General features: G+C 39.4%; 5 protein-coding genes across 26 annotated transcripts; 1 reads left to right on the top strand and 4 right to left on the bottom strand.

Annotated features, from left to right (window-relative positions):
* Positions 1-6,062: 6,062 nt before the first annotated feature.
* On the bottom strand, positions 6,063-12,767 carry stx19 (syntaxin 19). The gene is made up of 2 exons (XM_043248107.1): positions 12,478-12,767; positions 6,063-9,577 (listed from the first exon to the last, which is right to left on the bottom strand). The coding sequence occupies exon 2, from the start codon at positions 9,572-9,574 to the stop codon at positions 8,585-8,587; it is 990 nt and encodes a 329-aa protein (XP_043104042.1). The 5' UTR covers positions 9,575-9,577; positions 12,478-12,767; the 3' UTR covers positions 6,063-8,584.
* Positions 12,768-14,384: 1,617 nt separating this feature from the next.
* On the bottom strand, positions 14,385-18,784 carry rsph1 (radial spoke head component 1). Its single transcript, XM_043248460.1, has 8 exons — positions 18,052-18,784; positions 17,871-17,984; positions 17,666-17,771; positions 16,690-16,780; positions 16,401-16,536; positions 16,196-16,267; positions 14,734-14,949; positions 14,385-14,579 (listed from the first exon to the last, which is right to left on the bottom strand). Exons 1-7 carry the CDS (start codon positions 18,100-18,102, stop codon positions 14,797-14,799), a joined length of 723 nt encoding a protein of 240 aa, XP_043104395.1. The 5' UTR covers positions 18,103-18,784; the 3' UTR covers positions 14,385-14,579; positions 14,734-14,796.
* Positions 18,785-18,935: 151 nt separating this feature from the next.
* On the top strand, positions 18,936-22,878 carry cln5 (CLN5 intracellular trafficking protein). Its single transcript, XM_043248459.1, has 4 exons — positions 18,936-19,193; positions 19,298-19,472; positions 19,549-19,774; positions 20,433-22,878. Exons 1-4 carry the CDS (start codon positions 19,087-19,089, stop codon positions 20,915-20,917), a joined length of 993 nt encoding a protein of 330 aa, XP_043104394.1. The 5' UTR covers positions 18,936-19,086; the 3' UTR covers positions 20,918-22,878.
* fbxl3a (F-box and leucine-rich repeat protein 3a) lies at positions 20,977-29,594 on the bottom strand. The gene is made up of 5 exons (XM_043248457.1): positions 29,226-29,594; positions 27,760-28,138; positions 26,684-26,806; positions 26,434-26,605; positions 20,977-24,543 (listed from the first exon to the last, which is right to left on the bottom strand). The coding sequence occupies exons 1-5, from the start codon at positions 29,243-29,245 to the stop codon at positions 23,903-23,905; spliced, it is 1,335 nt and encodes a 444-aa protein (XP_043104392.1). The 5' UTR covers positions 29,246-29,594; the 3' UTR covers positions 20,977-23,902.
* Positions 29,595-30,860: 1,266 nt separating this feature from the next.
* Positions 30,861-103,038, bottom strand: mycbp2 (MYC binding protein 2). Of its 22 annotated transcripts, none has more exons than XM_043248433.1 (86): positions 102,521-103,038; positions 98,976-99,051; positions 94,414-94,629; positions 91,836-91,989; positions 91,559-91,755; positions 88,460-88,702; positions 88,075-88,146; positions 87,785-87,881; positions 87,393-87,466; positions 83,808-83,946; positions 83,633-83,709; positions 80,178-80,382; positions 79,938-80,102; positions 79,092-79,250; positions 78,660-78,864; positions 77,101-77,246; positions 76,000-76,110; positions 74,635-74,739; positions 73,591-73,710; positions 73,357-73,438; positions 72,552-72,669; positions 72,231-72,435; positions 72,004-72,157; positions 71,692-71,864; positions 69,740-69,865; positions 69,399-69,526; positions 69,213-69,304; positions 68,432-68,566; positions 68,260-68,343; positions 68,071-68,167; positions 67,132-67,324; positions 66,139-66,413; positions 65,591-65,812; positions 65,315-65,506; positions 63,742-63,948; positions 63,006-63,143; positions 62,744-62,922; positions 62,524-62,666; positions 62,049-62,149; positions 61,686-61,904; positions 61,078-61,300; positions 60,760-60,878; positions 60,429-60,516; positions 59,567-59,616; positions 59,310-59,482; positions 59,056-59,200; positions 58,774-58,980; positions 58,406-58,461; positions 58,211-58,326; positions 57,911-58,008; positions 57,259-57,375; positions 55,581-55,721; positions 53,205-53,279; positions 51,902-52,123; positions 50,295-50,427; positions 50,008-50,130; positions 47,253-47,417; positions 45,170-45,268; positions 43,034-44,653; positions 42,763-42,932; positions 42,416-42,660; positions 42,155-42,322; positions 41,875-42,041; positions 41,147-41,346; positions 40,816-40,965; positions 40,560-40,720; positions 40,285-40,441; positions 39,926-40,150; positions 39,771-39,836; positions 39,392-39,631; positions 39,212-39,301; positions 39,027-39,107; positions 38,421-38,687; positions 38,052-38,335; positions 36,942-37,038; positions 36,644-36,763; positions 36,298-36,399; positions 36,068-36,196; positions 35,800-35,932; positions 35,065-35,168; positions 34,792-34,980; positions 34,596-34,703; positions 33,721-33,930; positions 33,291-33,398; positions 32,225-32,390; positions 30,861-32,089 (listed from the first exon to the last, which is right to left on the bottom strand). In XM_043248433.1, the coding sequence occupies exons 1-86, from the start codon at positions 102,793-102,795 to the stop codon at positions 31,974-31,976; spliced, it is 14,322 nt and encodes a 4,773-aa protein (XP_043104368.1). In that variant the 5' UTR covers positions 102,796-103,038; the 3' UTR covers positions 30,861-31,973. The 22 variants fall into 22 exon arrangements, with proteins under 22 accessions (XP_043104368.1, XP_043104369.1, XP_043104370.1 ...); XM_043248434.1 differs by having other exon boundaries at positions 41,884-42,041; XM_043248435.1 differs by having other exon boundaries at positions 41,147-41,343; positions 41,884-42,041.
* Between the last annotated feature and the right edge of the window lie 14,462 nt (positions 103,039-117,500).

Genomic DNA, 117,500 nt, shown 5'->3' with positions numbered 1-117,500 from the left:
GTGCTGAGATGTCCTGCGGCGTGAGCGAAGGAACAGGTCTAAGAACGGCGCGGGCTGCGATGTTATATCACTCTCAGTGTGGCTCCAGGAAACCAGAGGAAAGACCGGACCTTCAGATGCACTTAGAAAGAGTCGGCAGGAAAAAGCACACAACAACGGCGACGCTTCATTTTAAGGTGTGACCCTGAACCAAACCTAATTATAATCCAAACTATATATGAGCAGAATTTATTATTATTATTACTCCTTTGGTAGATATAAAATTTGACTGTCTCAAGGACACCTTCAAATAAATACATTTAATATTTTTGCAGTATATTTTGCAGCATTTATTAACCCTTATTAATGTTAACAAAAACCTTATGGTGAAGTTTTATTGAAACTCAAATAAAGTCACTTTGTTTAATATGATAATTCACTATTTTGAGGCAAATTCAAAACAATTAGTTATATATTATTGATATTAGTAATAATAACAGGTCAAATAATAGAATGCTATAATGTTATAAATTAAATCATATTGTCATATTATCCCATCATATTCCTAATGTATAGTGTTAATTATCAAGGTAATTTGGATTTAATCTTAACATTTGTATATCATATATATAGTGTGTGCATATATATTAAGAAAACATAATATAATATTACTGAAATAAAAGGCCACTTAAAATCACTTATGTTTCTTAAATACACTTTTAAAAAGCACACATAAAAACAATAATTTGTCATGCTGTAATTAATTATGTTTTGAGTCATATACTAATGTAAAATATTTAATTACAATTTTAACTGTACTTAAAATTAATGTTTTTTTTAACTCCCATTTCACAATTAACATGTGTCGTATATAACACGTTTTAATATTTTAGTTTGCTATTAATGATGAACAAAACATATTAAACATATTTCAAAGAAGAATAAAAATATAGAAATTTATGCCATACTTTGTGAAAAAAAAAATCACTCTACTACTAGTACTAATAATATAAATATAAGCTATAATACATCTACATTTAATTTATATATATATATATATAATATATATATATATATATATATATATATATATATATTGCTTTTCACCAGGGTAGAGTGACAAGTTAAAGCACCTAAAATACTCTTTTTATTCATATTTATATTCCTTATGTAGCCATAAATAGTTTTGCCATTAAATCCCGATGTTCTTATGGATGTAATCTGTTAACAGCCATTATAATAAATACATTTTAAACTAGGCTTCTCATTAGAATAAAAACTCCATTTCCATAGAAATTGCTCCATTTGTGCATTAAAAAGGATAAAAAACACAGAGTGACAGCAAGAGATGAGAAAGATCCGTGACATATTATCTTCAGCGTGAGATTTATCTGACGGCACCAAAAAAGAGAGTGAAAAATGCTAATCAGGAAATAGCTTCAAACTAAACCATGTGGTATAGACATTTTATGTACAATGCATCATCTGCGCTTTTACCGGAGTTAATGAGATTTCAAATAATCCAAATTGAACATCATTTAAACTGTTATTTGGTCTGGAAGTGAGTCTCGCTGGATCTGGAGATTCAGGAAGGTGATAGATATATATTATGGCATGAAATGTCTGCAGTGGATATAGCTGGAGATTTGGCGGAGCAATCAGGAGAAATGTTGTGGTGAAGAGTGCATCAGACTTTTGGTCGCCAGGAGAAGAGGCCTTCACCAAGCTGAAGCTGTGTGATTGCTGCCAAACCAGGAAGAGCGTGGAAAGCTTGAGCTGACTTCACGAGAGAGCGTCGGGAAATGAAACCGGCAGCCGGCAGCGTCTGATTGGATTGGGTCACTTCTCACAAGCAGATATGTTTTTAAAAAAAGGTCTTAGAGGTTCGCACTGCTAAAAACCCACACAGACACAGACACAGACACACACACACACACACACACACACACACAGACACTCACACTCACACACACACACACACACACACACACACACACACTCACACACACACACACACACACACACTCACACACACACACACGCACACTCACACACTCACACACACACACACACCCACAGATAGACACACATACACAGATAGACACACACACACACACAGACACACACACACATACACAGATAGACACACATACACACACAGAAACACACCCACACACACACACAGATAGACACACACATACACAGATAGACACACACACACACACACACACACACACACACACACAGATAGACACACACATACACAGATAGACACACACACACACACACACACACACACACACACACACAGACACACACACACACACACACAGACATACAGACACACACACACACACCCAGCCACATACACACACACACACACACCCAGACACACACACAGACATACAGACACACACACACACACACACACACACACACACACCCACACTCATACACCCACACACACACACCCACAGACACACACACACTCACACACACACACACACATACACACACCCAGACACACACACATACACACACCCAGACACACACACATACACAGACATACAGACACACACACACTCACACACACACACACACACACACACACCCAGCCACACATACACACACACACACACCTAAACAGCAAGTATTTCATAACATGTCCGTTAAACACAGATATGTAAATATTATATATATAACTATTTTTACATGCTGTCATAATCTTATGATTGAGCCCGAGCTTTTAGTCCTCGTCCCTTCAGTGTGAAACCGCACAAAACTGACCTTTTTATTTCCTGAAAAGTGATTTCTAGAAAACAGACTTTTGAGTATTGTGGGAAACCCAGCACCTGAGTGACATTTACTAAATGATCCACCGCTAAACTTGCTCCTTTCCGAGAGTGAGTTCATCCCCGGAGCCCTGTTCGTCTAATGAGGCAGCAAAATAAAGAAGTATTTGGGAAGTGCGGCCCTCCAGATTTTCACGGTTCAGAGCGTGCGTGTCAGCGGTGGCGGTAAATGAGACGGGCCCAGCTGGGGCCGGGCCGGCTCCTATTGAGTGCGAGTGTTTCCTGAGGCAGTGGAAGACTCTTCCAGGTACGCTGCAGTCTGCCGAACCGATGAACCTCATCAGGACCCGGCGGACCCAGCCAAAATATTACAGAGCAGGACCGGAGAACAAAGAGCTCTATTCACTCCGGTCTGAAGCGCTTGGGTAGTGAAAGTTTATTAAACCGCCCATGTGATCTTTTAAGAGCCGAATCGCTGATGTAATTCGTGTTAAGGATGAGCAAATTTACTTTTGACCTTTTCTGCTTCCTACTTGACAGGAAGTTCAATAATTTTTATATCAGTGCTTTGAGATAGCGTTATAACGTGCTACATATGTAACGTACACTTTACGACCCGGTGCGGGTCAATTCATTGTTTTAATTGGCTTGGGGAAAAAAAAAAAAGAGAGAGAGAGAGAGAAGTGCACATTCATCTCTCCCAGCAAATCCTTCCGTTTTCATTTTTCATGTATTTTTAATGCATTTGTTTAACAGTAACCTCTGAACGGAGGTGTTTATTGTCCTCTTGAAAGAATTAATAGGATGTGGTTTCATCCTTACAAAGCACAAACTCTCAGAAGATTCAGGTTGTGATTGCGCAAGCAAAAACCAAAAGTGCTGAGTTTTCTCCACACGCCCTGCCTCTAAAGGAATCACAGAGAGCTATTCAATGGGACAGATAGCATGATATAGCCATCGGGATGTTTAATCTTCTTATCTGGACGTAAACTCTTTAAACCTGAGTGGAAAAGTTGAGTTTCAAGGGTTTCTATTTTTTCACATGCTTTCAGAAACATTTAATATAATAATCACTCGTCCGGTGAAACACATGTCTGATGACAGAATCCTACTTACTGTGGTGAAAATGATTCATTATTGTGTATTTTATTAATTATTAATTAATATGCTTTGAAAACTGTTCATGTAATTAGGGGAGAAGACCACTGTAGATTATTTTTATTATTATTTAAAAAAAAAAAAAATTAAAGCACCTAGCAATTACTCTTTAGTTTTTGCCCAAACCCTTAGTCTCTCTTTCTGCTCTATTTAAAGAGCGGATGTACAGGTAAAGCGGCACGTAACTTCATCTGTGTTCAGAATTTGCTAAATGTACATAATGCGAGTTCATGAGCGAGTACATCATGAATTCATCTTCCCAACCTCGTTGTTGTCTTATCCCGAATCACTTCGGTGCACTTATAATAAGTGCTTGTTTTTGGACTATTGTAGCCTGGTCGGGTCGCCGCTGCTGCGGAGTAACACATACCTGCGTGAATTGCCGCAGACACAAACATGGAGAAGTTTCCGGTTAGAATGTTCTTCCGCGGGATGCGTGCAGTGATGTTTATTAAGCGCTCGAGCGGTACGTGTTACATAGTGCTGCTTTCAAAACGATATTAAGTCATATTAAGCAAGTATAACCGACTTCCCAGCACGGCTATTGTCTTTATCTTATCCGTAGGCTATCTGAGACGACGGCTCGATTATAAATCAGGATTTCTGTGCAGATTAACATCTTGAAATTGTTTTAGAGCGTCAAATACGTTTAATTATAGGTAGATTTAGAAGTGATAAAAATGCGATTAATTGCGAGGTAACTCATGGCACTCACACGATTAATTGCAATTAAATATTTTAATGTATTTATATATATATATATATATATATATATATATATATATATATATATATATATATATATTTTTTTTTTTTTTTTTTTTATTTTTACACCATATTTTTTGTTGTCTTTTCTTTTTTAGAGAGAGACATTTCCCTTAATACTTTCATATAAGTTGTAAACTAAAATCTTTCTGTATATTAAATGAAATGTGGCTATCCTCAGGCTTATGTCCTAGGACGGTGGGTTGTTGTTACTTAATGGATGGCTGTAAGTATTTATTTGTTAGTGTTCTTCCTATGATTTGATAACGACATCACACAGAACGTAACACACAATATAGTACTTGCAGAATATTTCATAGCCGCAAACATTTTCGAGATTTGTTCCGATGAAGCAGCCGCTTTAGTGATGTTTACTCGAACTCTTCTGTTCTAGCACCATCTAGTGTCCATCAGCCTACAACATCTCACAGACCAAGAGTTTATAATGAAAACAAATAAAGTTGATTAAAAAAAGCTCTGCTTGGATCAAAAAGAGCATCGGCCTGTGTATGATGATTACTATATTTGTGGTATTACACATGAAAACATTGCGCTGCGGGGTTCGTAATGAGAGACTTTGCCTTGTTGAGGGAACTGCGCTGTAAAGACTCGGGTGTAGGGTTTTATTTAAGTGCTGTGATTGACAGACAGTCCAGCTCTGACTGAAAGCGTGCAGGGTGCTCTGTCTGCTGACTTCAGAAGCACTTCTGAACGTCTTTGTAGTCTTCAACCTAATGATACTTCACTTCTGTGACATTACCTGTTCAGTGACGTCCCACACGGACTTCTCTAAAATAGACTTCACGCTGAGGTCAAATGAAAATCAGGGACATTTTTACAATGACATAGTCTCACATGGGATGTTATTCGTCCAAGTCTCTGTGTGTGTGTGTGTGTGTCAGTCTTTGCCTTCATTATAGGGACCAAATGTCCCCAGAAGGACAGTTATATCTGGACTGGCCTTTTTGCTTAGCCTGTCCCCATCGGGGATCGATGTTCATCACAAGGAAAATAGTTTAATGAACCCTAAACAGTTAGCGTTGGGGTTTACCTCCATGTTTTTTATATACAATGTCCTCCTCACTAATTAGTCAAATGAACGTGTGCATGTTTAAACAGGTCTAGCATTAATAGCGCTTTCTCCTTCAAAAAAAAAACAAGGCCAATCTCCAGACATTGACTTGTACTTGAATTATTTGTCAACAGATGGCAATGTCGCCCGAACCGTTTAAACTTGCTCCTCATTGTCCTGTAAGGACTTTCTGCTTTGACAATGTCCATGTGACTCCATTCAATCCAATCTCTTTGTTTCGCAGCTTGAAATATGACAACAAAACAGTTTCTTTATATGAATAACGACAAAAGTAATTTAGGAAGCGTTTCAAGCTTTAATAACATCCGAATATTCGTTTTTGGAATATCGACACATTTATATATTTATTTTATGATCACAGGGCCTCGTCACGGGAAACACTGCATCTTTAAAAGATCTTTACAAAAGCTGTGTTTCTGTAGTCAGTGGGCTATAAATGCTTATGCTCAGTTCTGTACCGTTTCATAGAGCTTTATGCATTAAATAAAAATGCAATCGAAATTCGACACAGTTAAAAAGCTAAGAGGCTAATTCACTGGTCAAATAAAAACCGTGAACCCTTGTGAACACAAATGCACTGTTCTGACTGCACTGCACGTCCTGATAATATTCTTCACCTTTACTTTCTAGCAACACGTCTTCCTCTGAAAACACAGACACACCCAGATCCTAGAAACTGTGCCAACACCTGACACCTCTGTTGACTCACCACATGTCTTCATTATTTACCCCATCATGAGACCAGCCAGTTTCATTCTAATTACCTCCACGGTAAAGGCTTATTAACTGTGAGCAAATATTAGGCCTCTTAAAATGGTTACTCATATCTTTGTGGGCCTATCACTAGCCTACTTCATCCGAATTAAAGTGCGCTCACACTGTAGAAATGTCCATCAGTTCAATGATACATGCCTGATAGCACTCATGGTGTGTGAGTTTATAAAGTGTGCATCGGTCGCTTTAAAAACCTGCTATCCTTCACAGCCTTATTTTCATGCACATTAAATTCAACATGGAGTCTCTAAAACTAAGGTCTAAATTGAAATTGTGGATTAATAATGTGACCCCAGCTTTATGGGGGGCATTTACATGACACCGTTATTATCGTAAAAAAATAATTTATTACCTACTTTTTACCGCTGGATTCTGGAGTATGAGGCCAAGGGAGAGGATTCATGAATAGCAGTATAAGAAATGCAGCTAACGCACGAAATGTAGTTCATCGTCCGAAAGTCACAACATGGCGGATATGATACACCCGAATTTCATTCATACTATGCACCTTTTTCTCGACGTCAAAATGGACGCAGCCACGTGTAAAGTCTACGGCTCTAGCTTCCGGTCTCATCCACGTCCAGCTATTTTTATCTGTACAAAACGGTTCATTTTGCTAATTGGTGTTGAACATTCAAAATACCAGCTCGCAAATCTAGATGCACTGCACGTTTTTGTAGATTGTATCATTTTCATATATTTGCAATTTGAAATGCAATTTTAAAAAAAATTGCATTTTCACATCTACAATAAGTCATTATTGTGTAAATGCACAACTAATAAAGTATTCACTATTTTTTTTTTGTTAAAACAGTGTTGTGTAAACTCCTCCATACATGTAGAACTGCAGAAATCTTTCAAAAGGCCCTTTGTTTGAAAATATAAGACATAAAGCAGACAATGCATTAAAATGACAAATGTTAAATAATACTGAAATGAAAAAGTCAATTAGACTAAATAAATAGTGCACCTTTCCCACAATAACAACATGCATAAGTTTACCTTTCATTGCCTCTTACATAACTTATGTGATTTAACAAAACATAATAAGCCTTTGTACGATCTTTATATAGCCATTTGTATTCCATGTCAACACCCAGCTAAAAGCTACAAAATAAATAAAGGTTCTTCATTGACATTCATTGACCCAAAGGAAACTTTTCTTTCAACAAAAACTTCTTTACGGTGGAAATTAGATTATTAAACTGCTCTTCGCACCAAAGCCCCCTTCACACCAAGAACGATAACCATACAAACAACGACATTAGCTTCCACGCCAGCAAACGATAGCGTGTTCATTCGAGCGCACGTGCGTCTGCCGCTTTAAATTCTCGAGCTCGTGCGAACAGGATGGGTTCTGATTGGCTGGCAATGTTTGTGTCGTCAGCTCGAAAAAGTTGTTCCACTTCGTTTCTCTTTATCGTTGTGGTGCGGACTCTGCGATATTTTTTGGAGCCTTATTGGTTCTTTTAAGAAATGCCCACTATCCACCTTTTTCTTGACATAGAAATGGGCGTGGCCATTTGCAAATCTATGGGTGTCGTTTCCAGTCTCATCCGAGCATATTTTTTTATGTATTATATTATTAATATTATATTAGTATTATATTGTATTAGTTATAAACACTGGTTTGTAGTACAAACTGTTTTACCCTTTACAGGAAGCTGTTATTCTCCTAGTCATTTTTCCATACCGTTTAACGAACCGGAAGTCTCACCCATAGGCTTCTTCCGTGTTGAAGAAAAAGGCAGATAAAGTTCTTTGGGGAACCAAAACTGGCATTGCTATAAAAAACCCCTTCTGAAACCTTAATTTTTAAGATTGTGTGGAGTTAGTCTGATTAATATTATTTTCTGAATATAAGATATTCTGTTTTAATATTGCTCAAAAGTGCTTAGTGCTTTTGCTTTTGCTTTTTATCTTCATCAGACAGAGGTCAATGTCTGCAGTTTTTGTATTCGGTACTTGAGAGCACAGTAAATGAGCAACGTTCCCATGGTTTACTCTTCCAAGCCCTGCCATGCTATCTGAACCAAGGACAGCAACAACAGCACAGTCTTCTGAGAGGGTTCTTCTTCTTATATCTGGCAGCCCTTTTGAACTTCTCCTTCGTGACCGCTACATAGTCTTGAGTCTTCTCCACATTTGCTTGTATGTTCTCAATCTGGTGGCCTTGCTCCTCCACCAGCATGAACACGTCTAGAAAGAGATCTCGCAGGTCCTTCATGTTGCTCTCCAGGTTCAGGAGCTCTTTGTGCCGTTGCTCGATCTCTGAGAGCTGCGTGCGGGTGATCTTTGCATCCACTATGATGTTCTCATTGAAGATCTCCCACTTGCCCTGCTCTATCATGTTGTCCACCTCGTCTTCGGACACCTCACGGCCCGACACCTCCAGCTGCCGGATGATGAACTGCTTGCATTTGCTCTGCTTGCTCAGGATGGCGTCGTTGTGTTGCCGCATTACCTGCTGGAACCGGCGAAAGAGGGCCGCGTGCTGGGCCTTCTGGATACGAGACGTGGTGACGTCAGGACCCAGCTCGGCCTCGGTTTGCTTAGCCTGCTTGGAAAGCACGTCTAACTTTTTATGCAGGCTCTCGGCCAACAGCTTGATGTCTCGCGTCATGCTGCTCTCCTTTTTCATGATGCTGAGGCGCCTGATGGTGGCCACAAAGTTCCTCTGCTGCTGGCTGAACTTACTGACTTCAGAGTTCAGCTCCTCGATGCCGTCACGAACGCTCTGGGCCTCCTTTAAGAAGTTCTCCAGGACGGGCTCTGCCTCGAAGATCACCGCCTGCAGGCCTATCAGCGAGGACGGGTCCATGTCCTCCTCCTCCTCCTCGTCCTCGCCGAAGGGGTTGTTATCCACCGGCTTATCGCTGGCCTTCATCCGCTGACGCAGCTCCTCCATGCGGTCCTTCATGACTGCAGGGGAAGAAGACCTTGATAGGGACCAGGTCAGATTTTCTCTTAGATTTGAGCGTTGTCTGTGTGTAAAAATTTCTCTGCTTCTCATACCCTGTGAATAACCAGAGAAGTGGTACTGAGTTAACAATAACAGTGTTGTCACATACGATCCTTTCCGTCTTCATTTTCAGTTCATCAGTTTTTTGGCACTGCAAATTCCTAAAAGGATAGTTCACCCTAAATTGTCAATATTAATTCACCCTCATGTTGTTCCGACCTTGTATGCTGTTTTTATTTTCAATTATAAATTCAATAATTCGATCATAGTTTTATTTATCAATAATTTGCTATTGTTTTTTTGTTTTTTGTCTCATGAACAATTCAAATATGTATTTTACGAGGTGGCTAATTTATGCTAATTCGCACAAATTCGTACGACCTGGTACGATTTGCCTAAACCCCAGTGACGGGTAGGTTTAGGGGCGGGGTTAGGTATTGGTCATTCGTACAAATTGGCAACTCGTAAAATACGTACGATTTAGCAACGTACGAATTTCTGCGAATTAGCCACCTCGTAAAATATGTACGAATCGCCGTGAGATCAGGCAGGCTTCACTGACAAGATGCGCATTATTTATCGCCAGATGATTATAATTTTTGGGGATCCTAAATCACTATGGTACACCTAGAATAAGTGCTTATATTCGGACTATTTCGACTGGCTCCGGGAGGTATTGCTGCAGAGTAGCCCGGGACCTGAGTGATTCGCCGTAGACGTAAACAGAGAAAGAAGTAGATCCGGTCACAAAGTTCTGTTTATTAACCGCTAGAGCACCAAAAGTTAAGGACTGCGGCTTTAAATAGCCAATTAATTCATTAAAAAACACACATAATATATATGATTTTAAATCTGGAGCATCACACATGATAACCAATGCTATTTCGACATTTAACAGCTTAACAGGTCAGGTTTTAACAGAAACAACATAAACAGAAATATGAGGTGGGAGGAAAAACATACTTGGGCCTATCAGTGCTTTTGCATTCACTCAAAAAATTATTTGCATTTGCGCACAAAGAATATAGTGAAGTTGTGAACCTGTAGCCTACCTCCGAAGAGAAGTTACTAAAAGCTGCGATGAAGTTTTCGCTTCATATCAAAGTAATGTTTTTAAGCGTACAGCTGCTTTGTTTACGTCGGTAACCAAGGAAACACACCATGCTGCAGTGAGTTTGTGCTTTTAGCGTAACGTTTTTATTTGATACATTTTATAGATTCATTTCCATTAACCGACTTTTTTTTTTATAGTTTTAGTTTTAAGTTAACACTTACAAACCTGGTGCGATCATGTGTTTTTCTACTAAAATCGCAGGCGTTCTCAGTCGGCGTTGAGTTACAGCAGACAGACTATATCTGTAAAGGTCACATTTTTGTCAGATGCTTTTCCGTGCGTTACGCCTTGAGCTGCAGCGCTAAGGAAGGATTAAACCGAGGCTTTTCTTCAAGACCTGTGCTGTGTTCCCAGTCCACGTATCGCTGCTGCGCATTCGTCATGATCACTGTAATTTATAAAGTCTGTTCTGACACCGTACAGAACTTGATATATTAGCATTGACTGGAATCTGCTTCCAGACCAGAAGCGTAAAGAGCATGACTGCTGAAGTCTAGCTGCCTGGGACTGTGGTTTTGGAAAGTGAGCGTAACGCCAAGGGGCGGTATTCTGAACTTGTCTGAGGAAAGTAAAATAGAGCGCCCCGAATCAGCGGCTATCCGGTTACTAGAGGGATTTCAAACAGGAAAGACTGCAGTTGCATGCGTGTGTGAGAACAGCCCACCCAAGCTCCTTAGGGAGAAAGCTTATGAATATAAGAGTGGCCTTTGTTTTCTGCAGGACATTCGAGGAAGTCACACACACCTACCGACGCATTACACAACAGCCTCTAATCCGGTCTTCAGATTAGGTTGGTTTACTGAATTCAGGTCATATTAAATTGTAGCTATGTGTGCCTCTTTAGTGTATCAGAATGTCTCTGCTTTCCATGACAGCCATGAGTTTACGTTTTAAGTTGTATGCTAGGCGATAAACTGATATGATTTCACTCCGTTGGTCTAAATCTAACGACGGTCCATTCTGACAGTTTATATACACACGTACATACAGTCATGGACAAAAGTATTGGCACCCTTGGTAAATATGACTGGCTGCGGGAAATAAATGTTTTTCTTAAATACACTGTGAGCAAAATATCTCTAACGTACATTCAGGATGACTATGAACATGACATTATCCAGCTATTGCTTCCTGTTTCACAGAAATATAAATACGAGGGAAAACAAAGCCCAAATTCCCTTAATCATCCATAACTATGAGAAAAAACATGTATTTTTAAAGTGCAGCAAAATATAATTCAACTCCACAAATCACAATTTTAGCTGGAGTTCGTTACATGATATTACATGTACAATGAATATATTAATATTATATAATAAATGTACATAATTTCAACAAAAATGTGCAACATATAGGTACATAATAATTATTCATTAAAAATTCTGAAATCATTTTTTTGATATTTTACATATATACTGTGTGTACATATATATATATATATATATATATATATATATATATATATATATATATATATATATATATATATATATATATATATATAAAAAACTTTATATACTATGTATATATTTTCAACTGTGTATCCATCACACCAAACTGCATTTTTTGTGACAGTGTTGTGATTACAGTTTATAATATCTCATATAAACCCGAGAACACAAAACAGTTAAAAGACCAATTATAGCACTAACAAAAAACTGTGTAACATTAACAATATATTACGATTTCTTCCCCCCTTGATAACAATGATTCATTTCTCTATTCCACACATCTTCCATTGATCTAAAGAAGAATATTTCTTAAATATTTGAATCCTGTTTATCAATGTATCAGTCTTTCTCTTTCTCTTTTTACAAAAGTTGTGAGAAACAAACATTACCTCGCGTTTCTTTTAATCCCCGGGTGGTTGAATGTTTCTTCATCTTGAGCTCTTTAACTTGAACTCTGTGCTCATCCCCCGGACTTGTGAGCTCTGAGCTGGATCCGCTGAAGCCTTCAGGAAGCCTTTGGCATATCCTCAGCTCCCAGCAACGCAAATATGTGCTAGCGTGAGTTTTCCCCCTGCTCCAGTTATGCACTATATTTTAAAGAAACACAACAAGGACTCCTGGGAAATCTGGTCCAGCCTGTTTAAAACCACACCCCCAGTCACAGTTAGGCATCTGTTTGACCGGTGGAGGAGAAGCGTGGGTGACGTGATTCAAAACGGCATTGAAAGAGCACACGCGGTGACCCGAGCGCTCTCACCCGCTGTTATATACGAGACAACAATGAGCTCAGGAAACATCTTTAATGATCACTGACGGGGCCTACACAGACGGCTCTATTCTTAGCACCCATATTTTGCCTCCCGATCATTTCCACTAATTGTAGCACAATCATCTGAATCATGGTTAGTGAAAATAAGGCCGGTTTTGTTGTTTCATCATGCTTTGGCGGTGAGTGTTAATATATGGGTGTGACAGTTCGGCAAACCTGTTCGGGAAGCGTTACAGGATAAGGTTAGAAAGCGAGCCGTTATTTCTGTTAGGTGCGATGTAGCTAATTGAACGTTGATCATGAGCAGCGTTTCTGCGTTTGTCAGAAGAACCAGATGCATCGGTGATCTCCAGCTTGTGACTGAATTGTCATTTTGCAGTGCTAATGTTGAATAAGCTTTTTATTTGTTTAATAAAATAATTATAGAATCTCGGCTGAAAATGTGAAAATAAATTAAACAGCACGCCCCGAGGCGCTACGGGTGTCATTATAGCGAGTGCACATTCATTTGCTCTAAAGATACGTTTATAATGTTGCATAAATAGTTATTGTTCAAATAAATGCTGTTCTTTCTATTCCTCAAAAAATCACTAAAATACACAGCAGAGCAACTCATTTCAACATCACATTAGAATGATTTTTTGAAGGATTACGGCACTGAAGACTGAAGAAGAAATGATTTAAATGATATTAAAACAGAAAACGGTTACTGAAATATTTAAGTATTAGTGTAATTTAAGGTAGAAATGGCTACCTTAAACACGAAACGGTTAAATTATGGCAGCCAGAAATCATGTCACTTCTTTCCTGAGCTCCAAACAGACACAGCTGGCAACTTTTTCTGAGAGGAATCCTTTCTTCAGCTTTGATCTGGTTTCAGCCTGACACTACGTATCAGAGAGAGGCTGAAAGACTTGAGGGAGAAACTGCAGACAACATTTCATCACGTCTAACAATCCTCTGACATTAGAAACAGAGGCTGAATTCAGCAAAATCAGTCCAAGACGGAAGTTAATTCTCCATCAGCTGTTGAGAGATGAAAGTATACTGCACATAGTGATAAAGCACGAGTCAAATACAACACAAACTAGTTTATATTTAGACCATGACTGATTAACATGTATGATTAGTAAAACGGCAAAGTATGTGCTTATCAAACATTGGGAAAATATTAAAAGTGATTGTTAGCGAGCGCTAAAAACACAGGTCACATTTGCTTTATTAAAGTAAGACTTAGTGGTTTCACATGATTTTGGGTTTCAGTTCCAGGTCATTTTAGTCTGCTGTGTTGCTCCCTCTGCTGGTTTAAAAAACAAACCACATTTTTAAGTTACAGCGCCTCCAAATCATAAGAAAATAGGTTTTCTGTTAGTGAATTAGACTTTACAATCTCTGAAATACTTGACTCTGGTCACTGTGTGGTCAGATATTTAAGTGTAACCGTATAACCGACACCAAACAACTGATTTCCTACATCTTCCCGGCAGTGTCTCATTCTGTCTGATTTGACTCATTAAAACTCAAACAAACAGTTAATGTCCGTTTATTTATTTGTCAAGAAGTCATGTAATAAGCATGATAATGTACAATCAGAAAGTCTCGGGCTGATATAGGATCCCACTGTCGCTAATCATGAGAAGTCAGATACGTGCTCCTTTATTTCTTTCTTTCTGTGTTTCTCACTGTGTGTACGTCTTTCTCACTTTTCCATCTTGGCTTGATCTGCAATGAGAAGACGCGGTTCAACTTACTGTATATGAAAGATTTGTATTGTCAAAATATATAAAAATGGCAAAACATCGGTGCACGGGTGATTTTTATCACAGATGCATATTTTGTTTACGAGGACGCACTCTGCGTCATTTCTCACGCTTACATAGCTGTGAATAGAAAAGGTGAGAGAAGGTGACCACAAACGACGCAACGGTACATCATCAGATCAGTGTGTTTGATATTCAGGACTGGATAGGGGAGCACCTGAGGAGGCAGAATCCTTCTCATCGGTCCAGACGGAAAGCCCGGTAACTGCCTTGGGTTTCCACTTTAAGGTGGTGGTTACGACAGTCTCATCTTCCTCCGCTTCTCCCTTGTCCTGCCGTCCAAAAATGTTACAACAAAACCCGATATTTGTGTCACGCGCAAATAATATGCATCTTTATATGAGGCTTATAGGGTACAATAGAGCTAAAAGTACTGTGCACGTACTGTATGACCAAAAATGTATTCTTAAAAATACATAAATGATCTAAAACGTAGCTTTGACGTAAATGAATCACTAGTTACAAAAACTCGTTTAATTCATTTGCCCTGTTGTACCCTATCGTTCAGCTCTGAAAGGCACAAAAAATCTTGGTATGCTTTCATGTATTCAGGATGGCCACGTTCTGTATTCTTAGGCTCGGTTTGCTTCTAGCAGGATTGAGTGTAGCTATAGGATTGGGTTTTGTCTAATTGGAGGTTGGCAGTGTTTGCTAGCATACCAAGCTGTGAAAGGTCTGACACTCCAGTGAAGGGCTTCATCCACTCGGTGCTCTAAAGACAGTCCACTACTGACTACAGTCTATTGAGGAAAGAGCACTCATAAGACCGTGGTCTTCATGAGCCTCTGTTGGCATGCAGCAGGCAAACTACACTATTGAGAGGCAGAAGGTTGCCATAAAACCTCGTCTCCAAAAGCCGAAATGGCAATAGAAAGGATCTGGCCCTGATCACGATGAGGAGAATGCAACTTCACTGCCTTTTCTTCCTCGCTGGTTGCTTCATCTAGTGCCAACTGGAGTTTTAGCAAAGGAAGTTCATTTTAAACAAGGGAATTACTCTTTAGGTTTAGCATGCTTTTAAAAAGACGACTTAGTATTGAAATAAGAGCAGAGCGAATATTACAGTTAGGTCCGTGTATATTTGGACACAGGCACAATTGGTATTATTTTAGTCGTTGACCGAAAACACTCATGTTACAGTTAAGTGCAGACTCCGAGCTTTAATTTGAGCGTATTCTCATCACAAGTGGAGGAAAGGTTCAATCGTTACAGCTCTTTAATACGTGCCACCCCCTTTTTCAAAGGTCCGTAAGTAATTGAAAAATTGATCGGAAAACGATTCATGGACAGATGAGGGCTGGCGTCGATTCTACGTTTTTCATTGGCATTTGGAAGCTCTGTGCGACATTTCTCTATACGAGTGAATCAGACCGATTTTGTCCTTCACAGCAGGAACACTACGAGTGGCCGAATCGGATCAAAGGTAACAAGCTATATACCGGCAAAACACTGAGCAAACAGGTTTCTGCAGGTTTATATGAAACGTAAAGACATCTTATAAAGCGTGATGAGACATACCGGCTCTAACTGGAAATACTCTCCATGCTGCTCACACCCAATGTCAAAGACGTACTTCCCCGGACCAGACGGCTACAAAAGAACAAGAAATAAAAGATCACTGTGTGAGAGAAAAGCAAGGCTGAGGTCAATATGTTTAGGCTGCACAAATTGTAAAGTCAGATAGGTTTGTTTATTCAACTATTCCATGTAGAGTGTTACTTACATTATTATTGACAAAGTTGCCCTGATATCTGTGGTTCAGGTGGATCAGCTCCCCGGCGGACTCCATCTTTCCCATGACCCATGTGCCCATGTACTGAGACCCAGTTTCGTGATGTGTGTATGTACCCTGCCCATGTCTAAGACAGACGCGCAGAGATACAGTCGATACTTATTTTTCCATTCATTTTTAGCTAGAATGCTATAATTATGGTGTTACTCTTATAATTAATATCCATATACATATTAGATTGTCAGATTAAACCAGTGAGAAAGAGAGGTTAAATAAAAACCTTTGGTGGTGTAGCCATTCACCATCATACGTGTCTCCATTGGGGTATGTGTAAACACCATGACCCTGCCGCTGGTCATCCACCCAGCTTCCTGTGGAAGAAAGATGATATGAAAAGATGAGCGTTTTTAGCGTTATGTTTTTTGTTTAATGTTTTTATGCATTTAGAAATATATAGGCCTACTATTGGTTATTCATGTTTAGAATAACAAATTATTAACAAATAACTGTTTAAATGATAATTATGTTCATTCACACAATTCTTAATGTTAAAAAATATGTATATTAACAGTATAGATTAATAAGTAAAATCAATGTTATGTTAGTCTTACTTATACTGTTATAATTTGTATTGATTTTTTCATTAGCTTTCTTTAAAATAAATATTAAATTCTTTAATATTTCTAAATAGTCTTATTTATTTTATTATTTTTATTTCAGTATTTTGGAACTTTTTCAATTGCCATTTTAAAATTTGCTTAGGATTGTTTTATTGTGTTTACTGGTGTTATTATCCACCTTTTTTTTTCTTCCCTGAACGATGAAGTAATCCTATGGGTGAGACTTCCGGTTCGGTAAATAACAAGGAAAATAACAACACGCAGTAAACTGTAAAACTGCAAACCAGTGTTCATAATTAAGATGAAACATTAAAATAATAATAGGATACACCAATTTTCAATACCAAGCACCAGAACGAACTGTACAGCTAAAAACAGCAGGACCGGAAGTTAGGTTATACTCATAGAATTTACAAATGGCGGCGCCAGGTATTGTACAATTCTATTTTAACTATTATAATATTGAATTTTTTTCTAGCCTATAATTAATTAACCAAGATCCTTTTAATGGCTTTAGTTAGCAACTCGGTGTTAAGTGCATGTTCATTATAACTAACGCATTAACGTTTTACAAATTGAACCTAAATCAAATATACTGTTCTTGAGATGATATAAGGTTAGATAATGTTGACTTACCTTCATATTTAGAGCCGTCCGGGTAATAAAACAAACCCTGTCCATGTTTTAAATTCATGTACCATTCTCCAATGTATCTGGCCCCTTTCTTGAACTTGTATGTCCCCTGATATAAAGACAACAATAGGTGTATCGCAGGTTTATGCTTATGAGAACAGGCAAGTGCGCAACATTAAGCTAATGAGTGATTTCGATTCAAAATGACCTGGCCACTTCTCTTGCCGTTTTCATAAGCTCCTTGGTAAGTGTCTCCACTCGGCAGGACAGCTTTGCCGTGTCCGTGTCTCTCTCCAGCTTCGTTTCTGTCTCCTTCATACTCCTGCAGCACACGATCGCGGTCATCTACCGTCAGTTCAACCCGACTAGCGTTACTGACCACAACTCACCCCCAGAGAGCCTTGCTCTTCGTCAAACTCTTCAGAGCCAACGTCTGACATGATGAACCAGAGACCGATGAGCGGAGAACAACGACAGAGCGGCGGCTTCGGGACTGTTTACTGTTACCATAGCGACGCGCGTGAGGAACGGGCACGCGCAAAACAACTTCCGACCAAGAACACTTTCTCATACACAACTTTATATCCTACTTTTGTATCATTATTTTTATATGCATATGTTAATTTTACTCTCATTATTATTATTATTATTATTATTATTATTATTATTATTATTATTATCATCTGTTGCGCATACTTTGAACTGTAGACACTACCTTATATTTCTTGTATTTCCTACATTGTGTTTGTTTGTTATTAAACCAATAAATAAATCTATCTAAAATACATTAAATACATTTGTATTGGAACGAAGTGAAAGGCAGTGCTCTGACGCGTTAATATAAACGAAACACAAAATACTTTTAGTATAATATTATATAGTATTTACTTTTTTTACTGTATCTCTCACTTTTCATCGATGGATACACTTCGCTGAATGGTTCTTATCAAAACGTGCTTACCAATGCTTTAAGTTGAATCGGGACGTTGGAGACAAATGCAAAAAGTTACAAATATTTCTTATTACTTTACAAAAGTCCACACACAACGATTGGGAAACAGTAATCATAAAGTTGCTTTTGACTCCTCTTGCTTGATTTTAGTGTACGTTTTTCATTTTTAATTAATGTTAGATTTTATTTATCTTCACAACATGCAGACCTGAAATGCAATAATAATAATAATAATAATAATAATAATACACTGTTTAGATATAATATTATCAGTGTTATTTGTTGGCCGCTACAGTAGCCGTGCATTGTATTTAAGTGACTTTTATTTTGACAGTCCGTAACAAAAACAGCTCGTGACTGACCGGATGACTTCATTAAGAGAGTCACGTGATCAGCGTTCTCTAAAGTAAGGATGTGAGACAGAAACGATCATATAGACAGCGCATTAGTGTTTTCGAGAGCCTGCGCTGACATGAACTATCGGGTGTACTGGGTTCACGCGGCGGCGCTGCACTGTTGGATTGTGGGATCGCTCGCTTCCAGCGTCGGCGGACAGCAGGTCTGGCCAGTGCCTTACAAGTAAGTCGCAGAAGCACACTCGCACTGCTTTCAGGGGATCTCCAGTGACGATATTAATTGTGTTATAATCACACGCACCAACTAGATGTCGCACTGATTCCTAGGCGACTTGACAGGCGTCCAGATGTTGACCCCTACTGCCAGGCGTTATACCCGTTCTGCCCGAGCGGGGACCCGGGCGGCCGGATACCTGCGATGAGAGACTCGGACGTCGTGTCCGTGTTCAGGCTGCAGACTCCGGTGTGGGAGTTCAAGTACGGGGACGCGCTGGGGAAGCTCGTAAGTGAACCGCGCGCGCCGCTGTCCTGTAAGGCTTCGCTCGCTGGAGTCTAACCGGAGCCTTTGCACTCTGCAGCACATCATGCACGACGCCGTCGGCTTCGGAAGCGCGCAGACGGGGAGAAACTTCACCGTGGAGTGGTACGAGCTCTTTCAGCTGGGCAACTGCACCTTCCCGCACGAGAGAGCGAGCGTGCGCGCGCCCTTCTGGTGCAACCAGGGAGCCGCGTGCTTCTACGAGGGCATCGACGACCTGCACTGGAAGCAGAACGGGACGCTGGAGAAGATCGGGGAGCTTTCAGGTGAACGACCAGCCCTAAGCATGCGTGTTCGTATCAGTAGTATTAACACACACGTTTTATTGGGAGCATCCATTGGTGTAATGTGTTTTATACTTTAAAAAAGTATTATCCCCTTGCCCTGAACCTGCCCCTCTCATATATGTATATGTATGTGTGTGTGTATATATATATATATATATATATATATATATATATATATATATATATATATATATATATATATATATATAGTGTATTTTTTTAAACAAATGCAGTTAATCACAGTTAGTCATTTGACAGCACTATTTAGCACTTGTCATATACAATTTCTATTTTTGTTATTTATTTTTGTTACAAATTAGAATAAATTTGTGTAGTTATTGTATATTTAACACTGGGAAAAAAAGTATTTTTTTTCCACCCAAAATATCAATACATTACAGAAAAAGTATTAAAAGCATTAATTGCCGTTTTATATTCATAAACTATTTTACTTTTCAAGTAAGCCTCTTAAATCTATTGAATGTTTCATTTAAAGGTATAAAACACTCCTGGACAACATTAACGTCAGCTAGCTTTATAACATCGGCGACGTTTAACATAAGCAGGCTTTAATGGATGCCGGAGTAGTCTGAAACTCACCCGCACTGCCCTGTGTGTGTCTTCTTGTGTTTCACAGGCGAGATGTTCAACGAGGTGGCTCGCTGGGTTCAGGAGGACAACCAAACGGGTGTTTATTATGAGACTTGGACGGTTAAGTCAGATCCCGGTGCAAACGCCACAACATGGTTCGAGTCCTACGACTGCTCTCAGTTTGTGCACCGCACGTATAAGACCTTGCTGGATATGGGCGCCCAGCTGTCCAGCCCAACGCCCACCTATTACACCAAGATCTATCTGTTCAGCGGAGAGCCGCTCTATTTGGGAGACGACGCCATCTTTGAGCAGCCTTCCACGAAAGGCCTGGCCGCAGACATCAAGAAGTTCTACCACGCGTTTCGCTCTCACCAGTCGGTCGTAGAAATGATCGAGAGCTTGCTGGAGGCTTTCGAAAAGACGGTCCTGGAGAAGACCTTCTATTTCTACTACAACTCTCAATATTGGAAGCTGCCTATGAAATACCCTTACATTAAAATAACCTACGAGGAGATTTCTTTACCGTAACCACCATATTTTTTCCCTAAACAATATTAAAGTTATTTTTGCTACTAAATAAAATGACATTTTTTTTTTAATGCTTTTTTATTCCTATTCCAGATTTTTCGTATAAAGCGTTTAATAATTTATACTAACACAATAATCCTTTAATGTTTTATTGCTGCGACTGCATTGATGAATAAATGATCTGTAAAGCATCCACAATTTTTCCACACAATGTTTATTTGCCCTTATTTCAATAAAAGACAATGTTTTTTACGCACAAACACAAAGAAACAATGCTTTTATATTCGCAATACAAGCAATATGCTCACTTGCTTCAGAAAAAATAAAAATAATCAAATCAAATGCATTTGTCGTGTGTACGTTTTACTCATTTCCTATGCTCAGGATTACACGTTGATGCAACAAGCTAGTCTAACAAAAAGCTTCTTGTGTCAAATCGGCAAGCTACGCGCTGCTGACTAAAGAAGAGCTCGTGGATTTGTGTGTGCGTGTCAACTGCTGGGCTCTGGCTTCCCTTTTCCGATCATTTTTAGTAATATTTCACTTTCAAATGCTGAGAGGAATCGCAGTTCACTTGATTTAGGCTCTACAACCATTAGCGAAAGCTAAAACCGCTTTAAATCCGGATAACTGGTTCAAATGAATCATGGTTACTGACTTTACAAACATTAAACCAACAAGGAGCCTCTTACTCAAAGCTCAACTATCAATGTAAGCCGATTAATAATAATAAAAAATACGCATCAATAAATTACACCGATCAAATCTAATTACAAGGGTACGAAGATCCATCAAAGAGTAATACCCACTCATCTGAAAGAGATCAGCACGGGTACACTTCAAACCTCCACAGAGGGCGCGCGAGAAATAAGTATTTCTATTTATATCAAACACACAGCATTTTTATATACAGACACGTGGGACTTCCTTCTTAAAGGAAAATGCTTTCGCTGCTTCACTCCAATACTGGATCATATTGAACTGAAACCAAGGGGCACATTTTAACGCAGCCAGACCGTGCATATCCAGAGTAATTCGCATCCCGTTCGATTTGCCGTCGCACGACATTCTTCACGCAATCTAATAAAATCTAACTCAACGCTTCATTGTATCCCTTCACCATTTTCTTCCAAATTATAGGACGCCAGTGAGCCGAACACCGATCCTTTCACCTCCTTCCCCTACGACATACCCAAGACCGTAAAAACACGCTGTTTTATCACCCTGCTACACCAAAATACGAGCCACCTTTAGCTTTCTACTCACCTGAACCACCAAAAACTGATTCCAATTTGGTATAAGGTGCATATTATTCACTATACATCTTTGTACAAAAGCACTGCAATACCAAACCTCTTATATTACAAAACGTTCGAATCGCGTAAAATATAGTTCCATCGACTATCTACATAAAGCCGAAAGCCCAACCCTGATGGTCCTGCGCTACTTTTTAGGTTCATCTTCGTGTTGGCGAACACAGTGAGAGGCCACTAGTTAGCAAGAGACAACCGCTCTCACTAGTTCTATGGCTTTTCATGCCACTAAGAGGAGCCGCTGAAGGCTCCTAGAGAGAGCCTGCCGTTCAAAGCAGATTCAGATTGGTCAGTTTAGTCAAAACAATGCTGGGATGGGCTCTAACATCCCCCGCGGACAGGCGTTTGGGTGAAAAAAAGGATGGTTGGTTGCTTAAACGTTGAGCCACTGAAGACATACAGATACACAGCGGGACTAAGAAAGAGTGAAGAGTCTGCTGAGAGCGTCTACAAAGACAGAGAGCCTGTTCATCTAAATACACGAGTGATGAATATCTGCATCGACATGAACTCATTTCAGTTGCAGGTTCTTTTCTAGATTCAATTTCTCATTTTTATCCTGCACGCAACCTGAAAACGTAACTTACAGTATATACATGCCATGTACGGCGATCCTTGATTTAGGTTTATAAAAGGAAATGTCAATAGGGGAAATAAAAAAAAAAAAGAAATTAGTAAATTTTCCAAAATGCCCAGAGCCGAGGAAAAGCAGCCCGGGTTAAAAGTCAGTATTTTTCACAAATAAGCTTAATTTTGTGATGTACATTATCAAACATTGAGATTCAGGCAGTTTTCTTAATATATAGGTCATAGTGAAATTTGTTGCACTGCCTTTTCGCCGATTAAATAACAACAGAGCTGTAGCAATTGTTTCATTGCAGTGATGAGTATCTAATGGAATTAATAAGTCAAACAATAACTCAAAGAGATGATATTGGAAAAAAGGCTTAATTGTTTTGGCAAATGGTCCTTAAATGGGCTTCATCTCTTTTCGATGCACCATGTAATTCAATATAATTAATTATGTTTTGTGTTTTTCTCATTAAATGCAGATTTGCCACAACATGTCACTCAAGAAATGGTTCGTCCAAAAATAATAATAATGCTGTCATCATTTACTCAGCATAATGTCTTTCTACAAACCTGTATGACTTTCTTTTGTGAAAGTTATTGGTGTTAATACAATGTTAATGGACACTATAACTACATTTTCCAAAATATGTTCTTTCATGGTTTCACAGAAGATGATCATACATGTTTGAAAGGACTTATTAATTTACTCACCCTCAAGTAGATCAAAAACCCATAGTCCGTGAACAGAAAAGCCCGGTTACAAACTTTCTTCAAAATATCTTCCTTTGTGTTCGGCCGAACAAAGAAATTTATACAGATTTGGATACTTGAGGGTGAATAAAGTATGAAAGAATTGTCATTTTTGGGTGAACTATTCCTTTAAAGCCGAGTAAACGATAAAAACGTTTTCATTTCTGTGTGAACCATCCCTTTACAACAGTCTGCATGTATTATAAGCAGTGTGAGAATATTCATCTCAAATCAAACTGATGTCCAAACCAACTGTGAAACTCACAAAAAGCCCATCTCGAAGTCCATATTAGCGACGGCTTACAAGTGTCCCAGTCTGATGACTTCCTATGGGCTTCCGATGAACATTTCACCAGGTGGGCATCATATCTGGAAACCAAACGCGCCCGAGGTGCTTGGACACCTCCCAGTGGATCTCATCCAGGCTGTATTTGTGGTCTGGGATGAGCACCTCCTCCATGATGGAGAGCTGAGAGAGTCGGCGGCCACACATCTTCACGAACTCCACGAAAGCGCTGCAGGAGACCTCGCACTCGCCCAGTCCGATGGCCGACAGGTGCTGGCAGCGCTCGGCGATACGGATCAGCTCCTCGTCCAGCGGCCGCAGACCGTTAGCGCACACCACCAGCTCCACCAGACGCGGACAGTTCATGCCCACGCGGCCCAGGACCTCTTTGCTGACCGAGCGGCCGAAGTAGAGGTGCGTGACGGGGATCTCGTCGCGGAAGAAGGGCCCGAACTCGTCCTCGTACAGGAAGAAGTACATGACCAGGTTGAATTTGGGCGAATGGCGCACCATGGCGTCCCAGCTGCTCTTCTTGATGGTGTGGAACTGCTGCCCGGGGTTCTCGCTCACCACGTCTATGCGCAGATGCTCGAGGTGCACGTGCTTCTCGGAGGACAGCGCCAGCAGCAGCTCGTCGCTCAGTAAGTGATAGTTCAGAGCCAGCTCTCTCAGACCGTGACACTGATCAGCCACGCACAGAATACCTGCAACAACAGTAATATACAGTCTCACAAACACAGCTGTTTGACCTGTTGCGTTTCCTCAATTCAATTTGAGTATATGATATTAAAAAGGGGTAATGAAAGGTTCATATTTTGGTTTTAGGTGTATCTAACACCCAACGACTCCCAAACGATTCTCTTAATTAATTTTTCCAAACCCCTCCTTTGTGTGACGCCAATCTGTGGTGATTGGTATATCGCAAGTGGGCTGGCAATATGCTAAATGTTGCATCTTGAGGTCAACATGAAATGACTAGTTTCAATAGTCGAGAGAGAGAGAGAAGTAAAGCCTAGCTGCATTGGTGATCAAGTGGGTAACAGATTCAGGTGAAACATTTTGTGCTTGCTTAATTAATTAAGCAGAACGACCAAATTAGACACCCTTAGGAAAAGTTGTTAGGCAACACTAATTAAAAGAGAAAGGAAGCCAACCAAACCACTGCAGTGACAAGAAGTCAAACAATGCCAAGAGGAAAGTAGATATTGGAGGGCATTAAGAAGAAGGTGGATTTGATCAGACAGTACATTTACGGAAGGGTTGCTAGAAGGAAGCCCTAAAAGAACTGCCCGTTTCAAACCAGAGGCCTCTTGGAACGCCATTGTTTGGACAGAGGAGTCCAAAATTAGATTTACTTGGTCATAATCAAAGCCTATGCTTGGAGAAAAGCCAAAACTGGATTCCAGGGACAAGAACCCCTCCAAAAAGTGAAGCATGGTGGTGGAAACGCGAAGGTGATGCAACAACACAACGACCTTCATTCAAGCAAGTCCACCAAGGGATGGCTTAAAGGAAAGAAGGTTAAAAATATTGATTGGCCCAGTCAAAGGGAGGATCTCAATCCAATCAAAATGTTGTGTCTAGACCTGAAGGTCTCTGTAGCACACGTGCGATACAGTTTTGCACGTTCATAACACAGTCAAGTGTTTTTGTTGTGCATCTCTGTGTGTGGGAGATTAAGTCTCAGTTAGCCTAAAGCAGCTTGGTTATCCACATTCTTCAAAATAACTTGCGTTCAACAGAAGAAACTAATTCAGGTTTAATGTATAATAATGTTGTTTTAAAAAAAGTACATGATAAAATTGTGAATCGTGATATTCCTGAAACAAATAAATCATAAGATGATTTTGCCAGATGTCCTCCCAACCTCTTCTGCAAGGAGGACCGGGCAGAAATGGCCAAAGACAGCCAGAGACTGAGAGACTAGTCAGTGGTAACAGAAGACGTCTGGTTGAAGTAATAGCTGCACAAGCTAATAAATAAACGGCTTTACATACTTCAGCACAAGTCACATTTCCAGTTTTTTGTGAGATTAACCCCCTTTGAAAATGTCATACACCTAGAATGGCTTGAGGACGAGTAAATCATGGGATAATTTTCATTTTTGGTTGAACTATCTATCCATTTAGTGCGAACAAACCGACTGGTGTCTGGCGTCAGTGCTCTGTACAATGGCAAACATCATGGCAAGTTTGCGCTGTCAATTTCTGTTTTTTGTCATGCTAATTATTTATTTTTTTTGTAGATCTGCCATACAGTAGGAGCTCATCGAGGCTTTAACAGATGATTTCACTGTACTAGTAGCATCAGCCCAAACATGTCTCTGCCACTTTTGATAACCAATAATCAAAAACAAAAAAGTATTTTTGATTTAATTCTAATTTCTGAATGTTTACTTTTTTATTTTTACATTTGAATATGAGAAAAAAAAGTACATTTATTTGAGAATCTGTACTGTTATTCTAATTAATTCTACTTAACATAACTGTTCATAATTGCAATTAAGAATTTGATTTAAAATGAAGTGGCCAGCATCCCAGAATCCCCGTTCCTCTCACAGCACCATACCCCAGCGGCGGACGAGGAGCTCATACCTGCAGGAGAAACATGTGGGCAGCTGCTCATCTTTAGCAGCTTGAGCGTGTCACTGTTGTTGGCCACCAGGACCTTGAGCGAAGGATCGTCCACCGGCGTGTCGTCAATTTTCAGAGACGAAAGGGACTTGGAGTTGACGAACACCACGGTGAGCGCAGAGATGAAGTGGGACTGAAGAGAAGAAACGATCGTATCAGGAGACGAGCCGAGCCTTCGTCCCGACACACAGCTCAGCTCAGACGCACTTACCTTCGGGAGCTCCATGAAGCTGGGCCGTGCCGTGGAGATCAGCCCGAGAGTCTTCAGTGAGCAGTTGACCAGCTGAGAGAGGATGTCACACGCAGCCTCCGCCGACTCGGTGCTGCTGTCCACCTGAACACACATCACATGAGCACAGCCTCAGCTCACTAACCCCACTACCAAACAGCTCTTATACACGCATACACGGACTTTTAATTAAAGCAAATGTACACATATAATATATTTGTGTGTGTGTGAAAAAATAAATACTGTCGCTGTTTATATCATTGCTATCAAACAATTGTGATTAATTACAACCAAAATGTTTTTATTTGTTGACAAAGTGTGTGTCCTGTCACATATACTGTACATATATATACATACACACACTAGAAAATATTGACGACATGATTGAGATATATATATATATATATATATATATATATATATATATATATATATATATATATATATATATATATATATATATGTCATGTCAATATTTTCTAAATATATTCTGCATGTGTAAATATGTACAGTACACATTATGTAAGAAAACACACATACACATATACATATAAAAATCATGTTGTTTTACACCCCGGAGCACAAACTGAGTCTTAAGTCAATAGGGTATAATTTTAGCAATAGCCACTAATATATTGTGTGGGTCAAAATGATCTATTTTTATGCCAAAAATCATTAGGATATTAAGTAAAGATGTTCTGTAAATTTCCTACTATTAATATATCCCAACTTTATTTGTAATTAGTAATATGCATTGCAAAAGAAACAATTTAAACAACTTTAAAAGACTTTTTTTGCACTCTCAGATTCCAGATTTCCATATACTTGTATATCGGCAAAATATTGTCCTATCCTAACAAACGTACATCAATTTATTCAGCTTTCAGGTGATCAATTTTTATGACCCTTATGACTAGTTTTGTGGCCCAGGGTCACGTAAGAATCTTGGTAACCAAACGGATTTTGTTCCCACTGCCATCCATCCAAAACGGTCTGTAATATCCAGAAATGCCATTAAGGTCAGTTTGATTTGTAGCTGTAATGCCTGAGCCTCTCACCTTGAAGCTGACGTACTGCAAATGATTGGAGTGCCTCTTGATGATTTGCTTTATTAGGTCAGGATGGGTGGCCTTCAGGTAGGAGCTGGCGGGCTGGTTGAGCTCAAACTCGAAGCACCTCCACAGCTCGGGCATGTGGAAGGCCTGGTTCCAGCCGCGGCAGACCTGCGAGGCGAAGGCCCGGTCGAGGAGAGGCAGGTACTGGAAGATGTGCAGCAGGATCTCCTGCGGCAGTCGAGCCCAGTTGGACGGCAGGTCTCCCGGGTCCTCGGCGGGCGGCCTGACTCTCTTACAGGAGTCTGCTGGACCCTCGCAGGACGACGAGCTGTCCTCACGCTCCCTGCTCAACCGCCTTTTCATTCTTGGGGGCCTGAGAGAGCTGTGAAGCAAAAGAAGCACAAAAGGCCCAATGCAAACACACGCTAACAGAGTCAGAGCCAAACATGCAGCAACTGGCTTTCAACTTTCCTGGAAATGCTTTAATGCAACTACAAACAATTTCCTATTTGTGGTCCTAAAGCACAAACCCAGTCATAAGTAGCATGAGTGTATTTGTAGCAATAGCAAACACATAATATAATTAAAAATAGTAATAATAATATTAATAATATTATTATATATACACACACACACACATTTATTTTTTAAAAACATTATATTTTATTTTTTTATATTACACAGACTAATTATATATATATATATATATATATATATATATATATATATATATATATATATATATATATATATACACACACACACACATTATATATATATATTATATTATATATAATTATATATATATATATATATATATATATATATATATATATATATATATATATATATATATATATATATATATATATACACACACACACACACACATACATACACACACATTTATTTTTAGCAATTATATTTTATTATTATTATTATCATCATCATCATCATCATCATTACCATTATATACACGCAGATACACGTTTATTTTTTTTACAATTATAAATTATTTATTTTAACAATTATATATTTTAGTATATCAAGTAAAGATCGTTTCATGAAGATATTTAGTAAATCCCCTGCCGTAAACGTATCCAAACGTGTTTTTGATTATTAGTAATAACCCTCAGATTTTCAAAACGTTGCATCTCAGCCAAATATTGTCCCGTCCTAACAAACCACACATCAATAAAAAGCTTATTTACTGTAGAAATCTCAGTTTTAAAAAAAGACTGGTTTTGTGCTCCAGGGTCACACTTGGCTCAAAGTGTGTTAGAAGCGATGTTAAGTCGCGTTAAACTCCACCGCCCAGCGATCAATGATTAGTTATCAGGAGCCGCCGAGGATGATATGATGATATACACGATGAACTCAATAAACACGCTCATTTAGTCACAGAGACAGCGATCAAGTTAGATCCAGCCAACAACAACATCACCGCGCTGCCGCGAATCCCAAATTACCTGTTTTGCGTGTTGCTCATGTCGTCTCCGTTCAGCTCGCTCGCAAACTGCGAAAAAATAAGCAAAACCCCGAGAACTCGTCTGAACGTCAACCAGGACCGGAAGCGGAGCGCATCAGAGCGGCGCGGAGCACACGCATCGGAGGCGAACGAGGCTGGATTGGTGTCGTTATATGTCGTTTTCTCGGCAGTCTGAGTGCGCACGTCTCGGCGATATCGCTGGTTGACCTACTTCTGCTGTGTACCGCGGGAGATCCCAGCGTCCCCGCCTCCTCCGGCGCTGAAAATGGCGCTGTTGTTGTCGAGAGTCGGCGCGCGTGAGCGGCGCGGGGCGGCTGCTTGATGATCCGTGACCAGGCTCTTCCTCCAGGGGGCGCTCGCTCTGAAAGACCCTTCTAGAACAGCGCTTTTTTTTCTTTTATTCTGCTTTCACGAGTAGACGATTTTTTATGCGCTCTTCTAATTATTAGCATGCGATGGACGCGGTAAAACAAACGCACTAGCTGAAAACGAACCCGACAGCGAGGGACGGCTGTGATTGGTCGAGCCTACAATCGCGGTGAAAAGTAACATGCGCCACGTGACAAGGTCATCCGCACCCGTGACTCTGTAATAACAATAAAGTTGTTGTTGTGCGTTAAAGGCGCTGAAAATGCGCCAGTTTACGTAAATGTGACCCTGGACCACAAAACCGGTCAAAAAGCTTGAAAAAAAAATAGCTGGTTTGTTAGGACAGGGCTGAGATACAAACACTTGAGGGTGCAAAAACTAATAAAACAAAATATTTATACAGAGTTAGTGAGAAATCGCATTTAAGTTGTCCAAATTGAGTTTTAAAAATGCATATTAGTATATAAAAAAGTTATATTTACTGAAGGAAATTTACAAAATAGGATCTTTACTTGTCCTGGTGATTTTTAAAATAAAAGAAGTCGGTAATATAGTATTTTTAATGCTACAAAATATTACCCGTGCTAATTAAGACTGGTTTTCAGGTTCACAAAATGCGCATCAATTCAGATAGCTTCACTGGCACGACAAAACCGCACGCTGCATTGCCAAAGAATACGTAAGAATATACAACGGATTAAAAAAACATTAACATAACATTTTTAAAAAGTACTTACAAGAAAACATAATTTCCGCACATATACATACGCTAATTAGTAAAGATTGCGCATCAAGTTTGACTTTAATTCGACGTTCACCGGATATTGGTTCGGCTGTGGCCGTGGGCAGCCGTACATCTCGCAGCTACATTTATACTTCTGTATACACACTATATTTTAAAAAGTAATTTTGTAGACAACGTCTTTGTTATTTACTGCAAACATTATACGTTTGCACGAGTTTGAAACCCACCTTCTCGCGATCGGAAATTTGCCTAAAAAATTATGAAGCCATTGTTATATCTACATATAAATTCCAGTTACGCCTAAACCGAAGTAAAACGTACCCAAATAAACCTCAGGCGTTGCACACTGGTATTTGAGGAAATAAAGGCAGTGTTAGAAACGACGTCCGGTTCGCCAGGCTCATCCGAGGCTCCTAAAACTCTCTCCTCTCCCTTTCTCCTTCATAAACTTTAATTTTCCAGCACGAGAAGCGAAAGAAAAAGCACAGGACACCGCTCGTGTAATGTACCTTGCTGAACAGAGAACCCGGTTTATTATTACCATTCAGCTCCATCCACAGATAATAATAATACAAAGCAGATTCACAAGTTGCATTTTTTTGTCTTTTACAGCAGCTGTTTAATCACACCCCCAAACATTCCTTCCTACACGCCTCCTAAATAGCCACAAACGTCTAATATAACTCTGGTTTGGCCTCACGTCCCTTTGATTTGGTGTGAAGACTGGCCCCGAGGAGTCGTGTTCTTACAATACAAAAGCAGAACATACTCACCTTCGTTTTTTTAAAATGACAAGAGAGGAAAAAGAAAAAAAAAATGGGTTCATACCACGTCATTGAGACAAAAGGGCAGACACGGCAGACAACGAGCCCCTCGATAGCCACCTGACTACAGAAATGATCTCTCGCTTGCCGGGGGAAAACACAACAGCGTGTGTATCACTGTATAAAAACGTACAGTGGCTTTATTGACATACATTCCATATTGTTTACATCTGCGAGGAGGCACACCCAGTATTGCACTTCATTAAAAGTTCTGGCTCGAAACATAACCCAGAATTATCAAACGAAACTGAAGTGTAGAGTAGCAACGTCGGAATACACGTATGAAGGGTTACTGTCATTATATACAAGATTAGATAAATCGTACACTATTTTCCTCCGGCGTCACTTCCTAAAGTCCTCTTATAGCATCCGAATCTTTAGCCGTCAAACCGCGATGCACTCCGAAGCGAAGGAATACTGTACAGGATTACCAAAACAAAGTCAGTTTACATACAACGATAGAATCTTAAATTTGTACTGGAGAAGCGGAGGCCGCGGCCCATCCTCGTGGTCTCGGGTCCCGAACTCCTCCGAGCGCCGTTACGCTTTCAGTGGTCGGGAGGTGTGCAACGTTTATACAAGCCGCAGGGTTACAACGGCTGCATGCAAACACGTCACAACGGAATTTTTTTTGTTCTTTTTTTTTCGTTCTTCCGCGTCTAAAGAGGGGGAGGACGCAGCCTGGAGGCCCATCGCGGCCCTCTCAGGACGGGACGTCCGGTGTATCTGCTCTCAGGCCACGCTGAAGAGGGAGTCTATATATATATATTTAGAGGGCGATCGCTGGCGTTTAGAAGGTATGGGCATTTCTACACACGCCGCAGCCCAGAGCGAACTCCTCTCCGGTGGGAGGATGCACCACATGCAGGGGACACTCGCTTCCTTCTAACTGCTTTCCTTTTGGTCCTGCGGGGGAAGAAAGAAAGTGGAGTCAACATGTCGGCTTAAGACGTTTCAATCGTAGAACAAAAACCTGATTCGGCGAGACGAACGATACGAGTTTCAGACAATGGTAATGTTTTTTTATTTTAAGCGTTGTACCAGCAGGACAGTGAGGCAGCTCTTCTTTTGGGACGCTGGTCATCCTCTGGAAATCATCGTGACAGGCGTTGCAAAAATGCGTCGTCCCAAAGCAGAAGAACACAGCCACCGAGCAACAATAACGACATTTATACTCCAGGAAATCTGTCCCGTGTTTGGAGCACATCTGCAACAAAAAGGAGGAGGTGTAAACAAACTGATTCCAAAGAAGCACATTCCTCGCAACCACTCGGATTCGCTCCTACAAATAAATCACAAGAAAGCATTAATTAGGGGTAAATGTGTTTATCTGTTATGAAAATATAAAAGCTAATTATATATATATATATATATATATATATATATATATATATATATATATATATTTATATATAATATTTAGGAATATTTAAAAATAGGAAAATACATGCATTTATATTAATAATTATTAAAGAACTGATCATTTATTATTTTTAGTGTGAAATGCATGTGCTTAAATGATTTTATGAGATTCACCCATGAACTTGAAAAACCATTAAGCTGATTGAAAACAGATGTGCTGATAAACTCAAAAGCAGCCAAGTCCGAGCCATTGTATCACACTGATCTCTCAAGTAAATATTTAAATTCGTAAAACTAAATCATCTGGATGTGCAGACCTCACCGATGTTAATAAGGAACAATCCCTGGATGCAGTACAACCGAGCGCCCCGGAAGCTTGCATCACCCTGGTTTTTGATCGGTTATTATTGCAGTTAACCAGTAAACAAACGTTTGATCCTTACGCGACGCGTCTGAAGCCTACACGCATACACCAGAAGTCCGAAGTTAAAGTTGGGCTATAAACAAACTGCACCGGGGTCACCAAGCTGTCGCCAAGCTTCAGAAAACTCTTTCAGTCAAACTCAATATTTTATTGTGTAGAATGAAACTTGACGATATTGTTTTTAACCGCAAGTCTTACTTCGGGCGTTCGACCGTAAGCTAAAAACCACGGCTTTGGGGTTTTCTGACTCATTTCTGCAGCCGTACATTGTTAAAAACGGAGTCCTAAAGCATGCAAGCACGTGAAACGTGTCCCACTGACCTGTGCTCTGGACACATCTGAGCAAGCGCCACAGATGAGTTCACGGGGGTCGTAGTCATCACCTTGTCCTGCCTCGGCATCACAGCGAGCTTCTCCCCCAAAATAGGCCTGGATGAGTCAGGAGTCACACCGTTAGCACAACAGCTGGAGAAATGGCTTCATCACGGCAGTATGTCATCTGAACAGATTACGATGTGCTTGTTCTTCTAAATCTCATTTCATGCTGGCAAACAGCGAACAGCTCTAGCTCTGCGCGAGCGGGCTGCGTTTAATGGTTTTTGTCAACCGTGTTTTTCCCTTCTATTCATAGCAAACAAAGACACCTTTAAAGGCACAGCTCATTCAAACCCAACCGAGACAAGAAAGGCCGTTTAAAACCACTGCAGGTTTGAGGACAACGCACTAAACTCAACAGTTGTGAAGATCGAACCTTTTTGCACTTGTAGCAGACGTAGTAAGCGTATCTGTTCATGGCAAATCCGGCGGGGTTGTTGTAGAATCGAGCTCCTGACATTGTGATGGCCTCACTCTTGTGTAGACCTTCGTACTCCAGCCTCATCAAAGCCTTTCTCCTCACGTCCTCGTACAGCTCTTTGATGGGGTCCAGCAGGTCTTTTAGGACAGAGTGGTTTATTTTGTTCTTGAAAGAAACGCAGGGAAAGACACAGATGAAATGTTAGGTACCATCTAGTTAGAGGAACAAAGAAAGAGTTCAGACTGGCTTGGGTTCATGAAGTAAAAAATAATTGCTTTCTAGATGAATTTAGTTAATCAGGGTTGCACAATTTAGGTGAAAAACTAAGAGATTTTTGCAATATATATTTTTTTTAATTACAATTTAAAATGTGATTTATTTCACGTATGCCTTTTTTGTACAATGGCTATTTTTTTAATTATGAAATATTAATTATTTTTTTGTTATTTCACTATGGTTACAATTACTATGAATACATTGTAAGATGAAACAATTACTATTGTTCCACTATTATTTAATCAAGTAAAAATTCAAGTTAAGAAAAACTAATATTTTAAATTACAATACCAATATTTATGCCTTAATTCCTCTTTTGTTGACAACAGCCATTCTCAGTCTGGGTTTGTGCACGCTGCGTTCCCAAATTAATTCATTTTTACTAAGACTCTGAAAACACTGGATCATGAGCTGCTCATGTGTAAATGATCACGGAGCCTTCCTTCGCTTTGACGCTGCACGTATGTCTAATTAAAATGAGACTAGATGCGACTTTTCATTCTCAACTCAGGCTGCCTTTTTAGCTCATTGTGAGTCCAGACCGTCTTCTTTACCTTGCAAATAGGGCAAGACATGAACCCGAAGGTTATCCTGGGTCCAAGCCAGCGGTTCTCCAGAACCCTTCTTGTACACTGAAGATGAAACACGTGACTGCAGTCCAGCTGCAAATAAACCAGGAAACAGTTACAGGCCGAAGTAGCTGGATATCCTCTATGTGCCGTCGCGCGGCGTGACGGTATGGTGCTGTACCTGGATTGCTGGGGCGGCAGACAGGGCCTCGGTGAAGCAAATCATACACATATCATCAGCGTCCTGTTTCAGACAGGCTGCGGTTTTGTCGCAACCGTGTAAACAGGGCAGACACAGCTCTTCGTTTTTGACCCCTCCGCACGGGTGACCGCACGGATGAGTCTTACTGCAGGCCAGCTTTGCATACTCCTGCGCAAGTGTTACAAAACACACATGGGTACGAGATCGCAGGGAAACAAAAGAAGCAAAAAAGATGGCATTTTGAGGGAATACCTGACAGTCTTGGTCTGAACAAACGCTTCCTACGGCAGACAGCTCCGTGCCGTTCCTGGTGCCACAGAAGCGGCAGACGTCTGAACTGCTGGAGGCCGGTTTCCCTGAAATACAATAATGCCATTTAAGCAAACGACGGCAATAAAATAAAGCCACTAGCCGAAAATAGGACGTTTCACAGCTGTGGCCCAGCGGTTAGCGGTGGTTATGCAGGCTTCAGGGCAGAAGTGCCACAGATATTTAAATGCCTATTGTGAATTGCTCTGTTTTGTGAATCTGCTATTTAAAATTGTACGTACATTTCATAATATAAAGTTCCAGGCTTACGTAGTTTGTGACCTGTAGCTGTATTTAGTCTCAGAGGCGAGTTCGGTTGACCGTGTGGGATTCATAATCATCAAACCAAAAAATAAAAACAGCAATGGAAGCTGTAACGTAACGGTGTTCTCATGTCTTTATATAGCATTTGATTTGATAGCCGGCAGGCATAACTGCTCTGACTGAGAACTTAACATGCTTTTACTGGCAATGTCACGACACGTGTATCGTACGCTTCATGGCTATTTTCCAAATCAAAGTGATCATCCTTATCCCCTTGTTAGTGGAGATTGAGTGAGATTGAAATGCACTCGTCAAAGGGAGCAACGTATTTTCCTTATTATCTTCAGCTGGGACGTCACACTTGCCATTCTTCTCTTTACATTATGAAACATTATTACAGGAAGAGGAAGTCACCTGTGTGCTCACGGAACTCCACCATGGCCTTCATGGTCTTAGAGTCGGCCAGCGCCATGAGCCAAAAGAGTTTGGTTCTACCACAGCCTTCATGAAGGTCCACCTTAATGGCCTCCTCCTCCTCCTTAAACACCTGCACACAGCATTAAATGCATTATGAGAAACCTAAAATGGTACCATATTTTTTTTTCATAAGCAACTATTATATGAACTGTCCCCCGTGAGCATTTAGTGTAATGTCGATGACCGGGTGAGTGTTCAGGGTCACCTGTCTCTGGTGGGTCCGTGTGCGCCGGTGGAGATGAAGGAAGCGGTCGCAGTCGGTGCAAAGGTTTCCACAAGCATTACACAGAATGATGGCTGCCGTCTCACCGTCATCGTGGTTATCACACATGGGCTGGGTGAAGAAGTAAAGAGCTTATTCTCAGCAAGGAGGACTAAATGTACTATTGCTCTGATTGTGTTTCGTAGCACCCTATGAGGCCCAGTGTGCCATACCATCTGCTTCTGCTGGCCGTCTTTGCCCATCCAGCGTCCTGAAGACAGTCGGTCCACGTGGTCCTGATCCAGCACGCACAGAGAGGCCAAGGCGAGCCACAGCTGAAGAGAGGAAGTAGAACCATTTCCAAATTACATTTCAGGTTTTCTATGACAGCCCTGTTCATATTCATCTAGATAATAAAAGCAACCAAGTGATAATGCTTTTAGTTGCGCTGCTGACCCGTATCAGACCACATGACTGGTAAACTCACCCCTGATCCTCCAGCTGAAGGATCCTGAGTAATACTGACCTAGTTGGCAAACGTTCAGTTGTGACAGATGAGGTGTGTGTAGCGAGTCGTACCCGAGTGGTGGCGATGCAGCGCACTGGACAGCGATGCTCCTCTTCCATCTTAGTGAGCGCAATGATGGTCTCCGCTATAGCGTTCTTAGTCACCCTGGACCAGGCATCCGAGAGGTGGCCCTGTGGGAGAAAGACACCATGTGACTACTCCTGTAAACGCATTAAAATGCATCTGCAGAAGACAAAGTTAAGCAGTGCAAGATTATACATCATTTCACTCATAAACATGCAGCTGAACAGCAATTTTACTGTTAAAACAAATACGGTGTCTGGTATTATATGCGCCATTATTACTCACAGCAGCCATGTCTTTGACCAGTTTAATGATAATCTCAGCGATCTGAGGAGGAGTGGAGCCCTTCATCCACCAGTGACTGATTCCACGCCGTATGTAGCTGCACAAACAGGCAAAAATATAAAAAACATTATTAAATACACATCTGTAAAATGTTTAGACCCTTAATAAGATCATTTGAACCCTACGTTTTAAGTAACAGCCATGAATCTTGAAAAGATTTCAAAAAAGTAATTTCAAAAGTGTCTAATGTTTCTAATAACATTAGAATAATACACATTATACATTTTGTGAAGATAAAATTTCAAAACATGGGTGAAAAAAATGTTACATTGCCCTTCAGTGTGACAGATTTAGGCATTTAGGCAAAAAAAAAAATCAACACTTATTCTGATCTGTACTCAAAGTAATATGATATGTTCATATTATGTTTAAAATATTTTCTTTTAATAAAAATTATTTAGCATTGTGAAGCTGCATTGTGATCCTTAAATGAAATAATTCTTTAAAATAAATAATAGTTCTAAATACACCTATACACACTCATACAGTATATATTGAAAATGTATATACATGTATATTTTTATATATGAATACATTTAATATACAAGCATAACATTTTTCTTAAATATATACATATATTTGTATTTATATATATACATAATACACACAGTACACACGCTTTATGTAAACAAAAACGTATTTTGCATGTGATTATTTGCGATTACGATTCTTACGATTTTAATAATTTGAAAACACTAAAATGTGTGTATCAGATTTACTGTACTTATTGAAATAACAAAAAGCAGTATGGAAATTGTATAATTTGTCAAAATCTTCAAAAACTGAAATCAGTTTTTAAGTATTATTAACGCATGTAAAAATAGCTCTGGCTCAGAAGAAGATGAGAATCATATCATGTTTGTGGCAGTGATTAAAGGATAATGCAAGGATAATGACAACGCAAAAAACAAAATGCAGATTAAAAAAAAAAGTAACAAGCTAGAGCAAAGACGACATTATTTTTAGAATCCACTGCCCAAAGTTTGCAAAAAGTAGACCTATTGGATTTCATTCAGCAAATATGAAACAAGCACGCGTATGATACGGCACCTCGAGTTGAAGATCATGGGCAGGGTGACTGTAGTGACTCCTTTGCCTGCAGCCATGCCAGCCGTGCCGACTATAGTGGTGCCCTTCGCCTTGAGCTGCACAGTGAGGGCCTTGGCGATGCAGCCCAGGAACATATCTAAAATGCCCAGCTTGGTCCAGTCGCTCTTCTCGGTGGAGTGGATGATGTCACTGATGTCTGCTGGTGGCAGCGCCTTCACGCCGATGACGCTGGCCAGGCGCATGGGCGTGACCTCAGGAAGAACGCGTCTGAGCAGAGACGTCACCTGCGGGGTGAGAACAGAGCTGCATCACAAGTCCTGATTCTAGAAAGCTGAGTCGAAGACTAGCGGTTCGGATGCATTCACAAACCTGTCTCTGGACCCGCGGCGAGGCGGTGTGAAGGAGGGAGAAGAGGTCCTGCAGTAAGGTGAGCTGCTGGGCCAGGTACTGCCGCCCAACATTAGATCCACTCAAGGCCAGCACCATAGACAACAGCTCAAAGCAGTAGGCGTCAGAAGAGGCGTCGTCGTCGCTGGGCTGAGAGTTCGCATTCTCTTTGCTGGAAATGGCGTGTTCCCATTCCTCCCGCACTCGGGTGGCCTCCATACGGATGGCCTGGACGATATGGGCACACACCTGAGGAGGAAACAGTCAGTACTCTTCCTCACATTAACAGCACAGGAGTCTAATGTCAAGCACCACTGTTTATGGCTCCCAACGCTCTACCAGATCCCAAATGATGCTGAAATAGGACTGAAAATCATAATCTTAAATTTCTCAAACAAATATCAGGCGCTCTGACAGTGATTATTAATGAGTGATTTTTTCAAACGTATAAGCCTAAAAGATGGCTCATAAATGGCCCTTGAGATGTGATTATACATTTATATTCAATTATAGATTTATATTCAGCCTTTCTTTCTATCACTTTTTAGGCAGCTGCCTTGTTTTTAGAGAAGTAGTTGATGGTCTTACCTGTTTCTGAAGGTTGGTCAGTTTGCTCCTGCTGAAAATAATGCCAACCATGTGCTCCTTCAAGTCCGCATCAGATGGAGCCTGAAGATGAAATATTTGTGACATAATTGAATGACTTTATCTTGCGCTTCAGCACTTGGTATGGTTGCAACAAGCCATTAAACATAACAGATGCTGGTGCTGACCTTGTCTTCACCCTCAGGTGAGGAGAGCAGGTTCTTTTCTTCTTGTTCCGGTGTTGGTTCTGCATCCCCACAAATTAGTTTTCCAAACACCTACACAAACACATAAATAAGTCTTCATATCTGTGAATGAATGTTGCATGGCGGTACCAAAAGTGAGCTGTTAAAGGTTTTTGGCTTCACCTGTGAAGTAATGAGGCGGAAGACACGCAGAGTCTCAGCCTCGCAGTTCTTCTGCTGAGCTACACTGGCTGATATCTGCCCTGCAATCTTGATGCTCTCGCCCTCCTTCCAGCCAAGCACCTTGACCTGCCGGACCCGAAGCGTGTTCTCAGGACCCTTAAGCTCGATCTTGATCACGTGGTGGTCTCCTCCAGGCAGCTCACTGGTCACCCAGCCCATGTGTCTCGAGTCTAAGTCAATCTGAGACAACAAAAAGTCCAAACAGACCTTTTTCAAACTGACTTCATATGCAGAAGTGTAGATCAGCAGAGGACGTGTTGACAGAAATTAGACGAAATGTAAAAAGGTTCACAGATAATCTCTGTCATTTAAGTCCCACCTGTTTGATTCTGCAGAGATCCTCCACAGCTTTCCCACAAAGGAATATCATTGACGTGACTTTATTCTGACAAAACACAAAGCACAAAGGGGTTTTAATATACTGACTGGAAAGGAACACAAAAAAACTTAAAGAACAATAGTTTGCAAACTCACTCCAATGTCTCGAGAGTTGTCGACGTGGACAGAAACGTATGACGCATTGATGCCTTTGACACAGCTGATAGTGATGCTCTTTGTTTTGTTTTTATCTTCATCTCCAGACTCCCAGAACGTCTCAGTGGAGCCATCAGTCAGGCTGCCAATCATGGCTGGTCGGCTGGACGTTTTAATGTCTACCACGCTGGTCAGATCTTTCAGACAGGTCACCACACAAAGTTCCTGCAAAACATGTAAAACACCTCAATTGCGATTTAAGCTAATTTAGATTAGATTAAAAATCTGCCTAATAAATAAATCTAAAAAGGCAAGAGGAAAGAAAGTTGAAACAATGCTGGAAAAGAAAATTTTCCCACCTGACTAATTGCTTCATATCCCGACTGTACGCTGATGTTAAAACTCTCCTCACTGTCCCCATCATCCGATTTAGACAGGATGTTGTTGATGTGGTGAAATACGTTACTCTGGTGCAGGAACTGATGATCTGATTGTTTGAATTTAAGACTCCAACACCTAATGAAATAGCCAAACAAATACTAGATTTGTACATTTATGAAGACAATGTCATCACTATTTTATCAATAATTTAAAGGAGCTTGCAAATGGTGTCTTCTAAACAGGCAAAAGCTACCTGAGGGCCATCTGCTGAAGTGAGCTTCCACTGGGAAGTGACATCATGAGGTCAGAGATGGTCTGGAGCAGACGGTGGAAGGTGTGGGGCAGCGGGTGAGCCGCCTCTCCCGCGATGAGAATGTCAGACAGGGGGTGCTCACACACACCTAAATCCTTCTCCTGTGAGGACAAGAGGAAAAGCGTCCCGTTTCAGAAAAACCTCTGCTAATCTTGAGTGAATAGTGATTTCTTAATACACCATTAGCGGGCCACACCTGTTCAAGGTTCTCCTTGTTCCCTTTGTTCTCTTCATCCTCCTCTTCTTCCGTCTCGAAGGGAGACGGAGTCAGAGACGCCACAAAGTGCCACAGGATATCATGGAGGGAGGTGGTCTGGGTAACATTACACAGTAGCCAATTAAAAGCCTGAAAAGGAAATGCAGAACAAAAGGTTTGTTAAGAGTTCCCAGAACTTCTGACTAAACTTTTCTAGTCAATTGTGATAACTGGATAAGGATTTTTATTAATACAATGACTGCATTATACAATTTAGGACAGGAAGAAGAGTAATGGAACTCAGCAGAAGGCCAGAGATAATGTCGCTGACCTCCATGGCAAACACCCTGCAGGCTGATTTGCGGAGCGCGTGCTTCATAGCCACCTCCAGGCCCTCCAGGTCATGATGCTGGATAACAAATGCCAGCACAGGCCACTGGAAGTTCCTTTCACCCTTGCTGAGGGAGCCGTGGGCCGAGATCAGTCGAGACAGCTCAGGAGAAGGGTGGCGAAGTAGAGATGACCCAACTTCTGTAGAGACCACCAGAAATTAACTCACATTTAAAACACTTAACCTAGCATCACAATACCAATATTTTAGCAGTGAACAAACAAAACTTATATTTTAAAATACAGTTTTAATATTTACAAATCAAATAAAAGTGGCATCTAGCATTTCTGGTCAACTGTCATTTTTCCTGAATGCAAAGTTTAAAATTTATTTATTCCAAACTCTGCTATGATGATTTGAGGATTGAAACATTGCTAGAAGGCAAATATTGCTATGCATCATTATATAGGTGCATACAAGCCATTTTAACACGTAGGTTAAGCAATAAAACATTGCTCTAATGACACCAAGCTCAACGGTTCAAATCCCAGAGGATACAAGAACAGCTAAAAGTTGGATAAAAGCACCAGCTAAATGCAAATTATATACAGAATAACTTTAAGTCCTGTATAGAAGCAGCACACCTGATGTAAATATATTCTCAGACATCACTCTAATCAGCTGAATGAATTAAACATTTGTTACTGTGCAATACAAAGTGACGCAACCTGCATCACCTGCATCGCCGCTGTGTACCCTGCGTCTCGGCACAGCTTTAACCCGTGCTGGGGAGGCCGAGTGCTGCTTATCATATTCGGAGGCCACCACTGAATATGAGCGCTGGAATACTGTCCGCTTGGCTGTTTCACTGTCTGTGATTGGACTTGTCTCCAAACTAAAGGAACAAAGTCAAATAAATAAGTCATACTGACATAATTACACAAAGGCAAAAAAGCAGTATTAAAGCATTGCACTTTGAAAGATACAGGTAAGTGTTTGTTACAGTACCTTGGGGGCATGGACTTCATGTTACTTCCTGGCTCTTCAAAAACATTGGGGCAGGCATCAGGAGTGACTGAAATATAGGGAGCAGGGACTGACGTGGAACGTAGGTAACGCATCTCATCCTGAAATAAGTTGTCATCTTGATATGCCCCAAAGTTCTCAGTGTGTTGGCTGCAAAAAAGACATTGAGAAAGACTCAATGAGATACTTAATGCATAGAATCACAACAACAATGCTGGCTGTGGTCATGGTGTTGGTATTTACCGGGCTAGGGTTTGCAGATAGAGGCAGCCCATCTTGTTGGGTAGTTCCTCAGACACTCCCTCTTTGAGACTGGGCAGATGCGCGTGGAAGGGTTTAGGTGGATGATGACAAAGTAGACTTGGCTCAGCGGCGCTGCTCAAAGACAGCAGGAACAGTGCATTGGCACGGATCACCTGGTGCGCCTCCATCGTGGGCAGAGCCCGTGGGGTTTTCACCTGGAGAGGTTTCTTCCTTGACTGCTTAACCTAATCCGAGAACCACAGGGTAGAACCCAAGAAATAATTGTTCAGTGTTTAGACAGACATCTACAAATTTTCTACATTTTACATTGGTCATGACAGAAATACCTTTTCTCTGGCAGCTGTTTGTTTTTCTCTCAGGTACTTCTCTCTACAACGATCACATACCAAGTACCAGGTGCTTCCTCCAATCCCACCATCTCCACAGTTACCAGCCCAGCCTCCACAAAAGTGACCAATGCTGTTATAGCCCTGACCTCCAGCATACCGACCACAGCCTGAAAGAACACAACAGAGAAAAGAGATTATATAATTCATATATTGGTCTTCAATCAACCCTGAATAAAGAAAGACCCCAGAAATGATAGCACTACTGTACCTGGGTGGGCCTGTCTCATGTGGTACGTAACAGGGTATGGGTGAGACTCTCCACACAGCTCACAGATGGTATCCTTTTCTGGGCCTCCCATAGCTAACTGCGCCATCTCCCCAAAGAGGTTCCCCCGGGGGCGAACCTCGGCTTTCTCCTTTTTCTTCTTCTCTTTCTTGGTCTTCTTGCTGTCCTTTTCATTCTCCTTCTTTTTAAGGATAGCACTGGACCCTGGACTCGGGAAGATCATGTTCTGTGTAGCCGCTTTTATAGTAGCCATGGATATGTCCTCCCAGAAGGCTACTAGGTGCTGGAGGGTGAGAGGCAAGATGGACTTAGACCTCATGGAGGAGTGGCTGGTCATCTCATAGGAGACTGCGTCGCTTTTTCCATCCTCGCACTTCTCAGGCAAGGGTGGCTCTTTCAGCATAGACAGAACCTTGTTCTTGTTGATGCTACCCATCTTGGAAATGTCTGGGCCATGTGGTGATATGTTGAACATGTTGAGGGCCGAGGAGATCTCCAGAGAGTGACGGTTCTTCAGTTTGCTCTCCTTCTCTTCAAAGCCCTGCTGGCAGCTGAGAGAATTACGGATGGGTGCATGTTCTTTGGTCAGCTCAGGGTTGAACTTCAGGAAGGAAGAGCATGCCATGGCATCATGTACTATGCCTTCATGCCACAGGAAAGCAGCAAAAACAGCACGAGCACATTCCGCAACAGAAGGTGACATGGCTTGCTTGGCAGGTTCAGAGGGACGCACGTTTTCACCCTTAAAGAGTGGCCCAGATTTGTCTTTTTTGGGTCTCACGTGCCTGCTGGAGGTTTTACGACTAACTTTGGGTGAAGAACGACTTTCGAGTTCCTCCTTGACTGGGGCTTTTCCAATACTAAAGTGGACCTTGGAAGAGCCCTCTTCAGCATTGTGCAACTCTGAATTCTCATCATTGGCTTCATCGTTGGACAGCAAGGTGCTGGACCTACACACCTCCACCACTTCACTGTGGAGGTTCTCTTGAACTACATGGGGAGATGGGGCTCGGTTCTCAGCATTGCTGCTTCCTCCTTTGCTCTCTTTGGGTGAAATTTTTGGCTTGGGAGATGTAGACCTGCCCCTCAGAGGTTCCATGAGGGGAACCTTCTTCTTTCTGAGCGTGTCAGGGTCTAGCGTATAGGAGTCAGATTTGGATCTCTCACGAGGAGGATCCAGGTGAGCTTTAGAAGAAGGACTAACTTTAGAGGGCAGGTTCTTATCATGAGGAGAGGATGAACGTGGAGAACTGTTGCTGGAAGGGCTAGATCTACCCGAACTGAAGGTTTTCTGTTTGGGTGAAGAGGAACGGGAGCCAGGATTCGGAGATTCAGCCCTAAGGCCTGAGGTTCGGCCATCAGCTTTCAGGGCTTGTAGAGTGTTATGGTTGGGAGAATGGGAGCGGCTGTGAGAGTCAGACCGCAGTTTGCCGGTGTCTGATCTGAGAATGAGGGCCTCGCTGGCAGACAGACTGTCATTGTTCTTGCTCTTCACCTGATCAACAGACCGGCTAGAGTGACTGTCGGTTTTGGAGGATCGACTCTCTTGACGATGCTTGCTGCCTGGAGACATAGACCGACTGGCCATGTTATCCCTGTCACCTGCGTATCGTAACACAGCAACAGTTACTAATGTGCAACTTCTTTGTGCAGGAGGCACTCCACAAGGACTTGTCAGGCATTTCACATAAGTGGTAAGAAACAATAATAAAAAACAAGACAAAAAAAAAAGATTTGAACATGTAAGGGAAAATTTACTACATAGAAGAAAACAAATGTAAAAACAGAATTAAAAATTAAAATGACATCTACAAGAATCCACTGAAATCCAAGAATGACCAATTTACTGACCAACATTTATTTACATAAGAATTAAAGTATCCATAGGATTTTAAGGTAGCAAATACATAAATACTGATGCAAATGGAAAGCACCCAGGTCATAGGAAATGTTTTGTCAAGCTTGTAAACTTGTCCCCATATATATTCCAAAGCACTACATACTCTGTTGCCATGCCTAAGAGGGGGAATAAATGGACTGTGGAAGAGAGAATGACATGAAACCCCTCCCTGTAGTGAGTCTCCAGGGTGCTCCCAGGAGAAGACATGCATTACCCACCCTTTTGTCTGAGAACAAGAGATGAGAGAGCGGTGCCAGGGCCGGTCGCACTGCTTTTGTGCACACGCTCACGTGAAGCAAGGCTGCGTGATGAAGCATCTACAGCGGAAAACAGTGGCAAGGAAAGTAAGCAACAAGGCTTGAACCAAGGAAAACCATCAGAGAATGAGAAAGAGAGTGAGAGCAATGAGCAATGAAGAGTGAAAGAAAGAGTATGAGGGGGGAAAAAAAGGACTCTGGTCCTGTTTACACTTGATATTAACAATCATCATATGTGATCTAATCGTGGACACCTGAGATTTGTAGTTTTCACCTGGTATTAACAATGATTATTACAATGTATTTTTGACTATTGTAGCACTGGGCGATATATTCTGTGATATATTCATGCACATTTGGCCAGTAAAGCCGGTTCTTTGATTAGCAGTAAATCTCCATCAGCTGTTTTCAAAAGAAGCAATAGTTAATGCACAGAGCCATAGATCACTTACAAACTATAATATATTCCGTTCAGTTTCGCAGGCGATTCATTTGCGAAACTGAACGGAATATTGCATAGCTTGTCAGACGCACATGAATACATCGCTGAATATATCGCCCAGTGCTACTACAAATATACCATAGTGATTTAAATCTGGGTCTGTGCTCCAGTGTCACATAGTCTATATTCCTTTCATTTTTTCTGCCAATTTAGCGGTATGAAAAACATTACTAGTAACATTGAGTAACATTACAGAACAAAACCACCCTGCTTATGTCACTCATGATTTAAAAAATGTGCGACACATAGTAAAACTAATGTGCTCCTACTTGGGTGGGTGAACAAAAGTAATGGTACAGTTTTTGAAGATTTCAGTTGATTTACATCATAGTATTTACAGGTATTTTGGAGCTAATGTGTGAATGGCCTCTTATTGGTTTTTGGTTTTAATCTCACCCAAAACATGATGTTATAAAGAAGTAGTTCACGCAAAAATGAAAATTCTGTCATCATTTACTCACCCTCGAGTAGTTTCTTCACAGATATTTTGGGTCACCATTGACTTCCATAGTATTTTTTTTCCTATTATCGAAGTCAATGGTGACCAAAACACCCTGGTTACAAACTTTCTTCAAAAATATCTTCCTTTTTGTTTGGGAGAACAAAGAAATTCATACAGGTTTGGAACTACTTGAGGGTAGTAAATGATGACAGAATTTTCATTGTTGGGTGAACTATTCCTTTATTTTAGACAAGCTCCTGAGCATTTTAGATTATCTCCATTGTAGATTATTAGATTAACCTTGCTGAAGCCCTGCAATTCATGATTGGATCACCCGCAATAGATGTAACCACTAAGTGTAACCAGGGCCAGAGGAGCATCTAGGTTCAGGGAAAGACGTATGAATAGAGAAAAAGCGACAAGTAGAAGGACAGACACAGTGAGAGAGACAGAGACTGGTAGAAGCAGGCACAAGACTAAAACAAAACTGGGCATCAACCAGTGCAAGTTAGGGTGGCAGAAGAGTAAGAATAAAATGTGAAGAATTGTAATGAATCTGAAATGCAGATTCAGAGTATTCTGGCTGTGGAAAATATCGAGACATTTGCGCCTGAAATATCCAAAAAACCCAAATAAATTTTTCTTATGCAGACATATGCACTGTGGATTACACTGGGGGATGCAATGCTAAAGCACTGCATGGTTTTCACTGCGTGGGCAGATTCCTGGACCTCTTGGTAATTTAGCTAATGAATGATCAAATTAAGCACTGTACATGTAGCAAGCAAAAACAAAAATGCAATCAAGTTAACAGAAGCATCTGACATGAAACACACACTGTTAGTAGCTACAATAGAAACACAGAAGAGGAGCTTAAATGTTATTTGGCCATTGAAGTTAAAATGAGATGAGGAAGAAAAGAATCACCAATTCAAACATAGCAAGCAAGCGGGTGGACGCCGACAGAAAAGCAGGGGAAATAAGCCTGAACGGATCTTAACACAATCTATGGGACACTAAACAAATAAGCGCTTAAGACAAGAACAAGCAGCACCTGTGCAAGCAAGCACCGCCACTACCTTATAGACGGACAGACTTACTCGGAAGCTGTGGATGCGGTTGAGGCTGCTGGGAAAGGGATTGTCCAAACACAAATGGGCTGTGGACAAGGGAAGAGGGAGGTTTGGCAGCTTGCTCAAATATGGAAGGAGTTGGGAGGAAAGGCCCAGACTGAATGGAATTCAGTATGGCACTCAGCCGGTCACCTGCAATGCGGAAGACAATGGGAGTGCTGTAGCTTATATGATCCTTAAAAGGAGCCATACAAAACGCTCGTCAGTTTAACGCCCCACACAAGCACGCTCACTGGAAGTAATGGGGTGTGTGAGTGGGTCAGCTGAACCAACGTGAGGGGAATAAGGACGGGCCGGGGGAGCCGTAGGTCAGGCATCTGGAACATCTACAAGGTCACGGATAAAACATTGGCAGACGAAGCCAATGCTCTGCTTTCATCCCTTTTATAACGCAACTCGTGGAAATTCTGTGTGGGGGGGAGGGGTTTGTAACAGTTCAAACATTTTGACATTTTTATGCTGACCTAACAAGCAGCATTACATTACTGAAAACTAAGATTTTAGTCGAGTTGTTAAAGTCAACATGATGCGTCTCTGTTACTGAGGGAAAAGAAAATCTTTTTATCTCAGGAACTGACTAGATCACAAAAAGTATGAGAATGGAACATGTATGAGAGTTTGCAGTGAATTCTGAGAAGGCTTTTTGACTGTTTAAGGTCAGGTTCACCCTTGAGAACAGGTCAAGGTATCCCAATAGAAGGATTTATGATAATTCTCAAACTTTCTTTGTTTACCGATTACTGTCGTAATCTTTATTTTATCATATTAACGTCATCTGAGGACCGCACTTTTAATACTGGCAGGAATTTAGAAAGTTGACCTGAACATCCTAGGTGACACTGGCTCAAAAGGAAGTTAATACATTTAAAAAAAAATAAAGAAGACTTATTTTTCTTCGAAATACAAAGCAATTTTAAGGTTAATGTTGACTTCATGTTGACTTTTAATCAAGTAGCATTTAGTTAAGCACCATAGTTATGCCAAGGGTATTTTATTTAGATAGATTTATTAAGTATAAGAGGTGATGAAGGACCCATCAGACAGCGGTCTATGGGTAACGCCACCAAGCAGCGATGCATGAGAACAGTATGGTGAGAGCCAGTGGACAATAAATGGGTAAGACCCAGCTGCAGCACACAGAGTCTTGCCCATGCACACAATGATGCCTTCACACGCCACAGACGACAGCCAAGACACACAGATCACAGCATGCAGAACACGATTACTCTGATCACATAGAGCTGAATTGAGACAAATGATTGTGTTTTTTTATTAATCAGGGGTCATACAGCACTTTAGATAAAGACACTGTTTTGATGTCCCCTATATCCAGGGCTCCATGACGTTTTCAAGACTGTTCTTGTTGTTTGTAATTACTGGACAGGGATTTTAAAAATAGTTTATTTTTAAGCATAAGCATACACTACCATTTGGGGTAAGTAAGATTTTTTTTGTAATACTTTCATTCAGCGAGAATGCATGAAATTAATTTAAAGCGACAGTAGAGGGACTTCTAATACTACTAAAGTTTTAAAGAATTGCTGTTCATCAAAGAATCCTGAAAACATCAGAGTTTCCATAAAATAATTCATTAAAATGATGACTGCTGAAAATGTCCCTTTTTCATCACAAGAATGAATTACATTTTAACTGTATTGAAATATAATTATATTTTACATTATTTTAAATAGCAATAATCTTAGTATCATTTTAAATAATTGTATTATGTACAGTATTGTTGAGCACAAGACACTTTTAAAAAACATAAAAAATATTACCAACCCCAAACTTTGAATGGTATTGTATGTTTGGTAGAAAAATAATTATTCCACTTAATTTCACTTCCACTTTTAACCTACAAAGTTTTTACTTTAAGGACAAGACAATTTTAAGGAACAAAGGAGACTGCAGTTACAAAGACATGAACATAACACAAAAATCCTGGATGACTGGTTATTCAACCACAGTTGGATTGGCATCAGTTTTGTGAAATAACATTTAAAATCAGGGAATAAACTACGAAGATCTGATGGTCGCATGGTAGGGGTGGGCGATATGAACAAAATCTTACATCACCAGTTAATTCCCTGCAACTATATCACAATATGGTTATTTTTTTAAAATACGCTCTTTCTAATATTAAACTTTTTTGATGTCATAATTCTTGCCACTAATGTCAAATATCATAAAAACTAATACTAGCCTAAATAATAATAAAACAAAAGAAAAGTAGAACAAATAAATAGGAAAATGCTATATACATTGCATGAAGTAATCAAATGCACAAAAAAATGCATTTTCTTCATTGTCAATTAAATATATATTTTGTCTTATTAAAGCTACAAAACCAATAAGGTCAAGGGCAGCGACAGAGTTTCTCTGTTAGACTGCTGTCCCTTTAAGAGCTGCTAATATCCAAAATAACGCATTTTCTTTCTCGCAATCTTGCCTCAATCACTTGTTTTTAAACCACACTGCTTAAAAACGCGTGCACACTATATGTAGCACAGCAACGTCACATACAAAATAAAGACAAAATAAAAAAATCTCTACCACTTGACAAATTTCCACTGGTTCTGCCGATGACTACTGGTATATCGCCCACCTCTAGAGCATGGTATGAAAAAAGATGAACTTTAATCATATAAACAAAAGGTGTAACTGTTAACAGTGAATCACTTTTTGATTTTTTTTTACATCTCTCCAGGATCTTTACTCTCACCTTTGTTGTTGATGCCGTAGTCGAAGCCCTGTGCTCCCGAGCTGCCCATGCCCCTGTTAAAGGCCTGGACTGAGAAAGGGCTGGGAGGAGGTGTCTGGGCTCCATGCTCCAAAAGCGCTTGCTCTGTTCCAGAAAGAAACGGAAAGCATTAATAATCATCAGTAACCACCGGCCGGCTCAATTTCGACTTGAGGTTTATGCATGCTCTATTACATCCCCGCTTTCCTATTTAAAGAAACAGTTCACCTGCGAATAGAAAAGTACATTAGAAATGTTGTTAGCGCTACCTTCCTCGTGACGCAGATACTGGTTTCCCCCTCTGTCCCGGGCCAGAGACCAGGCCTCCCCCTCATCGCTCTCACAGAACTCCACCACACTGTTTTTATCCAGCTGAACCCAGGTGCCCTCCGAGTTAACCACCTGATACAGACACAGCTTTATGTACCTCCTTTCTCGCTCTCTCACACATACACACACACACACACACACACACACACAATCCAGAGGAGCAAGCAAAACTCAACGGAGGCTCTAAAACAACAGCGCATTTAGAAAAGTAAAAACAAACATATGATGTACCATTCAATTCTCGGGATTTATGAATTGAAACCAGCTCAAACAAAGACACTGTTTTAAATTTGACGTGAGAAGAACAGCAGTATTTGTGTAAGTCGGGAGGCTCAGAGACAGCGACTTTAGGAGAGCATTTGAGGACAGCATGACACACCACACCCTTCACTGACAGAAGAAAGAGAGGTCCAGCCCTTCCATGAGCACACATGGAGACCATTCAAATGCCATCAAAAGACAGGTTGTGCGCCATTCAGAATTCCCGTTCAATTCCTGAATTTGAATTGAGGCATAACCAGATGCAGAACTGTAATTTGAATTTAAGGGAGTGCAATCAAAAAGAACTAAAATTCAAAGAAAATTCATATACATTTAAGTAGCTTTAACAATAATTTGTTAATATGAATTCCATAAAAAAAAACAAAAAAAAACATTATGCCTATTTCTAGAATAAAAATGCTGTCTACACTGTTACCTACAAAAAGTATAACACAGCATAATAAAAAAACACAAATTATAATATAGCAATAATACTATAGATATCTATTGAAATTAAAATATATTATACAATCTTATAATATAATAATACTACTTCAGGGTATCTGTAAGTCACAATGCAGTATAAAATAACAATACATAATATACAACACAACATCTCAGAGTATCTATAGAAGTTATAATACAGCATAAAATAATATAACACAATAAGAAATAGATATAATTAATTACTTAAGAGTAATGAAATGACAAAAATGTGCACGTTTGCGTAATTAAACGTCTTAGCATTACAATTAATTTTAATTCAAAATCCAGTTCCACATCCTACGGGTCGGAAATAATTCAATTCAAATTCACAATCCCAAATTGAAAGGGAAGCTATTCTTTATTCTGAATTTTGCTCAACCCAGGTGTTCACAGAGTGGAAATTATCATATGACTTCAGTTTTTTTTTTGTTTGTTTTTTCATTCACAAGCTTCATCTGTCATTCTTGTTAATAGTTAATTAGGATCATTTATTAATGGTTGCATTACACAGATTATCCTACAGAGCATGCCAGATTATACTGTACTGTTACTGTGCAAAAGCTGAAGCCATGCTTGGTGATTCTTGAGAGGGGCTTTAATAATGTGTACAGAACAACAACACACCCACGCCAGAGCCATAGCATGTATGGCCTTTATCAAAAGACGTTACACAAAGGGTTTCTCTAATCGTCTACAGAAAAACGAGGAAATTTGTGTTACAGAAACTGCAGAACTAGCAAGAAATCTGGCTAATTAGTCATTTATTGGCAGCCACAGTAACACAGTTGGGAGTCCATACCTCGCCTACCGCCTTGACTTTGTTCCCCAGAACTAACATTCCAATGGGGATACCTCTAAGGTTTGGGCAGCTTCTGATGTTGTGACCCGAAGGTCCGGTCTTCACTACCTTATAAAGACCCGGTCCGCCACCCTGGCCTGCGCCCAGGTCACGTACATTGGCATCATGGGAAGGACGGCCACTGGTCTCCTTTCCATAATCATCCAAATTTGACCTGCCCTCCTGCAAAACCAAAAAGACACTGGTTAATTTAAGTTCACATGTAAGTGGTGAATTAAATATTGAGAAATTGTATAATTATTTTTTTAGATTAAAAGTCATTAAGTATTAGTGAAAAATAAGAATGTCCAATAACAGGTAATACTACTTTTAACAAAGAGAAATTATTTTTATTGGACAATTGCATAACCTTGACATTTTTGTCACCTTAAAAAAATAAATAAATAAATAAATATAAATAAAAAAATAGACAATACATTTTTAGAAGCAGCACATTCATGTATAGTTAATGTATTTGAAAATACCGTATGCATATATAAGTATAAGTATATAAATATATACACACAAACTTGTGCTTTTACATTCTTCACAAATCTTTTTTACATAATTTACATTTTGACAAACATAAGAGTGTGCTCTGATGTTAAGTTCTGCTGACTAATACTATATAGACATGCTGTTCATAAACTGACAAAAATCAGTTTGTCTTTGTATGTGGGACAACAAAAACATGCATTCACATATTCCGCTTTTAAGACGTTGTTCACCCCAAAAATTCCAATTCTGTCATTATTATTATGCATTATGTTGCTATTTTTACCACGGAACGCGAAAGCTTAACAGATGTGGTCAATGGAAACAGTCATAAAAAGTGTGTACAAATTTAAAATGTACCTTTTTCGTTTCATGGAAGAAAACTGCATACCAATAATTTTTTTTTATTACAAACGAAGGCTTGTGAATAATGACAGAATGTTTATTTTGTGGTTGAACTATTCCTTTAAATCCTCATGCAACTGAATTTCAACTGTTTTAATTGTGAACTAAGACATGAAAACGAAAAAAAAAAAGCTTTACCCAAGTTTAACGTAATGCAGATGTAATGACCATTAGGTTCGTACGACACATTCAAAACGTGTTACGTGGTACTGATTTGTTTCACTCACACAATTAAACATGCAACTCTGATGATTCTCCAGTACTACATGTAAAAATCACAATCTGAAACGTCTCGAAATAATGAGAAACACTGGTGAAAAGCAAAGCAGCAGCCAAGCTACACACACCTCATCTCACAACTCACCTGAGGAAAACAAGATAAGGTCGTCCAAGACAAAAAGTCGATATCCCTGACTCCTTGGCTAGTGCTAAAGATATTCTGAGCAACAGATTATAAGCAAGTCAAAACACGATCGGGAATTACCTTCAATTAGAAAACGCAGATGGCATGATTTGTCTTTTTTTGGAAGAGATGGGTTTGTAGTAGTGACAGTTTCTTAATGCGGATTTTAATTCTTTTGAATTTTCTTCATGAGACGGTACAAGAAGAATTTGACGGCTGAGAAGAAGGTCTAGCAAACCAAACGATCCTAATAGTAGAGCTGTGCTCCAATTGCAACAGAATTTAAAACCACATCAAAATACGGCAAATGGAAAAATACATCACATAAGAAATATGAAGATTCATAATCTTCCAAAAAAGATTGGTGGTGTGTCATGCTGTTCATACTGGGAGCCTTGATGATATTTTCACATCCAGAGGTAATTATGCTCTCAGAATCACTCGCTTTCAGGCCTTGGGTTAGTTAGGACAACGGCTTGTTTCATGGCAGAACCTCATTAAAGAGTTGCAGGAACCCGACAGCTAATTTAGCGTGAATTGTTGAAAAGGTCTGCTTTTGCAGCTTTAGAATCTTCACAATTTCAGATTGGTTATGTGAAGAGGTTCACGGTTTCGTTGGGCCGCACTGACGCAGCTCGCAGCTATACTGTCATGACCAGGAAACAGCAAAGCTCTGTACACTGATGTTCGTTACCGCACGAGAGCTGTTTTTCACACCACATATGATGAGTAACAACACAGTTAGGGCTGCACAATTAATCGAAGAGATCATGACGACGGATGCCGCAATAAACTAATATTGTAGCGTCGCTTGCAGCATTTGCTTTAGGTGTATTGCTGTCGCTTTGTGTGCGCGTTGTTTTGAGTTTCCGTTACAAAGAAGAACGTTGAAGAAACATGACCTGACGTTCCAAGAAAAGACGTAGAAGAAATCAATCAATCACGACAATTACCACTCAATATGTCATGATTTTGCCCTTGATTTTCAGTCTGGATAAGTTAACGAAAGTTGGAGAAAGTCAAAGGAGGAGTCTGAGGAGTTTGAGATTTAGCCACCACTTTCCTGATTGCTTTAACTCTGGGGGCAATGGGCTTTTTCTATTGATTTAGTAAAAAAAAAAATCCTTCACATTTTATTTTGGCTATGCTGTACGCAATTATATTGCTTTTGCGGGTCATGTTTAGGTCTGTAATATCAATGAATCGTGATTAATCGGTTCCAAAATAAAGGTTGTGTTTACATAATGTATGTGTGACTCGTTTCTCTCCACGTTTTAAAACACAAATCGAAGCTTTCTGTCCGTAGATCGAGGTTAAAACATTGTCGAGACCGTCCACAGGTATGGATCCGAACGCTGTCGTCACTCTCCAATAAATGTATAGTTTGGAACTGATATCTACTGGAAGAGGCAACAACAATCCATTTAATTATAAATTTAATGATGCGTTGTATTCATATCAGATACACGTTTTTGTAGGTAACTATAAAAGCCACTCTACTTTCTCTCACAGTTCACCAGGCAGTTACTTTTAATGTATACGGCGAGACACGCAAAATCCGTCAGATACGATTCTTTGGATTGCAGTGCAAACTAGCATGATCAACATCATCATTACAAAGGTTTGTAAACAGAACTCATTCACTTAGATACATATTCGACAATCAGAATATCAAGAGTATGTCAAGAGTCAGCGTTATTGTGGCTGTGGTGCAATAACTACTGAAACAATAAGACGATACGTTCTAAAAAAAACCTTCTATTTCAGAAGTGGTTAATCGCAATTCATTGAGATTCATCAAATTTGAAGCCCTGGTCATGTGTCTCCGCAAATTTCTGTAACAGTTCACAAAGTCGGCATCAAATTAACGTTCAGATTAGTGTATTCCGGTTATGGGTGCGGTATAAACCGGATTCTTTTCTTAACAAGAAACAAAATACGAAAAACGGACAAAATGCGAACTTTGTCATAATCGTGCAGCCCTACAAAACAGTGTGCATGAGTTAGTGTCTTTCAACCAGGAGTTAATAAGACAAGGGACTGGCAACATGCACCCACCCAAAACACTCTCCATCCTGATCTCCTAGTGATCGTGCCCCAACTAAACTACACAGCAGCACACATGCAAAGACACATTTAATTGGTCTTTGTGAGTAAGAGACACAGCATGCTTGTAGACATTTGGGAGTGGGTCATTAGATGCCTGTGATTAACTGTAAAAAGAGCCAAACTCCAGTATACTGAATGATCACCCTAAACATGCTGGCAGTTACAAATCCCGTTCCCAAATGAGCAATATATAGGTGCTCCGGGTAATCTACAAAGCCTTTTACTTACGTCGACGGGGACCAGGAGGCTTCTGCCCAGATGCTGGTTAAAAGAGAGGCACCAGGCTTCAGTGTACCCATTCATGTTGGGAACATACTTCTTTACTGTCTCATCATTCAGTCTGAGCCAGACACCATCATCATTGTGGATCTATGGGAAACAAGCAACAGAGCGGAGCCATGCCCTCCTGTAACTGCTAACACGCCTCTCGCGCGAGCCTCTGAGGCTGCAGAGCCAATCGCGTTAATGCGCAGCGCCAACCAATTGGATTTATAGCCCAGTTTGAGATGGATCGTCTACAGAATTTGTATATGCATGTAAATGCTGTTAGCGGTTGTCAGCTAACAGGCCCTTTCACGTGTCTCAAGTTGAAGCATCAACATGCTCAGCACGAGAGTCATGCACTACTCTGAGCATGTGGAAAGCACTGCAGGGTAACTTCTGCCCATTAACAAGACAGTAGAAAGTTTACACTACCACTCAAAAGTTTGGACGTGAATAGAACAAATAAATATACATTTTATTCCCTTACTATCCATACCAAGCAAACCCATTTGAAGTTAGTTTTGCCAACCAATGAATCTGCTAAAACCATTTTAAACATTAAATAACGATGATGCAATTTGGTGATATAATATTTAAATAATTATTAGATGATACAAAAACCTTTAAAAGTCTGGGGGGCAGTAGGATTAGCTTTATACTTGAGAAATCACAGTGCTAAATTAATACATTTATTCAGCAATTATTCAATTTAACAAAATCGAAGATGAAAAATTATTTATGCTGCAAAAGGTATCTAGTCCAAAAAAATGCTGATGAATCCTGAAATCCAGTTTCCTCTAAAATATTAAGCAGCATCTAAGTGTTAAATCTGATAATTTTTGAATAAAAATGTTGAAAACCTAATCAGCATATCACGCATGTTAAAATGCATGTCAAAACAGCTATGAAATAGTTTTTAATTGTAAAACTGTTTCAGAGGCTTACTGTATTGTTAATCGCATAAATGCAGAGACTTCTAGAAACATAAAATGATCTTAAACTTCTCAACAGTAGTGTGGATAAATATTAAACAAACAGATATCAATAGATAACGTACTGTGTAATTAATAAGATGCATATACAAAGTATTAAATAGATAAATAAATTCAGTTAAATGTGTCCAACATTTTGACTGCTAGGTGTTTTTGGCCTGTCATGCAAACGTCATGCAGTTTTTCCAATTAGATGTGCTTTTAAAAGGTCAGCGGCAAAAGATTGAGCCAAGTTTCTCGGTAAGGCTTTAGCTAATGCTTCTCTCCGCAGAATGCACCTGCCAGTCATGTGAAAGGGCCTACAGAGCAACCGACAGCATTGAGGATGTGAGATTGGGTCTAATAGGAGCTATGAGAGATTGGCATGCAGCAATTGGCTGAAATAAATAGTTGCTATTTGAGATTTAACTACAGCCTCAAAGTCTCCTGCATGTGAACGAAGCAAAAGGATAGGCAAATAAACGCTCGTGACCAAATCAAAAGTCGAATCGAAAGCTCAGAGAGGTGCAGAAATCGTTTTAAAAGCCTTTCGTTTTAAAACAGAGCTTTAATTCATCATTCATAGTTACGTTCACAGATAAAAGAAAGAGAAAACTGAAAAGGACTTTCATTCAGAACAGTTTAAAGCGCCCTATTCTAGAGCGGTTTACCTCGTCAATGAATGTGATGGTGCCATTGACTTGGACTATGCCTATCTGTTCGCTCTGTAGAGAGGGGTGACTACGCACACGCAGCCCTGCGCTGTCCTTGGCCACAAATTTGCGCACCTGAGAGAAGCAGAGGGGGAGAGACAGAGAGACAGATGAGAAGAAAGCTGCGGTCAGAGACAGGAGAGAACAGAACCTGCAAGACCAGAGACATTCGGCAGAAAAGAGAAGAAAAGACATTTGATTTTGCGCAGTAGTGTTGCTTGTTTCCCAGTTCAATGCACAGTGAAAACGGAAAAAAAAAAAAAATTGCACTCGTGTGTTTAAATAGCACTGACGCCACACAGCTAACTGCACACCAATAGTTTCGAGCCCTTCACACGGTCACATATACAAACAAAAATTATATAATATATAATAATTTCTTTATTACCAAATGAGCATATGAGAAAGATTTTTTTAAGGAGCATGTGACACTAAAGACTGGAGTAATGCTTTTGAAAATTCAGTATTCAATATTTTAAAACATGATAGTTTTTTCAAATTGTAATAATATTCTGCAATACTATTATTATTCTGTATTTTTGGTCAAATAAATGCAGCCTTGGTGGGATTTTTATTTTTTTAAACCTGATCCATCACGCCGAGAACTCACCTTGCTAGGCTGAGGTTCAGCTTTAGGTTTAACCATCTGTGTGCCAGGAGGGATCATTCCTTTGGGTGGATCTTTGACCTCCACCTCCAGCCCAGCATCTGAACAACATTATTCTAGTCAGCAAACCCATGAGCTAAATATCAAGTTACTAAATAGACTTCAGGCACAACTATAAATCACATTTTCTTCCCGATTTTCTAAAGAAACACTTGAGCTCTAGAAACATACATTATCAGCTTTAAACACCCTCTAAACACATAGTTCTAATACGAAGGTTAATAAATCCTGAAAAGTCATTACCGATCTCAATGCCATCAATGGTCACGTGAATGGTGTACAGCCCAACAGCACCTGGGGTCCAGTTAGCGCTGTAGGTGCCGTCCGTGTTTGCCCGGATAAGCATGTTCTCACTGGGCCTGAGGAAAACAATGAACAATGAACCAGTTCTTACATTTGCAATTTATACGTGACAGGTAAAAAAAGTAGTCTTTAAACCTCTTTGGTGTCGGTGAGGCGAAGCGAAGCTCTTCAAAGGAGTAATTTTCATATGCCTGCATAAAAAAAAGGAAGTGACAATGTAAAAAAAGGTGACAAAATGAACAAATTCAACAAATTTTCAAATAAAACACCTTAATTTTGATTTTTTAAAATGCTGTGCTTGTTTGTAGGGCTGCACTATTTGACCAAATTGTTGCACTAAAACTGGAAATAAATGTAAAAGAAATATCTTTTTTTATATTATCTATGCTAATAAACTACTACTACTAATTATTATTTTATCATTACAATATCAATCAATTGGGCAGCCCTAGTCCAAATCATTTTTGCAGCTACTATTTATCAATTCATGAAACAAGAAGAACCTTCATCATGGTGATGGCGATGTAACGGGCCTCTTTGATGATCATGGGCTCGTACGTCGCCTCTAGTTTAGGAGGTGGGTGTCCACCGTAGGTGAGATCAGTGCCTGATGTGGTATTAGAGGAGCTTCCTGGCAAACGCTGCAGTTTCTTCATGTTCTCCTGCTGGATGGACTTCTTCTGAGAGACAGGGACAGCCTTGACCTCAACCTACAACACAAAGCAGGGACAGTTAGCTATTCGCCGCTTTCATAACGTACTTTTTGATACGAGAAAGACGTTAACCTTCATGTTTGGCACATGCACAACATCTCCATATTGGTCTTTGGTCTGCACCACGACAGTAGCGGGCCAGCCACAGCGAATGTCGTCTTTGTTGAGTATGAGCGAGGTCTTCTGAGGGTCTGCGTAGGAGTCTGGCTGAAGCCACCTGGGATAGCAGAACGGTAGAGATGCTGAGACGAGGGCCAGGTTTTAAAAGAACGGTATGTATTCCATTCTTTGTGAATAAAGGGAGCTGAAAAGCGTTTGAGACCAACCTGGCGAGCCGCCCACCGCTGGAGTTCTGCACACAGGTGATGAAGTCCTCTAGGAAGGAGTGTTCGTTAGTCTGCAGGTGCAGTGGAAGATTGCCCTCCAGCGCCTCCAGGATCGTGGGAGAGTGAGAAAGTGCCAGTCCCTTCCCCAGGAGCCCTGAGTGGGATTTACAAACCTGCTCGACACAAACACACGATTAGAGCTCGGTCTGATGAAGACACTGCGCTCGTGAACACCAAAACTATTTCTAATTCAGTACCTGGAGTGAGGCCTCCTCTAAAATCTCCAAATCCTCCTCTAGTTCATTTCCTGTAAAATGGTACATAATCCATATAATCAGATTCCGTTTATGTGTAATGCTTTTTGTTGCAATACTCAAACAAACCTCTCGGCTTTAAAAACTTTGTTTCATTCTTGTAATCACTTCATTTGAAATGTTCACATGTATGAACCGTTTGATTTGTACGTTCCTTTTTTTAACCAAAATATTAAGCTAAATTACTATTTTGACAAATTTTGAATTTGCAAATGAAGTAAATGTACTAAATTTATAAAATATCAAATGTATCAAAAATTATATCAAGTATGGTCAGATAAATTAATCCCTTTTGTATTTATTAAAATCTTATTCAAATACTCTCTCTGAGATTAATCTAAACATCTTTATATGTAAATATGTAAATAAATACACGACTGTTCAAATATTTGAGGTCAATGCGATCTTCAGCAAGTGTTCACACATTTAATAAAAACATACAGTGAAAATACACCAATACATCAATACTGTATATTTATTTTACTCTCAATCGCCCAGAACACCCAATCAACCAATGGTTCCCATACGCTGATAATAATCACATTTATGAATAAATGTTTTTTTTAAATCTATTTTTTGTGATGCAAAGCTCAATTTTCAGCATCATTATAACATTATTTATGTCTTAACTCACTCAATGTAATGTGATGCATCTTAGCTGGGAAAAAATATTATTTAAAACATAAAAAGAATCTTACTAGCCCCAAATTTTGAAAGGACTACTTTAAATTGATGATGAAAATGATGAGTAGTTTGTAGTTTCTAGTTATCTTCTCCAGCACTGGCAAGCCGTAGTCATTCTTACCTATCGGTAGGGCAAGGTCCTTTTTCATGAGAGCAGCTGCGCTCACACTTCCCAAATAGGCCAGCTCCTTCTCCAGCTGAATAATTCCCTGAAACCAAAGACACATTTACATTACATTCAGCTTTACAGCCACATGACAGTTGCCTCAAATACATATGCAGCATGGATCACTATTCCTTTCTCTCAACAAAAACAATCCATAACCAAGACGCTAGAAGTGGTAAATATACATTAGCTTTACTCAGATGGCCACATAGGGTAAACAGTAGGGTAAATGAGCTCCTCAGATGTTGGGCTCAGTTTTAAGACACATTCATATTGAATATCATACCTCATCAAGACCAGGGTTAAACTCATAACCAACAGCTACACATTTGAATCCATAGAAACAGGCTTTCTCGTCTTTCACATAATCTGATGCAGTTTCCAAGGAGAAGTGGGCTTCGTTACCTGATATTAGAGAAAGTAAATCAGTTAATGCAGCTTAAGTCATTTTGAAGAATAATAATGAGGTGGCATTTCAATAAATGGGGTCTTTTTAATAACGGAACATCAACAAATATTGACGCAACAGCATGTTAATCAGCGCGAAAGCATAGGTAAACATTTCTGAAGCTCTGAATTTGGCTGTCTGGAAAACAGCCTTTACCTGGCAGCACCAAGACAGCGGTGGGCCAGCCAATGGAGCCAGAGAACTTCTTGAGCTCAGTCCAGCTGTTGATGGCCTCGTGAGCCAAAGATTTGGAGCTGAGCCCAGAAAAGTGCATCGATCGGCTGGGGATCAGGAGACGGAGGACATCTTCTGGCTGTGCAGTGCCACACTGAGGATCAAACTCAATGGTCATCCAGCGAACGCAGTCTGGGAAGGAAACCTGGAAACCAGCAAAAGAAAATGGGATTAAAGCACAGTCATTACTGGACTCAGTGCATCTCAAATTGTAACAAGCTGACTAGGTGATCTGGTTGGTTGTTTAGGGTGTTGCTGAGGAGTTGATTGGGTGTTCTGGGCAAATGTACAGGATGTTCCTGGGGAACTGATTGGGTATGCTACTGAAGTATAATTTGGGTAAAAGAGCAAATACAATTGAATTTACTGCAATTAATATGATTAAAAAACTGTGCAAGAAAACCATCAATCAGTACAAGTATGTGAAACAGTTGCCTACTATTTAAATTGCAGTTTATGTCAACAACAAATCTAGCATAGCTAGATTTACCCATGTTCTGTTGAACGTCAAGAAACTAGAACTAACGTACCTTATACTGAGTGACAGCGGCCTGCTTGTAGGGGTGATCACTCTCTATGACAGAATAATGATTTGAGGTGGTGCAAGCTGATAGGCCCTGTTCTGGCTGGTTTCCGGTGGTGCTGTCTGTGGACTGGTTGGGATTGAAAGCGGGAGGGGCATATTTCTGGTTCAGGGCAGAAACAGCTGGAAGAAGTTCCTGAACCAAACCAAACACCTCAACTGCAGCCTAAAAAGACAACAATTAGAATTTTAAAAACAGTTAAGCATTGAGAAACAGATCATGAGAAAAAGGGAACTAACAATACTTGGCGGAAGAGACTGATCATTATCGAGAGCCAAGGCTGCTAATTACATGAAGAAAAACTCTTACCTTAGGGACAGAGGCAGCCACAGGACCAATGTAAGCCAAAATAAGTGGAAGCAGCATTGAGAAGAGACTGGAGGAACTCAGGAGTTCTGGAATGTCTTCAACTGTAGAGACATCGCTAACATCAATTAATGTATATCCAATACTAGCAAATGTAAGCAGTCAGTAATGTTTTTAAATGTTTTTGAATGAAATTATTTTTGCATTTATTTTATTTCAAATCTTATATCTTAATCTTAATCTAATATGCTGAGTTTGTGCTTAAGAGACATTTCTTACCATCAATATTAAAAACAGTTTCACAGCTAAATATTCTCAAACTAGAAATAGAAATATTTCATAACATTATACTGTTGTTAAATGTTATCTCTACCATATTAACATTCGCTCAACAAATGGTGAGAGCGAAGTTTGGTACTATGCTTTTTTGAACCAGCAGCAGGAAGTTTAGTTTGAAGCCTAAAGAAGTGATCCTCACCGTCCACAGCAAAGGCCCTGTGGAGGAGGTCTTTGGCTGCCCGCACCACCACACTGACTACAGAAAGAGCACGACTGCAGTTCTTGTCCTCTTCGTTGGCTTTGCTTAACAGCTGTGACTGCAGGTCGCCGTCATATTCACTCCTGTAACAAACAACCCAGATCAAGAAGATGCGACTTTTAACAAGGCAGGCGGTGAAAGGAATACACCAAGTACAGACCTGTAATAAAGAATCTGGGGGATCTGGCCCCTGGTCTGGTTGGTGCCGTTGCTGCTCAGGCTGCAGGTGCTGAAGGTGAAGGTAACTCCATCAGAGCACTGCACGGTGGTCATGCCCCCGTCCCCATTGGCCGTGCGGCTGCCATAGTTACGCAGGCGGACGGCATATTTCACACTCTCCTGCAAGAGCAACGGGGCAGGAGTGAGTTTGCGCTGAAGTCAAGTTTACGCTTCGCGTGATTCATGTGTAAAATTCGCAGCACCTTCAGAGGAACAGCTTTGTCCAGACGGATCTCAGCGATGTCACTGGGGGAGTCGTCAGTGCTGTAAGTGCCTTTGACCAGTTCTAGAGACGTCCATCTGTGGGAGTGGGTGGAATCTCCGGGGTGCTCTGTCTGAGCCTGATGAAACGGGACAGATGGACAGAACAGGAACACAGAGAAAACAACAGGCTAAGACATTAGGACAACTCGTTCACACACACTCAAACTTACAGGAACGGTTCACCCAAAAATGAGTTTGCCTCAAACAGATTTGGTCATATTTTGCCGAATATAAGTCACTTTTTTGCATGCATAGACATTATGCAACTGCTAGCTTGACCTCGCAGCCTGTTCATCAAACAAATGCAGTCAAGCAAACAGCTACACAACTCATTTGATGTTATCAGTTGCACAGTAGGGCTGCGTCAGTCAGTGTGTCAGCTGCCCCATCATAGTGGTATATACATATATACACATATATATATACATATACATACATATACATATACATATATGTGTTACTGTAACAGACTAAACATGAAATCTATTGTTCTATCACAATAAACTGCTGCTGTATAAAAAGGAGCTGCATGAAGAATAAAAAAAAAAAAACAGCATGCAGGTATGGAATCACAGGAGAGTGAGGAAATAATGACAGAACATTCGCTTTTGTACAAACATTTTCTTCAATAGTCAGAAGTCTAGCTTTCAAAGCCTTCAGCTGACAAATCCTTACATCATCAGCGAGCACCTCCAGCTCGTACTCATGGATGCCTCCTCCTCCGTACACACAGAAGCCCACCAGCACCGCCCCTGGCTTGTCCACCATGAAGCAGATGGCATCGGGGGAGCCGTTGCCCGTGTTCCAGCTGCGTCCCTGACTGGTCTTGGTGAAGCGGTTGGGGGTGGACTTCACAGAGTGCAGGGAGTTCAGCCCGTCCACCTGCGCAACAATAAAGACATTTCAAAAGTGTTGACAAGAATTCACATTTAGCGTAAAGTCGTAAATGTTCACTTGTATCATTTTATGGTGAACTGTCCCTTTAAGATGAAGTGTCACTTCTTTTCCCGGCAGGTGGCAGCAAGCCAGATAACAGAGAGAGGATGTTTTTGTTATTGAACAAGAGCCTCTATGAGAACCGCCACCTAAAAACATGCTTTTCCTTTGCTACTGCAAACCGAATGCCATTTGAGTCTATTAGTGATCTGTATTTCACCTTTGGAAACAGACAGTGTTAAAATGAAGTAAAGCAGCTGTAACGCTCTTCATAACGTGCTTAAATAGAGCATGACAGGCTAGTTGCTATGGCAACGCGCCAATGGCCTTTTCTGAAGGGCCAGAAGTGAGAGGGACTGCAGCAGACTGTTGTGGTCCGGTGAAGGACACACCTGTGCCCATGACTCAGCTTCCCAACACAACAATCCTGCATGAGCAGGCCGATTTTCAGAAAAAAAAAAAAAAAAAAATACAGAATTCAAAAGGATTTAAACAGGGTAAAATGAGTATAAAAGTCTTAAGTACTTCAGCAAATAAAAAAATGAAAATCTAATTAAACTCAAATTAAAATATCAGTCTTTGTACAGCAATGGTATTATATCAAACTGACAGAAGCATTAAATTGTATTAAATATATTATATTTTTAAATATTGTAATTTTTAATAATATATTAATATGTCTTTCCTCACTGTAGTATAACATGCAGGTTTTTGTACTCTCTGAAAAAATAAACATGACAAAATAGAAAAGGAACTAAATTATATAAGTCAAAATGAAAGTTATATACATTTATATAAATCAGAAATGCACTGGTTTAGGGTCAGAGGAAAAGGGAAAACTTAAATATGCAATTATATTAACAAATATAATATAAATGTATTTAAATATATTAAATAAATAATTTGTTCTGAATAATTTATCATTTAAATTTCTTAATACAATAACATTTTAACTCTGGAAACTTTTACTACGCGATTTATTTATTTTAAATATACACACAGATCTCATATAGATTTTATTTTAATATAAACCTTTTAAATAAAGGACGTGGGACAGGGATGTTCAGAATCTTTCTATGGCGCTCTCTGGATGCAGATTCTGCGTGGGATTCTGTCCGTCAGGATCTGATGAAACGGACTGATATAATTTCTCCTCCACCATCTAAAAGCTATTTATGGCCAGTCGGTGGCTGTAATGCAATTAGAGCAGGAGGAGAACGCTCTGTGATCAAATAGACAAGAAAGAGTGTGTGTGTGTGTTTGTGTGTGGAAGACAGGAATGAGAGGGAAGAGGGAGATTTGTCCTTCTCACCTCAGAGCCGAGAGCAGAGGCGGTGAGCTCACTGACGATGCTGGCCAGCAGGCCACACGTGTTGGACACCAGATGAGGAGAAAAGAGCTCGACCTCCTTCCTCAGACTCTTCCTCACAGGAAGCACCACGATGACAAGCATCTTCTCCAGAACCTCACGGAAAGTCGTCATGCCCATGAGATTCTCCTCCGTCTGATGCGAGAAAGAGAACTTGGTAACTGCTAAGGCAGATAAATATGAACAAAACGTGAAGGATGAAGGGGTGCGTGTACTCACGTGGCTGAGCTTCTCCATGTGTGCCACCAGCAGGGGGAAGCGGTGAGCGAGGGCAGAGTCGTTCTCGGTGCTGACCTGTTTGACGAGGGAGCGCAGCAACACCTCCCCGTCGTAAGCGATGGGCAGGACGGAGGTCAGCTTGACCGATGTGTTACAAAGCGCTGACATCACCGCGGCCAGCAGACGGCTGCTCGACGTGCGGAAGTTCGCCTCTTGAATGTCCTGGAGGTCAACATGAAGATCGGCGTTATGATCGGTGGAGCCTCTGCTGCATCTGACAGGGCTCTGTGTCTGATGCCAGCAAATATACGGAGACTGTGAGATAAGCTCTTTGATTTAGTGTGCCACCCGAGATATTTTAGAGCTCAAATTCATCAGCTCTAAGTCTGTCAAGAGGTTCATTTGCTGTGTGAGCTTTTCACCTGAAAAAGAATCTCTAAGTTTGCATTGTACTGGTGTTTCGAGGGATCCAGCGTTTCAGGAGTGTGAAACACATTTCTTTTAAACCGGTTTATTTTGAAGCCGAAGTGTTAGGTGATGGTGATTACCTGGTCCAGACAGTTGAGCAGGTCGCAGAGGCAGGCCCACTGCAGGGCAGGGGTCGGGTAGAACGAGTGGAAGCAGGCGGTGAAGGTGTTGTGGCACTCTTGCAGCACGGCCTCCAGCAGCGTGAGGGGTTGACTCAGATACCCCTGAGGGTCGTTGTCCAGCTTGGTCAGGCAGTTGTCCATCCCCTCCGACAGGATCTTCTTCAGGAGGCTGCGTGTCTTTCCTACACACTCCGCGAGCTTGCTGGACTCCTCCACAACCGCTTTGGTACTGGCTAGATGGGAGACACAATCAGACATTATGAGAAGCGGTAGACGACTGGATCATTGTGCAAGACTTATGTATATGTTCTACTGCTCTAAATGTAGATAATGTAAATTATTAGTAACACTTGACCTGTCTATGGTGGGTCGGGGAGCTCTTAGTTTTAATTGAAAATATCTTCATTTGTGCTCTGATGATGAACGAAGGTCTCATGGGTACGCAACAACATAAGGCTGAGTAATTAATGGCAATTTCCATTTTGGAATGAACTAACCCTTTAACAACAGTCTTTAGGGAACAGTCTCAAAAATTACCATCTTTAACCCTTGCCCAAAGCCGTCTTCCTCTTAATTACATGTGCTTAAAAGCCTAGCGCGATACGAGACCCTGACAATCAATATAGACTACATCTGTAACTCAAAGGAACCGTTCTTGTGACATCGACAGCAAGAAGTGACAGCACAGATTCAGTCTATAACAATAAGTCCGGGTGACAAGGTCTTGTACTACAGCGTCAAGGGAGAGACAGCAGTGCTCAAAATCAATGGCACTTAGGTCAGCATGCAATTAGCAGTTTTTTCAACCAATAGCTTTACTTATACAGTCACTGAGTGAGTGAGTAAAAGTGGCCCGTCTTGAGCTTAAATAATGAGACGCGCTCTACAAAAACATCTAGTGGGACGTCACCGTATTATCGTGTAAATATGCGCAGGAATTGTGTGTAATACCAGAAATGGGGAAGATCTCGCAGATGTAGACACGCAACAGTCGCAGGCAGCAGGTGCCCACAAACCGCAGGCGCTCCAGGTCCAGAAGAGTGGCAGTGAACTGGAAGCCCTTGAGGCCCCTCAGCTCCTCCACCCCTAACACCAGCGTGGTCCAGCTCCAGTGCAGGATGCTCAGCAGGGACTCGAAACAGTCCTGGAACAAGAACAAGCACACACAACTGGGAAATTAACCAAGGATCTGGCCTATTATTAACTTTAACTTGTTCGTTTGACTGCGCAAAGCGGATAGGCCGCATGGAAAAAAAGGCACCACCGTCAAGGGATTTCCTTAAATAATAACAAGCGATAAAACACTCTGAAGCACAAACCCTTTAGAATTGGCTGCTGAACATCTGTTGCTTGCCAAGTTTTTTTTTGTGTGTTTTTTTACAGGGAGTAAGGATATTATATGGAAATTCAAACTAGTGTTTATAACATATCCTTTTCGGGAAACAGCAAGTCAAAATATCAGTATCATCAGTATAGTCTTGTATAATGTACAAATGATGAAAAAAACTGCTTTACTGCTTGTTAAAATTAAAGATATGCAGACTTTATATAAAAAACAAAACTGTAACACCACTTACACAAAATAGACAAAATATCAAACAAAAAACTATTAAAAATATCCAGTTCATACATATATATATATATACATATACATATATATATATATATACATATATATATATATATATATATATATATATATATATATATACACACACACACACACACACATATATATATACACACATACATATAAAAACACACACACACACACACACACACACACACACACACACACACACACACATAAGCATACATATTATATATATACACACATAAAATTAAGCTACATATTATAGACCCACAAGCACTGTGTTTTTGTACACATACCACAGACACGGTCCTGGCGAAAGAACGCTTGAGGATGTGCACAGGCTCACTGGTCTGCTGCTTTCCTTTGGATGCGTTACCATCATTAGAGGGCAACCTGGAAAAACAAGACCAAAAACTGGCATGTGAAAGAAAGAAAACTGCTGAAACACCAATGTAACGAGCACAGACCCGAAACTGCTCATGTACCTGTACAGCAGCTGAGGTATTTGTCCAGCATTCACATCAGTACCGTTGTTTGATTTTTTTGAGCTCTTGAACTGAAAGACCACGCTGCAGGAGAGAGTTGACGATCATATATCATTATCATCTTTACAGAATTATCATGATCACATAATCACAGCGGTAGGAGTGTTTGTACCCGTCGTCGGTGGTGATGGTGGCCTGGCCGTGGGAGCCGCAGTCACTGCTGGGTCCAGACACACGAGCCCAAGCCACATACCACCAGCCCAACTGAAGAAGCACAGGCTCATCGAACATCATGGCGTACTTCTCGCTGCACACAACAAACAACAACACAATTACATCGGCCTTTATGAGCCAGCTTCGCTCACTTTCTTTAAATCAGCTGGTGTTTCTGTGATGTTACCCGATATAAAAAGGCAGTTAAGAAAAGTGTAACAACAGACAACAGAAAAAAAGTTACCATACAAATTGCCTTCATTTTGAATGGAATCTGTTTCTAAAACTAATCAAATCTATAATACAAATTACTAAAACAAAACAAAAATAAATAAACTGATCCAAAATATGAAAAATACTGTCTATGTATTATAGAAACAACAGTATTTATTATACTCATTTATAAACAGTTTAAAGCCCCTATTAGATATTAAAAGGTGCTATGAAATGAAATTTATAATTTTTATAATGGTATAGAAATATATATATATATATATTTTATATACCATTATAAAAATTATAATTTATATATATATATTATAATTTATATATATATATATATATATATATATATATATATATATATATATATATATATATATATATATATATATATATTTTAAACTGAAATAAAACAAAAAAGCACACTGCAAAATAAAGTGATTATTGACAATTATGTATCAATTAGCCTTGAAATTAAATGCTATAATTTTGGATGGTACAAATATGTATAGTCTTACCGAGCAGCACAGTCGTAAGCCAGGACATCTGTCTCAGCCAGCAGGTCTCCGTCAGTCTCATGGTCTCCTCCATCTGGCCCCAGCTCAAACAGCTGCAAACACAATCACAGCTCTCGATCACACGCTGAAAATCAGCAAACTTGTGAGAATGAAGTGGGCTAAGGAGACACTCGGATAGCACCTGACCTTGATTTTTGCAGTGTACTCCCCTCGGCCACCAAAAAGACCCAATCCTCCTAACAAGATGTCAGCATCGGCGCAAAAGCGGATGGCCTCCACCGAATGGGCGGAGTAACCCCAGCCTCCCCCGTGACCTAGAAAAAAAACAACACAGTCAAACAAATGCAAACTGACTAAATTTAGCAAACTTTTATTGCTGGAGGTTGCCAAGTGGTTCTATTCTCGATCGTATAGATGTTATAAATGAATCCTTCTAATTCATGTAGCTTTTGAATGAATAATTGGACGCATGTGAATGCGCCCCAGTATTTGGTGATGTTATCGGCTCTGACTCTTTGTGAACTCACTCTCAAAGCGGTTGACCACGCTGTAGTCCTCTTTAGAGTAGACCTTCATCACAGCCTGAGTCTCTTCCTCGGCACTGGCTACACCCATCTTCAGCTCCTGCATCGCAGCCAGTGTGTCCAGACAACCTGCACACACACACACTACAACTTCAAGACTTCAACGTACTTGTAAATGTTTATTCATTTTTTTGCATCAAACCATTTGTCGTAATACAAATCAACATGGTCATATTCCGCTTTTGCTATTACCCTTTGCATTAAACAGTTAAAGTTAAAATCTGTCTTCAGAAACTACGGTTTGTACTGTTCTATAGTTTATAAGTATAAATATAGTTTTTAAATTCTCAATCCTCTAACAGCAAGATCTTGTTGAAAATGCATACAGTATGCTGCTCGTTATACATTAGAACCATGAGAGGTCATTTTTTAGAAATCCATAATAGGGGCACTTTAAAGGTCCTGTAGTGCATTTCAGCCCGTAAGCATTTCAAATCAATGGCTTAAAGGGATAGTTCAACAAAAATGAAAAACTGTCATTAATTACTCCCCCCTCGTGTTGTTCTAAACCCGTAAGACCTTTCTTCATCTTTAGGACAGCAAGTAAACATAAATTCCACACCAAGGAAAGGGTTTGGAACAACATGAGGGCGAGTAAATTATGAATTTTCATTTTTGGTGAACTGGAACCTGGTATTTTTTGTAACTGAATAAGTACAGCCAGAGACGGCTCGACCTGAACTTCTGTTTAAACAACGCACCTATTTTAATTTATTTTGATAACCCCCTTCATCTTGCAGTTAAAAACATCCCCATGCCGAGATTGAAGAACGCCTTCCTTCGATATGCTCCATCGTTGTGTACCGCACGTTTACAATGATATCATGGCAGTAGAGGCCACTGAAAACAGCCGGGAAGGTTTTAAATCTGAAAGCGCGGCATGCATAAAGTGCATAAAAAAAAAAATCAATCATTGGAGGGAGTAATTTTTAAAACATTACATATTACATTACTGTAATGATGTAAAATAAAATAAAAATGGTACCAATGGTGTCAGATTACCGTCCCCAAAGGAGGGGTTTGGAAAAATTAATCGTTGAGCGAATCGAAGTCATTGAACAAATAATTTAAAAATAAATATAAGGCAATATTATAAGACAATAAAAGTGTTTTTGACCTTGCATGCATGTCAACCTGTTGCTAGGGACTCCCAAAACCAAAATATCAAACATCTGATCTTCTCTGACTGGATGAAATGACAATCTGAAAAAAGAAGTCTGTTCCCACATGATTTTCTGTGATCTGGCAACTCCAATCAAGCAACATCTGCAGACAGGCTCTGATTTTTGGAAACCAGTAAATTTGTGAAAAATCTGGGCAAAAGTCATGTAATGTATTCCAGCCTTAAGGATCTGAAGAATCTGCAGGGCTGCTGGTGCTACACACAGTCAGAACTAGCAAAGGTTTGATTCAACCATTATTATACTGTTCAAGCATTATAATAATAGCATCTATCCTAATTCCTCTGAATGACCTCACTTTGACTGGATAAGCCAAATATCTGAATATTAAACAGGTGTGGCTGACATGTAAACATAGTCAGCTCCAAAACCGAGAGCGAGCTGCTTTTGAAGCTGTCGTTTTAAATTATAAATAAGAAGTTGTTCTGAAAGTTACATTGTGTTTCCACAGTAAAATGATATATTATTCTCAAACGACACAGGAAGGTTTGATTCGGCAGACAAAGCTCAAAGACCGTCAGTCTTTCTTAGACAACGCCGGCACCATTTCCTCTCTGCACAGCCGAGCTCAAGAAGAAAGATCTAGCAAGCTTCGAATGTCCTACCATCACCTGACTTCGTTCCTGACAGGTTTTGAGAGCCTGCTGTGAACGGCACACTAAACCGCGGTAGAGCTGAGCTCGAGCGAGCGGCGGGGACAAGCTGTTGTCGTACCCAGGATGTGCAGCGCTCCGTGGGAGCGGGTGGTGGTGGCGTGGGAGCCCGAGGGCAGAGCCAGCTCAGGACTCAGGATGCTGCAGAGGGCCTGGATGTCCGAGGCAGTGGGCACACGGGCGTCTGCTATCACAGCGTTATAGCAGCACATCTCGCGCGAGGCAGGCAGGAACCTGGAAGAAGGGCAAGATGGCTTGAGAACACAGTTTGGTTTTGGTTTTATCGTCTGCATAAGAGATGTCAACCAATGAAAATATGTGAAACTGTGTACAGCGGGGTTTTTTTTGGGTGACATGAACGCAATGGCATCACCTCCAGATGACATCGTAGACGGGGTCCAAACAGAGGCCGAAACCCTGGAGATCCTCCTGCTCGGAGTCATTGAAGGTGCGGCAGCTCCCGTCCAGTTTGTTGATCAGCAGGCATCTGAAGGGAGGAGGCTCAGACACCGATGTTGGGACCAAACCTAGAGAGACCAGGAAGGGAGGAGTCAACACAACGCTTAGGCCTTTTAAAGCACAGTCAGCGAGAGAGCGTACCGATGATGTGTTTGCTGGCGAAGATCTCAGAGGTGGCCAGGATGTGGGAGTTGATTAGTGCCTCGTCGATTCTAAGGAAGGTTTGATCACCGCTGGCCCCGATCCATGTGGCTTTTCGACCGTACTTGGCGCCAATGTTGGGCATCGGAGAGGGCTTGGCGTTCCAGTAAGGCATGTCTAGGATGGGCCGTCCTAACTGCCCTTTCTGTTGAGACAACGTGAGATATATCTTCAGGTAACTAAAATAAGGACGGAAATGGATGGAAAAGATCCGAACGTGACTGACAAGAAGAGAAGTTTCAGGGGGGACAGCTAACTTACTGAGAAACTCCCGAAGGTGAAGACCTGCCCATCCATGAGAAGCACTGCAGTGTGGTTACTGCCGGCCGTCACCTGAGTACTGGGACCGGGCAGAGCTTGCACCAGAGTGGGAGACCCCCTGTGTTTCGGGACAAAAATAAAAGGAGCGTAGGTGTTTTTTGTTTGCTATCAATTTTAATTTAAGTAAAATAAAGATTTGTAATTAACTAAATCATTCAAAGAAAAAAAATAACTACAGTTGAAATAAATGTTAATGAATAAAATAACTATGTATAAAAAAAATAAAATTCTAATATTGGTTAATATATAAAATTAAATAAAATTAAATAAATATATACTTTAAATTCAAATTTAAAATAAACAAGTACACAATTTTAAACATTTAAATATTATTTAAAATATATTTAAAATATTGCACACAAAAATAATTCATTACAAAGTACACAAATATAATAATCAAAAACATATTAAAAACATAAAAATATGTATTTTAAATAAATTAATAACTGTATAATGTAAAAACAGATATTCAAAATTGTAAGTAAAATACATAAATATATTTTAAAATAAATACAGATATTTAAAATAATTAGATAAAATATAAAAATACACAACAAATTCAATTAAATCAAAATAATTAATTTAAATAAAATAAAATTACATTTATTTGTTAATTACTTTTTCTGCATGCATATTGTTCTGCGCTATTTTTACGATACTTTTAGACTGCTAGATTTCTTGAAGATTGACAACTGTTATCACAGCAAACTTAGATAACTGCATTTCCCTCCATAACCCTCATTACCTAGAATTAACATCTCCATGACCGAGCTGTCCATGCTGTCCATAACCAAAGGTGTAAACATCTCCATTCTCCATTAACACCACTGCCAAAAAAAACAGGTTCACCGTTACAAATGCACACATGACTTCAATTAAAAAAAAACAGTAACATCAAATATTGACCCACAGTAATGATGAGGACCAAGAACAAAGTCCTCCTGTCACATTATCAAGGTCACATGCGATCTTGACTCACCGGAGTGGTGGAAACCGCAGCTGACCTGCACGGCTCGCAGCTCGCAGTCGAAGCGTACGGCCCCGGGAGGATATGTAGTGATCTTACTGGCATCTTTGTCCCCGCGTTCACTGCTGCCATCTGTAACGCAGAACAGAGCGTGAGCCTGGGCGGATGGGCGGGAGGGAAAGGGCAGACAAGGACAGCGAGAGACGAGATGGATGTCTATAGGCAGCGGGTGAAGCCGATTGTTAACGACCTGGGAAGAGAAACGATCTGGTGCCTCGGAGGAAAGGAGAAAAACCAGAGAAGAAATGAAATATTGGCATGCGTGGACAGAGGCGAACAGAGATAAGCTGAGCGGGAAGTAGTGATTGTGTATGACCTTAAACTCTCTCTGTCAAGGGTTAATAAAGGAGATTTGGTCAATAACAGATCAATAACAGCAAACAGGTTTAGAATGACATTAAAAAATCACAAACTTTAGGTGAACTACTGCTTTAATAGCAATAATAATAAAAATCTGATACCGATCTAGATACTGGATTGGTTAAGACACATTTAGATGGATGGCTATTATTTCAACGTTTCTTAAAATAACTACAAGGCATGATGTTCTATTTATATTGGCTATGAACTACGATTTATTTTAAGCCCTTGTGAAAAACTCATCTTGACTCAAAAAGCTAACTTAAAAGTCAGACTCTCGGCTATTTTAAGCAAAGACACTTGACCGCTGCTGCTTCTTTTTTTTTGCCATTAACGAGACATGACGATTCTCTAGTCCTGCTACAGCTCAGAAAGACCACCCACGTTTGGTTTAATAGTGATATTTTCCACCTGAAAGCAGGGTCTAACCGTCAACTGACTATTACGTTAGAAGAGAACAGTAAAACAACGTCTTTTTTCTTTCACCAGAGAGACAGAGGAAGAGATGCAGACAGAGAGAGAGACGCCACTGTTTCCAGAGAAAGCTGGAAGAGGCAGCAGAGTAGAGTTTGTTGAAGGAAGGAAGAGAGGGGCGTTATGGGCTCCAGGTGGAGTCTGTAGTGAAGACCGTAGTACCTTTGAGTTTCTCCCGCATTAGCTTATAGGCCTGAAGGGGTCTTAGTCTGGCTAGCACCTGCTCACGCTGGTTCATAAAAAGGGGACCAGGGAAAACAAGGGGGCCTATGAGGGGAAAGAGAAACTTTCACATGCATGGGGCAAAGCATCTCACAAATGGAAAATAAAACATGGTATATAACACATGGTATATAATGAGAACACAAGCCAGAAGGGAACATCCACAAGCGACCCACTCCCAGAGGAAACAAGCACATGTGAAGTAGAAGGTAAAAATAAAAAAAACGCTGAAAGTTTGGACGATCAGGCCGATTTGGAGCATTATCAAGTGGGAAATAATACTCCATCTTTGAACCCAGAGGATCATTTGATGGAAAATGTGTGAATAATCAAGAAGAATGGATTAGGATTAGATGTTTCTGGGGAGAAAGAAAGGAATATACCACGTGGCCTGTCTACCAAATTCTCGTGTTTATTATCGTGCAAAAAAAATAAAACGTTGTTAAAAAAAATTATAATATTAGAGCTGGGTGATATACCTTAAACACGAATGAAATAAAAAGGGAGATTTTTAACATAATAGCTATTGTTGGCAAGCAGTGAAATGTGAAACTGTGAAATGCTAAAAAATTATTCAAATAAACCAAGACACACGAACTTCAGCAAGACCAATATATAATATCAACTAGGAATATTTGCTATTTATATTTCAAGACTATACAAAAATGTCAGATGATGAATTCCATTAGAATTAAATTTCAACCAGTTTATTAAAACAGACCGTTGAATCTCATTTAGCAAAAATTTAAAAAATAATAATTTCAATATTCACGATCTTTCATGATTTTATACTATCTTTTAAAAGTTTGGGGCCAATAAGATTTTTATTTTAAAGAAAATGATACTTTAAAAATTATTTTAATTGATGTGAAATAATAATATCAAATGAATATTGTTTATTCAATACAGAATCTTGAAAAATGTATCATGGTTTCTACAAAAATATTAAGCAGTGCAACTGTTTCTGACATTGAGCGTATCAGAATGATTTCAGAAGGATCATGTGACACTGAGCACTGGAGAAATTCAGCTGAAATTCAGCTTTAAAGTAATAAACGATGTATATTTAAATAGAAAACAGCTATTTTAAGCTGTAACAATATTTCACAAAGCCTCAGTGAGCATAAGAGACGTCTTTGAAATTTTTTTTTAAAAAACAAATAAACGTATTGCAAAATTTGATACATCACCCAGCTGTGGCGTTACATGGCAAAATACTATGAAGATGAAAAAAGTGAATCATGATGCAGCAGCATGTTTGTGAGTCACACGTGCGCCTGGGTTTATTGCGGGGTCTGGTCGTACCTCTGCCCTCTTCTAGCCGGTGCCGGCGGTTGATGCGCTGTCTCTTCTCCTCCTGTCGAATCTGGGTGTGCTCCTCTATATTGACGCCTGGGGGAGGAGGGACAGGCACAGCTAAAATAACAGAGGTCCAGCACAGCGGGGCCAACGGAGGAGACAAATGAGAAACAACACAGGCAGGTGAATGATGAGCATGAGATGCAACGCAAGATAGTGAGAGACAAGAGCAGAGAGATGATCCCCAACAAAACACACACACAAACACACAGTGCGGCAAATATACAGAGACCACACTGCCAAACAGCCAGTGATTGATAATCTGCATTAGGATTGGGCAATATAACTGTAATTAGAGATATACTCATATACAAATTAGGGATGTACTCATTTAGTTTTTATGAATGTTGCAATGCAAATTATATATAATTTGAATATCATACAATACCTATGAGGAAAAATTTTAAATAATATATATATTGGCTGTTGAACACTATATATATATATATATATATATATATATATATATATATATATATATATATATATATATATATATATATATATATATATATATATATATATATATATATATATATATTTTATATATTTATATATTTATATTTTATATTATTTATATATTTTATATTATATATATTATTTATATATATATTTTTTATATATATATTTATATATATATATATATATATATATATATATATATATATATATATATATATATATATATATATATATATATATATATATAAAATATATATATATAATATATAAAATATAAATATATATATATATATATATATATATATATATATATATATATATATATATATATATATATATATATATATTCAACAGCCAATATATTAGTATATTATATTATTATTTAAATGTTTTCCTCATGGTTATTGTATGATATTCAAAAAAATGACTTTTAGTTCTAAGCGTAATCTTTACATGTTCCTTCCGCCGCTTCCTAAGCTGAATATTTCATGCATGTAGACAGCATGGTCGAGCACATGACATGACAGGAATGCGATTTGATGGATGTGAAACTGTACTGAATGTGATTGGATGACAGCTCGGTACCTAACAGCAGGTCCAGGGGTATCATTTCCTTCACAGCGTCAAAGATTCCCCTCTGTCTGGCCTCCTGACCATCCAGCTCTCTGGCACAAGCCTTGCAGCAGCCACACGACGAACAGCCCGACTCACCAGAGCCGCAGCCACAGATCCTGCAGAGGACAGGCACAAATAAACCGATAAGGACCAACGTTGATATACAGAATAATACATTTCAAAAGTAGAAAATAACAAATAACTATTACTACTCAGATTAAAGCGCTTACAGGGATACTCCGCCCCCAAAATGAAAATTTTGCTATTAGTCACTTACCCCGATGTCGTTCCAGACCGTAAAAGTTTAGCTTGTCTTTGGAACTTCATTGAATATATTTTGGATGAAAACATGCTTGTGACTGTCCCATTGACTACCAAGTAAAGAACACTGTCAAAGTCCAGAAAAGTATGAAAGACATCGGCAAAATAGTCCATCTGTCATAGGTGGTTCAATCTCAATGTTAATATCTTTAAAATAACTTTATTTAACAATCGGTCTCCTCTGCGTCACAGTATCGCCATTTTGGAAAGCATCCACTAAACGTTCTTATTTTTGTTTTCTTCACGTATAAAAACCACTGACACAGATGGATTACTCTGACGATGTCTTTCATACTTTTCTGGACCTTGACAATGTTCGATGTCTTGTCAGTTGTTTTTCTACTTAGTTTATTTGCAAAATAAGACGCATGTCTAAGCATGTCATCTTAGGGTTTAGAAGAATACTAAAAACTGATTCAGATCACTTGTTCTCCACTAGATCCTCTGCAGTGAACGGGTGCCGTCGAAATGAGAGTCCAGAACAGCTGATAAAAATAATCCAAAGCAATCCACACTACTCCGTCCCATCAATGAATGACTTGTGAAGGGAAAAGATTCATGTTCGTAATAAACCCATCATTACAATGTTTTAACTTTCAGTCCACATCCCATAATAAAGCCATTAAAAATAACAGATATATTTGTTAGGAACTGTTTTTCTTGTAAATGGTGCTTGATCTGTGCATAATTCTGTCCTGATACAGACAAGAGAACTTTTTTATGCTGGAGAAAGCAATATTTTTGAAAAAGGACTGGTTTGAGCAATAGTTTGAGGTCAAAAACATCTTGAAAATGAAGTTGCTTCTTACAAACATATCATTTTTGGCTTCACCGGATGTAAATTGATGAAGTGGAATTGAACTGTTTTTTTTAAATCCTTTCCCCTTTAGTTCTTTAACCTATTCACTGCAGAGCTTCCACCGGCGATAATGACAAACCTATCCAAATCTGTTCAGATTAATAAACATTCTTCTGTATCTCAGACGGCCTGAGGGTGTGAAAACACATTTTTTTGGTAAACTCTTTCTTAAAACAATGAGTTAAATGAGTTCAGTTCTGTTCACCTACTCTCACTTGAACCACATTGCATTATTTTATGTGGTCTAAAAAGAAGTCAGTTTCTTCTTGTGGGTAATCATGATCTGTGTAAACCTGTCTGGTGTGTGTGTGTGTGTGTGTGTGTGTGTGTGTGTGTGTGTGTCTCTCACCCTCCTGGCACCCGGTCAGGCCGGCCGCTGCTCACACAGCTGGCTCCGTAGCCGGTGCAGTCTCCACACACGGTGCACACCATGCACTGGTCCAGCTTCCACTTGTGCATGCCTGGCTGACACATCATAGATTTCTCCTCCTTCTCATCCAGCTCGTCCTCCAAGTCCTCGTCCATTGCGGTGGCCATGTTCTCCACTCCAAATGCTATGGCAAGAAAACAAACGTCACAAGCATGCTTTCAAGAGCAGCTGACCGCACAGCCTGTGTGTCAGAATCAACTCTAATGATAACCCTTTCCCTTTTTATACTTTTGTAAAAGCAGCACCACATAAGATCAGGAAAAATGGCCTAACTATCATTCGGTGTCATTAACGGAAGATGTTCAGTAGTATTCAGGGCTTTTGCAGATGTCTCGTATGTTCAGTCCTCACCCTTGCCTGCCTGGCTCATGGCTCCAGTGTCTCGACCACACTGGCCCTTGTTGTTCACTCCAAACGTCCACACCTCTCCGCTTTTGGTCAGGACACAGGTGTGAGCTTTTCCCATAGCTACCTGAGTTACAAAGTGTCCCTTCAGATCCGACACCTGACCTGTGATGATGAGAGGAGGAAAACAAATTAAACACTAAAATAACTCTCCCATAATACTTTAAAATAAAACAGCTGGGAAAAGAAAAGAAACGTATAATTCAAAAAGAGTTTGTAAACTGTTTTTATAATACTTCCCTTTGGTGTAATCACCAATAATAATAGTATTCATTCATTTTTTTTTCTGTAGAAATATTACAATTGATAATTGTGTGTGTGTGTTATTATATTATAATATTATATTTATTATTATATATATATATATATATATATATATATATATATATATATATATATATATATATATATTTTTTTTTTTTCTTCATACAAACAACCCTATATACAGGTTTAAACATGCATTTCTTTTGTTATTTGCATATCCCAAAACTGTTCTTTATTGAAACAAATATGACTCAATGAACCGTAAACTGTGTATCCTGTATGTAGAGCATGAACTGCAGCGATATTTGCTACATCAGCAAAGTTAAGCTGGCAAGGAACCCATTTTAAGGGGAAAAAAAACATTTATGCCTTTAGTCTGAACAGCCAAATATGGTGTTTTCTAAATATATCCCCTTTTTGTGAATGTGGAGCATTACTGGCTGTAACTAATCTCTCCCACAGGAGACGGACGCACAGACAGCATTATGACAGGCCATCTTTAACGGGCCTCTGGCAGGTGGCACTCACAGGTACTGTCGCTGTAAATGGCGTCCTTGCCAAACATGTAGAGCTCTCCATCTTTAGTGACAATGCTGCTACTGCCGTTGTTGCAGGCCGTGTAGATGGCCGTCTTGGTCTCGAGTTTGATCATCTTCTTGGGTTTGTAGGGCTTTGGTTGTCTCCTGCTCTTTGCTGGAAACAGATCTATGTGTCAAAACAGCAATATCGCGGATCAAGTATGTACGTGATAATAATTTCCAATCATACTTGACTCTCCGTCCTCCCCTTTGCTGGCCGAGCCAGTGAAGAAGACACTCCCATCCTCCGCCACCAGCAGGGCGTGGGAGCCGTCATGGCCCACTGAGAACTGCACGATCTTGGGCGACTTAGTAACTGGCAGCTCCACCCACTTCCCAGCCGACGGGCCGCCCTGCTTGATACCGAGGCTCTGATACTTCCCAGTATAGTAGATCTGAATCACAGGAGAGGAAGGTTACAACATACTCAAGGACAAACGTTATAAGCGTATTATTTAACGACTGTGACTACCAAATGCAATTGTTATTTGCCATATAAATCTTGCAATGTATCTTATAATACTGAAGAATATAAAGATGCATATACATCCTCTCTTTCTCTGTATATCTGAAAGCATGTGTAAGAACGTGTGTGCGTTTGTGCGTGTGTCGGTTTTCATTCATTTTTAGTTTAATTTTAGTTACATCAAGCTAAACAATTAAAATGAGAAATGCTGCCTTGGCAACTAGATGAAATCTTTAGTTAATGTTTATTTCAAGTAATGAAAATTTTGTTATATAGTCACATACATATATATATATATATATATATATATATATATATATATATATACATATATATATATATATATATATATATATATATATATATATATATATATATATATATATATATATATATATATACACACACACACACACACACACACACACACACACACACACACACACATTAACCCTGGAACACACACTATACGATAATATAACTGACTATTTAAAACTCATTTTAGTAAAGCGCTCTACAAAACTAAAAGGTCATTAATGAAATACAGTGTTACAGTATTTAAAAATAATAAAGTGTCATGTGGGAAGCTAGAACTGCACTTCTGGAATGGCAAACACAATAACTACAATCAATGATGACAGAAAACACGCGTCAGCATTTCTGCGGCCCATTAATGTTTGTGCGCAAAAAACTACATGACCTTCTTTTATTACAGTCCGTGGCGTTTATTAGGAAAGCTGCCCAGTCACGACTCAACCTGTTTTTACTGCTGCGCTCGCTCGACTGGATGATCTCCAGATAAGGTAAAGAGCCAGTTTAGTCTTACAGAACGATAAACCCACAGCGGCTCTCATATCTCATGAGGCCGGGCGCGCGCACACACACACAAAACACACACACACCTCCCTAAAACACACTCCATCCCTACACGTCAATGAGACACACCCAACGTTCATATTTAACTTTTCGCCACACCTGACGACAGCAGGTCAACCCAGATAAAACCCTGCCATAAATTATTAACCGGTATTATTTAACGAAACCGGTTTTTTATTTTCAATCCCTAAATCATGTCGGTTGCCAGATGGCTAAACTGTTACACGCACTTGCCAAAGCCAATTTGTGCTTGCATTAACGCTCATTGTGTGTCGGTTTTGGATCCTGGCCGCTCCCCTGTATTTGTGCGGTGTTAGGATCATGTGTAAATGCACTCGGACGCTCCGGCCTCGCTGAGTGTCAAAGAGCCTCGGCGCTCAACTGGAAGGGTAGAATAATCTAATTACTTCCGGTTATTTAAGCATGTGTGCGGCTCTACGGGCTGCCCTTCTCTGCTGCCGCCGGAGCTTTCGCACCAGAGACGGCGTCACCGCCGCGAGCCCTGCCTGATAGACCGAGTGTCAGCCTCACACGCAGGTACACACTCACTCACACAACCGCCGTCTCATGAAGATTTATGAGGAGTGTATACATGTGCATATTTAATGACCGGACTAGCTGAGGACTACGCTCTTACTTCTAGTGTGGATAGTCATTGCACAAAAATAAATGCATGCACGTTGATTATTATTATTATTATTATTATTATTATTATTATTATGTATTCATATGTTGAATAAAGATACCTAATTAGGATTATTACAATTTCTATAAGTTAAATAAAATAAAAGAACATCTTAATTCAAAATTCCCTTTACCATGATGTATGCGCTCGCTTTATTTTTTCAGATGGAAAATTATTAGTTTACCATTAAACGGCGCAACTTAAAAAAAAAAAAAAAAAAAGCAACTAATTAACTATAATAGCAATACAAATAATACCACATACACGTATTTGTGTTAAATTCTGCATGCACTGAACTGACATGTACATTAATGCAAAACTAGGGCTGCGACAACTAACTGATAAAATCGATTATTATTTATAATGAAAACAATGGTCAACTATTCTCATTATCGATACAGCTTTAGCCGAACACATCAAATTGCAGCACTGAATAACATTTCTACATACAAAAGTGCGCGATTAAACTGCCAAAAACAGTTTAATTTAAACTTCAAGCTAGTGCATTAGCGTCAGGGATTTGACAGATGAAGGTTCGTCCTTCCTCGGCGCAAAAACTTTCACTTCGGGGTCACATCGTCACTGTCACAAGCTTTTATTTTTTATAATGTAGCGATTTAAACTTTATTCACTATGCAGTGCCTAACAAAGTTCTTAAAACAAATGCATTTAAGGTTTCGACAAATTAGGTAAGCTTTGTGCAACCGCTGCTCTAAACTAATAGCATGATTAGCTCAAAATGATTTTTTAGCTTTCTGTATTGGTTAGTCCTCCAATACGCTGAAGCTTATTCAATAATTAGCGCTGTGAAGCTTATCTATAAAACAATTAGTAATTAGCTATTTCTAGTGATATAACTATAATTAACTTACTTTTAAAAAAATCGGATTAATCTGATTACCAAAATCATTACCAAAATCATCAGTTGCAGGCCTATGCAAAACATTCTTAAAACTAGAATCTGCAACAACCTTCCATACAGTAACACATTTCCTTCAGCAGCCGCATGCTTAATATACCACTCATCTTTCAGTTCGTGAATACTGTAGATGACTTTTTTGGCATTATTATAAACAAACAAGATTTTTATGTACCACATACGAATAAAAACCTAAGAATAATGTAAAAAAGAGAAAAAAAAATATGATTTTAAAAGCAAGATTCATTTTCATTATTAAGTATATTTAATTATTTAAAGTAACAGACGTGTAATAGCACCTGCATAGCATTGCTCTTTTGTTGGTTTTGATTGCCCTCCTTTATAAGCATCTGCTAAATTACTAAACGTAAATGTAAATATGGGAGTCCGATTAAAGCATATATAAATGCACACATATGTATATGCATAAGCGTGAGTATAAACTGAATTCAAGTATAATTTAGAATCTCGTTTTAACTCGATGGTCCTCGGACAGGCTTAAGTGCTTTCTTAAAACCCTAACATGTTCTTCAAAGGTTTACTGGCTCTCGGCAAATCGTGATCTGCTTTATCTTAACTTCTAAGCCGATGCTGTAAATATGCTAGCTCGCGCCACCACATGAAAAGCGCAACACGTATTTCAGATGCAGTTAAACGCTGACGCGGAGACACTGAGGAACACAAGAGAGGCATGCCTACCTTCCCAGATGCCGTTTTCATCAAAGCAAACTCTCTGCCAGCTCCAATCAGGGCTGCTTCCTCATCAAACCCTGTGCCTGAGGACATAAACACACACGCAACAGCAAGTTAGTTCATTTCAACACGTGCTTCCTCTTAAACGACTGACGTGTGTGCACCGAAGCGCTGCTCTCACTGATGATATGAAGGTCTTTTTCCAGGTCAAAGAGGGAGATGCCACAGGCGTGAAGACACTTCCTGGCCAGTTTGAGCTGCAGTTCCTGTTGTAGGGCCGGGTCTGAGCTGGTGGCATAGATCCGCACCACAAAGCCATCCTAAATAAACCAAAACATATATATGAAGTCATTTTTCAATGCAATGCAGTATTTGCAGTTACAGTGTATTTACCTAGGAAAGCACCGGTAGTATATGGTAACTACATGGGTTAAGTTGGTAAAGGAATTAGCGCCTAGTTATAACACAGTTGTTACACATTTATTGCAATTGCTATAATACGTACATAGGAACAGGACCGTAAAATTAAAGCGCTACAATGTTTTTAATACATTGTTCTGTTTGTTTGAGTATCCCAGGTAGTACGCCACATAGGGATCTTGTCTTAAAGCAACCAATGGCGGGTGGTTTGAGGAGGGACTATCTGTTGCAGCAATTCTGTTACATTCCTTCTGTCTTGATAAGCTGCCAATCTAATCCAAACCAGCCGGTCCAGCGGGTTTTGAACATCCCGGGCTTCAGTCTTCAGTGACGAATGCTTTTGCCATGTCACACGTAAGGTATATAGGATTTTGCACGGTCACCTCAAGTGCAGCCTTTGAATACTTCTGCTAGTTAGTGAGCTTCGTGCGTTGCGAAAACACAAATTCTAAAGGTCTAAAAGTGTCTATTGGAAATAGTCTAACAGCATACGATGCACATTTCATGCAGAAATCACTTTCAAACCAAGCAGCTTTCTAATCCGCGTTGATCAACTTGAACCTGTAGCAAAATATAAATCATCGAAAGCATCGAAATTACTGATTGAGAGGATTCCCGCTGAAATTACTGGACATCAGCTGCAAGAACTGGCCAAACAGTAAATGTGACTGCACCTTAAAACTCATTTCTATTTGTGAATCAGTGCAATCAAACTGGTGTGGTAACAATATCATGATTCAAATGTAACATTTTTAATATCCTCTCATCAATTCCAAAACATCCAAGCTTCAAAATTGACGCTTTATTTGATTGAAGTCTGTTCTCAAGCCCTTCCATTGACCGTATTTGATGAGCTCTACGTGTCTGTTGGTCAGTGTTCATACAGGAAAAAGAGCTAAATCTCTTTGTCATATTAAAAAAAAGCATGTCTCTTCAAAAGAATAACATGAAATCAAACAAAAACTTTGATTTATAGATATTATTTTTACCTGTGGAGCAACAAAAGTGGTGCAATGAACTTCCATGTGACAAATCTTTTTCATCAAAACTAAACAAATCTCGTGTTTGAGAAGGAAACTAAGGTTTTGTTTATATATATATTATGTATGTGTACGGTGTTCATTTATTATGTATGCATAATACACATACAGTATAGATTAAAAAAATATCCCCATGCAGTTATATGTATACATTCCTATTAATATTTATAACTTTTATACATAAATGTATTAAATGTCATCATTACATATTTCTCTTAAATATATACATGCAGGTGTGTGAATTTATATATACAAAACAAATATACACAGTACACACACAGTGTACTTTGGATGGGATTAATCACAATTAATCAATTCAGCACACTCCTTGTTAGGTCTTAACGTCTTTATATGTTTTTATTTTAAATGGGAGCTTAGAGAAAACATATCCTGCTTTATTATGATAATTCTGCATACTTAAACATCCAGTATGACCGTGTTTTAATACTGAACAGTTAAACTTCCTACCAATGACAGCGTTTGTATCAAAGCTCACCAGAATAGTCATAATCTCTGAGGCTTTGACACCATTAGAGGCTTTAGCCTCTCATCTGAGGAGGCACAGCGAGCATGTGAAGGTCAAAGAGAGAATTTAACTCTGTTAGCAATGCACATGAGAGATGCAAAGCAGAAACGCAGCATCACACAAACTGATCCAGCTTTATCCAGAAACACACACACACACACACACACACACACACATTTTGGTTCAGGGTGTGCACAACCTGGGTGAGACTAGGGTTTGCAAAGGTGAGCGTGTGATAAAAAAATAAAAGACAACACACAGGAGTCTTTGATTTGCTGATGTTAACGAGTATGTGAGCGAGCTTTCAAACACCTCGTTCTTCCCTCCAGGAAAAAATAAATAAATAAATGGCGCTGCTAACACATACACATGCCCTTCATCCTTCCTCCAAGATATGTAGCATAACAGTTCACAGCATCAACCCCTACAACCCCCCTCCTTAACCCCAGCACCCCCTCGCTTATCTTTCATTCATATATTCATAAAGAGATCTTCAAAGGCAGATATGAATTATCACACCCCCTCCCCGCACTGCTGCCCACTCACGATCAGCCAGTGGGTTCAATCCAAAGAGAAATGCCCACATCCACTGCTGCAGCCCCTCCCCTGCCTGCACGACCATCTCTCTCTCTCACACACACACACACACACAGAGCACGGCTGAAATGGGCTGAAACAAAAGAGATCAGGTGCTGCTGGCAGCCACAATCACGCCGCTTGAGAAAAAGTCACTGATGGTGTTTATGTGACGTGCAGGGAGAGGAACAGGGGAATCTGTTTTGGTCTGATGGATTGAACAAACTAAACATTTCTTGAGGTTATTGCACGCTTTTCTTGGTTGGCGACATCGGGCGGCCGCGAATAAATGAAGAATTAACTGTTAAATGACCGGTTGTAGTGAATACGAATGATTCTAGAGGTTAACATCAGAACGTTTATGGCAAGAAACTTTAAACGGCAAGACTAAATAAATAAAAAGCACATGCAAATGTTTTCATATAAACAATACTGCTCAAAGGTTTGGAGTGAGTAAGATTTTAAAATGCTTTTGAAAGACGTCTCTTATGCTAGCCTGATTTATTTCTTAAAAAATACAGTAGAAACGGTAATATTGGGAAACATTATTACAATTTAAAATAATTTATTTCTGTGTTGCATACTGTGTTGAATTTTCACTGACTATTAAGCATGATTAATTGCATCAAAAAAAAAAAAAAAAAAAAAAAAAAAATTATATATATATTTTATATATTATATTTTTATATATTTTTTTTTTTTCATTCTTTTTTACCCGTAAGAAACATTTTTTCAATATATACATGCGTGCATATTTATATAGACATAATACATTTACACAGTACACATATATTATGTACAAAAAAAGCTTACTTATATTTATTAATTGTTTGACTGTTCCAGTTCCAAAAGCCATTTCTTACTGACACAGAAAATGTTGTGCATTAGACTATATTACATTATTCCGACCACACCTTTGGTCAGGACCTTTACAGAACAGTATAAGCATTACCAAAGAAAGCCTGCTAAACATACACGTATGTTTATAATCAATAATCCCTCTCGCTTTGTTTGCCATCTTAGATCGATTTTTTTCCACTTGCCTCAATGCACCGTGGGATTGCCTTCGCCCCGAACAATTCATACGTAGTTGCCTTTTCACTTGGTATAATTATGCGCCCACATTTTGTAAAAGCCTTTGTGACTATGGTGCATCCAAAGACAGCTCACTGGGTTTTTGGAAAAGAAGAATAAAACCACTTACATCTTTGCAGGCTGCAATCTGGTTGATATATTCCCCATCAGTGAATACGATGTTCTGACTATCGGCTTGCAGACCTGAGAAAGACAGAGGTTTTCATTTACAAAACAGACACTTTTTACAGTTTCAGACTAATGCCTAAATTAAAGGATTGTCATGATCAATACAAGGCTTTTTTTTTTTTTTTATGTAAACTATTTCATATCACCGCATAATATTTACTGCTGTGTGGATGACAAAGGCTATTGACAATTCAGGGAAATAAAGGACAAGCCCCTCAATACATCCTGTTTAAATAGGAAACACGTCAAGACGGGGGAAGAAAAGCGCACTGGTCAAGCTATTTATTTGCCCTGCTCTTAGCGATCAATAGCACATGAGAGAGGTGTTTGTACCCGGCATCGTGATGGTGCCCTCCTGCTCCAGAGTCTCTGGGTTGATCTTAACGGCCGCCATGCTGTGACTGTTCATGTCCCGATACAGCAAACAACCCTGTAAAGCGAATCGCCACAGGACAATCTCTTTTGTAAGGCTGTTCGATGAATGACATTTTCGCCTGAAAACATCATAAGCACGTAATGCTTCATTAACGAGAAAAGGCCAATAAACGAAACCCGTAGTAGTTCACCGGTGTGGTATGAGCAGACGGACGATCAAAAAGAAGCTCGAAACTAAGGGTCAATACCTGGGCGAATCCCAGCCACGACCTCTTCTCCTTACGGTTCCTGATCCGTGATGTGGAGTTGTACACGTGGCCCTGCAATCGATAGCCTCTTATTAGCACCCGCACGAACACGAGACAAAACAAGAAAACTGGAGCTGTATATAAACATTCAATCTGCATTTGAGGGCGTTTTATTGCATTTCTACTCCATATTCATTGCTGAAATAGAAACATTACAAATATTTTCTACATGAATATTTATTTACAGGAACATTTTTAGAAATGCTGGCACGTATCACTAGTAGTTATTAATTCATTACAATTAATTACTCAGCTATTTCAGTCTTGGTAGAATTAAGTTCTATCGTTTTAATTGCGCGATCAGGTGAATGAAGGGTGCCCTTACCCGCACGGTGCCGCTGTACCCTGAGCCCACTTTGTAGAGGCCATCTTTACAGAGCAGGTACAGGAAGGAACCATCGGTTTGAAGAAGACAGCGTTCATCTTCATCGATGTTCACCTCCTTCAAAACCCATTTGTTCATTAGTGCGGCCCGCTTGATGCCGTTCCCAAACCAGTCCTGGATCTGGATCTTTCCCACCAGCACCGCCTGCACGCTCCTCTGAAGGGCGTTCAGGATTGTTGGAACCTTTTGTTACACAAATATAGTCGGTTCAGATGGTTCTTGAAAATACGGTCTCGAGAACGCACACAAACACAGAGCTATTTTTCATGTCCTCTTGAACATTCGCAGAAATATGTAAAATGCCTGTTCTCTTGCATGTCCTTGTAAGCCAATCAGTTATGTCTAGAGTGAAAATCAGGTAAATAAGTGAAAATCAAAGTAAAAAAATGAATGCTTATTAAGAGTTCATTTCTTTAGTCGTTCTATTTTTTACAAATTCTGAGTAAAACCGTTGCAAATCCATCCAGCACCAATTTTCATTTTCAGCGAAGATCTTAAACTGACGGCAGCCTAACATATCCTTACATTTGATAACTTCGATTTCTGTTGTATTTCATGCTGTACCTGAATGCTGCTGCTGCTGCTACAATGTTTTCTGCTGCTTGTCTTTAATAATGATCGTATGAACATATCGGATGGTTTTTAGTTTTTGCTGTGAAAGTGAAACCAAGAATTGGGACATTTTTATTTATATCGAAGATTTTATTGTCGCGACAACCTTATTTGCTAAAATGCAATGCTACATGGGTAAAAAAAAAAAAAAAAAAAGGTAAAGAAAAAAGAGAACTAAAACCTTTCTGTGGTGAAGCAAGTGAAAATTTCAGCAAGCCAAAAAAACTGGCGCCGATCAAAACAACTTGGCTGGCTTGTCATTGGTTTGAATCAGTCTAATGACTCACTCTGTAGCTGCATAACACTGACTTGACTCACTCAGTGATGTTAGGTTTCAAAATGAACAAGTGTTACGGTGTTATTGTTGTACTTCAGGGCTTGTGAAGAGTGCGGTTACTAACCAGTTGTTCATTTGACTGTGTGAAGTTAAGATAAAGACCTGCCAAACCCCTCTCTGCACTTCCTGACCTCCACAAGATATCCCCAAGACATTTTTTCTTGTTTAACATTTATGCTAATCTTCATTTAAAATAAACCACTGTGTCCGTCTTCACTGATCCCCGCCAAAGAGTTCAGCCCGCTGGCAGTAAGGTACTCTGATGAGCGATGCAATAGATGAAAAACAGGTAAATTGATATTCCAGAACATCAATGTTATTGCTTCAGATGACTCTTTAGTCAATAATGACATTTAGTTTTATGGCACTAGCAGAGGACGAAGTACCCTTCTCTGTTCTTTAACTTTGACTCTAATACTGCCAGCTATCTAATTAGGCCTACTTCAATAAATCGATTCAAATCCATGATTCAGCGATTTGCTCACGGACATCCCCGTTGCCTTTTCATATAGAAAAAAATATTGAGGTTTATCACTACGTGACATCATATTTATGTCATAATTAAATATCGCTTATCCTTAAGCCCATTTAGTAGTAAACAAAGTAGAAAACACGCCTGCATTCATTTAAAATATATTTTCATTGTAACAGTGGCTGTTTGGTTTATTCAAAAACCAAAAACAAATATATGTAACCGTTTATGCCATTTAAAATCAAATACATATATAGACAGAAATCTATTATATCACAAATAAGCTGAAAAATATTGTCCAGCTCTGCAAAGCACTTGATCTGGACATTCACGTCAACATTTGCACGTTTTTCAGTTCCATTCCGAACCTCTTCGAGTTGGGCACAGTGAACGCCGGCTCAGATATCACACTTTACACGAGCTATGCAAGTTACTCATGCTCCAATTAGGTTGTAGTTACCTTGGTAACAACAAATGAACTCTGATTTGTGCTTCTCTGGTGTCTAAATCAGTGTGTGATACTGACAGAATTGAAAAAAAAAACATTTAAATATGCAAAAAAAACGACAGGCCTGTATCGTGCAGACGGTAGAAGACCGAGGTGTAATTGGCCGAGGGACTTTGCGCTGGCAGAGTAACATCATAAAGATGGGAAATCGGAGGGATTTGACATTTTCAGGCAATTCAATTGTTGACCTCCTCATGCAGTTGCGGTTCTGGCTATCGCACGCACAGAGAGACGAGCGGTAATGTGCTGTCATCCTGACTTCAGATGAACAGCAGCTTTATGCGCTCTTTAAAAAAATTAAAAAAACTCACTTAACGAGCAAGAAATCCACCAAACGGTAAAAAATCTGACTAAAATAATCAGTTATATCGGTAAAAGTAGGGATGCACGATATTGTAAGACTGATATAGGAATCAGCTGATATGGGCTTTAAATAAAAAAATCGTCATTGGCCCGTTTTGTAAAACTATGCCTCGCCGATAAGTGGAATACATTAACTCGCATGTGCTCACGGTGCTATTAGATCACGTCAGCAATGTGGCGCATTCTCAAAGCAAAGTTTTGTCTGAAAGATGATTAGTTTGACCGTCTTGGATCGTTGTTTTTAATCTGTGAAAGCAAAGTACGGAATGACGCGTTCAGTGTATGAGAGAGTAAACACATGCAGCAGCAGATTCCCCCGGGTCCTAATGCCCAAGGGTTCTAATATAGTAGTGGACGCTGTTGGCCTACTTCTAATTAAAGGAATAGTTCATCCAAAAATTCCTAAGTGTACAGGACTTTCTTCTTTCGCATGAACGCAGTCTTAGTTTTGTAAAAATATATCCTGGTTTGGTAATGCTTGTGGACAGCAGCCATTATTTTGAAGGTCTGTAAATCGGATATATCCGCAAGTACTGCAATGTAAAACTAACCTGTACACCTTCGCTACGATGACAAAAATATTAGTAAAATTATAACGCAAATAACTGACTCGTGTTATTTTCCGCGAGAACGCGGGGTTCCAGCTTCTTGGCTGACCTACCATACGACGTAAGATGCATCGCATGTCGTACGTCGAGTCAGAAGTCGGAACTCCTCAAAACATGCAATCTCAAAACATTGACTCACCTGGATGGTCTGGCACGCGTGACTGCCGTTGTTGGTGAGGATGGCAGACACGGCCTGGAGGATTTTGCCAGTGTCTCCCCAAGCCACCACCAGGCTGAAGAGGCAGGCACAGGACAAAGCTGTGAGGGTCTGACCGGTGGGGTCGTTCATCCCTGTGCTCCGCACGGTGGTCTCCAGCAGAAGATGAAAGAGAGACTCTGCAGGGCCAACAGCGCTGTCGTCATTAAACTATACAGGCTAAATCATTGCTTTATTGAAACGGGAGAAGGTATCTCACCCAGCACGTCTGGAGGTTCGGTCTGAAAGCTCTCGGGTTGTTGTCCCTGGAGCATATCTAAAAGGGCCTGAAGGCTCCGTAAGCACAGTGACGGGTGCGAGAAACGAGTCTCTTTGATGAGCTCAAACACTCCACAAAGCCCAATACCAATGATCTGAGGAGCAGAGGAACACAGAGAGCCACCAAAATCACACGTTAATGGCCAATATCTACACAGCAGGATAACAATAACTGATTAAATTAATCATATAAAATGATTTGTTTGTTTTTTACTTCAAGAACTTCTCCTCCACGCTCTGCATTCTCATTCTCCAAGCACACCAAGTCAACTAATACTTATTCCAGCACAAACAAAAAAATCATCATGTGGCTTATTCAGTATAAAACCAGCGTCATGCGACAGAAAAGCCGTATCTGAAATCAGTGAGTGTGGACAAATCTATCACCATAGCAACAGAGTTGTGCCGAGAACATTACGGCTTTCTTTCAGAGAAAAAGAATAAAAAAAAATGAGGAGCAAATGTGTTGCTTAATACAAACAGACTTTTAATGCGCCGTTGCCGTTTCACCTAATGGCTTTAAATGTGAGCTGCGGCATGCAGAACATTCAGGTCATATGAGCATGCAAGTTAGTTTGGCTAGGCCTCTTTTATCTAAATGTTGTTAAGATACAGATCTTGCTGCGTAGCAATCCTCGGCGACCTCATTACAGCCGCGATCATTAACAGAGATATTTTAATAAGGAATCTTTGGAAAGTTTCTTTGAGGAAACTCCTGAAAGTGCTTCCTTCTTGTTATAAGACACTGACTTGGGCTATTATACCTGGTTCATCTTTCAAGGTCATCATCTGAAACGTGAATTTCAGCCTCGTCCGTAGGACATCCGAGAGAGATAACAAACGATGTCTCTCAAAGTTCAGACTTCAGAAATGACATACTAGACGACAACTATCAATAAAGCGCCTGTCCTTGAATAAATATAAAAGCATCTTCAATAATGAATCATAACACCCTGGCACAATTTACACATCAAAATAATAATCATCGGGGGATATAACCCAAGACCACTCTGCATATCATGTCTAGAACCTGATCTTAGGTCATTGACTTTTTGCAATCCATCAAAACGAGCCTTAGTTTTTCATCAAACCCAACTTCAGAGCTTGTGAGACTTTAATCGGTGTAATTTCTGACTAGCTATAATAACCTGCAGTTAAAATTGTGTGTTGATTTTAAAACAATTTGTCCAGTGGAGAACGTGGGTTTGCTATATGCTTAGAACCATGTTTTTAACAGTTAAAAGTGCTAAAAGCATTGTCACTTAAAAGCACCAGGGAACTAGAAACGTTAAATGGAATCACAACCAGAAACATTCCTCGGCATTTTAATTTCATTCCTAGCACTTCCTGTCCCTAAGCACATTACTTTCTAGGTCGTAGCCTATGAGCAAGATCTTTGAAGTGGAGATTGGAATTAATCAGACACCTATCCACATATGGCTGTGATGTTCTGCATCCACTACATGATATTGGTTTCAAAACTTGCACATTAAATAAAAAGAAGAAGAAAGAAGAAATCTCAGTTTTTTGGCAGGTGAAAGAAATACAGTAAAATGCAAACAACTTCACAGAAACCCTGCAAATTTTATCAATAAAATAAATCAATAAATTAACTAACTAAATAAATGAATAAGACATTTAAATGTGGTAAATCCGACAGTATTTTCTGCTGAATCGGCGCTACCAAAATACATTTTGTAACTTTAACAATCACCATAATAACACAGGTGATAAGAAAGCAAGTCACATGAGGAATCAAAGTCCATTACAAGCACTCTTTTCGCCAGCTGAGGTAACAATGACATCAGAAATTGACTTATTCAAATAAAAGAAAATAAGAAAGCGGCGTGCAGGAATTCTGGGAATGTTAATTAATGATTTGTCGCTGCAAACTGCTAGATGCCTTGTCCTTTTTTGCATTTAACAGCACTGTAAAATTATACATAATGTTCTGTGAGATAAAACCAACTGAGAGGTTTTTACCATTCCATTTTAAAGTCTTTTTCCATTAAAGTAACAATAATATTTTACACTGCATTAAGCGGGCTAGAAAGATGAAAGAAATGAGCGTTCAGCACTCCAAGAAAGCCTAGAAACCGATCTAAAAGTCTTCTAAAACTGCGTCTGCACTGGACAGGAGAGATGTGACTGAGGACCGTTTCCTTTTCTAACATACTCCAAGCCCTCGTGCTACTTCCAACAACTTTCCCTCGGCACCAAGCTGCTGAGGAACAACAAGGGTCAAATCAGGTGTGAAAATGGTACGTAAAACTAAAAGCAGGGGGACATGTATTCTTCACAGATCAGATAATCGCATTCACTACAAGCCAAGCACTCGATAATTCATCCGATTCTGATGTTTCGCTACCATTATCTAAAAAAAATAGATATAAAAAAATACTGCAGTGTTATTTTCATAGTACACCTCTGTAGCCATCAAAACAAGCATGCTAAAAACAAGAAAAACATGGATATGCGCAATAAGAAATGACAGAACTTTCTTGATGTTGTGGACTGACCTTGGGCAGTTTGACGGCGGGTTCGCGGTACTCCTCCTCCTCCTCGCTGTCTGAGTCGCCGCTCTGCACAGAGTTGCGGGAGGCCAGGGCCAACGCGGCCTCCTTCTGCTGCCAGTCCAGCACGCAGTGCCGCACATTGCAGTAGACGTTGAACGCAGAGGGGTTGCTGTGGAGTTTGATGTCAGGCACTGGAAAGGCCCCATCCAGAGTCTCTGTCTGCCAGAAGACAATAAGACGCACAGAATTAGGAGTGAGACACACTGTGATAAGAGGCGGTAGGGCTACAGGCTTTGGGGGAACGCTGTACTTCACTGACTTTTCAACTTGAAGGCAACTAGAAGTGTTACTGTTTGTAACACAAAAACAAACACATTCGTTATCATTATCACATTTATTTGATTAAATTGTTAACGGTGATTTGTAAGAAATAACACAAATTTTATTATTCTTGTTTATTTTTTAAACATGTTTTCTTCATTATTCAAGTTAAATTAAACCATTAAACAACCCAGTCGAAGAAGAAGAAGAAGAAGAAGAAGAAGAAGAAGAAGAAGAAGAAGAAGAAGAAGAAGAAGAAGAAGAAGAAGAAGAAGAAGAAGAAGAAGAAGAAGAAGAAGAAGAAGAAGAAGAAGAAGAAGAAGAAGAAGAAGAAGAAGAAGAAGAAGAAGAAGAAGAAGAAGAAAGAAGAAGAAGAAGAAGAAGAAGAAGAAGAAGAAGAAGAAGAAGAAGAAGAAGAAGAAGAAGAAGAAGAAGAAAATTACCAAAGAAAAAAAACACAAACAAATATTGAAGGAAAAAAGTATATATAAAATATAAGAGAATTCAAAATACTATTTAAATAATATCTTAATATATTCTAAAAAAATTATATATATTATCTTAATAATATATGTAAAATTCAGAATTAGTAATAAAAGAAAAATTATGAACCAAACAGCATGGACTTAACTATGATGAGTTACGTTGTAAAATATCTAATACACACACACACACACATCGATAAGCACACATGAATTAATTAGAAACTATATATATATATATATATATATATATATATATATATATATATATATATATATATACATATATATTAATTAGAAATATATATATATATATATATATATATATATATATATATATATATATATATATATATATATATATATATATATATATATATATATATATATATATATATATAATAATATGAATAACACCCATGTTGATATGCTTCTTCAGTCGTACACACTGAGAACCAACAACAACACGGATACATCTACAATCACATAAACTGTGCCAAAATGTCAACAACTGTGCAGTATATTCCTTCATATCGTCCAGTTCTACAGTGTTTATTCATCCCATTCCTCAATCCTTCCCCTGACAGGCTTAACTCATCCATCTGTCTTCTTATTTGTCTAACGGCCCATAATAAAAGGATGATGTAATGCAAGGAAGGTCATTCATTTTTAGGCGGACACCACAGAGCAATCTGCCCCCCTGCACAGCGACGTCAGACGTCTAAAGTCATTAGTAAGCCACACATCTAAACCGTGCCTAGCAGCTCAGTACACTTCCTGTGATTTGCTATCGCTGCTGCAAAGCGAGAACAGCTTGGTAAAGGTGTTGCCCGACTAACAGACTCCAAAACAGCTTCTGATTCGGGGAGGATGTCTCTTTGGCTTCTGAAACCGTGCGCTCGTCAGTCAGCGGTGTGGCTGCTGATGGAAGAGGCTGATAGTCTGCACGACTGCCTCCGACTTTACTCTACAATTCAACGTCCTGGATTGACGATGCCCCGCTTTGGCAGTAAAATCAATGCGAAGCTCACTGAAGTAAATCACGTACAGCTTAAAATGAGAAAAAGATTTACATTCAGTAAACACAGAAAGTTCTGCCTGCTATTTTTTTTTTTTATTGTATTAGTCATTTAGCTCAGGTATTGAGGAGCCCTAGAAAAATATTCTAATGTTCTAATGTATAACTAATGTTCAAACTATAGAAATTATGCCAGTTTCCACTAGTACATCATGAAATTCTATAAAGAAAAATAAATAAATAATAAAAATAAAAATTTCTGGACAACAACTTTCGACTTCGGTGGCTGTTAAAAGAACTACTGTAAAGAGACTTAATAATGAAAACAACAGTTTAAGTAAAATAACGACTATACAGTGTTTCTCTAGAGTTGTATTTTCTAGCTGACAAACCGGTTTATTTTTACCCATCTTTCATGAGGTAAAATGTAACATCATGTGACACTGTTTACGAGCTGACGTATTCTGAAACACTGAATGACTGATTACATAAAACATGATTCTCACGTGATGACATTTCAGTCTTTAAAATGTTTTCTCAACATGTATTCTGATGTTATTTCGTGTTTATTTTATGCTGTAACTTGTAGTAAAGAGAAAGAGGTCATAGTTCATGGTGGCAGAATGAGTCAGGATACACACAAGCTAACTCTGGAAAAGCAAAAAAACAAAGTGACAAATATCAAATTGAGTTAATTAGTTCCTCATCTAGCAATTGCGATGATCCGAATAGTAATTAGCCACCTAAAATTATCTTCATTTATGGATTTTCTACTTCAATTTTTTTTTAATTAGATCGTATTGATAATAACAAAGATCAAATAAATCGCTATATTGTTATTATTAATATAGTACTTATTATAAAGAATAGAACTGGAGGAAAAGATGCAACGCTGTCAAGTCATTTTGCTTTTGCAAATGTAACATTTTTTTCAGAACCGACTCCGACTTTTGACTTCAAATGAATGTAGCTTAGTCATATTTTGTCCGATCCCAAAAAATTTGACTCATTTTCATTTTGAAGACTCAGTTTCATATCAGATTTGTTAAACAACATAAACCAAAAAAAACTTCCACTGTTTTCTTCTCCAGACTCCACTGACGTTACAGTTCATTCGATAATACATTCAGCCTCATACTGCGAAAGGAACCAATGCACATAGCAATAACTTGGAAAAACAACCTTTAACAAAACCTTAATTGGGCAAGGCAAGGAAAGGAGATCCTTTATCCTCTAGTTCTATACGTACAGGCCTAACAGATAAATAATAAACAATAAAGTCTAATATATGAGCCTGAAACAAAAAGGGATGGTTCAAATTATCGCATTACCCGAATAAAAGCAATGCCATTTCCTTACGTTAAACGCCAAATTGGGTTCGCGAATTGATTCAATAAACACTTAGATGACCATGAGCACGCGTTTATAAATTGAAAACTGCAACGCAAAATTGAACGCGTGTACTTCAGCAAAGGGGGAGACAATAAAGCTGTGCTCTGTGATAATATCAATCATACACATGGTGGACACACGGCGATGTGTAAATTAAACCTGCACTGAATCAGCCAAACCTCGCTCTGTGGCCAACAAACAACGGAGCAAGAACTGAAATAAAATGCTGGGAGGGCCTATAGGTTGTATTAGAAATATTAAAATTCGGTTGTACGTGGAAAGGTGCCCACAGGTCCCCATCGCCGTCGCCTGAAAGGTCCGAGGTAGACAATATCAGCTTACGAGAAACGCTGGTAAAACGAGATTAGATGCTACGAACTAAATATCACTAGACTGAAAATAAAAGGATTTAAAATTCAAAAAGACTGTAAAAAAAAAAAAAAAAAAAAATGCACGCATAAATAAAAGTCATGTTTCACCTATATCGCACAAAACTGTCTGGGATTGTGTAATGCGTCACAGACAAGCAAAGGAATCGAACCAGAAGGGCAGCACGCTTTCTTATCCATCAGACACCGCAACGTGAAGCGCTTGAACGTGACAGACGTCTTCAAGACGAGCGCCTCCCTGCCCGTAGAAGCTCCACCCATCCGTTTATAAGCAAACAAAGCCAAGGAGCTCCTTTTAAGGAGGCTGTGGCAGAGGAGGAGAAATATAAGTGAGCTCTTTCTCCTTAGCCGGCGGGGTTTTAGGGTGGAGGATTACGATGGCATATCTACAATCGCATTATTCTCTCTCGGCCCTGCCTGTGAAGCGCTCGCATCCACCAGGGAGAACAGAGTGCCTGGGAAAGGATATCCAAACACAATCAGGCATTAACCCCCACACGTGCTTTGGGGACCGGCAAGACAATACAACGATATCCAACAGAAGACATTTTGGGTCTCTGCCTATTTTCTGAGCGGCCGGTAAACGCTGCAGACGCGGAGAGACGAGCCCCGCTGCCAGCGCACCATAGGTGCTCGGTGCAGGAGATGGAGGGAGCTGTTGCCATGGAAACGTGCAACACACGGGTCGCCGAGCAACAGCCAATCGTGACCCCCGCCATTCCCGCATCCTCCGCCATGTGTGCGAGTGTTTACTGGCGTCTCCTCAGGTGTGACGACTAAAAGATACGCATTTATACATGTGTACTTCCTTGTTATCGCTGTCAAAACAGCCAGAAAAAAATCTATGTGGCCAAAGAGAAAACCCACACTAAAGATTTTAATGAAAACCACAACGTTAGATGTTGTTTAAATGGAGAGCAGCAGTGAAGACTACAATATCCAGAGTCTGATTCACAGCCTTACCTTTGTTCTTGTTTTCACTTTTGATTTGACTTTTTGCCGCCTTTTCAGCTTCTTCTTGCTCAAAGCTTTCTTTCCCCTGGAGAAAAATGACACGTCAGCGGTTAGGCAGTGTTTTCTATCAATAAATCACAAATCACAGGGTTTCTGAAAATGAATTTAAAACCTCGAAAGTCTTTTTAAAAACGATAAAGGAATAAATTAAGATTTATACGACGCGTCAAGATATCCTACACAAGCTTTAAGGAGCAGTTCGTTACTTTTTACGCCGTTTTACAACAAAGCATATGAATATGAAAAACATAAACGTAGCGCAAACAGCAAAGCACTATTTTGTCTTTTGATTCTTAAAGGGTTCACATTCTGAGAAATCAAAATACCCTTTATCTTTTGGCGCATAAGATGTTATTGTAGTATAAAAACATCCTAAGAGTTTCAAAATTCAAAAACAGTTTCTACTGAAGGCAGTCTGCCAAAACGACAGCTTCTGGAATGTTCTGCTCTGTGATGTTAAACCCTTTCACGCTGAACGCCGGTCCCCGGAAAACTGCTGGATTGCTGTGTGAACGCAAACATGTCCCGGGATTAATTCGGGAATGTGGGACCCATTACATACTAGCTCGCTACATCTAAATGAGATGTTAAAAATTCTTATGCTATCTTTACACCGTCAGTTAAATGTGACCCAGTTCAGTTTTTATTTTTTTACTCAGATGTGCATTTTATAAACATGTAAAACCGTAAAAAAAAAAAAAAAATTATAATAAATTCATTCATGTGTGCAAAATAAATTGATACAAATGAAATATGCGCCAATGCAACCGTCATGTAACCAGGCGGATTTTCATTAAATTGTGGTTTACAGTTTAAAAAAAAAAAAAAAATATATATATATATATATTTTTTTATATTTTTTTTTTTTTTTTTTTTTTTGTATATCTTCAAAAAAAAAAAACACTATGGAAGTTCTTAATTTATTTAATTTTTTTTTATGGCAGCGCATACATTTAACGCATCAGCCTTTTGCTCAAACCGAATATCTTAATATTTCAAAGGCCATAAAGCGTCTAAAACGGCAGCCCAAGAACTGTCTACTTAAACACGGAAACTGACTAAACGCAGTTCGTTTTTGGTTTAATACGCTGTTGTTCGGAGATGGATTTATGCCTAGAAAAACTGAGCGAGAGCAGCGGTCCAAAAAACAAGCAGTGCGTCGATCCAGCACCTCATAAACACAACTCTGTTCTGTGGTGGACGAACAGAAATGGTGCGCTCGATCACTTTGGATGTTGTTGGGCTAACGGTTGTCAGTTTAGAGCGTTTAGAGCGTCTGAGGCCGACACTGCTACTGTATATATCTGCCATTTTCGATTTTGCTTGTCGAGTAGTTAACACACCGATAAAGTCCAGAGGTCATGCATCACAGATATCCTAATCGGTCAATGCTGTAATGGTTTGAACGTGCATTTTTCATGACGATGGGTTTTAAGAGCAGTACAATCTTGAAGGCTCTCTTTAACGCCTTTGCACATATTGGTCTTTTTCACGCTGGTTTAAATTTGCCTATACGCCGTAAAATGACACCATTCGCCTCAAATGAGGAAAGCGCTCCCGCAGCGGGCGATCGCGGCTTTATTTTTATCAAGACAGCCGTCTGAACATAACATAACGCAGAATGTCACGTAGGAATGGTGCTGAAGCGCTAGAGTTTCCCTGCAGCAGTAAACAATAGAACAACGGTAGCTCGCAGGGAAAAGTGAAAGCACAGAGGCCGCTTGTGATGAGGAGCCTGAAGGCTGGGAGGGGCCTATCAGCACCGCTGACGTCATGAGCGGACGGTGCAAGTGTGCGCCGGCAAACCACTGGTGAAAGGATTATTAGACCTCAAGGAAAATCGTCCTCAAACTCCCACTTCCCAGAGGCCGGAACGAGGGAAGAAACGCGGTCAATTTCTTTGGGATGTTGCTAACTAAAACAAACTGAGACGTAGGCCTGCATTTTATAGATCTTCATCGCATATATTCTTCTGAGCACATCTGCATGTTTGTTTGGGGTTTTTTTAACAAATCGGTATAGAGAAGTCAGTAACAGTGTTCTTTTTGGCTTATTTAAAAGATTTGTAAAAATGTATTATTTTTGTTTACCCCTAATCATTGTGTGCTCATTAATCTCGACTCGAGTCATACGATCATTTAAATTTGAACCATGTGATTTTTTGGTGTAAATTTCATACACGATAAAAGCAATTAGGCAAACCTTCAAGGATTTTTTTATTTCACTTATTTATTTATTTAATAAGTCATGTAGGAAATCATGATCTACTTAATTAATTAAAAAATTCTCCATCGCATATATTCTACATAAGCACATTATCACTACGTAATGAAAACATTGCACAGAAAAGGCAGTAAAAAAATATTGTATATTAATATAGCAAAGAAATATATAGTCAGGATTATAGACAGTATTTAGACAGTTGTTACTCTCAAAAAAATATTATATCATTTTAATTAAATTTTACGTGTGAAATTATCATCATTTGGAAAGTGAATTTAAATTCAATCAATTTGGCCCGTCTAAAATGTTCCGGTTCGTTCATTGAACCTGTCAGATATGCTGCATTTCATTGCTAAAGAGTTGAAAATAATTGAAGCATAGAAATGTGTGCGTTCTCGTTTTTATTTCATTTTCATTTCAACTGTGAAACAACTTATGGATTAAGTAAAGGTCAGAGTATGAATATACGAGCGGAAACGATAATGATTTGTACAGTGGGCTCGCTAATAAGAAACAGCTCTGAGGTAAAGCACATCAGTGTGAGTGTGTGTGTGTGTGTCTACAGCAGGGTGACGTCAGGCAAAACAGAACCCAGCCCTTCACCTCAAAGAGACACACGCCTGCTGCTATGCATATATATATATATATATATATATATATATATATATATATATACCATATGTAATCTCGTTAAATAAGCCACAGTTACGCAAATATAGTAGCTTGTTATGAATAGCAACCTCCCTGAGCGCGCAACTGAGCGAAGAAGGCTGCCATCCACAACCTGAAGTGGGTCTAGAAGACGTTTCACGAGCCTGACAACATTTCGCTCGTGTTTACGTTAAATATATCCTTCCTCGCGTGACACATAATTGCCCGTGCGCTGTGTGTGAAGCCGGTTGAGTGTCGTTACACGCGTCAAACTCATCCTTTAGCACAACACTAACGTTACACCGCGAGCCTACAAGCAGCTCCTTAACATCTACAGCCATTGACCTAGCCGTGCGAGACGTCTCGGCCGTGACAGCAGAGCGAAGGTGACTTTAAGAAGCGCACGAACCACAGTCGACACAAAACCCGAGCTCCTGCGTTGACCTGCAGGAATTATTTTAGCTGCGCTCGCTAAGGAAGTTAGCCGCATGCTAACCGCTAAGTTGCCGCTCTCCGGGCTCGGACGAGCTCGTGCTCAACCCAATGGGTTTTGTTTACAAACACGACCAGCGTTACGCCGGTCTAGCGTCCCGAAACGAGCCGAAAAAAATGTGACCCACCTGCCGAGGTTGAGCCCCTGCTCTTTGTCGTTGATCGCGGTGGTGTAAATCCTCCGGTAGCGCTCCGCCAGTGCTCGCCCTGAGAGAAGAAGCTGGTAGCGGCTCCGACAATCCGAGCGGGCCCCCGCAACGGGGCAGGAGCCCATCCCTGATCCGATCGATGCGAAATCGTTTCCAGCTCCGGGAATGACCCTGACACCCAGCCCCATGGAGTGGGACGAGGAGGACGGAATCCCGCTGCCGCCGGCACCCGCTGCCGCAGCAGCACACATCATCGTTTAGGAGAACAACGCATATATTAGATTACAATGTCAGTCAACAGAGCTAAAGGTCCCGAGCACCCCCCATAAATCCGCTCCGCAAAGCCGCAAACACGCCCGGCGAATTACATCCGAGCGCGTTATCTCCAATTAAAACGACGTTTACGGTTAGCCGCTCTGCTGCGACGGCGAAATGCGCGTCCCCTCTTTCCTTCGCTCGGTTCAAAAAAAACGGCCGTCGGTTCCTCGATCGCGGGCGATCCGAGCCCCTTAACGAAAGCGCTCAAAAGCGAGCTGACGCCCGTGCTTCGCGTTCGCTCCCGCTGTTTTTCTCGACCCTGCGAAGACAGCACCCCTAGTAGCGCTGCCATCTTAGCTTCATCATCCTTCCCTGTTCATGTCGCTGACTGTCAAGCATGCTGGGATACATTCCCATCCGTGGCGCGCGCCGGCCGCGCTTCAAACCGCAGCCCGCGGCCTACCCGGCCAGCGTTCGGACGCGCGAGCGACGACTCCGCACGCGCACGCAGTGCTGTCTGGCAAGTGGACTCGGCAGATTTTGAAACGCGCCCGCTGTAGTAATGGAGTACAACGCGTCAGATGCAGGATTGGATGCTTTAACGTTCGTTTCTTATTAATATGAATTTGAGTCACACGGCCCAATCCAACATACGTGAAATGTGTAAGGTTGTTACAAAAATTCATCGTTAGGCAACATTAGGCCTATTTAGAAGATATTTTATACGTGAGTATTGTATTTAGATTATTCTGGAATACTTGATTCTGATTGGTCGACAGTCGCATGCGGCTGTAGGACTAAATTTTGTATTTTCTGTTTCTCACGCAATAAAATGATTTAACTATGTTTTATGATCTCGCCCCCAAAAAATAAAAATTCTTTCAACACGTACTCACCCTCAGGGCATCACAAACATGACTTAACTTCTCGTTTTGATTGTTTGTTTTGTTTAGGGGGATAGATTGATGACAGAAATGAATATCGCATTAAGCATAAATAATAATATAAGGCACAGTTAGCCAGAGATTAATGTGAATAAACAAGCTTTGACAATGACCAGTAATATTGTTAATATAATACCAGTAAATACACTTCTTCTTAGGGCCCCATAAAGGCTTGGGCCGGCCCTGGACGAAGGGAAGGGGTATAAGACAGAACTGGGAGTGTGTTGAGTGTGTTGCCATGGATTATGTTACTGTATGTTTTCTAGCATACCGTTTCTGGTATAGGATTACCACCTACCAGTGACCTTTATCACAAGAGAATGAGGATATAACCTTGGGAAGTAAGCTAAAAATGTCAATCAGGCAATCAAATGAATGAACGAATTAATGATAACCTACAAATCTGTCCCCTTGTGAATTTTAATTTTAATGAACGTGCATTGCAATATAATATACTTAAAGGTATATATTATATTACTAAATATTAAAGGTATAATTAAAAAAATAAAATTATATATATATATATATATATATATATTTATATATATACCATTTTAAAAGTTTCTTCCTCACTACCTGGAACTTTAAAATATAGGGCTTTGATATAAATTCTGTATACCTGCAACAATCTCTTCTCAGATGTAACATTTCTCTTCTTTGGTAAAAAGCAGTCACTTGACCTTTAATTAAATCTGGCAAACTTCAGTTTTCATGTCATCTTTGAACAACAGTGAAACTTTTGAAACAAAAACACTAACGCACACCTCGGAGAGCCAAAACGTGATCATGCGGAGCGGACATAAACACTTAGCTGGGTATCACCGTATTGTTGTTAATCATAAATATCCTAACAGACAGTCCATCCACAGCGCACTATCAAAGTGAAAGTTCAGCTTTCAAATAGTTCAACCTAGTACGAGCAGAAGGTATGAGACACACAGAAAAAGTACGTGGATGTCTATAAAACAGGAAAGAGAAAAGGTTACGTGAGAGGAAGTGCACATGTAATAAGGTCGGTAAATGTCCTCTGACCGGAGACGTGATGCCATTTTGCCTGGTCGCTTCACTGTGTCACAGACGGACAGCAGCACTGAGAGAAAACCTTCACCTGCGCACGGGCCTCAGTTCTGATATGGTGCAAAGTATTTGAGGATTGTTTTTCATTTCAACGTTTAAGAGCAGAATGTGTTTCTGACAACACAATATGCACAGTATGCTAATATTAAAACAGCGTTTAATGCAAACTCTTCGTTTTAAAACATGCACACGAACAAAACCAAGCCGTCCTCTGCATCCCGGTGTGCGTACCATCCATCCTAAAAATCTATGTGATATTAGTCATTTTCAATACTGTTTAAGGAGGAATAGTATGCACTTTTTAATTTCTTTCCCCATCTAGTGGTGAAAAACCTCATTGCTGAAGTAATAAAAAGTCTGTCTTGAGCATATGATTCAACATGAAGGGGTTTATCTCTGGCCAACAATGCATTATTTTATTATTTTTGCTTAATATTATATTAAGTGTAAATACAACAGTGTTGCATTCTGATGTATTAATGTTCAAACAGCATTAACTTTTCAAATGCATTCCCGTCATACAGTGATAGCCTTTTATGTTAATACAGTAAAATGTTGTTAACAAAAGCCATCCTAAAATAATAAAACTGGGGCACAAAAAAGTGTGATTTAGTTTTTATTAATTTTTAAATAGAAGAGCTGTCCAATCCCGCTCCTTGAGTTCGCTTTCCTGCCCTGATTAAACACGCCTGAACCAGCTAATCAAGGTCTACGGGATCACTAGAGACTTACAGAAAGGTCAAACATACTTCAGGTTTACCTGCAAGAGTAACAGGTGAATGTTTCATTAAAAAAAAATCGAACAAATAAGCCAGGTTCATTTCAGATAGTCTAACTTATTGTCACTTGATTTGGTTCTAAATAAGTCAGACTAACTTAAATAGGGCCTGGCTTATATAACTCAACACTCAGAGCTGGTAGTTTTCAAGGCAATTCATATAATATAGGCTTGATTCATCTCTTTATGTGTCCATGTCTGCTACTTTCTCATAAACACAAGATTTTGTATGACTTTTAGGCTTAACTCAATCAAGATCAGTCATAATACTGATTCAGAAGTATGAATGAGTGCCTGATAAAGTTGGTGCCTGTTTCATAAAATAAACCAGGCTCATTTTGGTTAGTCTGACTTATTTTGAACCAAATCAGCTGACAATAAATCAGCCTAAACTTGGCTTATTCGGTGAACTTGTGAACTGAAAGAACATTGTGATTGAGTATTATCGACCATTTATCTTTTTTACTTTGCAACAAAATTCACACGTGGAATGAAGTAAATGTAACGTAATCCTAGCTTAAAAATGAAATAAGTCCATTTATAAACCGACGTGCTCTATACAGTCCGCATGCATTATGTACAAGGTTTTTGTTTCTCTGTAGATCCCGCCCTCTCGCACGCAGCGATTGGTCGATTATGCACGATCCTGCACGCCATTGGCCGAACGACTTTTCAGTCATCCCTTTCAGCCGCAGCCGTTGAGAATGTTTCTAAATGGCTCTGCCTTCAACAAATATGAAAACGATTAAAACTTCGGGCATTTTAAAAATGTTCTGGGAAAAAGGACTTGTTTTATTACAAACTTATTTTATTTTAGTAATACGCCCACTCATAAACTTTTAATTTGTTACTGCATTGCCGTTAGCACGCTTAATCTAACGAAACAACTAGCACAGTCGTTAACTTACATATCCATCCCACAACCTAACCACAAATTCATGTTAACATTTCAGTGACAGCTGAACATCAGACGCTGGTTTGCCTTTACACCAAAACTATTTCAACATTTACTCTCCCAAATGAGCATTGCAGAAACAAACAAGATTTCAGCTCCAGATATTGAGAGTGAACCGACGAGCATGAAAAATTAAGTTGAAGCAATAAAGCGGTCAGCAATTGTGTTACAAAACTGAACAAGCAGACCTCATTTAAACCTTAGATGCTTGCAGCGGTTCCTGGTAAATAAATACTATCATTGCATTCTCACTCCAAACCGTATTAATATTTACGTGACAATGGTGAGGTACGTTTGGTGTAACACAAGAAGCTGTTTCTTCCCCAGTTTGATTGTCCTTTGCATATTACACACTTTAAAACTATTGAGAAAGGGTGTGATGAAGGTGAAGTCTTGTCACACCCCACAGACATACTCTACATATTTTCTGTCAGACATACTGTATGCATTTTACTTTACCCTTCCACAAAAGCACAAGCCTAACAAGCCACATGCTTCAGCTGCTACTCAGAGGTCTAATCTCCCGAGGTTCAGAGCTGTGTTATTATATAATGAGTTATCACCCGGCCTTCACCCTGTAGCTTTGATTTCAGCCTGCTCTAGTACACCGAAAAACAGTGCAGGAAATACCTCTCACAGGTAATTACTATGAAATGGCAAGTAACCTTTCTACATTATGGAATAGTATTTTTAGGAAGAATTATTCTGTGTACTAAAAATAGGTTTTAATCATAAAACCGTAAAAGTAACAATAAATTAACTCTGCGACGTTTGAAAGCGACTGAATTGTTTTCTTGGAAAACACACTAAAAAATGGTGCAGGATCTACTTTGAAATATTTTTCGCTCTTTACTTAACAAGTAATTAATCTGAAAAATGAATTTGATTTCCAGCAAGTGCTTGATTCTGAACAGTACAGTATTAGCTGTCCAGATATTATAAGCCATAAACAGAAATGGACAGTGAAGTATTTTTACTCTGCTTTTTAAAGTAGGTTATCAGTGTCTGTACTTTATCTGTATGGTTTTTCTTTAGAAAGCATTGCTTCACAACATTCCAAAGTACAATACAGCACTGCACTATGCTTCACATTAAATATAATTTAACACTTAATTTCATTATAAATATAAAGTAATTTGAAGATTTACTTGAAAGTCGACATTAAAGGTTCATCTATGAAATGCAGGGCAGTGTGACATTATGGTCTGGAATGTATATTAAAGTAAAAGCACTAATTAAATGTACTTGAGTGAAGTAAAAATCACCAATAAATGATCAGAATGACAGACTTTTTGAACCTTGAGGCAAAAGCCCATACGGTGGTTATGGGGGCTTTGGCTTAGACAGATAAATCGGCATGATGTCTTGCTTTCCACAACTGGAGGAAAGACCTGGCGAGAAGACACACCTCTACTGTAGACTAGTGTGACATAGCTGCGCTGACAGTTCAGGTTCAGTTGCTCTGGTGTGTGTCATACGAAGCCACACCTTTCGCTGGTCTTGCCTTCCCTACCCAGGTCAAATATGTAAGAGGGGAAGAGCAGCAAACTGTACGTTATTCTCACTAAACCTCTGTCACATCCCTCGCACCTGAAATACCCAGGTATGACCGTCCTCTACGCGCATAGACTTATCTCTGTATGTCTGTCTGTGAATTCTGCTTGAATTATAGGTCTGTCGTTTTCGTGGTTAGGCTGATATTGTTAGTCTGTTTGTTTTTAGGTTAGTGATCAATTTCCGAAGCATGTTCATTTAAATGGTTTGTATTGTGACATGGGATGCATCGTATGACTGTAATTCAACACTGTTTAGTATTTAGTAGTTACGCAGCGCTGTCTTACTAAAGAACAGGTTACAGTGTCAAGGTGAAATTGAAGGACATGACATTTACTGAAGTTTTTTTTTTTTTTTAATTAAATTAGCATAGTGTTCAGAGACGTTAAAGTGGTTTTCTTCAGTTATTCAGTATAGTACTTTATACTAGTAGGGTTTTTTTATTTATGATAATGACATGCAAAGCATAGTGAATTTCTAACGGAGGTTATTCCAATTTGTTATTGTTTACATAATATTGAGATACCGAGTCAGAATTATTAGATTAAGAAGTATTTGCGTTTGTGTTTATATATACATAATATATATATATATACATATATATAAATATATTATTTTGCATATATATATATATATATGGCTATGATTATACAATATAAATTAGTTTGAAAATTTCAATGCTATGAATTAAAATTGAAAATTTCTAAAATTGTCATTTATTTAAAAACGTTGAAATAATAAAAATGCAAAACGAGATAAAAAGTCATAGTTTTGGCAACTTGAATAATATGACAGTTTTTCAACTCATGTACTCAAGCTTAGTATGTATTGTATTTCATAATTATGATCCCACAATTAGTACTCTTTGACTCATAATTATGACTTCATGAATAGTCGTTATTTAGTACTTGTCCCTGTGGACTTTCAAATTAGCACCAAGATTAAAATTTATGATATATATTGATATCACGCGTTAATATTATAATATCAATATTATAAAAAAAAAAAATTTGTATATGAATTTGTATATTGTCTGCAGAAGCTGCATGCGTGTGCAATAATTTAGAAAGGAACGTCTCAGGTGGGGCATAAAACGGTTTAGATGGAGTTTAGTCAATTATGTCAGTGATCCATCTGCAAAATAGCATTCTTTTTTTTTTTTTCAGCGTTTTAATGCCTAGTTTTGAGAAACCCAGCGAAACGTCCCACGCTGCTCAGTGATGTTCAGCACATCTGACATTTATTTTCAAGCGTGAGAGCGTTGCTATGGTTTCAGTGGCAGGTGTTTGGACAGGGTGTGTCGCTACAGAGATCAGGACAAACTAGTTTAGGGTGTATCCAGAAACGGTATGAAGTAAAAGGACAGCGCTGCATCAAACGCTACTAGGAATGGAATGTGTTAACCGTGATTTCCGAAAATGATGCATTTGGTGCCACGCGTAACCCCTGTCCCGTAGGCACCATCTTGTGGATGGTAGCCTTGTTAGAAAGCGATCCGCTGCGTACTTAATCATGTGTACCAATTCCATCTTACAGCGTAAACCATGTCTTTCACTCCAAATCCATACAGCAAAACCCAAACAGGTGAGACAATGGCATTCAAATGACAGCTTTCATGATATATCAGCCGTGATCGAGTCATTTTGTTATCTTTTTTTGTTATATATATATATAAAACAGTCACAACTTCAAGCACTAGATCCACTAAATCCCTGCTGAAGGACAATAGCTGGATTAAGACAAACGTGAACCAGGATGAACAAGTCGAGTAAGTTTTCAAACACATCCGTCAATTAGCAGCAAACCAGACAGATATGACTTGTTTTAACATCTCGCCCACTTATTTTGATGGATTTACGCGCGTCTGACAGACTAAACAACCGACAAGCTGAATTGACGTTTCTCTTCTCTCGACAGACGGGATTCGAATTTCGGCAAAAGCGTCCTGAGTCGCTACAAGTCCAACGAAAACCTCGTCAGGTGGGACGTCTGGCCAGAACGCTTGTGCAATTAAAATAAAAGCGAAAATAATCTAATGTGAGACCTTGCTTTTTTTCCACGAAGCCCTCAGGACAAAACTAGCAAAACCGAGAGCAAAACCGGCACCGTCTCCACTTCGTCGGGCACCTCTGTCCAAGCTCTCTCTAAAAGGTAATACACTGCTAAACGTGAAAAACACACGCTAGCATGGAAGCCCATTTCTGCCACATAAGAAAAACAGATAGAAATTGTGGCCTAAAAATGTTTCATTATAAGATGAAAGGTTAAAGTAATGAGACGCATAATTATGAGGTAAAAAGTAATATTGAGATACCAAGTTATTTGATTAAAAGTATTTGTGTTTGTGTTTATATACACATAATATATATATATATATATATATATATATATATATATATATATATATATATATATATATATATATATATATATATATATACAGTACATGAAAACTTTTATTTTGCATGTTTGACAGGGCTGGTTATATTTATGAAATGCAAATTAGTTGAAAATTTCAATGCTAAATTGAAATGGTCATTTATTTCAAAACGCTGAAATGATAAAAGGCAAAGCGAGATAAAAAGCCATCGTTTGAAACCCCATAATATGACAGCTCCTACTTTTCAACTCATAAGTATGGCTTAGTATGTATTATGATCCCACATTTTGACTTTTTTTGACTTGGTATCTCATCATTTAGGCATTTTATGTCAAACTGGTGACCTTTATGTCATACTTATGATTTACTGAAGCATAATTTCTGATGTAGAAGAAATAGAAACTTTGGAGAAAAATGTACATGTAATAAAATCTAATCTGTCTCACTGGCAGATCGGTGGCAGCCAGGACAAACTGAAGGCGAAACCAGGTAAAACATGCTCTTTTCCAGCACTGAAAAAAATCAGGACGTTTATTGTTTAAATCTGTCCCGTAGGAAAATAGCAACACAATAATATCTGTAGAAGAATGTAGACTTACATTTGCAACAAGATTAGTCACCAATGTTGGCTGTATTTAAAACTTGTTTGTAAGTGCTCAGAAGCCCAAAAATGGTGGGAATTTAAAACATTTAAGAGCTCAATTATCTTTAACCCAACCCTACAGAACCACAGGAACTAAAACAACCGTGGAAAACGGGCCGAGGAGAAGATAACGCCTCAGAGACACACCTGTTCAATGACTGATTGACCGGCGAATGAATGACAGCTAGCTTCTTACCAGCCCTTGCTCTTTCAGCTCTACTTCTACAACAGCGGCGATGGCGGGTTAAAGAGGGCCAGAAGATGGCCGAGACAACTGTGACCACTACCAAGTGAGAGACAGAAAGAACGTCACATCAATGTCAAATCCGTCCTGACTAGCTCGCAGGATTAGAACACGCTATGATGTTTAACTACCCTGACCTGTGTCGTCTTCTTAGGCAGGATGTGGTGAAGAGCGTCTACTACTAAGTCTGAAACAGCTCGCTGATAAAGGCGCCAAGGCTCAGGTAAATCAGCTCCAGTTCAGTATAAGCTCATTCAAGCGCAACAAAAAAATAATGTTAAGTGCCATTTATTTGAAAAAATATCACCCGACATGCTTTACACAAATAAAAAACTGTTTTGTAGTAAAAAGCGATAACTGTTAGTATCACGATAAACGTGCTGCTTTAGTATGTTGTCATTAGTTGGCGTTACTAATTATTTTTTGTTACACATTTTATTATGTGTATGTAAACATTGAGCACATACAGTATATATTTGAGAAAATATTTACATTTAATTATTTTAATATTTTATATTATATATAAATACATTTACAATATTTGTTAAATATATATTATATGCGTGTGTTGTATTTATATATGCATGTAATCACGCATAGTACACAACTATTACGTGACCAAATACTTTTATTTTGGGGAGGAAATTAATGGAATTTTGACGCACTAATTCAATTAATTTCATATTTCATAGTCTATGTTTCACTGCACATATTTTCTATTCCTAAAGTGGTTTTCAAAACTGAGGTCATTACTGTCAAGTCATCAAAGGACACTGTCGATGGGTAAGTGTTATAAAACATAAAGTTAAATATATTATCATTATTAATCCTTTGTGGTATTAAAATAGAAACCTATCGTTCTTCTTTTTAGACCGGCCTCACCGGTCAAGACCACCACAAGGTACAGTATCTCACTTAGCCTGGCTGAACTGAATTAACTGATTAAATGCGGCTGCTTTCTTAACCTAACGTGCTCCAATTCTAGCATCAAACCTACACCAAAGAGGAACCTGCACCAACTAAAAGCAACGTGAAGTACTCTGTCCGGTCCACAAAGAGGTGAGAACCTCGACAGATAATTACAAGCAAATGCTTTTCAAATGTCTCAAACAAAGAGCGTGACTGACTGAATGCTTTTCCTCAGGACTGAGGATCAACTGTTTGATACCCCTCATACCAACACATCATCAAATCAGTAAGCACTAAACCTGACAGCAGGTATGTGCTGTTTGCATAACTATATATTAGCACTGTCAGCTTGTCACATCAAAATAAAAGTCCCCATTGTTTACATATCTATATGTATATGTGCTATGTAAATGTATTATGTTTATATGTATATATATATATATATATATATATATATATATATATATATATATATATATATATAATTTAAATATATTTATTACAAAAATACATGCATGTGTGTGTGTTTGTGCATTGTAGTTAATAATTACAGTGCTAATAAAAAACTAAGCAACTTATAACTTCACATTCCACACCACTAAACAACCTCAGCATGCAATAAGATTCTAGCTGCACTACTGATAGTAAAAATCTGGTGATTCGTTGTAGAAAATAGTGAGGTTGTTTTGTGTCTCTAAAGTGACTCCAAGACTGAGGTGGTTACCGTGAAGACGTCGAAGGGACATCAGCGACGTGTGGAGTGTCATCAGATCAGCGCTACTCAGCCCATTACAAGTGATGGATATCAGTGCTAGACAAATAAAAACACTAGAAAAAGACAAGCGGTCAAGTTCGGACAGATAGTTCCATTAGAGAGCTGTTGTCGAAGCCATTAATCACAAAGTTTTGTTTACATAAAATCTATATATTGCTTGTTATACCGGTATATTTTTATGTAAATGCTAGATATGATTACACATACAGTATATATTTTGAAAATATTTTACATGCATATACATTCATTACACACAGTACATACACACATATGTAAGAAGAAAGTGCTTTTATTTTGGATGATGATAAATAACGATTAATCATTTGACAGCACTAATATTCATGGATAAATAAAAATGTAAATGTAAATTTGTGTTTACCTTTAGAAATCAAAATAATTTTTTCCTATATAGTTCAATTAATCACTTTTTTCATATTGTGATCTGTAAGAGACATTTCTGTTTGACTTGGCATAACACAGTAAACTCCAGCAGAAACATTGCTGATCCCACTTGAAGTCACGGTTTATCAGTTATCAGTGTGATCTGAACTTGATCTCATGTGACAATATACCAGTGTGTGTGTGTGTGTGTGTGTGTGTGTGTGTGTGTCTATTTTAATGTTTCATATATAGTAACACTGGGCACCTGTAATTCATTTCTGTCTAGACCAACTTCACCTGTCCAAGACCAACTACCAGGTAACCACAGCTTTGCTGGCTAACTAGCCAGAAGATCTCCACGACTAACCTGTAAAGAAATGTGGTTATACCTTCCTTTAACTAACACCTCTTTAATTTACAGCATCAAGACCTACACCAAGGAGGATATTTCACCAATTAAAACAACGTCCTACAGCACAAAGAGGTGGGCACTTTGAGATCATTCACATCACAATTCTCACCGCCAAAATATAATGCCGTTCAATGAGAGTAGAACTTTCGTGTTTTCGAGACCGAATCGTAAGCTCACTGCACTTGTTTGTGTCTCTAAAGTGACTCCAAGACTGAGGGTGGTTGCCGTGAAAGGCGCTGAAGGACATCAGCGACGTGTAGTGTCACAGATCAAAAACTTCTCAACCATAAATGATACCTCTATGTCAGCTTTGACTGTCACGAGCGGCAGGAAAAAAGCTATTTTCAGGCAACTTATCATATATCATGCATAAATTGAATAAAAACAACAGTTATGGCGTACATTTTAGTTGATTACGTTTAGTAAACAAAAACTATGTTCTACTATTTTCCCAGTTTCACGTAATGTATTTTTAAAAATTTTTATTGAACAAAGGCGTTTTAATGAAAGCGAACTTGGTGTGAAATGTAAAAATGGTGTGTTTTGTGTAATTCCAGTTTGCAGTTTTTGCGTGTTTTGTTTTTAGTTTGTGTATATATTAACACTTGAGCCTTGCGATTAGTTTTAAATCTAGACCAAAGTTCACCTGTCAAAGACCACTCACAGTACATTAACCAGAGGCCTTGCTGAGTAATCAGGAAAAAATATGGCAAACTAACCTTTTTATTAACCTCTTAACCTATTTACAGCATCAGAGACCTACACCAAGGAGGATGTATGTTGTAAGTTAAAACAACGTCCTACAGCACAAAGAGGTGGAAGATTTGCATCACACAGTTCTAGTTTTTATGCCTGAACAAACAGTTTAGAGACAGATCGTCGCTCACTGCACTTGTTTTGTGTCTCTAAAGTGGCTCAAGACTGAGGTGGTTGCACGTGAAGGCGTCGAAGGACATCAGCGGCGTGTGAGTGTCACAGATCAGCGCTTCTCAACCAGCTTGCATGTGTTCATCTATTCTGATTGATAACAAAATAAGCTAAAAATGCCATATAATCAACATAGTCATGCAAAGGTAAATAAACAAGCTCTATATATCCTCAGTTGTTTTATAAATGATATAAATGATTAAAGTAGTTGAAAAACGCGCTTTAAAATACTTGGCGTGAACTGAAACGCAATGCTTTCACACACACTTAATAGGCGTTAAAGCATTATATTAAGCGCCAGTGAGTTGATCTTGACTGAAGCCGATTTTAAATGTCTTGCTAATGTCAGACTTCATCTGTGCTAAACTACAACATGTCTTTTCTTAACGTACACATCGCCATGTATTCAAGCGCATTTGTAATTAGCAAACTGCAAAATATTAGGAAACTTAGCAATATTAAAGAACACGCATACTTATCAGCGCATTACAATAAGTGTACTTTTATGTTTCGTTTATATTTTTTATTGCATTTGAGATATGCTCGAACCTATTATTAATATTATATTTTCCAGACCAACTTCGCCTGTCAAGACCACCACAAAGTACAGTAACTTAGCGCACAATTACAGAAGAATAATAATAATAATAAAAGGCTGCTCTCTAACCTCTTACCATATTCCAATTCTAGCATCAAAACTACACCAAGGAAGATGTTTCGTAGCTAAAACAGCATCATCTTATTCTGTCCAGATCCACAAAGAGGTGAGAAGCTGACATGTTTTCAAGCAGCTCCACACCCATTCAGCCTTTACAAAGAAAAGAACAACTCACTAACTTCGTGCTTTTCTCAGCACCGAGGATCAACTCTTCGATACCCTCATACATTACATCAATCAGTCAGCCAGCACTAAAAGCCGACAGCAGCGTATCGCGGCATTTACATATTTATAAGTGTGAACCCATTGTGGCGAAGCTTGACATTTTGCGCGGCCTTTAAAGTAGCGAGAACCAGTCTTTTACCGCTATGAGGCTGAGGCACGAAAGCAGGCGCACACTCTTACTTAGCGCACCGCTTTCCATCAGAGCTTCCTCTCACTGCAGCACTGTTTATCCCTATCATGGACTTTCCAGCCGTTCCTGCAGTCGCGAGGATGTCCGTCTCCAAATCCATCAGAACCGTGTATTCATCAGAGCGAGAGGCAGGTAGAAGTGCTCTTCATAAACCGAGCATCTCCATCTTTAATTTTTCCACTTTTTTGATGTTTTTTTAAAATCCATACAGAGATGAGTGGAGTACGGTACAGTCTAAAGTCCTTCTTACACCAGGACGTCATACACAGAGAGCGGAGTTGGTATCTCGTTAAAAATGCACTGCCGTTATAAGAGTTACCATTGCGTTTGGCCAGGACTAGTTGCGATCTGTCCTAGACCATATTGCTGATTACCTGTCGGACACGCTCACACATCAAAACCACCACCACTGTACTGCAGCTCCGCCGGAAAGGTATGGAGGCCGAGGGAATGCCTGTTTAATCCCCACGCTCCATGCCTGGCGTTTAGCGCAGATGTGAAATTGATATCTGTTTGTTGCAGGGTAGTAGTAAGTGGGAAGGACATCTGCACAGTCTGCCCGTAAAAACATGTACACGGATGAAAAGATTGTCCTGGACGATATAGACATCAACTGTCACACTGAAGTTGCTTCAAGGTCAGTTCTTTTTAGCTCTTCAAAGTTTGTCTGAAAATGATATGAGTGCAGTGTGAGAAGTGTCGGATGTTTTGTTTTATGCTTAAGATTTTTGGTGGTGTTATTAATGCTTTTAAATTTGTACGTCCAATGATTAATCATGATGCTTGCATTATATATGTGTGTGTTCTATGTATATTTATTATGTATATATAAATATACTCACATATATTCTAGAAATATTTAAGTCCATTAAGTCTGTGTGTACTGTGTGTGTGTATGCATACATACACACACACACATACTAATATATATATATATATATATATATATATATATATATCATACACTGCTAGTCTGTCTAGATACACTATTCTGATTGGCTGCTTGGTATGCAGTAAAACCGTTTAATGCACAGGTAGTTACAAGTCAGTTTATTTTGATGCACACTAACTCTCTCTCTCTCTTCTCTCACACACACACACAGATGAGAGAGGAGGGAGAGTAGATTACTCTACACACAAACTAAACATCCATGATGCCTTGTTACTGCTATTAATAAAATAGCCTAAAGATACTGAATCGCTCTGTTATATTTCTCAGCAACTAGATAGTAGTAAACTAATTAGTAACTAAACATGATTAAAGAGGCGCTGAGTCCAGAGTAAGTCCATACAATCGCATCTCTCTCGATTCGAGCATTAATTCAAATAGCAGTAATTTTTAAGTTAGGATTATCAACAACTAGGCTCTGCTTCACAGCTAGTGGTTCTTAGCCTCCACGTCATGCATTTAAAATAACTTTAATAAATATATATTACATATATATATATACACATATATATATATCTTATATATATATATATACACACATACATATATATACAGTGTGTGTGTGTGTGTATATACATGCATACACATAAACATATGTTTAATATAGTACATACATGTATTATGCAAATACATAATCATAATCATTCGACAGCACTTTTAAATGCGCTGTAATGGTTTTCATATTTTTTATTTCATTAAA

This window comes from Puntigrus tetrazona, chromosome 9, assembly GCF_018831695.1.
Source record: "Puntigrus tetrazona isolate hp1 chromosome 9, ASM1883169v1, whole genome shotgun sequence".
Classification (NCBI taxonomy): Eukaryota; Metazoa; Chordata; class Actinopteri; order Cypriniformes; family Cyprinidae; genus Puntigrus; species Puntigrus tetrazona.
Note: the sequence above shows the minus strand (reverse complement) of the source record. Positions and strands in the feature narration are given on the sequence as shown.

Excerpts from the sequence above, each read along its gene's own strand:
- fbxl3a (XM_043248457.1), bottom strand. The coding sequence starts at position 29,245 with ATGAGCAACACGCAAAACAG. Across the intron at positions 28,139-29,225 it reads ATGAGCAACACGCAAAACAG|CTCTCTCAGGCCCCCAAGAA; the intron begins GTAATTTGGGAT and ends TTTGCTTCACAG. Across the intron at positions 26,807-27,759 it reads TGCAGTACGTCAGCTTCAAG|GTGGACAGCAGCACCGAGTC; the intron begins GTGAGAGGCTCA and ends ATGTGTGTTCAG.
- rsph1 (XM_043248460.1), bottom strand. The coding sequence starts at position 18,102 with ATGTCAGACGTTGGCTCTGAAGAGTTTGACGAAGAGCAAGGCTCTCTG. Across the intron at positions 17,985-18,051 it reads AAGAGCAAGGCTCTCTGGGG|GAGTATGAAGGAGACAGAAA; the intron begins GTGAGTTGTGGT and ends CGTGTGCTGCAG. Across the intron at positions 16,537-16,689 it reads GAATGGCTACACCACCAAAG|ACATGGGCAGGGTACATACA; the intron begins GTTTTTATTTAA and ends CGTCTGTCTTAG.
- cln5 (XM_043248459.1), top strand. The coding sequence starts at position 19,087 with ATGAACTATCGGGTGTACTGGGTTCACGCGGCGGCGCTGCACTGTTGG. Across the intron at positions 19,194-19,297 it reads GTCTGGCCAGTGCCTTACAA|GCGACTTGACAGGCGTCCAG; the intron begins GTAAGTCGCAGA and ends ACTGATTCCTAG. Across the intron at positions 19,473-19,548 it reads GGGACGCGCTGGGGAAGCTC|CACATCATGCACGACGCCGT; the intron begins GTAAGTGAACCG and ends TGCACTCTGCAG.
- stx19 (XM_043248107.1), bottom strand. The coding sequence starts at position 9,574 with ATGAGAAGCAGAGAAATTTTTACACACAGACAACGCTCAAATCTAAGA.
- mycbp2 (XM_043248433.1), bottom strand. The coding sequence starts at position 102,795 with ATGATGTGTGCTGCTGCGGCAGCGGGTGCCGGCGGCAGCGGGATTCCG. Across the intron at positions 68,567-69,212 it reads GCTTACGACTGTGCTGCTCG|CGAGAAGTACGCCATGATGT; the intron begins GTAAGACTATAC and ends TGTTGTGTGCAG. Across the intron at positions 67,325-68,070 it reads TCGCCAGGACCGTGTCTGTG|GACTGTTTCGAGTCCCTGCT; the intron begins GTATGTGTACAA and ends TTCTTGTTCCAG.